The sequence below is a fragment of the Drosophila innubila genome (assembly GCF_004354385.1).
Source record: "Drosophila innubila isolate TH190305 chromosome 2R unlocalized genomic scaffold, UK_Dinn_1.0 1_C_2R, whole genome shotgun sequence".
Lineage (NCBI taxonomy): Eukaryota > Metazoa > Arthropoda > Insecta > Diptera > Drosophilidae > Drosophila > Drosophila innubila.
Genome location: NW_022995374.1, coordinates 22,739,309 through 22,854,506, shown reverse-complemented (window position 1 = coordinate 22,854,506; position 115,198 = coordinate 22,739,309). Strand labels below are relative to the sequence as shown.

The 115,198-nt window shown below is 38.7% G+C and overlaps 14 protein-coding genes across 22 annotated transcripts; 5 read left to right on the top strand and 9 right to left on the bottom strand.

Moving 5' to 3' along the window:
* The first annotated feature begins 256 nt into the window (after positions 1-256).
* LOC117785781 lies at positions 257-22,538 on the top strand. 3 transcript variants are annotated; one of them, XM_034624011.1, is made up of 7 exons: positions 257-261; positions 3,335-3,337; positions 19,438-20,854; positions 21,017-21,149; positions 21,206-21,348; positions 21,408-21,752; positions 21,818-22,538. In XM_034624011.1, the coding sequence occupies exons 3-7, from the start codon at positions 19,489-19,491 to the stop codon at positions 22,354-22,356; spliced, it is 2,526 nt and encodes an 841-aa protein (XP_034479902.1). In that variant the 5' UTR covers positions 257-261; positions 3,335-3,337; positions 19,438-19,488; the 3' UTR covers positions 22,357-22,538. The 3 variants fall into 3 exon arrangements, with proteins under 3 accessions (XP_034479902.1, XP_034479901.1, XP_034479903.1); XM_034624010.1 differs by lacking the exons at positions 257-261; positions 3,335-3,337 and adding an exon at positions 17,803-17,932; XM_034624012.1 differs by lacking the exons at positions 257-261; positions 3,335-3,337 and adding an exon at positions 17,920-17,955.
* LOC117785783 (MORN repeat-containing protein 3) lies at positions 3,140-4,161 on the bottom strand. Its single transcript, XM_034624014.1, has 2 exons — positions 3,618-4,161; positions 3,140-3,558 (listed from the first exon to the last, which is right to left on the bottom strand). Exons 1-2 carry the CDS (start codon positions 4,096-4,098, stop codon positions 3,149-3,151), a joined length of 891 nt encoding a protein of 296 aa, XP_034479905.1. The 5' UTR covers positions 4,099-4,161; the 3' UTR covers positions 3,140-3,148.
* Positions 5,963-8,196, bottom strand: LOC117785782. The gene is made up of 4 exons (XM_034624013.1): positions 8,009-8,196; positions 6,963-7,200; positions 6,763-6,896; positions 5,963-6,709 (listed from the first exon to the last, which is right to left on the bottom strand). The coding sequence occupies exons 1-4, from the start codon at positions 8,106-8,108 to the stop codon at positions 6,150-6,152; spliced, it is 1,032 nt and encodes a 343-aa protein (XP_034479904.1). The 5' UTR covers positions 8,109-8,196; the 3' UTR covers positions 5,963-6,149.
* Positions 9,583-15,052, bottom strand: LOC117785780 (Fanconi anemia group I protein). The gene is made up of 13 exons (XM_034624009.1): positions 14,872-15,052; positions 14,359-14,813; positions 14,066-14,301; positions 13,901-14,010; positions 13,396-13,849; positions 13,251-13,339; positions 13,082-13,191; positions 12,749-13,014; positions 12,360-12,694; positions 11,969-12,309; positions 11,576-11,907; positions 10,739-11,510; positions 9,583-10,676 (listed from the first exon to the last, which is right to left on the bottom strand). The coding sequence occupies exons 1-13, from the start codon at positions 14,965-14,967 to the stop codon at positions 10,070-10,072; spliced, it is 4,203 nt and encodes a 1,400-aa protein (XP_034479900.1). The 5' UTR covers positions 14,968-15,052; the 3' UTR covers positions 9,583-10,069.
* On the bottom strand, positions 15,828-17,543 carry LOC117785784. 2 transcript variants are annotated; one of them, XM_034624015.1, is made up of 4 exons: positions 17,500-17,543; positions 16,728-16,908; positions 16,407-16,668; positions 15,828-16,349 (listed from the first exon to the last, which is right to left on the bottom strand). In XM_034624015.1, the coding sequence occupies exons 1-4, from the start codon at positions 17,526-17,528 to the stop codon at positions 15,973-15,975; spliced, it is 849 nt and encodes a 282-aa protein (XP_034479906.1). In that variant the 5' UTR covers positions 17,529-17,543; the 3' UTR covers positions 15,828-15,972. The 2 variants fall into 2 exon arrangements, with proteins under 2 accessions (XP_034479906.1, XP_034479907.1); XM_034624016.1 differs by lacking the exon at positions 17,500-17,543 and adding an exon at positions 16,967-17,075.
* Positions 22,539-25,692: 3,154 nt separating the features above from the next.
* LOC117783785 lies at positions 25,693-28,298 on the bottom strand. Its single transcript, XM_034621330.1, has 3 exons — positions 27,690-28,298; positions 26,251-26,784; positions 25,693-26,194 (listed from the first exon to the last, which is right to left on the bottom strand). Exons 1-3 carry the CDS (start codon positions 28,296-28,298, stop codon positions 25,955-25,957), a joined length of 1,383 nt encoding a protein of 460 aa, XP_034477221.1. The 3' UTR covers positions 25,693-25,954.
* A 456-nt stretch (positions 28,299-28,754) lies between these two features.
* LOC117785410 lies at positions 28,755-29,204 on the bottom strand. Its single transcript, XM_034623395.1, has 2 exons — positions 29,110-29,204; positions 28,755-29,046 (listed from the first exon to the last, which is right to left on the bottom strand). The coding sequence occupies exons 1-2, from the start codon at positions 29,194-29,196 to the stop codon at positions 28,825-28,827; spliced, it is 309 nt and encodes a 102-aa protein (XP_034479286.1). The 5' UTR covers positions 29,197-29,204; the 3' UTR covers positions 28,755-28,824.
* Positions 29,205-41,671: 12,467 nt separating this feature from the next.
* Positions 41,672-42,716, top strand: LOC117783476. Its single transcript, XM_034620886.1, has 2 exons — positions 41,672-41,725; positions 41,790-42,716. Exons 1-2 carry the CDS (start codon positions 41,711-41,713, stop codon positions 42,516-42,518), a joined length of 744 nt encoding a protein of 247 aa, XP_034476777.1. The 5' UTR covers positions 41,672-41,710; the 3' UTR covers positions 42,519-42,716.
* A 476-nt stretch (positions 42,717-43,192) lies between these two features.
* On the top strand, positions 43,193-45,227 carry LOC117784782. 4 transcript variants are annotated; one of them, XM_034622599.1, is made up of 3 exons: positions 43,210-43,297; positions 43,363-43,681; positions 44,917-45,227. In XM_034622599.1, the coding sequence occupies exons 1-3, from the start codon at positions 43,283-43,285 to the stop codon at positions 45,186-45,188; spliced, it is 606 nt and encodes a 201-aa protein (XP_034478490.1). In that variant the 5' UTR covers positions 43,210-43,282; the 3' UTR covers positions 45,189-45,227. The 4 variants fall into 4 exon arrangements, with proteins under 4 accessions (XP_034478489.1, XP_034478490.1, XP_034478491.1 ...); XM_034622598.1 differs by lacking the exon at positions 43,363-43,681 and having other exon boundaries at positions 43,193-43,297; positions 44,568-45,227; XM_034622600.1 differs by lacking the exon at positions 44,917-45,227 and having other exon boundaries at positions 43,220-43,297; positions 43,363-43,920.
* Positions 45,228-47,761: 2,534 nt separating this feature from the next.
* LOC117784783 (inhibin beta B chain-like) lies at positions 47,762-48,214 on the top strand. Its single transcript, XM_034622601.1, has 2 exons — positions 47,762-47,816; positions 47,881-48,214. The coding sequence occupies exons 1-2, from the start codon at positions 47,802-47,804 to the stop codon at positions 48,079-48,081; spliced, it is 216 nt and encodes a 71-aa protein (XP_034478492.1). The 5' UTR covers positions 47,762-47,801; the 3' UTR covers positions 48,082-48,214.
* A 4,463-nt stretch (positions 48,215-52,677) lies between these two features.
* On the bottom strand, positions 52,678-55,660 carry LOC117784454. 2 transcript variants are annotated; one of them, XM_034622196.1, is made up of 4 exons: positions 55,123-55,660; positions 53,337-53,528; positions 53,008-53,278; positions 52,678-52,946 (listed from the first exon to the last, which is right to left on the bottom strand). In XM_034622196.1, exons 1-4 carry the CDS (start codon positions 55,307-55,309, stop codon positions 52,778-52,780), a joined length of 819 nt encoding a protein of 272 aa, XP_034478087.1. In that variant the 5' UTR covers positions 55,310-55,660; the 3' UTR covers positions 52,678-52,777. The 2 variants fall into 2 exon arrangements, with proteins under 2 accessions (XP_034478087.1, XP_034478086.1); XM_034622195.1 differs by having other exon boundaries at positions 55,225-55,660.
* A 17,667-nt stretch (positions 55,661-73,327) lies between these two features.
* On the top strand, positions 73,328-74,800 carry LOC117783858. Of its 2 annotated transcripts, XM_034621412.1 has the most exons (5): positions 73,328-73,587; positions 73,643-73,961; positions 74,013-74,358; positions 74,431-74,570; positions 74,623-74,800. In XM_034621412.1, the coding sequence occupies exons 1-3, from the start codon at positions 73,445-73,447 to the stop codon at positions 74,274-74,276; spliced, it is 726 nt and encodes a 241-aa protein (XP_034477303.1). In that variant the 5' UTR covers positions 73,328-73,444; the 3' UTR covers positions 74,277-74,358; positions 74,431-74,570; positions 74,623-74,800. The 2 variants fall into 2 exon arrangements, with proteins under 2 accessions (XP_034477303.1, XP_034477302.1); XM_034621411.1 differs by having other exon boundaries at positions 74,431-74,800.
* A 19,118-nt stretch (positions 74,801-93,918) lies between these two features.
* On the bottom strand, positions 93,919-95,766 carry LOC117783852. Its single transcript, XM_034621404.1, has 3 exons — positions 94,652-95,766; positions 94,387-94,595; positions 93,919-94,325 (listed from the first exon to the last, which is right to left on the bottom strand). Exons 1-3 carry the CDS (start codon positions 95,702-95,704, stop codon positions 94,085-94,087), a joined length of 1,503 nt encoding a protein of 500 aa, XP_034477295.1. The 5' UTR covers positions 95,705-95,766; the 3' UTR covers positions 93,919-94,084.
* A 4,763-nt stretch (positions 95,767-100,529) lies between these two features.
* Positions 100,530-101,088, bottom strand: LOC117784726 (cuticle protein 16.5-like). Its single transcript, XM_034622534.1, has 2 exons — positions 101,008-101,088; positions 100,530-100,939 (listed from the first exon to the last, which is right to left on the bottom strand). The coding sequence occupies exons 1-2, from the start codon at positions 101,047-101,049 to the stop codon at positions 100,640-100,642; spliced, it is 342 nt and encodes a 113-aa protein (XP_034478425.1). The 5' UTR covers positions 101,050-101,088; the 3' UTR covers positions 100,530-100,639.
* Positions 101,089-115,198: the final 14,110 nt, after the last annotated feature.

Here is a 115,198-nt window from a genome sequence, read left to right as displayed (position 1 = left end):
TTTCCTTGCTGTGTGTCGGCTTATTTATGAGCAAAAGCTCAAACGTGCCAACAACAACAACAACAACCCCATCTGTAGAACAGCAGCCGTCGCAGCGCCGTAAAATATGCAAATTTTTTTTTTCATTAGAAACATTTTCAAAAGGTCAATGCACTATGCTGTTCATTTTGACATGTCGAAAATTCATATTATTTTTACTATAGTAAGAATAGTAAATTGAATTAAAAAGTGTTTAAGTAGTATACTATCAGTGCTGTTCCGGTTATCACTTTCGGAAGTGAACCTGTTCTAATATCATTCCTAAAAAAATTTGCGTTTTGAATTCACTTTAAGTTGGGAGCTTAAGTCTGATAAAGTGAAAAAAGATAAGAAAGATAAATGCAAGGTGAAAAAATACATTTTATAAAATCCCATAAAATAAGAAATAAACATCGAAACAGTCCTTTACATTTATTTAAGACTTGTAAATATATTGTTGTGCAAAAGTACAACAAAATCATAAAATAAAATACAGATGACTTTTTTTACAAATTTAAAAACCATTGATAAAAAAAAACACCATTAAACAATAAAAGATATAATTTCTTGGAATAATTTTAAAATAACGCAAGAGTATAGAAACTTCGTTGTTTTCGTAAGTCACTTGCATCATTCGATTTTATTTCAGTTTGTTTCGCTGTGCAACGGTAAAAGTCACAGGGTTGCCAGCTTGCTAGCAGCGGTAATGAGCCCACCTCCAAAAGTTGCCTCTGCCTCTGGCTCAAACGTTGTTGCCACATTGGGCACCCCCATCACTTAATTTATAACAAATGCCGCGACTTCTTCTTCTTCTTCTTCATCTTCTTCTTTCTTTTGTACTCGTAGTGTAAAAAAGTTGCTCAACGCTTTCCAAGGGTTGGCTCCGGCACAAATAATTTATGGGACCCGTGTGTACCTCTGCCACCAACTCCGTCTCCATCTCCGTCTCCTTCTGTGCTCCTGCGCGGCTTTAACTTGCGTTCGAGCTCTCATCTGACATCAGCTTAATGAGAAAAGGCCGTGAAATTTGCGTCTTAGCATCGACATTGACATCGACTCGGCATTGCCACTAGTATGTCCTTTCATGTTTCATGTGTGTGTCGCTTACGATCCTTTTACTCATTTGCGCTTGTGTGCGCATTGCAATAATTTAAATAGCGCTAGAGTTGGGGCAACACTGGCAGGACTTTGGTGCTTACAACAACCCCTTTTATGGGTCGTAATGATATCGAAAGTGCTCATTTATAATATAATGGGGTAACTCGGAATATTGTAAGCTTTTCTCGGCTTGGAGCATGACAAATATTTTGCTAATTTATCAAGCTTGAAATGCGCAAAAATATATCTCTTACAAATTTAAGAGAATTTTTAAAGAAAATGCAAATGATTCAGTTGATGTGAGTATACTGACAATTGTGCTCTTAAGTATCCTTATGAAATGTAAAATAAAATGAAAATTTCAATTCGCTGGTGCCTGGCGATGCTTGCAATGCACACAAGAACAACACACATACAAGCATACACACACACTGAGCAATTAAAATTTTCCATTTCACTCAACTGTAAAAGGAAAAGCTATCGAACAAAGTTTCAGCCGTTTATTCATTTCTTTTGCTGTTGTTTTTTCGTTGCTTTTGCTTTTCTTTCACAGATTTGTTTATTTGAAGTTTCGCCGAATTCCTAAACAGAAGTTTACTGCCCGCCCCCAACTGTGGTTACCCCTCAAACCCCAACCCCTCCTTGGGGCTGTCAACCCTCATTGGGGCCGCTCATTTACACTGAATTAAGTTTATCATAAACATGGCAACCGGGCCTAAGTTCGGCACCCCAAACCCAGTCCCGAACCCCAACCCCAACCCCAACCCCAACCACCGGCGATCCACGTCTAAAAATAAGCTGCCGAAGAGGAAGAAAAATTAAAGCGCCTGTCATTTGCAATTATTTGGCCGGCAGGCAGCCTCACTTCACTTCCTGCCATTCCCATCACTTCCATTACTCCGAGCATCTGCAACCTTCATAGGAAAACCACATTAACCAAATCCAACCGAGCCGCTGAGTTGTCTAAGCAATCTCAGCGAATGTTGCCCCAATTGCCGCCATCAATTATTAATCGTGTGCAATTGTTGTCGAACCCAACGATTAATTAATGACACCAGTCGCCAATCATCAACACACAACATCCAAGCATATACAGAATTATTTAAATAAGAGATAAAAGATAAGCAAAGTGGCTACCATTGAATTAACAAAAGTTCCTATAAACTGAAAACTGTATATTCAAGTTCCGTTCGCTCTTAATTGAAGGCAATGCAACGGGAATTACCATATGAAAGAGTTTTCCAGGCACGCGTCCTTTACACATCCTTTCAATATGGAAATTTATCGCTGGTAAAAAAAATGACACCACACATTTTTTTCGCAGCTGCACTTTATGCTAATGAAAAAAAAACAGGAAATTAAAGGGTTGCTGGTAAAAAAAAAAATTGAAATCTACCACTGTCACAATTGAGGATCGAATAACAAGAAATCCAAGTGATTTACAGCTTGCAGCGTTTATTTTTAAGGAGTTGATTTTTTGAATTCATAAATAGAATTTTTTATTGTAAAGCTACGAAATTTTTTGCCATACACCCAAAAAGTCTTTCAGGTTTAAATTTGTAGTGATAATAACAGCTTACATAACTTTTTCTTGCCTTATTCAATCAAAAAGCACTTGAGAAATGAAAAATAAACATCACTATCTACTTTATCCTTTATTAAATTGAATTTTCTGTTGAAGAAGTTCATATTTTAATGGCGTCCCAAAGGCAACAACTCGACCAAAATTTGCATATGAAATGATTTCAACTGACAAAAGCAGGTTCAATTGAGGCCCAACGCCGAAGGCTGACCAAACCAGGTGTCCGCACTTCACACATCCCTCATCCTTATTAAAATATATGTTTTTTATAATGTGCCTATTATTGCATTTGGGCTAACCCCAATAGCATTTAAGGAACCCTTGTGTCGTTGACAGAATCGATTTAAAGGACATCTCGAATTGAAGCAAACTTAATTTTGCCTTGATTCTAAATCTTTATTTAAATTCTAGGATATTCCCAACAATAAACATTAAATTTTTAACTGATTATCAATAAATTTTACAGTCACAGGTGCAGGGGAGATCCGATTTCGGATATAGATCCAGACCCGATGCGGTCGCTAGACGCTCCTCGAAGGAAGCAAATTGCCGCTGATGGCGCACAAACTCCAGACTCACCATATCATTAAAACGACGATGCGGCTTCTCCCCGTGCGGCTTGAACTCTTGGAAGAGATCGTGTATTATTTCGTTAGGATACTTGAGACGGTTGGGGGGTATGGGATAAGGAGTAGCTGCATCGCTACGTCGAATTTTGACCTCATCCTGCATGAGTGATGTCCTGGCGTTATCGTTCTCCCACATACCTTTCTGAATTTGACCCGTGTGCATGTGATAAAAAACGCCCTCGCCATTCTTGAAGCCCCGTGCAAAGTGACCTTCATAGCGATTTCCATTAGCTAAATCAAACCGATGAAGATTACCGATAGCAATAGAAGTATGGATTGCTAGTACCCACCGTAGAAAAGCACGCCAAGACCATGCTTAAAGTCGGTTTCCCACTGACCCACATAGATGTTGCCATTACCGTACCATTGTATGCCCAAGCCATGTCGACGATTCCTCAGCCATTGTCCAAAGTAGACACAACCATCCGGATAAAAGTTCTTGCCCTCTCCACACTTCATATCATCGATCCACTCACCCGAGTAGATCGTCTGCAGATCCGTGCCCCGCTTCCGTATCATTGAACCACAGCCATGTCGCTTCCCCTCCACCCACATGCCCTTGTAGATGAGCTGTCCATGAGGTTGTTTCTTCCCAGCATAATAACTCGAATCACGTTCCGCAGTCGTCTTAACTCCCCATCCATGGTTCTTGTTGTTTAGCCAGTAACCCGAGTAGGAGCCGCCTTTAGGATAATAGAAAGTCGAGTGACATCCCGTGCTCTTAACAGGTTTATTGGGGCAGAAGTACCGCTTTACGCAGGTGTTCATCATAGATGTAAAAACACTTAACACTTCACTTAAATATCTATAAATTATGAAATATCATCCAACGGACTGAACTATCCTTAAATGGTAATTCTTAACTTATTTTTCAATAATTTCCTTAAGCTATTAAATACGGTTTTAAATATAAAGTCTACAAAATAAAATAGGTTTTTCGACACGTTTTTAAAAACTAAAGAAGAGAATACTTGATTGAAACATTTTTTTTATCAAAAAACTTCTGTGTTTACTATCCTGTTGTGATGAAATCCGGGCATATCTCTTCTTCTTTTTAGAATCAATGTATATACAGTGGTGTCTCAATACATTAGCCATGGCACAACACTGAATTCAATTCACAATACTTTTATAGAAACTTGATTTTTTGAAGATTGTTTTAAAATCGATGGAAGCATTTATTATTATTTTGGTATTTCATTTAGTATTGTATTAGTAAATTTTGCAGCAACTCGTCCATCACATTAATTTTTAATTTTAATTGTTTTGCCAGCATTTATTAATTATTAATATATCAATTTAGGCTCAAAGAAATTGCGTTTTATAAAAGTATTTATAAAAGTACATCATACTTACAGTTGTTTTTTTTATTTTTTTATCGTTATCTACTTTGTTCCATCGGCGCAACCTTAGAACTTTAAGCCGACAGCGCGTCCTCTTTCGCTAATGGCCGTAAATACCTGTACAGGAGCTTGGCTCTTGGTTCCTGGCTCCAACCCCAGGACAATGGCAGTTTGCCACGCCCAGCACCAGCATCAGGAGTACCTTCAGCAGCAACCCCAAGTCGCCGATGCTGTCTACTTAATGATAAAAGAAAGGACATTAGCGGACATCGCGGCGCATCTTCACGTTTCGAGCGCCTTTCAAGTGAAAAGCAAAGAATTAAAAAAAATTAACAACAGCACCAACAACAACAAAAGAGAAGCGAGAAATGCTGTCCAAGTCAAAAAAAAAAAAAGGAAAAAGGAAGCGCCTGCCAAAATCTGGGGGAAAATGGCACAAAGGAAAACAAAATGTGCCACGCGAAAGATTTCGGGTCTCCCATTTATCAAGTTGCTTTTATTTTCGTGCGCGGGCGTAGTTAAAAATTAATAAATGAAATTAATGTCGGCGACACTTTGCCATTGGATTGCCAATGGGATTGGTCAAAGATGTTGCCAAGGGTTTCCTTTTAGCTCGCAAGCACCGTAAGGTTGTCTCAACATCAAAAACATTTTCATTTGAAATATTCAGCGCCTAAAAGTCGATAATGCTTCTTTCTCGCATGAATTTAATTAGCGACGAACCAACACTTTTTTGTTTTTCCTGTTGTTGTTGCTATGCCAAGTCCAGGTCGGACTCCAAGACGAACTAGAAGTCCATCTACATCTAACACAATTAACTGTCCAGGCGAAAGTAAAAACTTTTCAGCACACAAAACCTTTGTGAATTCATCTTTGTCGTTGCCGGTGATTAATCACAGCCAGCGAGGAGAAAGGAGCAGCAGCTCAGCAGCAACGTGAGGCACGTGTCCTGTGCCACATTGAACAGGTGTAAGATGCAGAGGTGTTACTGTATGTGTGTTTGCCCTTAAAGTGTCCCCCTGGTGCTGTTGTACAGTCGCAAACTTTGCGCTTAATATGCAAAACTGTCCTGAGCTTGTGGTGGATTAAAAAGTTTGCCAAGCTCCTCCATTCAGGAGCAAGCAAATGGAGTAAGACATTAAGCGCTCTTAGCCAAATTAGCGCTCGGATGAGAAGGCAACTGTACTCAGAGTCAGGTGACATGGCCAGCTTCAGATTCCGGCACTCTCAAACACCTAAGTAGTTCGATCCATTAAGATGTGAGAATGTAATTAATGATGCCAACAGTGATATCCCTTTCTAATGTAACCAACTTAGAAATTTATATTATTGAAAACTTTATAACAAACATTTTATAGCAAGTCTGTTCTGAATTTCGCTTTCTCAACAGTTTCACAACAGTTGCAAATGCAACTTTGTGTTGACAAAGTGAAATTCATCAGCAGCTTGATAATAAATTCAAAACAATATATGTGTAACCTAACTACCCAGGTTTAATCTGGGATCTATGATGCCTCCACCTGGCAACGATTCGCCAAAAATACCGCCCGAAGGATTGTTAGTTGGCCGTTTTGGTTTCTGGTTGTGGCTGTGACTTCTGGGTGGCAACTGATCCAAAATGCCACCCAGGGGATTACGCGGCACATAAGATGGCTCAATTATGGCTGGACCAGGACCAGAAGAAGAGCCCGAACCCACTGTAGGCCTTGGAAAAGCAATGGGGTTAACAATAGTACGACTAGGGGGAAACATTTCATCAAAGGTGGCCGATGCCAAAATCTCGTTGGCAACAGCGAGAAACTTTTTGGATAGACCACGCTCCAGGCCCGGCACAATCTCATTCAAATACAGATCCTGATTGTCATTGATTAGAGCATTGCCCGCTTCTCCTAGAACGCCATTGCCGTTGAATAGATTGTCGAGCTGCAGCTTAAAGTCCTTGAACTGGATACGCATTGTCATCTTGGTGAACTTGACGTACTCCAGGCCATTCCGTAAATAGCGAGTACCCCGCATCTTCACCGCTGCCTTTGCACTTTCTGTAGGTGGGATAAGGGTAAGACCTGGTTTCAATTAGGAATCGATTACCTACCGCAGTATCCACGCATAGTGCCTTTGCCCTGAATATCGATCAGCAACAGATTGAGACGCATAAAGTATCGACCACTGAATATGATGCGGGGCAGAGTTATCCACAGATCATAGGAGATATCCTCTGGCTTAGCGCTGTAGATTGAATAAGATATTGTTTGTTACTGTTTCTGTTAAACTGTAGTTGCTGTTAGTACTAACATAATGCGATCTATGGTAAAATTACTGCCACCTCTGGCCACCAGATCCATGAAGACGGCTTGGAACTGACTGCTGCCACCCAGCTCAATGTCATCCAGCTGCAACGGCTCCAACGGTGGCGTTCTATATCCATCTCCCAGATCGCCATGTACCAACAGAGGCTTCACCTGATAGACGGCATTAATAATACAACGCTCCAGCTGAGGATCGTCACGTGCGCAGGGCGTTATGCTGGACGCTGTGTGGGTGTCAGACAAATGGGGAAGTTAGCTAGGCAGTCAACTGATGGATCTACCATTCGTTGACCTTTACCAAGAACGTGTCGCCTTCAAAAGCTTCGTTTGTTGTGTTTGCAACTAATCAATTCGGTCAGTATTTACTCATACTTATGCATGTAAGAATCTACTCATATTTGTGGGGTTTATTTGTTTACTTGTGATTAACCTTCGACGTATCGACGAGCATAATTAATATGCGCAACAGCTATTTTTTAATATTTGCTTTGACTTGGCTCAGGTCAGTGGCCTTTTTGGTGACTGACTTACTTTGCTCTTGGTGTAGTGTGGTTATTAACCAAAAACTATTTACACGCTTATGTAAGGATATTACCACCTATATTATAATATAATTATAATTTTAATAACACTAGGTAACAGGCACTTTTCGTTAAAAAAAAAAATCTAACATCTTTTTAAAAATTTAAATTTGTTTTATTTTATTTTAGAGGTGAGCTTGCATTTTGTATTAATCTTCAAGACTGTCAACCTACTTTTTTTAATTAAATTGATAGAGAGAAGACGAAGTTACAACATCTTTTATCTAGGTATGTTTATGTCGATATTGATTACTTTTTGCGAAATTGTCTAAGAAAATCGTAAAATAAATAAGTTACTCAAATAAAGGTCACTAAAGTTTTTTGCCTTTTGTAATAGAGTGTGGCAGCCTACTTAAAGTTGTGTGATTGATAGATTGATGACCGATTGATGGCTAACTGACCTTCACGTCGCTGGAATTCCCTCACATATTTCCCTATTGCAAATACTTACGCAATCTGGCGCAGCTCCAGTGGCACATTGCCAGCAGCAGCACTATCACTAGCAGCAGCGATGGCAGTTGCAACATTTTGTGGCAACAATTAGCAAACATCTTAAGGTTGCATTCACCCTAGCACTCGTACGAATTAAGCTTAAGGAGCGCGATTAACTGCACTACGATCTACTAAATATAGTCGAGTATCTCGCTTTGGAAGTTAAAGACCGAGTGTAAACCGTTGTCGTTGCGCTCGAGTGATCGACTAAAGATTCGTCAAGTCGTCCGCTGGTCTTTTGATTGAATTAAATGTCGCATTGTGAACTAAACTGTTGGATCGCGTCGGCGACGTTTTCGTCGCTTTTACGAGCGTTGGAGCGGCTGTAGATACATTTTGTATCTTTATATCTATTGGAAACGCACAGCCGGCCCTGAGGCACGTGAGCTGCGCGGCTTGCATGTAAAGTTAAATTTATGTAGTTTTAAGTGAATTAAAACAAAGCTTGAATCACGCCTGTAATGCTTAATAATAAATGCAAGCAAATCAACTGAGAAAATTTGAATAATAAATTTAGAAACTTACTCCCACACTTCCCCCATTTCCCACTAGAACTGTGTCGCAATTGAAAATCAAACACTTGCCCTGACGCTTAACTTGTTAAAAATGCACGAAAATATATATAAAAAAAAAAAATAACAGAAACAAAAAACCACAAAATATTTATGTTTCTTAATGCAAATTTCGACTTTGCTAACGAAGCAAATAAGGAGCTTGAAATTGAGGAGGGGTAGTTTTAAGGGGAACTCAATATGACGCAATCTCGATTCTAAAAACCAAATTGAGTAGAAACCCAACCTAAAAAATAAAGTAAAAATTGTCTAAAAATATAATATACAAATTTTAGCACATCAAGAACTATTGTTGAAAGTGAAAGTTGGACTAATGAGACAAATACTTAATTTCTAACTAGAAGAGAATAAAAGATTCTGAGAGAGCAGCTATACCGTCAGAAAAAAACCATATTTTACAAAAAAAAAAAAAAAATGTTGTGTATTTCAAGAATTTCAATGTGGCGTTTTTTCAACTCTTAGCAATTTAATGTTAAATAACTGAACAAATGATTCTGCCTCATTGAATGCAATTGCAACTTATTCACTTCATTATTTATCAAGGGACATTCATGTTTTCAAATCTATTTCAAGGATTCAGCTATTCAAAAATTGTTAAACAAAGCAAATCAATTGATTTCAATAAATTTCTATGACAAAAGGCAACGTTGCTGCACAAATCAACCACAACTATTAGAAATAGAACAACGCCTCTTGGCGCTGCACTGAAGCGAGCTGACCCTTGACACCCAATGCTGCCACTAGGCAGGAAGACAGGGGGTTGAATAGCAGCACCATTCCCAAGCTACGAACCAGGAAACTAATCCAACAAGTAGTTTAACTAGACGCATTTGTTGAGCGCCCTTTAATATTAGGTAGATTTCAGTTTGATACGAGGCAAAACTTAAAAGTTACCTGGACCATAAAACCTGCCACGAATTTAAATGATGACTCTCCAGTAAAAAAAAATAAAAGAAAACAGTTGGCAGGCCATCAGGAACACCAGTTCCAACCCCCCAACAACTTCCCCAACCCCGTCGTGGAAGTTTTCTTTTATTTATGCCGTTTTGAAGAAGATAGAAACACATCAAATTTGGTAACAAATTACATTTGATGCATGTAATAAAAATCTCGCACAGCTTGATACAGAGCAAAAAATAGGCGTTCACACCGCATTTTGGCCTAATTAAGTTTTCAAGTGCAATAAAATGATGGGTCGGCCACTCGCCATGTGAGATGCGGATGATGGCGAGGTGGGAGGCAGTTGCTCTATTGCGTGCGGGCATCAAATTTGCGCAAAAGTACATAAAAACACAAGTTAAAAACTTAAATGGATTTGCCAGCGAATGACGACGATGTTGATGATGCAGGTACACGCGTTGCTATTCCCCTTAAATATGCCCACACTCATCTACCATCTACCATACACCATCCACCATCCACACCATGATTGAGCACAGAAGCCGCTCTTATTTCTTGCTTGGTCGTCCACGCCTACGCTTGGGCTGAGACTCCTCTGCCTCGTTGCTGGGAGCGCGTCGTCGTCGCTGGGGTTTGCGAGTGGTTTCCTGTTGCTTCTTGGACGGTTGCCGCTCTTCCTCCTCATCATCGTCATTGGGCTCTGCAATGCTGCTGGCCTGCTCATCGTCGCTGTCGGGCTTCTGTGGCTCTTGCTGCTGCTCCCCCTCTTCCTCATCCTCCACTGCTTCTATATTGCTGTCAGACACCTCAATCTGACTGCTGTGCGAATAGGTGCGTTCGATGACGGCTTTGAGGTCACCTGATTTAATATTAAAGTCGCGCACGGCTCCAAAGTGCAGATAGTTTGCCAAACGATCATTTGTTTTTGCCTTCTTAGAGAGTAGTATAATGTGCTTGTTGAAGTTCTCAATGGCCAGTATAACCTTGGGAATAAGACGCGTCTCTCGAAGCACCTTGGCACGCTCCGCCTGAGGCTTGCGCTTCGTTGCCGGCTCCTTTGACTGATCATCCAAAATGTTATATTCCACATATGAAATCAGCTGATATATGTTGGCTGACAATGGTTTGCCCACGTTCTTGAGCAGCTGTTCAAACCTATCAGCAGTAAAAGTAATGAATTAGATTCTGTATGTAAAACTTATGCTAGCTTAACTTACTTGATGCTCTTGCCATTGCTGGCATCTGCTGTGTAGCCGACCAAATAGTGTCTAGCCAGATTCTTGAGACACGTATACAGTTGTATTAGTAGCTTCATTAGTCCATCCATGTGGCTACCCAGGGGAATGCATACGTTTGTAAGCTCCAAGAGTGTGCGCGTTATCAGTATCAGCTGAGTGCAAATGGAACCTTCCAATGTCTCTAGATTACCACGATAGTAGACCCGATCAGACTCTGGAACAATGTTGCATTTGTATTTTAAATTGTTGGCCTTGATGATAAAGTAATCCACATCCTCCAGCTGCTTCTGCACGACAGCGTACATATACTGCAGGCAACTTCCCGTTGTGTTAATGTCCAGAGTTTTAAGGCCAAAATTCGATTGTTGATTCACATCTTCATCATTCTGCGTGCCCAGCACTTGGCCCAACTGCCTGGCTATTGCATCGAAGAATGGGCCCGAGTGTGTCTTTTGACGTTGTGCGAATAGCATACGATGCAACACACCCATTGCTGGGTTACGCAGCTCCCAGGTTTGACAAAATTCTAGTAGCCAAGTGTACGAATCGATTGCTGCCCGCTCCCCATACCCAATGTGGTCATACAGAATCTCCAGTGCCTCTAGAAGGTAAACAGGTAGTTTGGCGCCCTGTTTATCGTTACTAAGTGCCTCCGCAGAGTCACTATTGCTGGCATCCTCCTTCATGTACTGGTCAAGCACACCCTGTAACACATATGTCCCTTCCTTGCTTCTATTTATCGTGGCCATATCTGGGAGGAGTAAAACGATAACCATTTAATTTACTTGCGTATAAGATTAGAATCTATTATCTTACCAAATCCCTTGACAAACTCTTTGAACCGCTTTGCATATGTTTCATGGGCCGTTCGAACACATTCCATAAAACATTTGGCTGCCAGAGACGCACTCTCCAGATCAAAGTCTCGCCACAGATCAGGCAGACGAAGAATGCATCGCTCATAGATTACCTTGGTTATATCTGTGACCAGTTTCAAGGTTCGCTTGCTGTAGGACAGCTGCTTATAGTCCGGCTCTTCGCGTATAGCATGCACCTTTTGGGCAGTAATCTCTAGCACATAACGAACCAGCGGTTCAAAGCTTCGCAGCTGCGTTGTGTTCTCGGCGGATGCAAATGGCACAAGGTCGCTAAAGAAAATGAAAATGCATTTAGCTAATAAGAATATTTGCGTGTGCTAATATAATTTACTCATGTAGCAAATGTAGCAGCTTTTCCAGTATAGTAAGATCCCAAATGTTCTCTGGCTGTGTGCACATTTGCTTCAGCTTGGCTGTGGTCACGCTGACATTGACAACCACAGTGCTGTCATTGGTCGTTGACTGCTTGGAGTGCTTCTGGGTTTTCTTCGAAGAGTCTGCCAGGCTCTGAAGACCTTTAAGCAACTTCTGATGCTGTTTGAAGAGTGGTAGAATCTGTTTTATGACATCGTTGTTGGGTTTAGAACAGAGTAGCGAATGTGAGATTAGACCCTCAATTAGGTTCAGCTCCTGCTGAATGCGTGCACACTTAAGATGTGTAACTGGTGGAGACTGCAAAAGGGTTAAACTGAATGAGAGTATGCATCATAAGCAAGACTTACAGTATCCTCCAGGTGTAATCTGTTGGCCACCAATCTTTGGGTACAGAGCGTCAGCAGTCGCTGCATCTCACGTACATCGCAGCCTGAAGGAGCACGTTCAAAAATTGTGAGGCAATGGGATACAAACTGCACCAGGCAGCCCAGATTGTCCTTCAGCTCCACTTGCTCATCTTTGGAGCCAAGCAGCAGCTCATAGTTAACGGAAAAACGTGTATCCAAATCGTCACCCACTTCGTCAGCCGGCGGTGTATCAAAAAAGCTACGCAAATGAAAGTCCACAAACTGTAACACATGGGGCACTAGTTTGGCATTCAATTCAACTGCACGTTGAAGATCTGAGAAAGTCAGGCATTAGACTTAGGACAATTTAAATCAGAAATTCTACTCACTCTCGTAGAGTGTACGACGTATGTCCAGCTGTTGGTCGAAACAGCTGCGCAAGATTCCAATAATTTCCAATGTGAGCATATCGAAGTTGCGTTGTGGATTGCTGCGATTACCCAAGGAGCTTTGTGTCATCATCGAGTATCCAGAGATGTTGTGCTGTGTGCAGAAGCTGCTTGCATTCTGCGATTGACGCACTGAATTGCTATTGTTCAACTGCTTGAGGATCATACAGAAGCCAAAGATGGCCATGCGCCTTGTGCGAAAGTCTCTAAACGAATTAAAAGGTTAAATAGTAATAGTCTAACAGATATGCAAATATGTAGTATCAAACTCACTTTGTCATTGCTTTACGGAGCACATCGATCAAAGCATCGCGCACTCGATTCGAAAGCTTGAGCAGTGGCAAAATAAAGTTCATCATGCGCATGGATTGCTCGCCAGGTAGCTGAAAAGCAACAAAGCATAATACAGCAGACAAAGAGAGATTTGAGATCAGAAACGCACCCACAGAAAGTCTTCCATCACCGTTGTGATAGTTTCCAGGCACTCTGAAACTGTGTATGTATCCGCCACGCTCAACATAGTAAGACATTCTGTAACAAATCAGTTTTTAGCTTCAGGTTATATAAAAACAATGGAAACCACTTACCGGAGAACTGATTCTGCTCCTGATCCACGACCATCCATTCGGCAACACGCTTAATAATACCCTGTCCAAACATGAATCTCCTGCGAATAAAATTTGTGAGAAACGTAATCGCCAGCGTATTGAGTTTAGGTGAATTGTGTGTTTTAAGCAGTGTAAAGGCCAAGTTGACTAATCCCGGAGTTATCACATCCTTGCCATCCTTGTTCTGATCGATGAGCACCGTAAAAACCTGAAGCAGATCCACAGGCTGACGTTGTAGTGTATCGCGACACCACACCGAGTAGTCCGCCAAGGTTCGTTCGTCCTCGTTGTGTTTGATTACGTTGCGAAGAAAGGGAAGCAAAATGCAGCTAGAGGAGCGTGCAGACTCCGGATCGCGATTCACGGCTGTCATTGAAATAATTGCGCTGAGCATAAACGGTGTCAGTATAACATCGGGCATGTGAAGGAAGTTCTGGAATCAAAGGAAGTTAGTTAAAAGTCTATGCTTAAATCAAATGTTTACCCTAAGCATTATTGCCACATGCTGTTCGCTTAGCAGATACATGGTGCAGTAGTTTAAATGATGCAGAACTGTCTCCTCCGCCTCTCGAAGCTCCTTGTCCGAATAAGCATCTATAAGAATCCAAAAGTCCATAAAAAAAACTAAAGATTAGATTATAATTCTTACCAATGCTGTCAAAATCTGTGGAATTGCTGCACATGTCCAAGAACAAACGTTTGTAGTAGTTTCTATGGAAGTACTTCTCCAGTGCCAGCAATGGAATGATGAGTTGTGCAGCACTGTTGCACATGGAGAAGAGCTGGTAGCACAGAGCAGGCAACTCCATGGGCGACAGTTCCTGTAGAGCGCCGGCAAACTTATTTAGCACCGTCACTCGCTCGGCATAACTCAACTTCAACATGCTGTAAGCGTCTTACAAAGATTACACTCTTGAAGTACTTCACCCACTCAATACATACATGAACATATCGGCAATGGGCGTCAGGATTGTAGAAGGCCAACGCATGGTACAAAGATTCCGTACAGTGCTATCTCTGAGCTCGTTGCCAGCCATGGCAATGCCGTTGATGACAAGACGCGGCTTGGCAATTAGTACAAGCAGCGTTTCCGGCAGTAGATCCTTCCAGGCCACACACTTGGCATCTCCAGCACGCATGTCATCCAAGCAATGCTCCAGGATCCAGTTCAACTCGTCCGACGAGTAGGTGGACAAATCCTGATGCAGACGGGTAATTAAGTCCACGCTTAGTTTATAGCTCATCTCAACGGTGCGAAGTCCGTCCAAGAAACATCGCACACAGGCAAAACGCTTTTCGCGCGTCTCCACATTGTTCGCATCGCAGGCCAGCAATAAATAGTTCCAAAAGTTGATGCAGTCGCTCCTCGACAGCTTGGCTTTCAGAGTGGTTGTTAACTGCGCATTACCAGAACTTATGAAATGCTAAATGCTCCACGAATGTGACGCCACTTACTTCCTTGATGCTGGTTTTCCTTATTAGCTCACGGAGCTCCTCCATCTGGTTCTTCTCACCAAGCTTGCAGACCCTTACATCCAATGTGCCGGACATGTTGTCAGTTGTCTTTTAAGAGCTTTTAAAACAGATTAAAACTTATTTTTCATTTAAAAACAACTTGACCAAACAAACTTTGGCGCTGTTTTGAAGATAGCGATGGAATGTTGTGACTAGGCATGGGATTTAATATATCGATACTATATCGATATAGATTGATGAAATTTTAGCAAAGCGAAATTTAGATATCAACATTTAATACGATGTATCGGAAAATAAACTCCAGTCCATATTATTGGGATTCATTTGGGAAAGTGTGCGCGCTTACTACTCGGTGCAAATTGATGGATTTAAATTGGCGATATTTTAGCAGGAAACGATATGATATTTAATGCGATATTGTCGATATTTTACGATGATATGAAATTTTCCATATGATACCAATACCAATACCGCCAGTGTAAAAAGGCTATCAGGGGTAATTTGTCGACTGAAAAATCGGAGTTGTAGTCTATCGTCCAGCCGCCACAATCTGTCGGAGCTGAAAAAGTCTTGGCGCGCCAATAATAAGTAATTCAATTTTTCATTATTTTTGCAAAAATGCATCGTTTGTAATTAAATGGAAATCGTAAAATAAATTGAAAAAAAAGTAAAGTGAACTTTGAATTAATTTTGAACTCGTCGCCTTCCGCAGCCTATTCTGAGCATATTCAACAGAATTTCATCGTGGTTCTGTCGAAATCTGCTTCCTCGAACCCAAACTTTTGTTTAGAGGCCGAAAGAAGTTTGGCTAGAATATAATTTTAAATTTAACTAAGTTTACAATAAAACATTATTTACAAAATATTAAGAGTTGATTCAAAATTGCCGAGATGGTGGCGAATAGCTTTAACAGCAATACTTCAATATCAATCAAATTAAATTTGCTGATGACTTTAATGGATTGCACAAAGTTTTCATATACATCAAAATTGAACTTTCACAAAGAATGATTCTTTGAGCTTAGTTCCTTACATTATGAATATTTCTTATATTATTTGTTAAAGTTAAAATCATTTTACATTAATCGGTAGTTTCCATCTTGAGCACAAATTTCTCCATTATTGCATTGAGTCGTTTACGCTCCTTCAGCTGCTGCTGCATCAGATCGGAAATCTGAGTACCCATAGCTAGTAATGCTTCTGTATTGGCTTCTGTGCGCTGGGCATTTAATCTAGTCTGTCTGTTCAGGTCGCGTAGCTCCTTGGCTATGTCCATGAGTACTGTGCTCTCGCCCAGAAATGACCCATTGAGATTATCGTGTTGTAACCTTCGTTTCTTGGCTGTGGAATGTTGATGCAACTCTTGCTCCACTTTTACTCCGACATCTCGAACGCTGATAGATTCGACAGACTCGTCGTCCTCCTCTTCCTCCTCCTGATCAGCTTCAGCATCTTCATCTAAATCAAAACTTTGATATTAATTGATTCCTTTAAAAAAATAGTACTTTTAAATACCATTTTCGGATGCCTCCTCGTCCTGATCAGTTTTGATGTCATGCAAGCGCATATTTGGGTTGTTTGCATCGCTGCGACGTTTAGCCTTGGGTTGTGACTCCACCATGACGTCTGCCATTTCATATAGATCGGTGATTGTGGCCACTGCATCCTCCAAAGGCGTCAGCGTGTCTTGGTATAAGGAGCTCTTGCCAGTGGCATTTGGTTCCAGCCTGTTGTTCGCTATCTTCTTGCGAATACAATTCTTCCAGTCCTTCCATACCTTTAAGAACTCTTGCATTTAAGTACCTTCCAGGCTAGAATATAGAATTCTCAACTTACTCGCTTCCATTCACTGGCTTCTTTAACTGGCGGTCCAACGCTGTTCAGTTCCTTGCTCAATCTTCTCCAAGCGGCCTCACTGGCCAATTTGTCACCCTTGTAGTAGTTTTTGGCTATTATGGGATGCCTTTCCATGAATGCCACGAAAATGGCATCTTGTTGTGCAGTCCTGTGCTTGCCCCTGCAATTTATTAGTACTTTATTAAGCTGTTTAGTATAAAGAATTGTTTTTTATTTACATTCTGTTAGGATTTATTGATTAAAATTGCACCAACAACAAACTCCAGAAAGAGAGGCAACACCAACAACCGAGGGTTGCCCATCCAGTAAAAATGTCCGATCTGGCTCGATTTTTTACGTAAAAAATTAGGTACATTTCCGAAAAAAGGTTATTCTGAATTTCTGTTCCTTTTTTTTTTAGCTAGAATTTTTTAAATTTTTGCAGAATTTTTGTTAGAATTTTCTCTATTTTTTGATATATTTTTTTAGAAATAAATTTTAAAACTTTTTTCCACGAGAGACTGACGAATTTAAAATATTAAAATCAACATCTTTTATTTATCTAATTTTGAATTTTAAATTTTCTTCAAAAATCGTTATTTATTTCTTAATTCTTGCTAAATAAACTAAAAATCAATTCACATTTGAATTGAGTGCCGGCAATTTACTTTAATCGGAACGGTTCTCACTAAGTTTACGAAATGAGTCATTCCACTATTTAGATCAAAAATAGAAATGAGTGTGAGAGCCCTCATAACCGTTTGAAACTTACGCGGGAATTAATTCTGAGTATCGATACATTTTTCAAATTTTACGCTTTATTGATGACCTCGTTGTAAGTTGAATATTTTAAATACAGTTGTTGGCTTTATTAGGCACATTAAATAACATATTTCATTTTTCTTTGTTTTATTTTTTATGTCTCCCTCCCTTTACGTTTCTACAGGATCATTTGAAGATTTTCATTCGTGTAGACTGATAAGTATATATTTGGTACGATTTTGATTTGCACAACTTTTGCGGTGTAGAGTATTATTCACCCAGATCCAAACGTATCATATCTTATCAGTCGTGTTGGTATTGGAGACTGATAAGCAGGTTGACGAGATTACAACACTCTACGCAACTCGACACAAACTTAGGTGAGGCACCTGTGCGTCCGAAAAACGAATAATCAGTACGAATAGTTTAGCAAGTGGAAGAAGGTAATGCGGAAAAAACATCATCGGTTTTGGAAGAAATTTTTTAAAAATTGATCTGTATATAGATTTGTCATAGATAATGATATCAGTAAATCGCCATTGATGAATATAATGCGCTTTAGATATGTTTTAAAAATGAATATGAATAATGAATAAGTTACATCAGAGTGAAGTAAATTCTACAAAAAAAGTCTACACGCGCGGTAAACGCCCCAATTTTAAAGAGTGTTAAATTACTTAAAATGTTCACAACTAACTGTGCTTAAGCAATTAAATTTTATCTTATCGCATCGCGTAAAATCGCAGTGTAGTGTAGTGCACAAATACTTTTAAGACTATATATAGTATAGTGTGTAATATAAATACCAACATTGTCTCAACTAAAAGGGACAATAAGGTGTTCTATTTTTTATATTCAATGGCGAATTCTAGTCTTATAAGTGACTCATGTAACATTATCGGCATTTTGTGCTTTTATGGTTGAGCAATAATATTTCTGCAAAGCTCTCCCCAACTAACGGTATTGTCTAGTGTCCGCGCCAATCTACTAAATACATATAGTGAATTTGAACAAATTCTTTGTGAAACTGATAATAATAATTGATAACCGATATTGCATGTATATATGGCATATCAAGGCAACTTGACTCATGCGCTTACAGGTCTTTTATTATATGAACTTTATTTTCGTTTGATAAGTCCATGAGTGTTCCAAAAATGACATCAGCTTCCGGCTACTTAAGGAGTGGCTAAAAGAGCTTTACGAAAGCTGCTTACAAGAAAGTTGACAGAGAGTTGTAAACTTCAAAATCAAAACGGAAGTGACACACTATTGATAAATATTGATACATGAACAATAACTTTAAGTCTTTGTGACAATTAGAAAATCTTTTATCTTCTTTCAACTTTAAGATCTTTTAAATTGATTCAGTGTCATTTCATTCCCTTTGGTTCTATTTATAGTTAACTTAGCTACTAAAATTGTATTTTTTTTTGTGAAATACGGAACAGAAAGTTTGATAAATTGTCAACCATTGCACATGGCCTAACAAATAGCGGCATATCAAAACGAAATTAATGAATTTACCCATTTAGAAATTATCAGATCAATATGTGTATGCCTTGCACCTACACAAGAGACATCTGAAAGCCCAACCTGTTGTGGTCTTGTTTAAATATTTGTCGAGAGATAAGGATAACAAAGTTTACACATGCGCGTAAATCAAACACGAATAATTGTTGCTGGATTGATAAGAAATTGTACTGTACGCATTGGATACAATGGTTAAGGTCTTATCAGTTGGGCGTTACTGCTTGGACAGCTGTAAGCCATGTCGATGCTGACTCAACGGCTTGGGTGTTTCTTTTTTTTGGGCCAGGGCCAGTTTGATAAGTGGAGAGAGTGTTGTAACTAGCGTTTGTAAATTGGACAAAGGGGATGGGGGAACGCATCACTAACCTGCCCGAAAGGTATACTATATGAAGATATATATTTTGTCTAATTTCAGCTTCCATTTAACGATCCGACACATACAGAAACGACACCAAAGAGCAACGGCATGCAATTTGAGCAACTGAAGGCAGTCGCTGTCTGCCTTTGCCTGGGTTTGATCCTGGCGATTGGCTCAGTGGAGGCGCAGGAGAATGCACAACTGAACATACCACCCTCGCTGATAGAATGCTACAATACGTCCTACTTTATGAACCGGGACAACCGTCTGCCCGCCAATATGGACACACTCATCTCTCTGATTGAGAAGGTCGAGTTGAGCTATGCCGCAACCGGATACCAGATGGACATTAGACAGATCTCGGTGGCTCTGCTGCATCGGTTCCGTCAGGATGGCATTAAGCGTGCCCCCGGCGTTACCCCTGTCGCCGGGGTTATTCCTTATAGTCCCACAGGATTTCAGTTCCCCAAGTTCCGCATACTTCTCTCCCGTCTGCTGCAGGGAAATGCCAATAACTTTCCGAACAGCTCGTTGACCAGCACGGAACGCTGTTCCCTGCACTTCATGATGTCCAGCACTTTTGATACCAGGTTGCGTGGAGATGAGAACACCGTGTGTGGCCAGCTCTCCCAGTATCGGGCACAGCGTCTGCCCCGTTCCCCCAAGAAAGACGTCTCTAACAACTTCATTGGTGATGCGGAATGGTTGGACGAACGGCCGAAGCGCCAACGATCCGGATCGAACTATATGCTTGGAGAAATGGACTACAATGACAATGACTGGGCGTATGCGGTGCCAGAGGGTAACAGCCAATGTCCCGTGGAAGATGGAGTTGTGCGCACTCCTTGGGGCACCGTCTCGGCAGGAGCTTTGATTGCGGGCGTGGCCACGGGACTGCAGCAGCAGACCATCAATCTGAACACTCTTCTCTCTCTGTCCAGCCAGCGACGTGGTCGCACTCAGTCCCAAACGACTGCGTTCGCAGTTGACAATCGTTGGGCAGCAACTCTGGGAGGTGATCTCGCCGAGGTGACGCTTGTCCAGGTACCGGTCACAAATAATAATGCGGCCTCGGTGGGCGCAACCGGTGGCTGGAATGACACGGTCCTGCCCCACTGGTACTTCCTCTCTCAGCGCAACAACCTAGAGGCAACCGATGCAGAAATTCGTGGCGGACTTGATGGTTTGATCATTGCCAAGAACATAGCCAACTGGAGGACACAGGCCTCCGGGCTGAAGCTGTCGCAGCTGCTCCGCATGTACTACTCCACAACTGGAGTGCTGGGTACTGGAATTCAAGCCTGCAGTCGTCAGCAACAGTTCCCCGTCGTGGCGCCCATTGCGGAGATGCAGGGTCAGGTCAGCGCATTTGCCCAGGTTCTCGATCGCGAGATGCAACTGAAGGTTACCCTCTCACCGGAATCGATTGCCAACTTTGCCAGCACTGCGGCCCTTTCGCTGGTGACCTATGTGCGTAAGTAAGCCCCATCAATATTATCGAAATGCATCACTTGGAACCACTTGGGGAAACTTGGTCTGACTCACACATATGCTTCTTCCCTCTCTATCTTGCATTGTCGCGCTCTCACATGCAACCGCCCCCCTCTTTCTCTCTTTTGCCCTCTCCCTCTTACAGCGCAATCCTTGAACGATGTATCCTGCTCGGCAAGCACAAACCAGGAGTTGTCCGACATTATTACCCCCATGACGAATCTGTACATCTTCTTGGACACCTCTTGGCAGTACAGCTCCATTGTGGACTACGTCGCGTGAGTTTCATTGATAACCCAATTGAATATATAGGCTGATTCCCTCTCATCCTCAGTTACATCCTGCAGCAGCTGAATATCCATCCTTATGCCAGCACCGTGACAATGCTCTCGGCCTTTGATGGATCAGTTATAGTGAACACCACGAGTTATGTGACCGATGTCTATCAGCAGTGGAATGTGACCACGCAGGCGCAGTGTAAGTCCTCGGATAAATCCTTTAGGTATACAGACTAACTGATACAACTGTTATAACAGATACTCAGGGTTTCAATCTGCCCACGGTTCTCCGTACGATCCAAAACCTCACCCAGACTCTGCTGAATGGCGAGCAGACGAACTCCAGTGTGGGAGGTCGTTCATTGGTGGCCCTGATCCTTCCCAATCAGGCAACTGTGAATGATGGCGACTCCAACTATGCCAAGACTGAGTTGCAGTACATTTACGAGCAGATTCCGGATCTGCGTTTCGTCTACTATGGTGGTGGCAACATCCAGCGCTTCTCAAGTTTCGTGCGTGACTCGCAGAAGGATCTGTTCTCCCTCACGCCGGGAAATACCGTGGCGACAACGGCAGGACCTGTTGCTAGGCGCATAATAACGAGTGAGTCCAACTATCAGTCAGAGTATTCATCCAGGGATCTAATGTGTTTCACACTCGACTTGCAGTTCCTCGTCGCATCATCAATCCTCGCTGTGGTTCCGCCTGGTACACCAACAGCTGGGGCACGGATCAGATGTATCAGTATGTGCGTCCGGGTACCGTTAACTTCTACCGCATGGCCTCCAACTACTTCTTCGGAGCGGGCACCAATCGGGTGGTGACCATACAATCCCAGAACGGCGGCAGTTTCACCGTCTGCTCATCCCGCAGCATCGAGTGGCCGCAACAGAACTCGACGACCTCCTCGCAGACCGGCTCAGCGGATCAGAGCTGCGTGCAGATCAGCGGCAACAGCTTCTCCTATGATCTGTCCAATGCCTGCAATGGCTACTACACCATCACACAGTGTCCTCCCCTCTATCTGTCCGTGCAACCTGGCTCCATCAATACAACATCCTGCACCCAGGACGCCTGTCAGACGCCCGATCAATGGCGTTACGTGGTCTCCTCGGTCAACATGGGCTGCTACAGTGGAGTCTCGGGTTTGGCGGCCAGTCTTTTGACCATTCTGCTGGCCCTGCTGCTGCAACAATCCCTCCAGTAGGCGTCACATTATACATATAGTTAAAGTCGAGTTCCAGTTCAAATTATCCCCCACATCTTGTATGTATGTATGCGCCCACAAACATTATTATTTGTCATAACTTATTACTATAATTCTTTTTGTATTTAAGTTGTAAGTTCGAGTGAACAAAATTCGCTAATAAAGTCCCCACTTGAACTACACACACTGAGTTTTTAATTGTGATCAGATTCCTCAAGTGGTTCCCAATAGAGCAACTAGCTATTGGATAGCAATATTTAATATTTTAATCTATACAATTCCCAGGCACCATGGACTCTTTCCAGCTTGATCAGCGGTCGGATATATCCAACATGACGACTATAAAGACCAATGTCTTTGTATTTGTGGACACCAACTGGCCTTATAATTGGATTGTGGATTATGTCGAGTAAGTTGACTTCTTTCTCTAAGTCACTATAACTAACTTTTCTTTCTCTTTAAGCTATGTTTTGCAGAATTTAAACATCCATCCTTATGCCAGTACTGTGACTCTTTTTGCTGCCTCTGATGCTTCAGTTATCGTCAATACAACCGACTATATAGTGAATGTATATCAGGAATGGAACTTTACCTCTCATTATTGGCGTAAGTATCCCCTTATCTTGTCGCCTTAAAGACTCCTCTGAGCTGTTTCCCATATAGATCCACCCGGGTTCAATTTACCCACCATATTGAATACGCTGAGCACTCGGGTGGAGGAGTTGCTGGCAGTGGAAGCGGCAGCTGACAATCTTGGAGGACACTCGCTGGTGGCTCTGCTGATACCCAGTCCCACGTCCTATGTGGATGAGAACGACTATGACTACAGCCGTCGCTACTTGGATCGATTGCGGTACAGTCTGCCCAATCTGCACTTCATTTACTATGGCGGCGGTGCCTTGGTGAGGTTCCATGACTTTGTCAGGGAACCCAGCAGAGATTTGCTACTCTTAAACATGGACAAGCCGGCCGAGGAGTGTGGAGCACCTGTCATTAGGCGCATTAGGCAGGGTAAGTACTTGACAGCATCCCAGAAGGTGTGTATAGAACCTAAGAGTTTATTTCAGTTCCTCGTCGCATATGGAATCCACGTTGTTATTCCAATGGCGCTGTCAGCGAGTATGGCAGCAATTCCCTGGAGCAGTACGGTCGATTGGGTAGCATCAATTTCTATCGTCTGGACTCGCTTTACTTGCCAGGCAGACAGAGCATGCGTTACCTCAAGATTACACCTGTTAGCCAGATCACTTTTACCGTCTGCACTTCCCGCAGCATCGAGTTGCCCTTCCGCAATTTGACCTCATCGCTGCGACCCGACGAGAGCTGCGAGTCCACGGCCTTGGGAGCATTTAGCTATGACCTTACGGACGCCTGTGTGGGCTATGACTTTGAACCGTGTCCTCCGCTCTTCTTCTCGGTGCAAGCCCAGAGCTTTGGGCACATTTCATGCACGCAGCCCGCCTGCCAGACTCCGGATGAGGCACAGTATATAATAAGCCTGAATAATCTCGGCTGTAATGGTTCCTCGTCCAATCAATTATCAATATTGATGCTTTTGCTGACTGCTCTTTATTGTATTACAAGTTGTTGCACCTGAAAGAGTACAAAATATTCTTAGATGTCTTCAATTATCCAAGTAAATGATACCTTATACTTACATTCAATTTCAATTTTCATATGTGTGCTTATTGAATTTCATTATTTGAATTGCCGCCAAAAATATCAGCTGATTTATTTACAGGGATGCAAAAAAATAAAATTTAAATGATGATGCCAACTTGATTGCAGAAAACGCATATTCAGCTGGGATGAATTACAATCAGATGTATTCCATGAATGTCCCAAATTTGTCAAAAGGTTTGTGTCTTCGAAAAGTACCACGAATAAATTTAGGACATTTAGTAAATTCCCAAAAAAGTCTCAATAGGGTAAATATTTTAATTATACATGATTATCAGCTGACTTATTTACAGGGATGCATACAAACTAAAATTAGATTATGATGCCAAGTTGATTGCAGTAAATTCGCAGAAAAAATTTGCATGGAAGAAATGTCCTTAATTATTCAATAGGTTTGCGTCTTCGAAAAGTTCTTGGAGTTAATTGGCATTTGGTTTACTCCCAAAAAACTCGCAAAAGGCTCAACTTTGTAATTATTTTAGATTATCCGCTGATTTATTTTTATTGCCAACTTGATTGCAGAAAATTCCCAGCATATTCAGCCAGTTAGATATACAATCTGATGTATTAAACAAATATCCCAAATTATTCTAAAGGTTTGCGTCTTCGAAAAGTACCAGGAGACAGTTGACAACATTTAGTAATTTCTCAGAAGGGTAATCTTTTAAATTATCCTTTTGGTGTTTAGTGAGGGAATTTATTGACAATTTTCGTATGCAATCTAAAGCACCACCTGGCGTTGAAATGCTAAAAGCGAATTGAGATGTGGTGCTCATAAAAGTAAAACAGCTTTGCTAGCTAACAGAAGGTGGCTCCAATACAATTAAGTGGCGCCAGCTATGTCTCCAGTTTATTTGTCGTGGCAGTTATATTTGATTCATTAGAGCTAATTTAATCACAGCTTAGAAAGCTTAATTCAAGAGGTACATTATCAAATAATTTTGTGATTGTAGAGCTTTTAATGATGATGATTTACTTGAGAGATATGTAATAATATAATTGCAATTTGCACGCTCTCTCATCCGACATTCTGCATTTATGAAATCTGGGATGGGAATATTATGCAGCAAGGCGGAAATATGTTTTGTCATTTAATTTACTCAACGTCGAAGACAATAAAACAATTTGCTGCTGGTTGCCAGGACAACGCCTGGGGAGTAAAATAGGATGAATCAATGGATTGGGTGTTGGAATATATAAGTAAACACAGCCGCGAATTGCAGGGATTCAAAATGTTGCCAAACCGCATGTTGATTTAACGTCCTGTCAACAAAAGTGTCGTGTCCTGTCTGCACTGATTTCGCAATTCATTTTTTTTTTTTCGCACTTTTCGTTTTTTAACACTTTATGCATGAATTAATATTTAATGCAAAAGGTGCCGGTACAATAAAAACAACAAAAACAAAAGCAAGAAGCACAGCAAGTAAAAAAGGGAAAGATAGAAAAAGTCGCAACTCACTTTAATTTGGCAAATGTCAAAATATGCCAGACTCCTTTGTGGAAAGCGACGCGTTGTCCTCTGTAGGAGTCTTCGTCCTCGTCTCTCACTTGTAACATTTTTTAATAATCTAAAAATCTTTTGAATTGAACTACCTCCCAACACCCTAAATCGAGGCAAATGCCCAAAAATTTAATGGCAAAACAAAAATTCATCAATTCACATTTGCCTAGGAACAAGGACACAACGTTGCAACGTTGACAACCCTCGAAGTAGGCATCGTTTTTTTATTTTTCGGTCTTTTTGTTGCCCTGACGTTATGCCAAATTTAAGCACAAAAGCTTCTTTGTTAGTCCTTGGAAAAGGAGTTGGGAACAGGAGTTGGGCACATTTGTAAATCGGTGAAATCATAAATCGCTAAGAATCGGATTAGAGTCGTAGGTACATTAGAAGTAACATTATTTATGTGGATAGTTCCGACTAGGCCCACACATTTTCGGAATCGGAAGGCGGTCGGATGGTGTGTGCTATTCCAAAGGGATGAATCAGATGGTAATAGGTCATCAGTTGGAAGAGTAGATACGCCGTGTACAGTGTGACCAGATAGAAGAAGAGCGACATGCGAAACTCATTTCCACTCATCGAAACATGCAAGAGTGTCCCAAAAAAGATGATCACAAAGAACACCGTACACGAGAAGGTTTTCGAGGTGCAGATTATCTGTGAAACACATCCATATAGTTAGAAGTTTGACTCAATTGGAAACTGGAACTTACATAGATGTTTGAATTGTAGCACTCCTGGAGGACCAGTTGGGGCAAGGCCATGTAAATGGTGTGAGAGAGAGCGGACATAACCGCGCCGTAGGCTGCATCGAGCATCCTCCGGCGAATGAGACTGCCGAGCAGCACGGACATGCAACAGATCTCGCCGGTGCTGATGAACATGATTGCTATCATGTCGGGCATGGGACTGAATCGCATGCTCATGAATTGCCATATTAGATTGTCAATTTCCCCGATGACCGTGTGCATTGTAATTGAATAAACGAGCAGTCCAATTATGGAGTAGATCCTTAGCCAAATATAGCTCGGTTCACGTAGGGATTCCGTTGAGATACTGGCAACAAATGCAAAGAACCAAGAGATGGCAGACAGCGTGTACCAAGTGTGAGTTTTGGGCTTCAGTCCCAGCGTCAAAAAGGGAAGAACCACTAAGCTGATGATTGCCACAGGTTTGCACCAGCCGTGCAAAGGACGTTCCATGTCAATCACCGGTATCATGTTGGCCACTATAAAGTAAAAGGGAGACTGCGAAAGAGTGGAAACAAACTTAAATTGTACACATGAATATACTTGATATGCCTTAAAGAATAATCATTAAATTTTCATTATCATTAAAAAAATGAATGATAATGAAATCAGATTTCAATGCAAAATTATTTAGGTAGCATTGAAAAATCTACTTCCAATGAAATTTCATTTTACTACCATTGAAAAATAGTAGTATCTATGATTTGCCATTTCAACAAAATTGAAAAATTGTAGTGCTTATGATATGTCATTACATTATCATTAAAAAATAGTAGTGATAATGATTTGTCATTGAAAAATTAAATTTTATGAAATAAAATTTAAATAGCATTACAAAAGTGACATAATAAGAATTTTAGTTTCAACAGTAAATCGTTTTAATTACAACTTGGCATTAATAATTATTTGTAAATTAAACATTTAATTTCTAAAATATTTGCTTGATGTCAACTCTTATTCCACCGTGCCCAATGGTTTTTCGCAGGGGTGTGCGTGTGTGATTAGTCCAGTTCCAATTAGAAAAACCATGAAAATATAAGCTCAATTTTAACTAAATTTTAAAAACTGAGTTTATGTTGTAATTAGGAACACCAACTTGTAGTTACAACTATTTAAACAACAATTTTATTTACATTTCATTACTTCTATGCTCCTTAAATTAATTTCAATTTTGTAATGGTATTCAAATTATATTTAATTTTTAAAAATTTTTCAATGCTACTGAAAGGATATATCATGAGCACTTTTATATTTTTAATGTACTGAAATTTCATATGGCAAACACTTCTATTTTCAATTCCAGTGAAATGGTTTATTCATTAATATTATTTTTTTCAATGATAATAAAGTAACCAATGCATTACAAAATTAATAATTAAGTCACAACTCTGCAAAATACTCACTAGTATTGCCACTAGGATTTTGTTGCGCTCCTTCAAATTCGCAAAGCCATTGACAGTCTGCCACCAGATGCCCAGTTTAGTCATATTCGTGATCCTTACATTATTGCCAGAGATTTCCGCTTCGCTGGGTATATCAGAGAATGTGTCGCTTTGGTGAAAAATACTCGATCTTGATCTCTGTCTCTTCAACTGTCGCAATGAGTAGTAGGATATCAGCATCACCAGAAACATGACAAAAAAGTAGACGAAAACAAAGGTCCAGGCATTCATGGAGTGCGTATGCGTAAAGTCATTGACCAAGTCGCGACGTCCAAATAACTCGTATTTCGTATTCACCACCCACAACAAGTAGATATAGCCCAGAAATATAAAGGACATGCTGCCCCAAAACAGGACGCCATTCACATGATATCCATTAATGCAAAGTGCCATCATGCCAACCAGAAAATAATGCAAGGCATCACCCATGATCTTCGAGAACTGCAGGGATGCTGTGTAGCTGTTTTTGAAGGTGCAGTTGAAAAACAGGGAAACGTAGTCGGACATAAAGATGCCGAAGCCAAAATAGAAGAAACTATATGCAAACGGCGATATCGGCAGCATCTCCATCAGGGTCAGATAGCTGGGAAGACAACTGAGGATAGACACACTTCTTTAATTTAATTTAATTGCATTCACAGATAAGTAATTACTGTAGATTTAAATATTAAGTAGTAGGAACATTCACAACTAAACAGTTAGCGAACTCTTAAATAATTTTACAACTCTGATAATAATTATGACTTAATTCTTATAAAAGGGTTAGATTAAAATATCTCAAAGGGAGAAAGAATAATTATTTAAAGCAAGGGCCTAAACCTGAACCAGAACCAAACTACTTTCTTAAACAAAAGTTTGGCTTAAAAATAAATAATTTACGTAAATTTTATGATTTTACTATAATGGTTCGAGCCATCGAACTGAACCTTTACCAAAATTTTGGTGGCCTGCAGTCTTCACAACTAAATATTTACAGGAGATTTAAATATATAGTATATAGAGAAAAAGTAATTTGTAAAGCTTAAATACAATTATAAAATAAAAATGTTTTATTGAATTCTAACTGTTCTTACATGGTTTTGGATATAGATAGTACTTACAAGTACGTAAAAATCATGTACAACAGGCCGTATAAGAACACAAGTATCAATCCCACTATAAAGACGTAGCCACTATTCCAGGACAGATTTAAAGTACAAAATAAAGTCTTCAAATAATCGATATAGTACACATAATACGAGCAACTGGGACTCTCAGTGACAAAACGGCACATAACACTGCTGTTAGGATGAAAAGCAGCTGGATAGTAGCAAACGCTCTGATTTGGATAAATATATAATTGATCAGGTAAAAATATAGATTATCTTAGACTTAGACTCACCCCATTCCATAGGTTAACGAAGGAACTGTGACGTCGCGAGCGGTGCAAGGAGCTATTAACTGCAGAGATGAATTCCAACTCAGCCATGATAACAGATAAATATAGCTATTATTTGAGAATATGCTTTGAGAATATTTTAGATGTCACTTTGGAAAAGCGACTGAGATTGGGTTTTTTAGTTTTAAAATAACTAAAGTCACTGAAAGTCATAAATACATAGAGAGAAATTTATGATGAAACATATTTGTGGACATCAGATATGATTTGTTTTAAAGCTTCCATTTTATTATAACTAGAGGCATTCAAGATAGACAGAGAGGAAAAAATAGAAAAGAACAGATAGATTCTCTCCCTATGTTAAAATCCTTATTTTCCCGTTATGTTTCGATAAATCTTTGACCTTACTAATTCCAATTCCTGTGCTAATACTAATATTATTACCAATTATTAAATAAAAAAACGTTTACTGAAATTTGTAGTCTAATATCAATGCTAATACTTATTGCTCTGCTTGGGTTTTTCTGAGTTTTCCAAAATGTGGGAATTTTTTATAACTTTTTTAATATTTATTTTAGATTTTTACTTTGTTCAATATTTAAATTGTTTTATCTTTTCAGTTTAAATTTTAAATTTTTTTAATTTTCATTTTAATGCTCTTTTTTCTTGTATTATTTTAAATTTTAAATAGCACTAGGTCCGCTGCTCTTAGTTGACATTAAATAAATAAAAGCATATATACACTATATGTATTATACAAAAAACGACATTATTTTAAGCTCTTAAACATATTCTTCCGTCTACACATATAAGGCAAATGATATGAATTCAAATTAATACTCATCAAGAACTCGCCACTTTCTCTTCCATGCTCTTGCTGCTCTGACAAGTGCATTTAACACCCCAAACAAAATTCATTGCCCTCGGGTGTTGCACATGCCAAGCGCTGCAGTTGCCCCTATTGAGCAAACAAAGGGCAGGACCACATGCAACAAATACAAATGCAAATGGAAATACAAATATAAACATGAACAGTAAATGAAAATGTCATGCAACCAATTGGCAACACCACTGACCCCTGTCCAGGGGCTGAACAAATGGCAATCCTTGAATGCAGGCTCGTGTCTGCGCTTCGTTTGGCATTGGTGGTTGCATTCTCCCAAGGGAATGCCACAATGACAATGACAGAGGGAAGCCGACTACAATCCCTAAGAAAACAAACCGGTTGGCTGCCGGAACAGGGACTGAGTTTATGATCCTTTGTGGGCACGCGCGTAGAGCCGGTTCCCAAATGACCTAAGGTCAGTTTTAATGTTGCGGAAAATTGAACAAGGCGCATTTACAAATTGATCAACTCGCATAATGAGCTTAGAAGTAATCACAAACATGGCAAGGATAATGAACACAGGATGTAGGCATTGAAGTGGTCAACCCAACACGCGGTTGGTGGTCAGCAAACTGAAGCCAATTGCTTATGTGTAATGTCATGACAAATGTTTAGCAACTGGATAAGTGGACAATGGACAATGGGCAATTGAAAAAGGACAAAGAAAACTGGTTCGCTGGACCAATCTGTTTAGAGGGGTTCCCCTCCCTGTAAAGTAAAGTCAACTAAACAAACTGCTGGTAAAAAGTTGAAGTATCATTGCGGAACTCGTAGAGCAATCAAAACCTGGTCAAAATATAACAAAAAGTTGTAACCAAAAAAGTGCGAATAAAAATTTGCAAAGAGAGTGCGAGGAAAAGAGAATCTGATACTTGGGTTTGCCAGGTAAAAATCTGTGAACAAAATTAAATTTAACAAAAATGAAAATAAAATTAAAAACTTTTTATACTCTTCTTTGTTTTCGGTCTCATTATAATTTCACTTATATTTTTTATTTCTATTTTGTGTTTTACTTACTTTAGTTCTTTCAGCGCACATTTTATTTGACGAGCTTTAGTTTCAGTTTGTATTTGTTTATTTGCATTTTATTCTTTTCCTGCTCGTTGCTAATTAAGAACACATAACTAACTAACATTTTTGTGTTATTTCAGTTTGTACTTTACAGTGGTTGAGCTGCAGTCATTTGAGGAAATCTACACTGTGCTTAAATCGAGTCAGAAAATCGAAAAGATTTTGTACCTACATTATGGAAATAAAATACTTATCCCTATGTATGCGATGCATAAAAGGTATCGCGACTTTAAGAACTTTTTCACTTAATCATATATTTTGCATCTGAGAATTGTCTTAAGGCTTATTAACATGGTTGATTCGCATCTCTCTTACAGGGCTTACTTTTCCAGGCTGTTTTTTCGGCTTCAGTTAATCGTCAGTTGCCAAGTCTCAAGGCAAAATTACAAGCACTTACTTAAGCGACTCACTTGCCACATCCACATCTGCCACATCTCAAAAGGGAGGCGGGTTGCGTGTATTCGCATTGTATCTACACGATGTGTCTTGTAACTGACGCGTTAACAACACTTGCACACTCACACACACACATTCTGGTCCCGTCTGGAGTTTACACAAAATCTTTTTTATTTTGTTGGCCCAACAGATTTCAGACAAGTCCTTGCCCAGCCCTAACCGCAGTGCTCGTAAAGGCGAAGCGCCAAAAAGTATGCAATGGTTTTTTAATCGAGCGCAACATTTATTGCCACATTACGTATACGTAATACGAACTTTACTTGGATGCGAAAAAGTTTACCGTTATCCAGCCGTGTGTTTGCTTTTCGTTTCTTTTTACAATTTTACTTCTTCTTCTTCTGCTGTTTTTTATTTTATTTTGCTCGAAGTTATTTTACTTGCGATTAACTTATTTCCGTGTGGAAATTTTAAGCATCTCTTTTGGTAAGGCATCAAATACTCTTTACGGCTTAAAGCGGATTAAGTGGGCATTGGAAATCCATCAGGAATAAATAGTTTTTTTAATTATAAACTGCTGAGTCTCGTTTCTACTCTTAAAGTAACTGTTCTTTTATATTTATTCAAGGATCCTTTCAAGAAATGTGGCATGTATCGCATTACCCGGCTGCCCAGTTGACTGTCAGCTTAAGACAAACAAACTTAATCAAATCTTTTGGGGCAACCGCAGCCCAACTCAACTCACAACTCACAACTCGAGTCAAGTCGAGTCGACATCTGACAAATGTCGCCTAAAGATACAGGACTCGAGTCCTTATACTCGTATGCAGTTGGCCAACATCTTGCAGGCGTTGCAAGTACAAAAGCATAAAAGGGGTGACCACAAGACAGTTGCTGCATGCCCCAGACCATGCTCAACCTGTGGCAAGTTATGCGTGGCATGCACTCAAAAATCGTCTATAAGATAATATTATTGCTGACTGTGCGTCGAGAGTTGATGAAAGACTCAGAGTCAGACTGAGACTGAGATTGAGACTGAGACTTGAGCCGCATATCAGTGGCCTGTCAGCCTGGCAGGACATACAAGGATATATGCGAGGACTAGAAGCAGGTCTGGGGACTGAACCGCAAATCAAACTCGTTGCAAAAGTTTTTGGGCCCAAGCGTTGGCAACATGTGATAAGTTTATTGTCTTGCCGCATGACGCACCCACCCACACACACACACTCACACCAGGACACTGTGCTAAAAAAGGACTTGGCAAGTATCGCATTTCATAACAGAAAGCATATTTCTGTTTTTGTTCTATAAATTAAGTTGTCTCGCCCACAAATATTAATTGCCTAATTAGCATATGCGACTGACATGACCAGCACAGAGTACAGAGCACACAGGATACAGGAAACAGGACATGGGACACGGGACCCTTTAACAAAATACGAACAAAAAACACTAAACAAATTTGACATTGTGTTTTGGGGGCATATTTCAAGTTATTTCTTAAGGTCTGCTGGCTGCTTACGAGTCCTGTGTCCTGCTCACATGTTGCCAAAGGACACGTGACTTTATTTGGCTTGTGAAAACACCTAGAAAATAAATCTAGAACTTGTATCATTCATGGTTGAAGCCAACAAATGTTTGCATTTTGTGACGGGGCTTAGTATTCAGAGATCCTTGGATCCTTTTCCTTGAGATTCCTTGTTATATACAGACATCGGTTGGATCTCATGCATGACTTGAACAATGCAAACCCGCCCAGACCCTTTGACTGTGAAACAGTTCAACGTGCTCGCATCTCGTCATTATCAAACGACTTGGCTGGCATATCCTTTGCGTCCTGTATTCCCGTTTTGTTCTAATTAAAAAATACACACACTGCAAAACAGTGAAATTCGCTGTTGTAATTGAGGGTTGTTATTCATGTTGTGCCTCTAATTGTTTGTTGTTGCTGTTGTTGTTGCCTTTGTTCTTTATGTGGAGTTTTTTTTTGGGCATTATCCTTACGACTTGTTGTGTATTTTTTTGTTCTTCGCAATGCTGCAAATGTAGGTTATCGATTTTTTTTGGTTGTCTTAAATTTATGTTTAATAAACGAGCAATTTGAGCTGGAACTTTAATTGGGGACTGTCAAGAAATATTCTTCTGAAATTAGCGGAGTTTTCTTTCTGAATCAATTGCCAACAATCTTAATTTTTTAAAATTTATTTATTCATAAATTAATATCTCTACAGTATTGCTTCATTTATACTATCTATTTTACAAATTGATAAACTTATGCCAATAATGAGAGCATATAGTTAGTATTATTATTAGTCTAACAATTATTTATTTATTTTATAGTCAGGTTTTGTTGTGAACAAAATCCCTAGATATTCATAATCACTTCATTATTAAGCTGTTAACATTATATTCCGCTTTTTTCCAGCCAAAACTCATGTGGCCAAAAGTTTGGCGACTTTCCCCATACCATTTGAGAAGGCCAGAAAAAGTTTTTGTAAATATGTTGCATGGTTCGTATGAAGCGCCTACTTGCCAAGGAGCTGGCTCTGGTTAAGAATATATTTCATGGCCAGAAGTGCACTTGAAACAATTTCATTAACTGCAAACGAAGCACAAGTGCCCCAAGATGAGGCACGCGTTTTAATTGCAGACAAAGTCCATTGGAGTGGCGGTTGGATGCACCCAAGGAAACCGCAAGATAACAATCCATTAACTTTTTGCCACTCAACTTGGACGAAACTACGAGGCATGCCCCCCCACTCATGCCCCAACTTGAGGCACCTAAGGCAGTTGCTTTGCATATTAAATGGGGAACCTTTTTTTTTTGTTCCTATTTGCTGCAGCTGCTGCGGCTCTTCATCAACCGTCAACAGCAGCAGCAGCAGCAGCAACAAAAACAACAACACAGTTAACCGTGCAAATTATGAAGGATAAGCAAGGATACGAGCATACTCCCTCACAGAGTTCACATTCATATTCAGTTCTTGCTGGTTTTTATTTTACCACTCGAAGCAAAGCAAGTTTTTCCACTTTTTGAGTTTGAAATGCAATTTTTATATTCCTTTTCTTTTATTTTGTGGGTTTTTTGGCATCACAAATATTCGGAATGAGCTGCAATCTGAGCCCGGGCAGCTTTAAAGTTGACTGCAGACACAAGACGAGACGAGAAGTTAAAGATATGGCAATTAAATAAAAAAATTATTTGGTTTTAATACCCGTTACTGAAAGCATAAGCATCTCCGACCCTATAATGTATATATATTCTTGATCAGCATCAACAGCCGAGTCAATATAGTCATTTAAGTCTCTCCGTCTGTCCGTCTGTCCGACCGTCCGTACGTCCATACTTATAAACAAAAGGATCTCAGAGCACACAGACTAAAATAGCGTTGGAGCAGGTCAAGTTTTTTTTTAAGAAAAACCACCACACCCACATTTTTAAAGCTAATATAATACATTAAAGATTACCTATTATTATTATCTATCATCCTACTTAATAGCAGCAATATCGGTTAAATAGAACGGCTGTAATAGCTGTCAAAAATTTTAAAAGCAGTTCAAGCTCATTAAAGTTTGTATGGTCGGTATATCAACTACATCCTTTTCAACTTGTTTAATATTGTCAGAACTTTAAGAATTTTAATGTGCCTGTGTTGTTAGCCTAGATAGTAATAGACCATATGCATTAGATGCAGCCTGATAATTTGTATATGCCTTCATCTTTCACTTATTTCTAGACAGTTTATCTATCAAATTTCACGCTCTTATCACTCATTTCATCTGACAGACATGCACGCTACTAATTTTTGCCTCAACTTTAACCCCATTTGACTATCAGCTGCTGGGTTTAGCATCTCGCATACTCTAAAAGAAGCAGTCCGAAATAAGGATTACAACCCCAATAACCCTTTTGGGTAAATTTTTAAAATAATAATAGAACAGCTGTTCCATATGTTTGCACCTAGGATAATGTGTGAGGAGAATTCAAAAGATCGTTGAATATTTTATAGTGTAACACATAATGGCTTAAAACAACGCGATCCTCAATAAGGACAACAGCATGGCAGGCATATGCAAATGCCCCCCCCCCCACTCTCTGATCTCCTAACCCTAACAGGATGCTGTGTGCGTGCCTTGAAATAGAAATTGAATTGAAGGAGAACGAGGACGAAGGCGAAGATGAACCTTGAAAAGGGTCGTCTTTTCAAATGTTCGATAAAGCGATAAGGTTGTAATAAAACTTTCTACACGCACACACACACACACATACACGCATGCACACTCACACACACACATGTGCTTGACCACAAGAGATTAGTACGTGTGTGAGATGTGGGTCCAAGAACAAGACCCAGAAACACTTTCCATTTGGGCGTGATTAATGAAGTGTTGACCAAATCAAAATTAATGCCAAACTTGTGCCCCCGACGATAAGAAAACTGACCAAAGTTAAGCCCTGACTTGGGCATCATGTGTAGAACAAGGAACGAGGAGTAAGAGGCGGGGGGAATTGCACAACATGTGCTAAGTGGCATGTGGTCAAAATGGGATTCGGACTCGGACTCGAACTCGAGTTCGAGCTCCTTCCTGGTCAAGAATAGTTTCAATTTACGCCTTATGAGCAAACATTCATCAAATGTGTTTTTTGGGACGGCAGCAAAAATTGTGAAATGTCAAAAATACACACACCAACCCCACTTCGATCCACCCACCCCCCACCCCCACGCACACATACATACGGTTTCAAAATAGTGTGCAGCTGTTAGTGCAACCCTTTTCCAGGACGAAATGGGTTAACTGTCCGGTTGCCAGATCTAGAGTTGAGTGTCCGGTTTTGGAATAATTAATCACAGGTTCACATGCGATTTGTAAAGTTAATTGCCGTGGCGAAAGCGCACGTCGAGAAGGGTTTTTCCCCCTGAATATCCTTGTGTGTCCAACTAAAGGGATGGGGAGAGGGTTTGGGGTGTGAACTTAAGTGCTCTGCATGTCTTCAATTACTGACAGTTTAGCACATATTCCAATCGCCTGACCACGTCGACAGCTTTGCTTACACATTTAATATTTATGCCCCAAAAATCCCTTATGCCCCATCTCCTGTCTCGTCCTTAACGCCATTATAGCTATCTGCAGCATCCTATCCTTGACTTGACTGCAATGTTTGCTGACACTTTGCTCAGTCAGTCAGTTAGCCAGTTGCTCCTTATGCTTCACAGCAGACCCATAGTGCATCCTTTGAAGTGTTTCAACTGAAAAAAATGTCATGAAAAATTCATGCCAGGCACCGCAGTAAGGTGCTTAGCCATCAGGACAAACACAGACAGCACACAGGATGTACAATAATCGGGTTGAGTTCCTTAAGCTGCCACATGCAATATGCAACAATTTGTGGAAGCTATGTTTAACGAGAGTGCAGTTATGAGATCGAATAAATATTACCATTAACTGTCTAAACATTAAAAAATATTCAGCTAGTAAATGCAAATTAACCTACATTAACAATAATAAAATTAAAAATATATTTATAACTAAATCAAGACATAAGTAAAATAAACAAAAACTAATACATATTGTAATTAATCTAAGAACAAACGTTAATATTATATATTTTAATTCAATGCTAAATTTTTTTTGATAGTTGTAACTATTTTTTTTTCTTAAATTTAGTTTTAATAATATCTAAAAGACGATGTTGTATAATAGTGACTAGTGCCTTAATAATATGCGTTAGCTTGAAGCACTAGGAATCGAAGTAAATAAATAATAATAAAAGGTGATAAAAAATACATTCCTAAGAAGATAAGCATACATTTAAAATATACATTTATGAAAGTTAAATAGCAATAACATTTTATAAAAAAACGTATAACTGTTAAATGGTTTTTAGTGAAAATTCCTTTAGGTCCATTTAAATTATTGAAATACCAAAAGCAAAAATATAATATGGGACATATAAATCAAATTTCAATTTCGTAAACCTTTCCCAACAATTCTTAGACTAAAAAATTTAAAGTGGCCCCACAAAACAAACGGACAAAGTTTAGAAGTCATTTATTGATTTTATTACTTTGCAAAACTTTGTCAACTATTCAAAATGGTAAGAGAGTTTGAGAGACAGACAGACAGACAGAGGGCGAAATGGAAACCGGAAAACAACAGAGACAAAGGCACAACAACATTGCCGAGAGGCATGACATTCACAACATGTGTGGGAATTAGTTTTCACTTTTAATTTGATTTGGAAAATAGTTTCGTCCTGCCAAATAGATAATCGAGGTGTGAGTTACTTTTGGGTTAGACACAAGTGTCAAGAAATATTGGACAGAGACCCAAGGGATGAGAATGTGATATGACTTGTTATTCTACTGTAATCCCTATCAGTTTAAAGTTTAAACTGTATTTGGGATTGTCTATGATTAAATTTCCTTTGCTATATAAAAGTTTGCGTAACAATTTGATCCTCTTGTAAATGCTGGTCATATATTACTTTGGTCGTAAAACCAATGGGCTTATTGTTATTTAATTTAGAACACTTACGCACGATAAAAGTATAATTAGAATAATTACGAAATATTCGCTCATTAAAGTTGTACTTTTATGGGAAACTTTGCGGAGCACGCAAGCTGGACTCATGCAGGCATAAAATGTAAAAAATGAATAAAAACACTATAGAATTTCACACGAATATTCATAAATTAATCAAAAATATTGTTTACCAACTGTCCAGCTGGGTCCTTGTGGGAGGGCAGAGGTCAGGCGTTAACAGTGGCTACAAGAACACACCGCCCACACGCGACAATTGACCCTTTTGTTAATTAAATTTCAAACAATGAAAGGACATTACGTGTATGCTTCTGTGTGTGTGTGTGTTTGTTTGTGTGTGTCATAATATGCAAACAAGAATGAAACTGTTTGCTTAGCTAATAAGGAAAGTATCGCTCGTCCATGTAGATACATCAGCTCAGATAGTGTCAAGGTAAATTTTGGAACTTGGAACAGACCAAAATTGCCCATAAATTTTGTGCACTATTTTGGGTCGAAAAAGAAAGGGTTGATGTTGACAGGATACGCAGCGGAGCGCCTTTCTCCCTCCTCACTTTGACATATAGTGAAAGAGAGCCTGCATATGATGTTTATCTAGTGGGGTCGATTAGTCCACATAAATTATTAACGCGCATTCTCGATGTGCATGTAGTTTATTAGCACTTGAGACTTGTGTCTGTGTCTGTGCCTGTGCGTGCCGTGTATCCTTGTGCTAGTGTCCTTTCGGTGTCCTTTGCATGTTTTGCCTCTGGCCTATTGGAAAATTACTCACTCTCTGACCTCTCTATATGTATATTAGCTGTGTTTGTCTATTCCTATTCTATTAATTTACATACGACACGCATTCTCGCACTTTGGCCATTTGCTAACCCATCCATCGCATCCAAAAAGGATCACCTCCTTCCTCTCCATCTGTGTGGACTTTATGAAATATGCGTGAGTCCAAATGATCAATTAGTGAGCTATACTAACTCTTAGTCCAATGTAACTAATAGCTGGTTAGATTTTACTAATTATTAGATTTTTTTTTATAAGAATTTCTTTTAGTTTGGTCAAATGTTTTCATAAATGTTGTAGAAAATATTTTTAATATTCTCAAATTTAATTTGCATAGATAAGAATTCACATAAAGTATATGCGGTTATTTTTCCAAGAACTGAATTCAATAAATGTGGAATAATATTATAAGATAATTTCTTCTGGCCAAAATGATATCAACGCTTTTGCAGCGCTCGCTTTAATGTGGATTGTGGGAGGCGCAGCAATCGCATGAGGAGTACATGACCAGACCAAGGACCCAAATCAAATCAACGGCCAAAGTAACGGAAAATAAAACGCAAACGATGGCGGCCCACATTAACGAGGAAGGACATTGACCAAGTAACACTAAAAATAGATGGGGATGGAACTGGAGCTTTGCCAGCAGTAAGCTGGACAGCGCTGGGTGGCTGTGTGGGCTGTGTGGACTGTCGTTGCTGCTTCATGTCAATAATTCAAGCTATCACCGGCGGATATTAGAATGGAAAACCCAAAGGACAACACATCCGGCGCCGTAAGCGCGCATCAATAAAGACACATTTGAATGACGTGCTTTGGCTCCCATTGGCAATCTATTGAGAAGGTGTTCATGTTTATCAAAGGGGGTGGGGGTGGGGGTGGACACTGCATTGGGAGGCGTCCACTTTGGCAGCATCTCAAGCAACACTTTTGAAGTGAAAACCTCGCGCACTTCAAGTCAAAACTTTTACAACAGTCCTGTATCCCAGATTGTGAGGGTTGTCTACGCTTTGAACTTTCCATTTGACTTTCTAGTATGGGGAGTCGCATCTTGCAGTTTGTCAACCCTCCAACGCCTTATTCAAATTGTAAAACCATAAAAAAGCAAAACAAATTCACCCAAACCATCAACCCTCCAAGTGGCTGACTTTCTTCCAACCAAAAAAAAAAAAAACTGGAAAAAGGAGGAAGTGCTAACCTTCTAAGTATTTACTTTCGTTCAGTTCGATCTGTATTTGAGTTATTTTTTCGCTTATTCTGTGTCCTGTGTGAAGCATCCTTTAAAGTGCCAAGCTTCTTGTCAATATTTTGCTTCAGCAAACCTCTCATTTTCTGTTAGGAGTAAAGACAACATTAATACAATTGCTTGCTTTTGGACACTTTTTTAAATTTAAAATTTAATACGTATTTTGCTTAAATTTAAATAGAGATAGAGATATAGCATATTATTTTCGCACAAAATAAAAAACTGATCGAACCATTTTTAAAAAACATGAGTCAGCTCACTTTTATGCATTGAAGTTTTAAGAACCTTTTGTCTTTTAGATGCACTGAAACGAACGAAGTGCACATAAAAATGCTAAATTTACTTATTTAATGGGCTCTTGCAGTTCAGCTTACAATTGCTGGCAATAATGTGAAAACATATAAACAAGGTACTGGCTTTATTTACCCACAGCATCCATTCGAATGCCTCGCTGAGTATCAGGCCGAATCAGTCAAAGGTCGTTAATTTTTAAAATGAGCGTATAAATTTCGGAACAATCAAATATAGCGAAACATCAAGAGACCGAGCATAAAATATAAAATATGAACGGCAAATGGCTTCAAGTATACTTAAAATAAGAAAAAACATATTTAGTTCGCTTACACATACAAGTATATTCTGGAAAGTGTGGGACTATGGCGTCAATTGAATGAAGGGTAACTCCACCACCAACCCTTCCTTTAGGCTCATATGTATTCTTCCCCACAAGTACAGCAATTTGTTAGAAAAATCCTTAACCGTTTTCCATTTTCATGTGCCTGCGGGGGTTGCCGGGCATCCGCAACTGGAAGTCTACATCCGCAATTCGTTCAAGGATTCGGATGGCAGATTCTACGCCATTTTTATTCACGTTCCATAAATTTTATGTCAAGTATATATAAATCAAGCATAGCACCGGCAACTCCCCATTCCCGAAACGCTGTACAAATAACCCTAGATGAATAATTCTGGCAGCCACCATATATTATGTTTGCTTTGCTGGAGTCCTGCCTGTTTATATCCGCTTCCGTTTTACAAGTATTCTCCATTAACATTGCACTTTTTCTTGTTTTTCCATAACATGCCAAAAGTATTGAAAATTAAGAAATATTACCGATTTTAAGGCAATAACTCAACACTGTTTTCAAAAGGAATAAGAAAGAAGGCAATTTTAAATACTGAAGAATGATTACTCAAGATTTCCAAACAAAGGACGTCCGAAAATCTATTAATATTTTGTAAAGATATTTAATAAACAAAAACTTTACTCTCTTTTCACAAAAAAGTTGTTCTAAATTTTTCTAAATTTGCTTCTCATTGTCTGTTGAGGTCCCAAGATATGTAAATTTTTCACGTGGAAAACGTAAAAATTAACTTTGTGGTGGAAAGAGAAGTGTTCAAGGCAAAAGAGAGTTTCGTAAAATTGAGACGAATAAGACAGCTGCCGTCAATATTTTAACAATTATATTAAGAGTTTTAGTTTTATGTGAAATATGCAAAATTTTAAATCGAAAAGCTAACACCATGATGAACCCTTAACCAAACTGAACTTTGGTTTACAATTGCAATTGTAAAATTTCTTAATTTGCATTCTAATTGTGTTTTCGAGTTCTGCTATAAAAATTGCTGTTTCTCGTATGAAGTGACAGTTGTCAACATTACGTAGTGGTATTATCATTGGAATTATAATGGCGCGATTGACTGTAAGTTCTTTGACCAAAACATTTCATATATTTGATAATCTTCAACTTTGGTTCCTTTTTGCAGCTGGTGGTTTTCTCACTGGTTTTACTCTTTGGCAGCTCTGTTGCTCTCCTTAGTGAGGCCGTGATTTCCTCAATAATTCTTATGAATTATCTTCTAGGCTCCAGCTACATTGATTCAGCAATTGCCGCTGGTATAGGTGAGGTTGAAGGTTTGTTGGCTCAGAGGGGCTCCATTTCCAATGAATTGACAAATTATTTGCAATCGATTAATGGACCGGGAGTGTCAGATACTCCCAAGACGGATTTATATGAAGAGTTGCAAGGCGTAAATGCAGAAGAATTTGGTGAGCCTCAGGATCTTCGAAGAAGACGACAAGCGTCAGAATCTGAAAACAAAAACGGCGATGAAGTTCTACTGAATCCACAAGCAGACGAAATCAATCTACCACATGAGAAAAACTTCGAGGAATTGCAAGACGAAATATTTGACAGTATTGGAACTATAGCCCATGATGTGGCCAGTGAGTTAGGCATGCACTTGGGCCTTCGACCACATACACTTGAAGCTGTCTTGACCCACGAAGAAGATGCACCAAGTTTTCCAGAGGTCATGGAGACGGTTGCCAGACGCTTTCACGCTCCAAAGATCTTGCTAGCTGGATTGCATGCCCTTATAGAAAGAAGGGATTATTATGAAGATTATTATGATCTTGAAAACCTACTTCAAAATCGAGGTGATTTAAAGCCCAATCTCTTGATTAAGGCTGTGCCTAATGAAAACAAAGCATAACTTCATCATTCGAAGACTCATCCCTCGGCAATCTATGTCAATGAAGTTACAAAGGATTTCAATTGGATAACCCTAAGAGTTAAATTACCCAAGTGATCAGAATATTTTCTGGATACCTTGTTTTTGTCTAGATATAATTACACATTAATTTGTTAAATATTTTTTTGGGATGCTTTAAAAATAAACGCTTTAAAATTAGATATCTCGTACATTTTTTCGGTTAACCAAATGATTATAAAATACAAAATATATAACTATCTATTTATGTTGATAGTTCATTTAGGACTAAAGTAGATTTGGGCTCTATAAGTGTGAAGAATCACAAATTCGTATAATTTTTAAATATGTCGTAACAAAAAATGATGATATATTTCTCGAAATAAAAAGAAATGTTTATAGAATTGGGTTATTTTCGAATGAAAATATAATTAGCCTCTAACAATCGATTATTATAAATAGATAAATGCTTCTTGGCAAATCTTTAGTCTATATTGAGATATGAATAACATTATAAGAATTCATTCAATATTAAAATGCAATTATTTGTAGAAATTTGAACTGTACTCACCCCATTTTTAGTGCTGATCTTGGAGTTAATATTTACATTAATATTATATCCAGTTTTGTGAATTCTGCTTTAAAAAGTGTGTTTTCTTGCAGAGAGCGGCAGTTTATCAAGCTGCCTTGAGGTATTATCATAGTTTAAAGTAAAGGTTTTGACGGTTTGTCTGTCTTGTGTATCCGTTGTACAAATAATTTCAGCAATGACACGACTCTCGGTAAACGATCATCATCCCAAGTATCTGAACTAATTGTAATATTAATAAATCTGTCTATCGTACAGATACTTGTTATAACTCTGGCTCTGATCACGAACAGCGACTGCGGAATTTTGCAATTTATGTTTAATCCATTTGGACTCGGTATACCAAGGAATCCTTCTGCGCCTCGAGTTGGATTGGCTGAAAGAGTTGGCAACAGAGTGAGCAGTCGAGTGGACAAAGTCCAAGATCGAGTAATGGACAAAATGGGTGGGGTGGTTGACAAAATGACTGACAGAGTCGGCAACAGACTGGATCAAGTGGGCGAGACACTGACCAATAATTTTAACGAAACTGTGTCCAAAGGATTCGACAGCCTGACCAAGTTGCCCAGCGGACTGGATGAAATGGGCAACGGGCTGAAAAGGTTTCTACCCGGCAGACTAGGCCAAGCTTTGTTTGGAGATAAAAAAGATAAGAATGAAGAAGTTAAGGATTGAAACAATTTGCAAATCAACAATAATAAACTTTACAAGGAACTGACTGACGTTCAACGTTTAAGTGTCAAACTTTCCCCAATGTGTCAAAATCATTAAGATTTAATGGACTTGGTATTGTAAAATAAAATATTGTTCCCATTATATTCAGATTTTTATTGGGCTTTGTGTGAATTCAATAAAATATTCACGGGTTGCGCTTTATTAATATTATTTGTTTAAAGCAGAGAGTTACCAAAAAATTTTAATTAATTTATTGGCAAATTATTTGAGCTATTTCATCATAGTTTTTCAAATAAAACATTCAATATACAACATTTATTTTGTATGCATCATTGTAGAAAAATTATATATATATAGATTAACAGTAAACAAGGTATTTATCTCCCTATTTCCCATGTCTCAAGTTTTTTAAGTTTTAAAATCAATTTGCGCACTAGATTACAATACCAAAATTATATTGCAAAAATTTATATTCATAATTTGAATGCAAATATCTTTGTTTTAGTACCGTACGTCACTAAAAATGCATTTTAAAGTTTAACCTTATGACGAACAAGTGAGAGAAGTGAGTCTTGTAATAAATGTTTATTTACCTTAAAATTGGCAAATTTCAATCTAAATTCAAATTTTAATGAGATCGTAAGCTCAGTCGTTTTATATATGGCAGTCTGTCAGTCTTGTGCATCCGTTGTACAAATAAGTTCAGCAATGACACGACTCTGGGTAAACCATCATTACCGCAAGTATCTTAACTAATTGTAATATTAATAAATCCATCTATCGCACAGATACTTGTTATAACTCTGGCTCTGTTAACGAACAGCGGCTGCGGAAGTTTGACATTTTGGTTAAACCTTCTTGGACTCGGTATGCCAATGAGTCCTCTTCCCCTTCCTGCGCCTCGAGTTGGATTAGCTGAAAGAATTGGCAACAGAGTGAGCAGTCGAGTGGACAAAATCCAAGATCAATTAATGGACAGAATGGGTGGGGTGGTTGATAAAATGACTGACAGAGTCGGGAACAGACTGGATCAAGTGGGTGAGACACTGACCAATAATTTTAACGAAACTGTGTCCAAAGGATTCGACAGTCTGCCCCAGTTGCCCGACGGACTGGATGAAATTGGCAAAAAGGCACTCAGTTTGTTACCCGGCGGACTAGGCAACTTGCTTGGAGATAAAAATTATAAGAATGATGAAGTTGAAGATCTCAATGGACAGAGCGTTAATCAGGCTGAAGATGCTGGAAATAATTCAAAACAAGTTTCAAATCAACAATCGACGGACCGATCCAAAGACGGATCGCCAAACCAAACAAATGACGGTGCTAACCGTAGAGCAGACAGTCAAAATGTGTTAGACCAATTTGTTAATAATATGGGAGCTGGGCTTAGTAACATTTTTGGCTAAAATTAATGAACTTTATAAGAAACTGACTCAACGATCAAATGTGTCAAAATCATTAAGATGAAATCGACTTGGTTTTGTAAAATAAAATATTGTTCCTATTATTTTTTGATTTTTATTGGGCTATGTGTAAATTCAATAATATATGCACGGGTTGCGCTATATAAATATTAGTTGTTTAAGCCAGAGAGTAGCCAGAAATGTTTAAATAAATTGTTAGCAAACACCTTTCTATTTAATCATTCTTTTAAAAATAAACATGTAATATACTAAATTAATTTTGTATGCATCATTGTAGAAAGTAGAGAATAACAGTAAGCCAACTATTGATCTCCCTTTTTCTCTTGTCTCAAGTTTATAAAGTTTTTAAATTAACTTGCGCGTCAGATTACAATAATAAAATAATATTGCAAATAGCTAACATAGAAGTTCGCATTGCTGGAGCTTAAAATCTTAATTTTAATGCAAATATCTTTGTTTTAGCACTAAAAACTTATTTGAATGTTTAACCTTATGCCGAACATTTAAGATGTAAGTCTAATAATAAAAGTTTTGATCACCTTAAAATTGGCAAATTTTAATCTAAATTCAAATTTCAATGAGATCGTAAACTCAGTCGTTTTATATATGGCAGTCTGTCAGTCTTGTGCATCCGTTGTACAAATAAGTTCAGCAATGCAACGACTCTGGGTAAGTCATTACTATCTCAAGGACCTGATCAAATGAATTGTATAATTAATGCATTAACTGATCTAACAGATCCTTGTCTTAACTCTGGCTCTGCTCACTGGCAGCGCCTACGGAAGTGTGACATTTTGGTTGAGCCTATTAGGACTAGGTCCTTTAATAGCTCCTCCTATTCCAGCTATTCCTCCTGCTGCTGCTCCAATTATCGTTGCTGGAATCCCTGGTGGTAATGGTGGCTGTGCTTCCCCATGTAGTGGGGATTACGGTACATATGGCATATAGGGGAGTGTTGTCCCCTGTAAATGGCTCTAATTGGTGCGACGATTCTTGAATTAAGTGGTTCGGTCTGACTATATATTATACGAGTCCATAATGCAAATATACCAAGTGTGAATTTCTTGTTTGATTTCATAATAAAAATTTGTGTATTGAATATTGAAATATCAATTGAAAATTTCTAAAGCCCTCATATGCCACATTTTGCACGCATTACACAATAGTGGTAAAGCATTGAATTTCTATGGGAGTCAGTTTAATGGAGAGAACGGTACCAGTTATATTTCAGTTATATTCAAAGTACATCAGATTATGGAAAAAGTTTTTTTTTTGTGGGATGCGTACAAAATATGGAAGTTTGTGCTTCTTCTTAATTTAAAAACAAAAGTTCTCGTCTCAGTATATTATTCGAGCGACACCTTATTTTATTGGTTAATATCCTCCATCTATATAGCTAATGTTAATTTATTGTTATATTGTTTCCATTATTAAGAAACCGGCATTTAGTTGTGTAGTTTGCAAGATATGTACATTTAAAAAAATTGGAAAATAATTTCTATGAACCTTAAGTATAACCCTATGATGAACTGGAACAATAAAATTATATTATGAAATGTTAATTAAGCTTTAAGTATCCAATTTAAATTCAAATTTCACTAGCATCGTAAATCTAGCCGCTTTATATATTGTCGTCTGTTTATTGGGAACATCAGTTGTGCGAATAATATCAGCAATGATACGACTCTGGGTAAGTCATCCTCAAGGACATGAACTGATTGAGTATAATTTTAATGTATTTATTGATCCTACAGATCCTTGTCTTAACTCTGGCTCTGCTCACTGGCAGCGCCTATGGCAGTGTGACATTTTGGCTGAGCCTATTAGGACTCGGTCCAGTAATGGGTCCACCTCTTCCAGCTCCTGCTCCTTCTGCTCCTATTATCTTTGCACCTGGTAATGGTGGCGGTGGTAGCTGTGCCTCCCCATGCTCTGGGGGTTAAGTGGTTCGGTCTGGCTATATATTATACGAGTCCATTATGCATATATACCAAGTGTGGATTTTTTGTTTGATTTCAAAATAAACACTTACATATTTAATATTGGAGTGTGGATTGAAAAATTCTAATGCCCTAATATTCCACATATCGCACACATGTCACAATAGTGGCAAAATAATGCATTTCTATGGGAGCCAGTTTAATAAAGACCAGTTATTTGTCAGTAAAGTACCTCAGACTACCAAAAAAGTGTTATGGGGTAGTTTGACTTCTTCTTTATTTAAAAACAAAAGTTCTCGTTTCAGTACATTATTCGCATGAAAACTTATTTTAATAGCTATTATTCTCCTTCTATAAAGCTAATGTTAATTATTGTTACATTGTTTCCATTATTAAGAAACTGGCATTTGGTTGTATAGTTATCAAGATATGTACATTTAAAATGATGAAAAAAATTGGAAAATATTTTTCATGAACCTTAAGTATAACCTTTACCTTAAGTATGACTAACTGGGACAACGAAATGGTAATATGAAATGTTAGTTAAGTTGACAGTATCCAATTTAAACCAAATTTCACTAGAATCGTAAATCTAGCCGCTTTATATATTGTCGTCTGTTTATTTGGAACATCAGTTGTGCGAATAATATCAGCAATGATACGACTCTGGGTAAGTCATCCTCAAGGACATGCACTGATTGAGTATAACTTTAATGTATTTATTGATCTAACAGATCCTTGTCTTAACTCTGTCTCTGCTCACTGGCAGCGCCTACGGCAGTGTGACATTTTGGTTGAGCCTATTAGGACTCGGTCCAGCAATGGGTTCACCACTTCCAGCTCCTCTTCCTGCTGCTCCTCCAATTATCTTCCCACCTGGGTTTGCTGGCTATGTTGGCGGTGGCGGTGGTGACTGTGGTTCATGTGATATATAATGCATTTTTGGCACTGTATCCTTCCATGAAAAGGATCGCTTTGGTAATATTTATACATAATGCATATATACCAATTCTGGCTCTTTTATGTTCATATTTGATTTCCAAATAAACACCAATGGTAATTATTGAAGTATTGATTTTTTTTTTAAACTTATCATCTTATGCAATATTTTCAAAATTCTTTATTTTTTTTTTTTTTTTCAAAATTTGCATATGAAAAGCATTTTAAATCCAATATTGCTTCGAGGGATAACAAAAGGAAACTAGGAACTCGGTACCTTTAAATCTGCTAAATTATGCATAAAAATATTTGAAATTGGGGAGATTATGGCGCCAGCTGTGGCAAATGGGTAAAGGGTTTAACAATAAGTTTGAGATATATTTATACTCTAGATACGTTTAACAACAACAATTGCTCCCCATTGACCCGCAGCCTGCTGATAAAACCCATCATATTCATTATGAGCCTACAACAATGAGGCTTCACTGTTTTGTTGCTTGTGGGTCGGGAAGGAAAGGCTTTAGTTGTCGGCTTGAATGCGTAATGATGGCTTCAATACTCTGCCTCCTCCGCTGGCCCCCATCTCAGTTGCTGTTGTTGTTTTCCCTGATAAGATGACACAAAATGTAAAAATTGACACATAAAATGTAAGTTGCCTGCCGTTCGCCATTTTATTTTGCCACAAAACGCCAACACGCGCCATAATCACCCACACCCCCCTTTGGCTCCACTCCCCCACACTGTTTTCTCTATCTCTCTCCCTCTCCCTGTAATATCGCCTTCTCCCTCTATGTGTGTTTTTGCACAGCTTTGTTCACCCACTTCGTTAGCTATGTAAATGACTTTGTTTGTCTTCCACTTTTGTCCTCTTCGCTATTTCTCTGCCCAGATAAATCTGTTGACGATCTGGCAACGCTGTTATCGCACACGCACACACACACACGCACATACGACTCACGCATGTTGACGCAGCTCGCGTAGGCACAGATTTTTAACCCTTTGACCAAAACGCCACCCCAAAAATGGAAAGACCTTGCTGTCCCTTATTTACTTTCTATATACACTCACGCATACACACATATACACATGCAAAAGAGGGGAAATTTACACGCACATCACGCATGAAAGTCGCGTTTTCATCCTGTACATAGCTCTGCTCTTGAGTGTGTGTGTGTGTGTGTGTGTGCGCTCTGCTTTTATACTTGTATAAGTGCGTGTGGCGTGTGTATCCTTTCGATTTTCGTCGTGTATCCTTCAGTTGTGTCGCCTTTTCTCTATGACAAGATTTTGCGTCACAGATATTTTTATGAAAAATTGTAAACATTTTTGGGGTAAACAAATTACGCGTCATCTGCCGTAAAAGCGACGTACCGCTCATCCATATGCAGGACTCGAAATCCTTGGGCTGCTCGATAAGTTTGATTAATGCTGAGGATATTTGTTATGCCGTGACTTTTTAAGACTGAGTAAATAATAATTCACTAATGGCAACAATAAATTATTTTAAAGTATTTATGGATTAATTTAAAAAACCTTTATACAGAATTAGAAATTATGGCTTACAGATATTATCGTTATCATCAAATATATCAATCTATTCTATTGAAACCTTCATATAATATACTCTAAGGTTTTTATTTAGATTTCCTTAAACATGTTCTTTATATCCCCCAGATTCCTCAAGTAATTAATAAAAAATTCTTTGCTTTTGTCAATATATATGTATGTACAACATTTGGACTATTGCAATCCCAACCCACAAGTTGCTCAAAGCGAAATGTAGAAATTTAAAAGAAATTATACCCCAAGGACAATGTCTCTGCTGCTGTTGCTCTGTCCTGTATCGAGAGATATTTTCTTGAATTTTTCTATATTCTGCTTTGATTAACATTCGTCGCTTGGTCGCTTCGTTTGCTTCGTCTCCAGCGACGACCATGTTTTTAATTACTTTTGGGGGTAGTTTGAAAATGTTTAGCTTTTTCCTTTCGCTTGCCAGACACATTTTTTTTGTTGCTCATCAAAGAAAGAGAAAGCTCTGAAAAGTGCCAAGCAAATTGAACTTTAAGCAAGTAAATTTCTTTAAGTTAATTTATTATATATATTTATTTTCATCTAGTATGCTAGAAAACCAATTGACCACTTAATCGGATGTCCAGGCGGAAATATTATTCAACTCCTCATTTCAAGAGAAAGAACTGAAAAGTGCAAATATCTTGAAATATCTTTATATTTTTCCTTTTCAGCATATGTTTATCCAATAATCCTTAACGGAGGTACACCTTTCGACCACTTGACCAGCAGCCCGAGGGGAAACCTTATTCAATTACAATTTCCCATCTATTTCTTTATTGTGTAATCGAGAAAGATAAAATACACGTAACACAATCCATCGCTGAGGATGTGTGCCATATGTCCAGGGGTTCATTTTGCCACGGATCTAACTACTTGACCATGACACTTCAATATTTTTTTCTCTCGTATTTTGTTGCTGACCACACGAAACCGGAAATAACATAATTGACCTCAGGGAACACCACAGAGCATATAACAAAACAAGGATATAAAAAAAGGTATCATTGCAAATCGCATCAACTGACCGGAGCGGAGCTTAAGTGATTTGTATCTGCATCTGTTGCGCCGGACAACAGGCACAATAAGGGTCGGAATCGGAATCGGGGTCGGGGTCGGGATCAGAGTCGGGGTCGTCGTTGGTCAGTTGCGTGCCCAGTTTTACTCCTCCTCCCTCCTATTAAGTTTCCCTTGTTTGTATTTGTTTGTATGGCTGTCTGTCTGACTCGTCTGCTGGTCAGTTGGGTCAGTCGGTCGACTCATTGTTGTTGTTTTTGTTGTTGTCGTTGTCAAGTCTTCGTGTCGCGTGTGTGTTTTTTTCTTCCGTGTGTTGTGTGTAAACAAATCAATTACTGACACTAAATGCATTTTATTTATGCGCACTCAAATTTGAATTTTAAATTAGACGACTCTCGGCTTTTTATGGTCAGCTTTGTTCACACCTTTTCCAATGGTTTACATGTCCAAGGGGTCAACGTGTTTAACGGCAACTTAAGTGGATTTTAAATAGCTTAATGGCCTAACAATATAATTGGCCTTTTGTCTGATTGTAGGAAATCAATGGGAAGTTTCATATGAAATGTTAATACCCGTTACTTGAAAATAAGTAAAAGGGTATATTGTGTTTGTTCAAATGTATGAAACAGGGAGAAGGAGGCACATCCGACCCAATAAAGTATATATATTCTTGATCAGCATTAACAGCCAAATCGATATAGCCAAGTCCGTCCGTCTGTCTGTCCAATTTTGGCACACCGATTTCTATAAGTCACGCGCAGGTCAAGCTTGTTTTAAATCCCCCCGCAAATCGCGAATAGCCACCACACCCAAGTTTTTTATGGTAATTAAAGTTATCTATGAATATTTTCTATTAGCTCAGTTAACCGCAGCTAGATTGGACAACTAGAATGGCAGAAATAGCTAACCAAAGTTATAAGAAATTAAGGCAATTCAAGCACCCAGAAGTATGCAGTAGCTTTTATTATGTGGTAATTTCTATAAAGTACTTTAATATATCTTGAAATAAGTAACGGGTATTCTATGGTCGGGATCTCGACTTCTGGTCTCTTGCCTTTCCGACTTGTTTTATCTTTTCTCTATCCAATTAATAATACAAAACAATTGTTGATAACTGGTAGGAAATAGTTTTGATTTTGTATAAAATCCAATAGCACAGCTTCAGATTAGTTTCAACTTTAGCCAATTATAAAGCTAATTTACAGTCCATTATATTTGATATGCTTTTCCCAAACCTCGTAATCATCTTTCACACCTTTCACACCTTTCAAACTCGTCATCATTGGACCCCATTTAAATGCTGTAGGCCACAAGTGGTTAACATGCAATGCACATGCATATCCTCATTCATTTGCATGACACCTGCATCTGTCCCCCAGCCCAAGAACGGACCACATCCACTTGAATGCAGACTCGAGTGCGAAATAATACTTTGCCACAGCTCGTGAGCTCTTGTCCTGCATCGTGGCTTGCTCCTGTTGCTCCTGTGGATTGCATTCTCGTCTGGCGCCTGGCAAATACCCTAAATAGTCCTTTATTACAGTCAACTGCGAGTCAAACGAAGTGCAGCTTCAGCTTCGTCAGTCGACGTGTTTCTGCATATGCCAAAGCCTTTGCTCTTGTCCTTGCCACGCCTCCTGCCCACTCCCCTCTCCGTTGTGCAGCAGTGACTGCAGTTGCACATGCAGTGCAACCGGTTGCATTATCCTTTAGAATTTGAATGCGCTTTGTGTTTTATTTTGCACTTGAATGCTCGTCAGGACGAGAGGCGCCACAGGATGCGGATGCGCCGGCTGCACATGTTGTGGCTGTGACGAGAAAGGGGTGGAGTGACTGCTGAGTAGAGGGGGGAGGGGGGCAAAGTGGCACGTTGAGCCTTTGAACATCACACGTCGCCTTTTGCAGTTTTCACACTCGGAGAAGGCGCATCAGGTGGCCACTTGGTGGGCGCTTTGCATTCAAGTGATTAGGCTAAAAAGTGCCGCAGGATAAAAGGACATGCCGCAAAGCGTTTCAGATGTTTTAATAAATTAACAACGATGATGTATGGTAATAAATAGAGGGTAAGGAGACAGTGACAGTCAGGTTATTTGAACTATTTGAAAATCAATCAGAGATCATCTTTTCGGCTAAACTGCGCACAACATTCTCATCGTATTCCTCGATCTCATCATCGGCATCATCAATGTCCACATCGTTGGGTCTCGAAGGAAATCCCTGCTCTGGGGGCACGATTTTAACGCCATGATCACCAAACAAGAGGCAATCAAAATTGCTAGAGATATAGGAAGATTATAAAAATCATAAGAAGTTGTTTAACTCAAATTAAAGCTCACCGTTCGAAGAGTTCGAATCCTTGGAACTCGCCGGACATGTACATACAGACATGCATGTTGCGACCAACAAACCAAATATCATGGAACTGAATGCAAGCGCGGGCAAAGTTGAAGCGGGGAGGTCTGAAGCAGAAGGGTGGCGGATTCTGGCCAGATACCTTGCGACGGAACCAGATATTATTATTAACTCGCATCCTCAACTCAAAGGAGAACTCCTCGGGACGATAGGCGACCTCAGTACAACTGTTCATGCCAATTACCGAAAGAAATCCTGGGTTAAAAATAAATTATTTAAGGATATTCAGATTGATCGTTTAATATTTACTTACCTGCACAGCATTTGCATAGACCCGTGTCACAATTACACGGTATGCGACTAACAAGATTGTTGATTGTGAAGTTAGTAAGACCAAGTTGTCTCGACTCCTCCTCATGTGCCAGCTGATTGAGTCGATGGTTCAATATGCCCAACTGTAGGGCAGCATCATAGGCCAAGTCCTCGGCAGGAGGCTGCAAAGGCACTGCGAGTGAATTGTAAAAGGATGTATGAGATGAATGAAGTAGTGAGTGATGATGTGAAGATTGTATATACAGAGTACAAATATACTTTAAGTAGAGAAACTTCTTTGAAAAATTGAGATTAGTAGCTCAAGTTCTCTACAAAACATTCACAATAGACAAATAGTAAAACAAGAACTACCGAAAATAAACAAAAATCAATAGCTTTTGCTTAATCATCTTCCGTGAACTTCCGCATTTTAAACAGTTCCGCGTCGAAGCCACTGACGCAGCCGGCAATCGTCGCATTGTTAGTAAATCAACAAAAAAAAAACAAAACAAAAACCAAACTTAACGTCTAACAGTTTCAACTATTAACCTTGACTGCCTCCAAATGAAGCAAATTGAGCAAAACTGACGAGACTTGGGTGTATTTTTGATGTCAATGAGACCTGCGAACCGGCCACAAGCGAAGCTGATCGGATCAGATCGGTTCGGAGTGTTGTCGTCGTGGTCAAGATCATGGACAAGAGCGTCATGTATCGCACGCGATGGGTAGAAAGAGAGTGAGAGAGATTGCGCAAAACTGGTAACTCATCTGAGTTTGATCTCCACTTAAAAGTTACGCTCTCTCTATGTCTCTCTTTATTGATAAGGCATTTGCGTTTTGGACTCTCTGACAGGTTTGGAGACACACAGCTGTTGGATAGATCGTTAAGAATGCTTAAAGATCATGTGGAAATTGTGCCTTTAATACGAATAATATGCTAATTAGTTAAAGCCACAAATTCAAGTCAAGACAATGCCAAAAGCAAACTTCAAGTACGCTGAGAACGTGGACGGGTGATTAATGTTGGGCTGTGAATGTGTTTTACAGCTTGTGGTTTATAGTCAATATTCGGTATTCGGTGTTCGACTATATCTATGCTATACCTGCAGTTGGAGTCGGGGATTGGCATTGAATAGACGTCACGTCACGTCTTTTGCTGTAACTTGTTATGGCCCTTACGAGCTGTACATTGTTTTTTCTTTGGTTATTGTAAAATGTTTAATTGGTGCTCTGATCTTTTATGAGGTATTTGGCATTCGTTCCCCTGATCGTAGATTGTTTTTAGCCATTTTAGACAATAAGGCAATAGAATTGCCGCTTTGATGATTACGGTCAGAGTAGTTTGCACAAGGTCAGAATAAATTCTATAATTTCAATCATTTATACAATTATATATTCCCTTAAAAATCTATACTGTCATCTTAAATAATATTTGTTAACTTAAAATTAGGAAAATATATTTACAAATAAAACACCATCACATATTAAGAATTTTTGTACATTTTATTGTAATATTACTTATCAAGTTGCCTCATGGAAGTTATCACATAGTTGCATTTACAAGTATAAATTACTATACAAAGGAAATCCATTATCATAAACTATTCAAATAATCCATTTTGCAAATCACATTTAAGCTCAAATAGCAGTCTTAGTATAGGAGATATTTACAGTTTTAGTCGGACATTAGATATTGAGATGTATATACATAATCTTAAATTTAAATTCGTTTGGAAATGTCAATGCCCGATTTTGTATTTTAGATTTAGTTTTTTGTTATGTTAGGCAAACATTAACAAAGCGATAGAATATTGGCATTGCAAATGGATTGATAAAGTTAACAACCAGATAGTAGAAATACGACATAAAGTAGGAGTTCTTTGTACTACCGGTATCCGATTTCGAGACGGCCAGAAGAGATGCGACACATAGCAGGTAGAAGAACAGACGTGATTGGGAACTGGCTGATGGCATTTTTGAACAGATTGTATTGTTGTGGATTCCACGAAGGTTGCTTTTGTTGTTGTTTTTATTGTTGATATTGCACGCTTTTGTTTGTGTATTGAATTTATATGGGTTGTTCGAGTTTTGTTGTTCAGTTGTTTTTTATTTTTTATTTTAAGGCTCACTTTGTACGCAACTTTCGCTTTCGCGGGAAGACAACATGAACAAATTAAAATTCACAAGCCAGGCTTAAAATCACTTTTAGTTTCTACTAGCATTTAGTTGTTGGACTATGTTGGATACTTGTCGGACTCTCTATGACTTCACACTTAAGGCGACTCGAGGCGAGACTCCAGATCCGAACGTGTTAATGGCTAAAATACAACTGGCCAAGAAAACGGTAGCGCATGCGCATGCTAAGTGCCAACAGCGGACGGGCCAAGAAACCAGCCGGCCAGCCGACCAGCCGGCCAGACGATCAACCAGCGGCTACAGACGCCTCAATAGAGCTCTAGAAGATGGAGGGCGACAGAGGTATTAGGGGGTGGAATGCGGGTCTCTTTGAATTGACAGTTTTATGTTTTGTCTGAATAAGTGAGCGCCAAAAACCAGTATTTTAACTTGTTGTTGTTTCTTGAGTTGTTGTCTTTTAAGTGGAGCCTCGTTTTGGGTCTTGGTCTCTGTTATAATTTCTCTCCGAGTCGTCGCCCCATTGGACTCTCGCTTTCCACTGGGAACCTCTTCTATCGTTGATATGTATACAATTTTAATTAAGCTGTCATCTTAAATGGTGTTGCACGCACCTAGCGGCATCTTCTGTAGATGCCCCTTGAGTCGACATATCTTGAGCACTCTTGATCATCTTTCGTAGTTAATCAATTTGTCTGTTTGGTTTTGGGATTCTTCTTTTTTTTATATATTTTTTTGGCGTTTTTAAAGCAAATAATTGGCAATTTATGCCAACTGGTTCTGCGGCTTTACTGAATTACTGAACTCTGTGCGTTGAAAGTTGCGCTCAGCAGGTGAAATTCAGGTGAGATTCGTATAGTTTTCTTTCAATTGAATATAAGTATTAAGTATGCGTATTTACAATTTAAATGAGAGCAACTGCCTGTAGATATTTGTAGACTCTGGTTTATGATCTTGTTCTACTTACATTCATTCAAACTGGCAAGTCATGAAATGGGTGTGTAAATGGGTACTGAGTGTATTCGGAACTGGTTTGACTGAATGATTCGCAAAATGCAAATCAAATCTTAATTAAGATTTTCTCTGGCTTCAAAGATCGCACAGTCCGCTTTATATGTCAACAAGCCAATCCATAAATGAATTGACAAGCTAAGAACACGGTCATGCTAGCCAATGAGATACCCTATTTAATTACTGAATGGTGACTGAAATGAAAGGGAAATGAAGAGATGAAAAATAAATATTTTAAATACGTATAAAATTTTAATGTTGACTTTAAATGTTTTTCTTAATGTTTTTGATGTTTATTAAAAGTTGCAAAGACGTGCATCTCAAAAATACAATTTATCTTCTTACATTCTTCTCTTTCTTTGAAACTGTGTGACCTTTAATCCGATTAGATTGTACAAAAACCAATCACAGTTGAAATAACAGTATACAACAGTTATGAATATATTATTTAAGTATACAAAATATCTATAGACTCATTTATTATGCAATATTTACGTGCTTGCTAAAAGACTGGCAAACTGTTTTTTTAGCTTTTGTTGCTATATTTTTATTAATTTATCGATTTGTTGACATTGACTTTGCGTATCGTTTGCTGACTGAATTTCAATGCGAATGCGAAATTTGTCTTTGACATTTGATAGAAGCGGAAATGCATATGAGATACGTACAATATTGAGTAACTCAAGTATCTAACGGATATCCAATATGACAAATTGCCAATCAGCAGGTCAAAATGCAGTACATGCTAGTAAATTCAGTTACTGTCGAACTGGCCAACTGACCAACTACCAGTTAACTGTTTGAGACAGTGCTGCTCCTGCTGCTGCCTCACGAATCACTACACTGAAAAAAAGACCAACTTAAAATCAAGAACATTCACCATAAATATTTTGTTTTTAAAGAATAAAACTATTTTGAGACCAAATTACTAATACTAAAAACATTAATCTAAAAAATCGCAGCTGTTAATATAAGAATAAAAATCTTAAATTGGTATGAAAGTATAAATAGGTCATATTTTATTTGAAACCATTATTTGTGGCTCCGTGGCACTCTGGTTTGAGTCGCGGCTACAGTTTTAAGAAAACGTGGGTTCGTATCCCATTATTCCCAAGAAGAGACACTTATGATAATACGAAACTAAAAAAAAGTGCATATACACAAAAAAAAGCAACAAAAAAATAAAATTTAATTTAAAAATATTCCTTTTCTTTGTTGTGTTGTGTTTTCTAACTTTAAGAATTTTATTTTCACATTTTTTTACTTCAAAACTCTTAGTTCTGGACTAAAATCATGACTTTATAACATATTTTTTTATCAGTGTAGCGCCATCTATTGGCCGCTTAACAAGCTCAGTATGGTTGTTGTTGTAGTTGTGGTGGCATGTGATTATCGATTTGTTGTTGGTTTCGATCGCTATTGATTTGTGATGCCAAACGGCTGACCATGCCTTCCCCTCTTCCTCCCCCTGCTGAGATGCCAGAGTCTCAACAGCAGCCCCAACATGACATTAGAAATTATTTTTTGGCTGCTGCTGCTTGTTGCTGCTTGTTGCTGCTGTTGTTGTTGTTGCGAAAAACTTGCACGTAAATCATGTGAAATCAATTTCTCTTGCACAATTTTCCACTTTTGGCAAATATGACGAAAAACTCAAAGCCCAGAGACGATGCGAAAAGTCGTGAGTAAACATTTGGTTAGACCGATCCTTGGACTGACTTTTCCAAATGCGATCTCTGTTGTTGTTGTAGTTGCTGTTGTTGCCGTAGTTGTTGTTGCTGCTGCTGTTGTTGGTAGCATCTTGCGGTCTAATAATAGCATGTTAACTCATAACATGCTATCAATCACTCCAAAATTCCTATCTACCATGGAAACTGCGGTGGGTTATGCTCTGGCAATCGTTATGGGAGGCTGCCCATAATTCGCATGTGAAAATTGGAAAATTGTTCAACAATTTGTTGTTATTGTTGTTGCTTGTGTTGGTCAGCCAAGCTGAGTTATTGTTGCATGCATGCTCCAAAAATTATAGCTGTATGCAGTGTGTCAGTGTGTGTTGTCGAATGTGAGTATAATTTATGGGATATCCATGGCGCCAGTTGGCTGACCAAACTCACTTTTCCATCCATCCGTCCATCAATAATATGCATGTAAGTTAGATCAATTGCCAGTGCTTGAGCGTTTGAAAATAACTTCAGATCACATCTGAGGAATTTTATTAATTTTAAATGTGTTTGCCTTTTACATGGTGTTAATTTAAGTGTAACATTCATTTAAAATTACATATAATTAACAGCTGCATGGTATGCTTAATAACTGTGAGTTTGAAGTGTAATATATACAAATTTCATTTTTCTCTTAAGCATGTCTACATAGAGAAAAATGCAGTACTAAAATTTGGATCGAAAGAACTCGAATAAAGTATTTTAGATACTTGAAATGTGTACCTGATAAGTGTACGAATTACTGAAAATGAGCATAACCAACCAAGTATTAAACATTTTGATACAAAAACAAATAATCTTGAATTCAGTAAAACTCTTAAATAATTAGAAATGGGTACGTAACTTATTTATATAAGTTTCGGTCTCAGGTTCGACTTACTTTGCAAGCTTGTTAAATCTTTAAGCAAGCTGTTTAATTAATATATAAATTTTTAAAGCTTTTTCTTGCTTAGAGTTCACAAAGGGTTCTTGCTTGTCTGCTTGGAGCAATTTAATTAAAACTTAACTGATTTCCTTCGCATAAATCATATAGATCTTAGCTTGGGCTCAAAATTAATACCGCATGATAATGTTGTTTATTTAGAAAATGTATTTTTTTTATTTCAATACTATTTTAATAATAATTTAATATTATTTCAATATTCATTTTATATAAAAATTGTACTCATTAGCTCACAAAATATCTACACAATAAATGCGTTTAAATCTTAATGTCTACTATCCAATATCCAAATTAAAAATCTCTCTTGGTTTTCTAGATGCTGAAATGATTCCTGCTCGTTCCTCTCACTTCTCTCATTCCTCACTCACACTTAGCTTTCAGGCAGACTGAGACAAAGCAAATCGAAAAAGTATTAATTCAAAGCACCCTTTTTATACTCTGAGTAATGTATTTTGTGTTTTATTTTCATGCACTTGGAAACGCGTTGTCTTTTCCTTTTTCCGTGCTTGAACATTTTCTTGCTTTTTATATGCCTTTAAGTATGCAACGAGTCGACTATAGAAATGTTTATACAATTTTGTTGTTCATTTGTTTTTCGAAATGAAATGCCAAATGTAAAATGTGAAATATAAAATGTAAAATAAAAAATGAAAAGAAAACATAAATCTTTTTGTCTGGCAACGTTTCAGAGACGCGACTGGCGTGAAGGGGGGCAGCTTCTAGGGTACTGTGAGTGCCTCTGTTTCTTTTTTCTATTTTCCTATGATATTTTTTTCCACACACCTAAGCTACATCCACTCCCTCTGGCAGGTGGTAATGCAAGATTCCAGCTGTCCCCCGCCCCTCGTTCGCATTGTGTTGGGAGTATATTTTACTCTGCATAGAGGATACTTATACTTTTTGCTCCTTTTACAGCGTTGCCATATTTTTTGGGCATTGCTTTGTTGTGTTAATTAAGCAAAATTGTTGTTATTACCAACAGCCAAGAGGCTCTCCACAGGGATATACAACAAATGAGTAGAATTTTTCGGCTCTTTGTGTAGTTAGGATTCTCATTGGAGACCTAAGAATCGCAATGGTACTGAGTTTATTTTAATTGTCTTTGAGGATATGTTTATTATAAATAATGGTAAAAAGTGAACTTGATATGAAAACTTTTGAATTTACTAGCATTAAAAGCAACCCAACTTTCTCTAACAGATAAGGTTTTTTTTCTACTTTTTCTAAACACTGTAGCCCTCGGCTGTTCTTAGAAGCCCACACAATCAAAGGCTTGTGTGCCATAATTAACCCTTCATGCATCAGCAACATGCCTCAAGAGTGCTCCTCTTTTTTGCCACAATTCCAGCCCCAACCCTCAGTCGCTTTGCAGAATATTGCCCAAAAATATATGTGCACAGCCTCAAGAACAATTAGTTTCTTGTGTTTTTTTGGCATCGCCGAAAAAAATGAAAGAATTGCAACATGCAACATGCCGCATGCCACTTGCCACACATATTCTCCAAGGACACTTGACTTTCAGCTTGCATTTTGGGGAGCTTGGAGTCGCAAAGAGGGCGGAGGGGGAGTTCACAGGGGTTAGCTGTTCCTCTTCTTCTTTTTTGGCTGTGTTGACAGCTTTCTTGTTGCACTTTTGGGGCGGTCTGTCTTTGCCTTTTTTTTTGCTCCATTCGCACGGCTGCAGACATTTGGCTCTGCCAATTAATTAAGCGAAATAAAAGCCAACAGGGCCACAACGGGACCTGGCAAGCTTTGCTTTATTAGAGGGGGTGGCAGAGGGTTGACTCCGGTGGCAAGACTGCTGTACAAGTAATTCAATTTGGCTGCATGCAATTTGTTGCCTTGAAACGCTGAGCTTTAATACGCAATTAGTGCAATTCAATCAGCGCAACGCTGCTCTGGGGGCAGATGAGCCAATGTTGCCCCCTCTGTGTGCCCCTCCCTGTGATCTGTGATCTGTGAGCACGAGCTAAGCGAGCGACTTTTACCACCTGCGGCTCGCGGTGATTACGTGCAACATGAGCATAAAAATTGCTTACACTTCATAGGCAAATGCTAGACACAAGGCGCAGTCGAAATCCCAGACGAGAACGAGAACGAGAACGCGAACAAGAACCACAACAAGAGCCAGACATCGATTCCACCTTCGACCAGGAAACGCACTTGCCAATGGCTGTGGTGTCGGTTATGGAAATGTGTAGGGAATCAGCGGGATTGGGGCATGTATTGTGGCGCATTGTCGGCGCCTTGCAACTTGTTTATGACACATGATGCAGCTGATGGAAATTGCCGTTCAATCGGTGCCTGGCGAGAGACATCCTCTGGGTCTTTGATTCTCCATTCTCCATTCTCTCTCTCTCTCGATCTCCAGCGACTGGCGCTTAATTTAGATTAAACGACTTACTGCATACAATTTATTGGCATTGAGTTTAATTGAACAGCAAGAACAACAACGTCAGCACCATCCAACGAATTGTGGATAGCCCCCAAAACAAATACTTAGTTGTAGGTGGTCAGTGCCCCACTAGGTTGCATGTACTATACGGTGCAGGTTGCTTCGTGGCCGTTGATCACGACTCTATTAACAGTGCCCAGCTCCCACTCCTGCTCCTGCTCCCGCTCCTGCTCCTGCTCCCGGCTCAATGGTCAATTATTGACCCTCAGCGCGACATTGACGAGTGTCCGGCGAATCTTTGAATCATTTGCCATACTTTTGATCTTTGTGGCGCCGCAAATATCATCAGCTGACATGTTCTGGGAACTGCAACATGTGAACTGCCCACTTCGGTTGAGGAGGCTCTTGAGGATCTGTGTAGGAGCCGAACAACTTGTACCACCTGTTGTGCAGCATGTCGGGGTCATGTCCACACTGGGCGCCTCCGCCTCCAGAGCTTGTTGGGGTGCCTAAAAAAGATTTCTATTTAATGTTTATACATTAATCTCGTACTTTGTTGCATGTGCATCGAGTACTTAAGACAAACTTCTATGTACATACATTTATTTGTAATGCTTCTTCTTCTAGATACGTTGTTGTATTTATTGTTATTCATCTGTTTCTCTTGTTTCGAGCATTCAATCGGAAACTCTTCCCATGAATCGATTTATCAATTTGGGTACAAATGAAAAGTTAATATCTACGTATTTCGATATACCCTTCGTCACCTGCAAAAGCATCAACAGAATCAACGATGCTGTCCACCATGCAGGCTTCAGGTACTTGAACTTGTCCATTTCTCAATTTTTATCAGCCTGAAAAATTTAATTATAATATAATTTATTTAGGAAACCAAATTTAAGCAATAAAGTGAAATAACATACAACGGTGACTTATAATATGATTTTAAAACTAGTAGCGATTAAGTAGGGTGATAGTTAATAATATTAGAAAAAGTAGATTACCACAAAACATATTATCTTAAAAACAGTGGGTGTAATGGGTTTTCACGTTTTGCGGGTGCGGAAGGCCAGAATTTAAGAAAAACTTGACCAGCTTTAATGCAATTGGAGTCTGTGTGCCAAATTTGGTTGCTCTAGCTCTTATAGTCTCTGGGATGTAGGCGCTCACACAGACGGACGGACCGACAGACGGACATGGTTATATCGACTCGGCTGTTGATGAAGAACCCATACACTTTTTAGGGTCGGATGCTTCTTCTCTCTGTTACATACATTCCAACGAACGCAATATACCCTTTTACTTATTTTTTAAGTAAGAGGTATAATAAACTATTGTTTCATCTTCTGAGATTAGAGATCTTTCCTTGAGCCAAGTTATCATAGAAGAGTACTTTATTATATAGAACACAATTACGAAAGGATTAAAGATTAGTGCAATTTAAATTACAATACTCTCTGTAATTCATTTATAGCTAAATTTTAAGTTCGAGCTTTTATTTTATGTGCTTTCTAAGCATCTTAATTTTTGGTACTATCTTTTTTGGGTACACTTGTCTCCTAGTCATACGTACTTCAATATTAACTAATTTCCATTCATCTCGTAGTATGCATGATGTTGCATATTCTTAGCCATATACCAAATATTCCATTGGCACAAACTGAGCCACAGTCACGTCGCATATGAAGTGATGGCAATCGAACAGCAGCAGCAATCACAGAAGCAGGAAAACCAATCAACCAGCTGCTCAGCTGAGATGAGTTGGATAAAACAATCTATCACGTATGTAATTCCCATGAAAAATTCATATACTCGTAGATAGAAGAGAGGGAGTATAGAGAACGGATAAAGAGGCGGCGAGGGAGGCAAGTAGTAGCGCTTGGAAACGGGAGCCAAATTGTTGTAGGTGAAATTATAATTTCGTGCAACAGTCTGTGGATGCAATCGAATGGAGTTCGCTGCTCGCAGTCACACATTGTGAACTGGAACGGTGAGTTTGCCCTCAGGCGTTGCCAATTGATTCGCCAAACGCAATGCACATGATGGAAACTGGCACTTTTTAGTGTGCACTACTTTAGATCTCGTATTATTTGTGTAACGTACTCGTATTTATTGGGCAAGTTCAGGCTTGGGTTCAGGCAACAATTTGTGGCGCAGCTAATGAAAAGCTATCGCACGATCTCAACTAACCCATCGAAGACTTTGATTCCGATCAACGTCTGTCCTGAGTGCGTTTGGGGCCAACACGTAGAGTCCAATTTTAAAACATTTCGCCAGCTACTTGTTACGGGTCAGACTGCATATAAGAGGGTAAGGGAGGAGGAAGTCGAGTCGAGGCATCAATTCGTTGGCTTGAAAGTCTTGCAACCTCTCATAATCCCATGTTTGTTTGCATTAGGCACCGCAGACAGGCTGCAATTATGTCGTTGAATCTGCAACTCTCGTCTCTATTGCTGACAGCGCGGCTGATCCAGCTCCATCTCCAACTCCAGCTTCCACTCCAACTGCTACTTGGAACGTGAAGTCGTCCAAAAGTGGCTGCGGTTTTTGGCATTTTGATTGCCGCAGACTTTGTGGCGCATATGAATTATGGGCTCAGTTTTTAGCTTAGTTCGCGAATCGAGTCACATTCTTTGGGTCTGCACTTTGGCTTTGGATTTGGCTTCGATTGTGATTGCGACTGCGTTTGCCATTTGCCATTGTCGGTTAGTGGACCATGGGAAACGCAGCTTTAAGACATCGCGCGTTTTAAATCGCGCACGAAACGCGTCGGCGAATCCACTCGCTTCACTGCTTCTATTTGATGAAATTTTCGTTTTTCATGCTGTTTGCTGTTCATAATGCTTCATATTTTCGAAATTAACACTTGGCTAAGCCCACACTCACACATGCATAAATTATGCCAAAAACAGAGCCAACCCTCTAATGGTTTTTTTTTTTGCGGTTTTCATATTTATTTTTTTTACTCCCATCTTTCCGTTAATGAGTGAAAAGTCGTGTTAAACATTTAATACACATGTTGTTGTATATTTTGGTAACGTCTGGCCAAGAAATTTCGTGTGTTTTGCTGTTGCTTTTCATAATTTATGTGTTTGAAGTGCGTTGCGCGTTTTGTGCGCGATTTTTTCCATGCCGCCTTCGGTCGCGTGCCGCCCGCCCACTCTCTATTCGGGTAATTGAATTACTTTTTATGTTTCCAACCATTTGTGAAGAGCATTTGTGGTTATGGCTATATTTTGCATAAAATTAGCTTAATTTCGGCATCTTTTTTGGGTCCTTTTTCTTTTTGAATGCATGAATATAATAATGATGATTTTAAATAGAATACCATAAGAAAAATTATAAGCATTTACAGTGGATTTTAAATTAAATAAAATCTGAGTCAGACTAGTACTAAATTGACACAGACTCGACTAGACAATAAACTGTAACTCAATAAACTGCAAATTATCCTTAATATTCGATTGATTACTATCGATTTCAATGAAATACCATTTCAGGCAAGTCATCAGCAGAGCGAAACACTTAAAAGAAAAACAAGTGAAGCTCCTGCTGCTGATCATGATAGACTTAGAAATACCCTGCAGCTAGTTATGAGTTGCCTTAACCGACAGACGAACGTAGATATATCAACTCAACTGATGATGTTGAACAAATTTATAATGTATTGTCTTCTTCCTGCTAGGCCTATTTTGGCTTTTTTGATATACCCTTTCACTGGGTACAGGGTATAATATAAAAATCAAACTCATGGCACGCAAAGTACCAAATTCAGTAGCAAAATCAGGCTGCACAAATCTCCAAGGAGACAATTTAAATTGAGTGCAGAGCCGAGAACAGGACTAACCACAGACGATGTCTAGGAGCGTCTAGGAGCGGCAAACGATGAACTGGAGGGCAAGGAAATGAAACAAAAAATTGTCTACAAAAATGGTTAAAACAAACTTTGCTTACGAATGTTTTTGGATGACTAAATTCTGCATTTTGTATTGAATTGAAATGAAGTTCTTCCAGAGTAAAAGTTTTTGATTTTCACGCGGTAAATGAGTTTGCAATTTACTTACTTACCGATTTTTTTGTGCAAATAAATTGTAATGAATTTTTTACAAAATCATTGGCAACAACAAATCGATAGATAAACGCAGACATTTTCCTCGATATAATACACTTTTAATGAGTATTTTGGGCAGGTGTGGGTGAGTCTGTGGGTCTGACTCTGGGATAGACTCACTTCCAAGTGCGGGGGGTTGAATTTGTCTGTGTCAGAGTCCGCGTGCTGTCAATTAAATTAAATGCGAGACTTTTCTTAATTTCGATTGCGTGTCCCCCCTGTTGCCCTCCCTAACTCCCCGTCGACATATCTGTGGAGTCATGCAATGACAATACTTGATTGCCATGGACACGCCAGGAGCGGCTCATCCTTCGACTCCCCAAGTGAAATTGCATTTGTTCTCGAAATCAAATTTAATTATTTTTGTACATGCAGCGAGATTTTGTGCGTTCCATTAATTTGTTTACAACAATTTGTGGCATGCTTTAAGGCGTCGCTTTGACTAAATTTTTAGATATTTATAAATAAAAGTAGCATATTCCATAGGAGCACTTAAGAATACTTATGCAAGGATACAAAATAGTATTGATAAATGGTATCTTTAAATTTTGTAACACTTTTCTTAAAAATAAAATTATGCTCTTTATTTTTTTTATTTTATACAAAAGTATGACTAACATTCAATATGAATCATTCAAGGCCTACTACAAACCACCTTACAATATCACTCTGCTTTTTGTCAGAGTATACAAAATTAAAATGCATTATGATTTTTGTGAAATTATTTCGTGTGCTTCACTGAGTCCTTTCAAAGGCAGCTTCAGTCAAGTTTCTTTTTCTTTCTTTTTTTTATATGTTTTATTTGTGAGGAATGCCCAAATTTCGGTACACAGATCCATTGGTTAGGGGTACGAGTAGAGAAACGAGTTCTCAGACAGACGGAGATGCTTTTTCTTGATTTTACTGCAAGCCCATAGGAATTTGAAGTCGGTAGCAGTCAGGAGTATAAAGTGGAAATTATCGCCACATGTAGACCAAGGGCAGTGGTTGTAGGAATAGAGGGGAGAGACAGTCAGCCAGGCCGTTGGCTTTTGAGTGTTTGCATTGCCTGCTCAACTTTGCCCAGGTCCAAGTACAAATTCAAGTGTCTATGTATGTATGAGGGGAAGGGGTGAAGGGAGGGGTGGGGTTTCAGAATTGGGCGTAGGCGGCTTGGCGCTCCTTTAGGCGTCTGCAAATCTCAAAAATGCACACAGACTTGGTCCATCCGCTTCCGTCGCGTCGTGGCTACACACGGCCGTATCTGTATGCCGCACTTGTATCCGTGAGATGCAGCTACCTCCGCTGTGGCTCCGGCAAGGACGACAACAACAACGACGATGTCTGGAAAGGCGATTTAGCAAATTAAAAGGTTTTTAATGCATGGAGTGCGCTTTTACTTATTTCATAATTTTGATGCCAACTGAATGCGACTACGGCTGGCTTCATAGCCCGTAAGCTTTGAGGAAACTGGGGGTACTGTCTTTTATTTTTACTTCAGACTTTTGTATTTTTTGCACTTGCCGTAGATTTGGCTCTGATTTTGGAATCTGCCTTTGGAGTAAGAGGTACGCCTCACCTAGGCGCTTTGTAATTTCCGCAAGGTTGGCTTAAAGAAACATTACGGGAAGGAGTAAGGGTGGCACCATAGGTGCACAATTTATGAGCTGCACTTACAGGATATGAGAAATTCTTCTTAATTGTGCAATAAATTGAAATGTCACTCCTTGCTATCACCAAAAATAAATACTAAATTGCTTGGAACCGAGATTTAACTTAAAAAGGGATTCGTATTTAAGTCGCTTTTTCGTGAAAGTTCTTACTCATACACAAAGCTAAAAAGCCGTACTGAATTTATGAAAATTCTTAAACCAAGTCGAAATATTCTTGCTATAAGAACAATGAATCTTGAATCAAGAAAACAACTTAAATTACTGGAAATGAGTACTCTACACACAAATCAAGTTCGTAAAATCTGAATTGAGTTTATTAAATATTATATAATTTTTGGGTGTACATGCTTGGAATTCTATTCTACGAAATACAAGACTTTTTTCCTATATGTACAATATGTAGATTTATTTATAATATAAATATTTTCAAATTTTCAAATTAATAAATTGTAAGTAAATTTGTAAGTAGTTGACTATACAGCCTTAAATTTTGAGTATAATTTTATTTAAAATTATTAATATCTACGTACGCTATTTATTAAATAAAATATCTAAATAATCCTTATATTTTTATTTATATCTTAAATTGAGTCAAGCACAGTCAAAAAAAAGTCTTGTCAAATGCCTTTAGCTAATTAAAAACCGACTAAATAGATGATTCCATTGACGATGAGTTATCTGAGACCCTCTCCAAAATCCACCGCGAATTACGCACTTGACTGCGGCACAACGTTCATCAAATCGAGCATTAGGAAAATAGAAAATTGCAGACTTTTCGCAATGCTCGCACTTTGTGGTGGAAGGGGGTGAGGGTGTAAAAAAACAGAACAATTGTCACGTGTCGTCATCGTTCTTTTCCATGTTGTACTTGTTGTTATTTCTGGTTTGGGTGTGTGCCGGGAAAATGTTGGCAAAGTCATATCAAAGATTTTCACTTGCACATCGGAAAATTGGCAAGTGGGTAGTCGAGGGTAGTCACAACACGCCTTCCTCTTCCCATTCTCCCACCCCTTGCACGTTGCCAATTTTGCGAATTTTGGGTTATTAGGTATTTCTTTTTGTGTACTCTTGCGGGTTTCGCATAAGGAAAGCCGAGGCTTATGAATGTTCAATTGTGTTTCCTTTGCGGTCGAGAGTTGGAAAATTTAAACAGCCAACGTGAAGGCAATAAATGACAGTTGAAATTTCTGATAAATGTTAACGCGTGTCGGCTGAGACTGAGACGGGTGTGTGACAGTTGTAATAAGTTGATTGTTTGGAAAATGGTGCAACCATTTCAGTGAAAGTCCTTGCCACTTGTGAGTCCTTTGTGCTCCGCCGTAGGCTATTTTCATGTGATTGAAGGGCGTCACTTAGATGCAAATGAAGCCAATTTGCGGAAAAATTTGCATGCGGGAAATTCGCAATGTGTGGGTGAGTGGCTTAATGGTTGGGGGGATTTGGTTAACCGCTTAACTGACTGAACTGTAAATGTATTTAATTGTATTAAATTAGTTAAATAAGGAAAAAATCCAAGTAAATTATTTGTTAAGAATTTTGATAGTATTTTTTGGGTAAAATATAAAATAATTTCCTTTACTTGATTTACAGTGCCTGCGGTTAGCAGACTAACGATCTGGTCGTCTGCATAAATATCTTACGCCACCCCAACCGCTTGGTGTAGTCTTAAAATTCCCGAATCAACAATAATAGAAATAATAATGGCATTGTGCACAATAGTTTCTCTCTTTCTCCTCGTTCTCTCTTCTGCCTCTCACAATGACCTCAAGTAAAGAGTCGCACTCAGTTTTTGTTTATGACGCAGTAATATTGAAATCTGGATAATTGCGCAAAAGGATGTGAAAAACCACAAATACTTTGGCCCAAGCAGTCCATTCATTCCGAAACGAAGATATCTTGAGCACAATTTTAGTGCGACAATAAGAGAAGCAAGTACCAAGAATCAAGAGAAGGACGTCTCGTAGTCTAGGAACCCAGGCAGGATTCATGGCAAAATGGTCAGCAGCTGAAGTGGAGTGGAGTGTAGTGAAAAGTGCTGCCAAGCAGAAAGTGGTCAACATTTTTGCCAGAGCCACGAGCAAGAATAAAGGACGCGGCCCTACAAAAAATACCCAGAGAATGCAGTATACAGAATGCGGAATGCACCAAAGGTAGCAATCATAGTTCCAGTCGAAAGTAATAATAATAACCTCCTTCTAACTTTTGTTCTTCTTGTTGTTGCTGTCGGTTTCTACTGCCTTTTGCGGTAATAAACCAAAGACATTTCATTTGAGCTCGTAAAGTCGTAAATGTGTTTTGCCTCTGAAAGCCAAATTAAAAGAGCACCCGACTCAAATTAAATTCAATTGCTCAAAATCAAATTCAAAGCGAAATGTTTGTGGAGAGAGTGGAGGTTTTGTGAACTAGAAAGGTGATTTTGGCGAATTATGAAAACTGTGAACTATTCTTTATATGTAAGAGTTAGAGCTAACCAAGAGAAAATTTAAATTTGAAATATCATAACATATATGCAGGAATGACAAATTCTAATGTTGCTAACAATCCAACATACTACTGAGATCAAATTGTTTTTTAAACTTATTATTTATTAAAATCTATTTATATCTTCAGTTATCATGGCACTTTTCAAAGTCCTCCTTCGTAATGGCCTTCAGATCCTCTGCAATTCAGCGTTTGTTATCTTAATCTCGTCAAAACGGTATTCCTGGAGCGGTCTCTTGAGTTTGCTAAATAGCCAGAAGTCACACAAAGCCAAATGAGATGAATAAGCAGGTTGCGAAACAATATTTCTTGAGTATCGTTGAATAGGTTGAATATTTGTTGTGAAATATGACGCATTACGATTTAGAATTAAAGTCTGGTTACACTGAAAGCGAAACGACCGCGAAATGAAAAAATCCATGTAAATAAACAAAAAGCAAATAAATTTTTTACTCTTATCTGTGTAACTAGCCTTTAATAAAAATCGCAGAGTACACTCTTAGCATCTCACAAAACGAAGCGTAGCTCAAACATTAATGCATATTTTAATGTAAAATTTCGCAAAGCTTAACCTTTTCATTTATAACAGTAAAATCCGTAAAAATAAAAGTTCACTTATGCACAGTTCAGATAATAAGTATAACTGTATAGTTTATTAAATAAAAGAAATTTTTTGTGTTCAGAGACTTTTTAACCGCACCATAATTAATATTATTGCATAGAATGTTTACCTCAGAGTTTACAATTTCGTGTACCTTTTCTTTATAAGTATTCCTGAAATGGTCCCATACCAATTCCAAACTCATTCAAAAAGTCTACCCAAAGCTCAAGTGTACAAAAATTGAACAACAAAAATTGCATTTGCTTTCATATGCAGCGGGCGCATAATTCAAAGCACCTTTGACCCCCAACCCTCGGACAACCCCAAAAATTAGCTACAGCTAAACAGGACCTCAATGTAGACATCTCGACCCTAGCTCATCAACAGTCGCATCTCAAAGGATTTTTATATTTTTTTCGCCCATAATTAATGCTCAACACAGAGCAATGTTCAAAGATATTTTTGCAACACACCACGCCCGTTTCCCTCTGACTACCCTCGTCCCTAAGGGCAGCCTTTTGTGCGAATGTCAAAAGCAACGACAGCGAAAACAATTCGAAATAAAAAGCGAAAGCGCGAAAAAGCGAAAAAAATGTTTACCTTTATTTTTTTCGATTGCTACTTTTTTTTTGGCATACTCGTATGCAAATGAGTTGGCAGCCCCATTCCCCGCACTTGATTCGCGTGAACGTAGGCGGACGGCATATGGAACTGGAATTGGAACTGGGACTGAAACTAAAACTGGGACTTTTCTGCTGGAATTGTAGCCTGCTTGCTGTCATGATTTATTTACTCACGGCGTGCGCGTATTTATCAAACTCTAATTAATCGGTGATAAACCGATCAAGACGCTAAATGCTGAGCTACACGAAGCCGCCAACCCAACCAGCTTCAAGTGAAACAAGTTTCTGTTGTACCAACTCCGGACTCTCGACTCTCAACTCCCAACACCCCATCTTCCATCTCCCAGATGTCTGTTTGCGGTTTTTGTTTCGTAGTGCATCCATTACCATGTGATTTGCTCGGCTCCAGCTCGTATCCAAGTGCCGCTTTGCCCATTTTGTGAGTATTTTGTTGTATTTGCTGAAGCAATTTGCTTTTCTCTCCAACTGACCGTCCTCCATCTACAGCTTTTACCCGTCTCCATCCTCGGCGATTGGCGATCCAATCAATATATGCTCGTGTCCAGCAAATAATAGACCTCAAACTGGCATTTTAAGCGTTTGCACTCTTCTTATTTCGCCCCTTCTTTCTTTCTCCTATGAGGTTCGGTTATGGCCATCTCATGTTTCCGTGTGCTAAAATTTTTCTTTCAAATGCACACATAGTTAAGCCAAAAATAGTTGAGTTTAAGACCTGGTAAGCAATACCATAATACAGGGTGTCTATTATTAGTTGAAATGTATTAATATTTTTAAGCTTGTTAACCTAAGGAATTTTATTGCTTAATTAAGACAAAAGTATTTGATTTCATGCTTTGATAAACAATTGAAAATACAGGGTGCTCTTTTCAAATGCAGTTTACCAATGTAAACTATCTATATATAAAAAATTATCAATAATTTTTTACGTGTTCCTTAAAGAACAGGTAGAATAATGGTTATATTAATAGACAAGTTTTATGACAAGATGTTAAAGCGATTAATAAGAACTCCAATAATTTAATTTGATGAATAGAACACCCTATATATCGTATAGCAATGACCTCTAATCCACTTTGGCAAATCAATTTATTAGCCACGTATGACTTATGCCTTTTTAAATGTGCGCTTGCATGTGTTGCCTAGTTTAAAGTTGAACGTTTATAGGTTGCATTTGCAGCCTCGTCCTCTCCCCTCTTCCCACTTCTAGCCACCACTCACAACCCGTTGGCCAAACTGCGATCGAGTTGGGGGCAGTCCGCACAGAAGAGGCGCAACAAATTTATGTTAACATGGACTGCGTAGCGCCCTCTGGTGTGTAATTTGGCGTTGTTTAGGCATCACGATTAAAGATTCTCTTGGCCATGGCCAAGTGTCCGTACCTTTGCCTGGTCAAATGTGGGCATATCGGAGGAAGCAAGAGAAGGGGAAAGCAATAAAATATATGTGTGTCTAAAAGCGGATGCATGGGTGTAAGCCATGATTATCGCGGCTATAAATGATATGTGTGAGCCAAAACCGACGCAAGAACAATTCGCTGTTGTTTGTTGCCCGTTTAGTGTCGAACATGAGCGTGTGAAATGCGCAGTGGGCGTGGCAGGTGGTAAAGCGGTAAACCGGTCAAGCAATACGCAGGCATTCTATTTATTTATGATTTTGTAATTACAAGTAGTCATAGTCAAAGACAGGATAACATAAATTGCCTTAGCTGACAAAGTCAACAAACAGCAGAGCTAGAAAATACAAAAAATAAAGAAAATATCAATTTTGCAGCAAGCGACACTTGTTGCCAAAAAAAAAAAAAATGAAATTGTTAGTTTTTATGGCTGAAGTTGTGGGCTGACGGGACGACAGGGCGTCACTTTGAATATAAACGTTAAATATAAAATTGAAAAAGCCATTTTGCTGCCAATTTAGCAAACACTTAAACCAATTTCGCACTTCAATCCACCAACGCACACAAAAAACTGGCAGTACCCAGTCTCAGTCTCAGACTCAGACTGAGTTCCATTCGTAGTCGCCACACATTTGCACATCCGAGTCGAGGAGATAGATGAAGATAGTGGGGGATATGCAGACGTTGCATTGGCATTGACGCCGGCTCAAAAGGCAACAACAAGGACAATCCAGAGGTCGGTTGACTTGGCCCAAAGTCTCGCCAGGCGACAGTCTGAACGTTCGTTGCCAACAAAGTGTGAAAATGTCAAGTCGTAAAGTGTTCACTCTGTTCACTGGGAACGTGCTTGGGTTTGGGGAATAGACTGTTAAATGTGGTTACTACTCGTATCTCATTTTACATAGAGAATAATGTCAGCAGTATAGAAGTTTGAATTTCAAATACTACACAGTTCTAATTTCAACTTAATGCCGGTTATTGAGTATCGAAAGAATATAATAGTAATAACAATAAATTAACATTGAATATGTCTTGCATTTGTCAGTATATAGTTAATTCTACGTCGGCGCCGAATGGCACCGAGATACGTGTGTCCTTTGGTGTAACCACGTCTTCAGAGACCGAACCTGAAGCTCCAGTTCCCAGCCAGAATGTGTCGTCTATCGAGACGTAATCGCATCACACAATATTCCAGAATCATAATTAATCCCACCTCATCCATTAGCGCCAAAGAGGCTGTAACCGATGACACCAAAATCGCAGTCTGTGTCTCCGAGCTGGCCAAATTCCGTGCCGAGAATTGGCTGCTCAAGAAAAAGCTACACGACTATGAGGTCACAATTGATAATCTAGAGCAGCTAATGTCAACTATTGTGAACAAGCAGCATCAGGTTCTAAGCGATATGATTCAGTTGCGCAAACGTAACAATGAGCTGGAGACAGAGTGTAATCTCCAGCGGGAATATCACGCCATAGAGCGCAATTCACTAATTAAACAGGTGCACGAGCTCAAGACTATGTCTAAGGATCATAGTTGTTCTATGGTAAGTAGGTAAATGAAGTATTTCAATTTTACAAAAACTATTTTCAAGCAGAGTGGCGAGGACGAAGAGGATCTTAATCAGACAGCAGATAGTCAGGAATATGACAAACAGTTGATGGAAACTGAGAGCGATGAAGATTGTCGCTATGGTCACGACAGCGATGAAGATGATGTTCTATCGACAATCTCATCCGTTGTATCCACAGGACCAAGCTCAACTAACAGTTCGCCCTACTCCACTGCCTCCGAGTCTGAAGATACCGAAGGAAGCGACGACGATGTTAAGGAATCTCAGAATGAAACTGAATCAGACTAAATTTTAAGATCTGATGAATCGTACACTAGTTCCACAATATTCCTGTTAAAAGTCTAACAAATTGACACCATACTATTAAGTTGTAAGTAACGACCCATATTTTATTAGATAACTTTAAGCTTTATTATTAATTTAAAATTTTACTCGTTGCCAGCTTAAATCTAAGGCGTTAAGTAATCAACAGAAAAACGTGACAATCGGGCAAAACAAACGAAATAAATTTTGAAATAACGTGACAGAGACACAAATAGAACGTCACAAATGCAAAGGACAACGCATTAAAAACTCTCGCAAGTATTTGCATATCAAAATGCGATGGTAGACCTCCTCAACTCTTAACACTCAGGTCGTTGGTACAACAGCCAAAGTGATTGAATGCCTGGCAAATATACAGATGAAGGTGCCAAAGGACGAGGAACTGCGAGACTGGGAAGCATTTAAATAACTGGCAAAAACGTGTTAAGTGTTTACCTATCGCAAAAGTTGAAACACAACAATAAAAAATAAAATCAAGCCCAAAGCTATTCACAATCTCACAACCTCACATGTCTGTGTCTGTGGCGCAGATATATTTTTTGCCTGCAGCAAGTGGAGCTGTCAGAGGGAGGAGTGTGTGTGTGTGTGTGAGTGTATTGTTGGGGCAATTTATCAAGCCGCAAAGTTTTTAGCACAAATGAGTCGTGGCAAGACAGCTAAAGGTCCTGCCTCCGTTCGCCGTCCAGGATTAATGAGTCTCGTGTGTTTTAGCCACTTTTTCCCCTCGACCGGTCCTGTACATCCTCCAACTTGGTCTGACAACACGTACTAATAATCCATCATCACATTCAAGTGGCAACTTGTGGGTCTCTCTATCTTTCTGTGTGCGGTGCCGAGATCGCTTATCGCAGCGCTGTATTTTATAAATGTGTGTGTAGTGTGTGTTTGTGTGGTGTGTCAAGTGACGGCTTTGGAGTATTCAAGCTGTGGTTTATCGTGTGTGGATCAGTCTGTTTCATGCTAAGAAACATTCACATTTTCTAGTAATAATACAAAAATAATAAGAATAAAAAATTCCATAAAAGACAGTTCGCTTAGTACGAAGTATTATTTCTCTAACGTCTATGTTAAAATTTAAGTTACACAAGTTAAATCAATTTCCTTTATTTATCTCCTTTTTACAGTTAAATATTTTTTAAATTATGTATAGATATTTACTCCACAGATTCTGATTATTAGTTTTTCTTTTAGTTTAAAATTTATTAACTCGGTCTTACAGTGTAAACTTTAAATCTAGAGATTAAAGTATTCAAGCTACGCACATATCGCTTAAGGACCAATTCAACTCATCTTGGTCTATAGACTGTGAAGCAACAAAAATGAGGCACCTTTATGCAACAATTATTAATGACCAGAGACAAGGACTCTATGCATATCGAGTCAAGAACTGTGTACGATATCATTTATCAGCACGAGAATTTGTTAAAAACTTGTTGCGCACAAAAAAGATTTTCGTGTCACGTGAGAAACCGAACTTGAATTTGACTTTTGTGCGGCTACCGGGGGCTACCAACAGACCCAACTCCTCAACGGGGTCGTAGAGATGTGAAACCGAACATGGCATGAAAGGATGGCGACTAAAATATTAATACGCGACGTGAGGCGATGCGATGCGATGCGATGCGATGCGGCAACCTAAACGCTATGCAAATCGCATCATAAAAGGTAAAGAGATACCGAGTGTTGCTGTCTTTGTTTTTGTTGTTGCTGCTGGTCAGCAGAGGTGTTGCTTTGTGGCTCCTTTGTGAAAGGTTGCCACAGAGGCAGCAACAAGTAGCACAAATTGCATGTGACCAAACCCCACAGAGGCAACAACTGCGTCTTCCGTACTTTCTGCTTTGGGGGAAAGGCACAGCGTTGGTTAGATTAATGGATTCGGTTTCTGAACGACATTGAATTATATTGAAAGGCTTGTTAAGAGCAGACATATGAACACCGCTACTTAGAGGGGCACTCCAACAACTTGACTGACAATAAAGTTGACTTTTGGTTGACTGGCTGGCGTTGAGAGGTCAAATGTATTATGCCCTTTCTGAAGCGGAACGAAGCTTAGCTTGTCAGTTTATTACAAATTATAGAAAAGTCTGTATACATGACTGATGCATTTTAGTTAGAAGCTCATATATTAGATTTCTATATTTTTGTGTGCTCTTTCAATATTTTATTTTATTAGCTTTCTTCATATAGATTGAGCGGATCAACGCCTACTTATTTATTGAACCGTATAAAAGAAAAACAAGTAAATGAAATGGGGCATTGCCTGCTGAAAAATGCCAAAAAATTCGCGTGTTCTAAGCAATTTGAAACCAATAATCGTTGGGTGTCTTTTAAATTAAGTAACCGGAACCATGCAAGACAAATATTAAGCCAAATGCAGTCCTCGTGAGTATGTCGACATGCCAGTCAATACGACAACGATGACGATGATATGTGATGGCAAATGCCAAAATACTTATAAGCATAAGCAAGAGGGGTTTCTGAATTTATTTCCATTTGAATTTCATTCGATTATTTTTATTTTTATTTTGAGAACTAATCTAAAATTAAAATCATTTTGCGGGTGGCAAAGAAAACAACTCTGCCGCAACGATAAATGGTTGAATAGATGGATGATTGACTTGATGATATATGCCGATTGATAAAAGTTTCCCCTAAACAGGGATATGGATACGGATACGATATTTATGCACTAATGAGAATGACAAACCAACAATGCAAATATTACCCAAAAATAAAAATAACGAAACGAAACGAAACGAAGAGAAAAGAAACCGAAAAACTCAATTAAACAAACACACGCAGACATCATTTAACTAGGAGTTCGATTGTGGTTGGTGGTAGAGTATCTGGGAGGGGGCTGTTTTCTAACCCTTGTGTAGGGGTGGCGCTAATAAACAGTTTGATTTTAATCAATGAACCGCAAAGCCAAATACATGAAAATGCCATCCAAAGGTAAATGAAATAAAAGGCAGACAGACAAGAAATTGCGTTTAATTGTAAACCTTTTTCCGGTATTATATAGACAGAAGGAGTTCGCGTCCGATTAAATAGCTTTCGTATTTGCTTACTACACGGCAACTAAGCAAACAACTTTCTATCTTTCGGCGGGGGTAGATTCACGAATTGAAAATAATTCTTTTTTTTTTTTTTTGGATTTTTATTCCAAGGGTTTCCTCATGCATATTTATGCCACTTAATTTTTTTTGGTAAACGAGCTCAACGAATTCCTAGGCCTTTCATTTTGTCGGTATGTGTATGTATCATGTTTTATTTGGTGGTCCCAAACCCTTGGCGTAATTAGAAGAGTCCCCCATTGACTTATGCGATTCTCGATGGCCCATGCATATTTATGAGTATGGATTTAATAAATATATTTTTATTTATTTGTCTGTTTCTTAAGGGGGAAATGAGCAGCCTTCATTTTGTTTTCATTTTGGTTCAGAAGTTCCCCATCCAATTCATTTCAACTTTCTTAGAATCGCAACCAAGGCGGAAGTGCTGGCCATAACCATATAGGAGCCAAAACACATGTTAGCCAAGCGTCTGCAAAATTGTATCTGTCAGATACAAAATGCAGTCTCGCTTAACAAGGCGAACGTACGATAAATGCGATGCTTGGAATCATACTAATTTGAGTAGAGAAAACTATTTTCTAAATTAGGCAAAATAATATAGTAGTACACACCAAGTGGATGGAAGGAGGGAGAAGGCCTAAGTGCAACATGTGTTGCACCTAGAGTACCGCTACGATTACGATCGTTATCACCAAATCAGCGGCGGGGGTTAATAGAGCTGTACAGGGAAAAGAGCTCTGTACAAAGTGCGATTTCGATTAACGATCTCTGAGCTCAGCCAAGCGGCACACATGGCCCCATCTGTTGCCCTCAGGCAGAATGAGTTGAAGCCAGAGCTGTGTTCGCTTTGCCACATTATTTACAGATCTCGCACCTTGGCTACCAACGGTTTGTGGCATCCACAAGTTGATCGATCTGCTGCGCTTGCACTTGCACCACACTCTAATCCATCTTCATGGCAAAAATGTTGTGATAAAGCTTGGCGATCGTTCCTCCAACTGGTGATCGCTGGCCTGATCGCTGTGCCATACTTAGTTTACGCTTAAGTAGACAGCAGACTGCTTAACCTGCAGCTAAAGCGGTTGACTTTGACCAGATCCCAACGATCGAAACGATCGCAACGATTTTCGATCTTCGATCTTCGATCTTCGATCATCGACAGCAGCCGTTCTGCGGATCATCTTGTTTTGTCTGGGCGTCATTTTTAGTAAATTACTTTAATAGTATAAACATAATCATTTGTATTGTGTTGGCTGCTGATCGGAGAGAGGATCGCCAGCATATGGCACTTTGTGGCAAGCCAGATCCCAACCAAAGATGCAGGGAGCAGCTCGTGCCATGGCCTGGTAGTAATTTCTATCTAGTTATGACGCTGCTTTTGCTCCATGGAATCACAGTTATCTGTCTAACAGTGAAAAATTGAAAATTGTACATGTGGCCACTTGTTCAGGTTGATGCTGTTCTTGCTACTTTTAGATCAGTTAAGATCTTTTTAGCGGAACATTAGATTTGATGGCTGTGTACGCAATGCAGAAATGGCCAAACCTAATTGTAGAGAGCCTTTAGAAAGGCTGAAGTAAACTCAATTTTAGTAGATCGTTAAACTAAATACTTCGGAAGCCGAATGAATCTTTTGCAACTTGGTAAAAGTAAAGAGAATATAATTAAACTTTCTCAACGCTAAGCACAATTACATTTAACATTAAGATTTTTCTTCTACCGAATTGATGAAGTAATTTGCTTCTACTCTCTGAGAGTTCAAAAGGTGAACTGAGCCGAACCCGTGACAGGATCTATTTACTACATATGCGCTAACTGCGAACGCAGCTGTCGTCATTCGGCACACCCTACGAGGACTCGATGGTGACCCGTGCCCCTGGAATTAGGGGCACCTCATTTGAATATTTAATCAAACTAATTTGCATACGAGTATATCGTTTACCTGAGCAGTTCAGATCAATAGACAAAGACATGTGATCTGATCCTATAGTTCATATTGCAAAGGGTTAAGGATCGTTTTTCCAAGAATTGGATTTGGATGCTGCCTGTGAAAGGGTTGATAGTCGTATTGTCTTTTTTTCTGAGCTGCACAAATACGAGTACATTTTGGTTTGTGCTCTGTGTTGAATTTTGTTTATTTAGCAAATAAAAAATGCACGCAAATTTGAATAAAACAGCAAGCAAAATGTAGCCAAAAGACTGAAAGGACTGATGGCAAAAGGAAAAGCGCGAAAACCACGAACATTTTTGCATAATTTATTGAAATTTCGTGGCGCAGACAAAGGAGCCAAGCGGGAACTGCAGGCGGCAATAGCGACTGAGGCAAGGACCCAGCGAAAACTGCATGAAATGTGTTTCTATTTTGGCCGTAGCACGGCATAGCATGCTCTCCTTACGGCTCCTTGTGGCACGGCATTATCCTTTGGCTTGTGTGCATTTATTTTTCATTTGCATGAATTTTTCATTGTTTTCACAGACGCCAAAGCGAACTGAACGAACTGCACTTTACGCTCCGCAGGATCAGCACAAACACGCGATATTTGTCAGCGGGAAATCAGCTTGAAAATTCAACTTTGGCGTCCAAGGATAGTCAACCACAATGTCATATAGACATCCATAACTGACGGTAAAAGCGTTTGCATTTGGCTAAACCCAGAATCCAAACAAATATTTTACTTTTATAATGCAGAAAAATCTATAAACGCCTCTTCTCTTGGTTCCCCATCATGCACCTTCCCTTTTCGTTGCTTATTGCTGTGGATGAAATGTAAACAAATTTTTATGCAATTTGTTGTCACTTGTTGGCTGAGCAGAAGCAGAAGCGGGATCAGGATCAGGGAAAAGGGGAGAATAAAGAGGGAGGACTGACTGTGCATATAGATTGCCCCACATACTTTTGGTTTATAATAGGCAAAATGAGAAAAACAGACTCCAAAGTTTCTAAGCTACAAAAGAGTGGAGACAATTTAAGAATTTTCACAAGAACAAAACATCAAATAAGGACTATGATAGGTATTTAAGAGTTTTAAGTTATTGCAATTTTTTAATATATCTCAAGACTTTTTTTCTTAATAAAATTATTTCACTTTTTTTAGCAATTAGAATTGAAGTAAAGAACGTGTAACTGGTCCGCTCTTACTAACATAAGAAATAAATGGAAAGTAAAATAAAGGAAGAAGCAAATTTTTTTCCAGTTAATATTAATAACTAAGACAATAAATCAAATTGAATTGAAATACTGGCTTATAGGAAATCAAAGATGAATCTATGGTGAGTTTAAGTCAATAAATACATAAATATTTTAAGTATATTTTAAAAATAAATTAAGCCAGAATTAAGACCAACTGGAAAACTCGATTATAGAAGAAGATAAAATATAGAAATCCATCAATTTAGGAAAATAAGAAATATACCTAGAAACGATTAGAAATCGAAAAAATTATATATTTATTAAATAATATCTCTAGAATAAAGGACATCTTTGTAGGGCATGCTATTTATTGCAGCCATTTTGGATGCATTTCTCGAGGGTGAAGCATTAACTCCAGAACCAAGTCGAAAGCTGAATCCTTTCTCATAGCGAACATATCTCAAATGGAATAAAAGCAACAACTATAGAGGCAACGCATGTGCGTACACACACACGCACCCCCAACCCCAACCCCCTGCTCAACGTCTAACCACCTTAGAGAGGGTGGCAGTGGCAGTAGCAGTGGCAGGGGTGGTTAAGGGGGTGGTGGTGGTGGCGGACAACGGCGTTGGTGGTTGCTAAATGCAATTTATCATAAAAGGCAGAGATAGAAGCTTGAAATTGAAGCGGGATGTGAGAAGCGCGAAGCGGTTTCAAGTGGGTGGGGCGAGTCAAAGTTCAACACACACACACGCACAACAACAGGGTAAACATGCCACATACACACACACACACACACGCACACACTCACTCAAAAGACAGCTCATCTAATAAGACGCATTTAGCGTCTGCCTGACTCGAGTGTGGAGCGAGGGCGGGGGCAGAGAAAGCTTGGCGAGGGGAAGGCCAACGTCTAAGCAAATAGGAAAAAGTTATGGAGCTGTAATAAATTGGATTAGTTCGAGTTAGAGTCCGCCATTTTGTTCCACTGTGGCAACATGCGGCGTGTGTTGCACGATGAAATTTATGCGCACATAAAAAAAGAAAACAGTGAAGAAATCCAACTAAATATTTTGGGCTGGCACACGCAGCGTTTCATTTAGATGGGATTACCAGGGACTTGAAGGGGAGTGGGCTGGGAATTGCGATTGAGGCAGAGGGGTCTCTCAAGGGCCCCACGTCTGTTGTGGAGTACAGTGAAGCATGCATTTGTAGGCTACCTGTCAAAACGCTACGTGCCAAATCAAAATCAGCTTTTCATTAAATTTCAATTGTACAAATCGCATTTGCATATGAAAGCGAATCATTTTGGGGTTTTTCATAGTCCCGAATAATATTTGCCACCTTTCGGCTTTGTTCGTTAAATGATTTCCCATTTTTCTTTTTTTTTCCTGCCTGTCATGTAAAGTGTGCAGCATCCTTTTTTTCCTATCCTGACACACCAATTGGTTTCATATATGCAAATTTTCTTTTTATTTCTATTTATTCCCCTCTCCCGTTGCTTTTTTGTTGCATTCTGTGAACGCAGCTGCCTGAGATTTTGTTTAGCTACATCTATTTTTTATTGGGATGCTGCTTTGGGTTGTTTGTGTTTTCGTCCTGCATCCTTTTACCATGTGAATGCGTTGCAGATGGTGACTGAAACTTTCCGTTTTGCCGTCGGCTAACTACGATGCTACGTGTATGCAGATTTATCATTAAGAAACCTAGATTATTGGAAACCCGAGTTTCTTTTTATTAATCACTTCACCAAAAACGTAATACAGTAGTAGAAAAAATAATAGAAACGAATAATTTTTTTTATGTATGTTTTTACTTTTCTCCCGAGAGAAAATGTTTTTTTTATTGAAACAGCTGTGTGCCGAACCATGGTTCTTGATAGTGTCAATCGACAATAAAACCAGACCTCGAGTCAGTCAAACACACCTCTACATTTTTTAATTTTTGTAATTTTAGTTAAAAACTGTTAGTTAAGCTTTAATTATAAGATTTAATAAACCTATTGTAAGTCTCCCTTGAAGAAGATTCAATAAATAAAGGCAACTTAATAAAAAAAAGAAGAAACTAAAAACTTATAAAAACACAATAACATTTAGTAAGCTAATATACAAAGAAAATAAACGGACTCTTTAAACTTCTTGTATGAAAATAATTGAATTTCAGTGAATTTCAAGGCACTTAATAATACAATAATTTGAATGTATCGTGTTCATGAATAATCAAACAAAAAATTCTGGGCTTGCTTGACCGGCCCATAAATTTCCAACAACTAATTGGACTTTTTTTCCTCATTTCTTTTTAAAATAAAAATAAAATAAAATAATAAAATAAAATTTATTTCCTCTTTATCTATTTATAATTTTTAATGAAACTCTTCTCTTTTTTGGATTTTCTCTTAGTTTTTTATTTCACGTAGTTGTTTTCCTTTAGATCCACACTAATTGATTTAGGTTTCAACTGATTACTACAAATTTGATCTGTTTTTTATTGGCTAAATTTACTCTGTGTTTACCGGGTTCCCCTTACGACTAAAATTGTCGGAAATTAATTTTTTATCTTTTCTAAATTTCACTTGGAGTTGCTGAATTTAATTTCAATAAAGTGAAAACGACTATATTTTAAATACTTAGTCTTAATGCAAAGAGAAACAACGATAATGGACAAATGTGTTTATTATTATTACATACACGTATATATATATTTTTTTGAAATAATAGAATGTAAGAAAAGAGATTATTTTGTTAGTAGTTTTTATATTAAAATAAAATTTATATTTGTAAATAAATAGGAGTTTATATCAGGAAAATTTAATGCTGAAAAATGATTAGAAATGTGCTATTTAAGCAGCTCAAAATTAATTTTTATAAAGCAAGTTTTGAATTGGATTTTATACCAAAAGATTACAAATATCTAAAATACCTTCTGTTTATACGTATGAATGCACTGTTTACTGTACTAAATTGAGTCTGATATCTCAGCTTTTACTTTCGTTTTAGTCTGATATCTCAGCCTTTACTTTCGTTTTTAGTTTGTATTATTCCCAGGGCTTCTCTTAAATTAGAATCCACTGCAGTAAGATATTTAATTCATGTAAATGGGCAAACTGCTTTATGCCAGTCCCCTAGTGATAACTTCCGAGCTCATACATTCTCATACCTCACTCCACATGCCCCATACTCCATGCTCACTCCATAGCGCCACTGGAAGCACTTTCTATTATCCAGAGCCGGAGGCTGTTAATTTATTTAACTACCGCACGCCTAAACCACGTGTATCGCATATATCAAAGCTTCGTTTGCCATCAAATGGATTTCATTTTGAAATCCAATAACTGCCGAAATGAAAATGAAACATTTTGTGCTACAGAGCTATAGAGACAACCCTTTCGTATCGCCTGGGACTACGGGTACTCGTACAACAACAACAGCAACTACGTCAACTACCCAAACTTGACTCTGTATATGTATCGTAAAATGAAACAGTTTTGAGTATATAATGTGCAGCATTTCGTGTGTATGTGTAAGGTACATAAGAACACTACCAACACACACCGAGATTTTCGCACTTTACGCAATTTTCCCCGCCAGCGCGAAAAGGGTTGAAAAGTGCGTATGGAACGTTGAACACCCCAACATACACACATATACACACAGAGATAAGAGAGCGTTGCCAGACTGTTGTCGATGGGCTTGCGTGGCATCATCAATGCTGAGCCTAAGCTTTCACAGCATCCGCTCGAACCCTTTGACACCACCGAGCACTACCCCGCACTACCCCCGCAACGTTCGCTACGTTCGGTTGTCAGTACAATCGCCTTGGCGGCCATTATTATTTTGCTTTTGAGCTCTTCCTTACTTGTTTTGGCCCCGTCAAGTACACCAATCTCCATTTTCCACCTTCCACTTTCCTCTGCCCCATCACAGCCACCCACCGCAACGTTTTCTTTGACGTTTTTGTTAATTTTCTTAAAAATATTTTGGTAGTAAACTTTTAAGCCCTTCGCCTCTATTGAGAGCTTTTGCGGTTTGCATTGCTTTTGTGGGAACTGACCGAGAAAGAGGAGGGTGCAAGAGTGAAAGAAAGACGGGTGTGGCATCTCCTACCCAATACAAGTCGCGTTTTTAATCTCATTTTATGAAATGAAAATTTTTCAATTCTTCGACAAGAGATAAACTTTTTCTACTTGAATGCGTAATTACTCGCCGCGAATGAAATACTGCGAATTTTCTCCGCTTTTCGCTTGACTTTCGGTGGTCGACGCTAACGTCGACGTCGACGTCTCTCTTAACCGTTAACTTTGATTTTCAAGATGGCGTCGTTGGCGTCACTGGCGCATAACTGTTATTAGGATTATGAAAATTATTAAAATGTACAGAAATAAGAGCAGACTTATGATGTGGTTTAATTTGCTGAGGTAAACCAGGATTCGCAGAGAGGGTAAAGGCTGTTAATGCTAGTAGAGATTAGAGGGTAAATCACCAGAGAACTGGTTAATTTTCAGATTTCATTGAAACAAAAATTGCTAAGAAACTAGGAATTAATTGGACCAATTGGAATAAGTACCTTAAGACTGTATAACACTTTTACTTACAATTAATATATGTAATTTCTTTCAATTGAACTTATGTACCGTACAACATAAAATTTTTCAATGAAAACTCATATAAACTCAGACAATGGGCATCCCTTACAATTGCAGTTTTATCCTCAGGAAGATTTGAGCTCAAGACGATACACTCTTCTATATAAATACATACACATACAACTACAAGTGAGCACGTAGAAAAACAAGTGCCAAGAAATATAAAAATTGTAGGACGTCAAGATAAGTAAAAATTAATGAGGGACCTGAGCTACAGTGTGCAAGGTTCAGTTCACTGGGCAGTGGGTTACTAAACAGGGTGCTTCACTTAGTGAAAATTTACAAATTGATAAAAAAATTTTATTTTGCAGCTTTTGTGGAAAATGAGAATCAAATTAAATTTGTTATTTTTGTGTCAAGTCGAAACACCCTGTATTCCAATTAGAAAACAATGGCCGCACACGGAAAAAATGGAATACCATGGAAAAGTCCTCAACAGGACGAAAAAGAAGCAAAACAAACGTAAAACGGAAACCCAAAAAATGTCTGAAGATGTTAAAAAACTTTTGCTTAACTTTGTTTTTGCTTAATGAGCAAATACACATGCACATACAGTCACACACACATATTAGACTACACACTGAGGTCCTTGGTGAGCGCATTAAAAAAATGCGTTAAGGGCGCGTTGCCAAGGACCAAGGAGAACAAATATTAATGTCTGGGCCATATACTCATTCGACCCATACACACACACACACTTACACATACACACATGCAAACTGTGCGTAGTACGCTTAAAACTGTAAAAAAATGTCCTGGGTGAAGTTTGGGGCGCTGACTGTTCGAAAATTACACTTGCCGCTGGGGTTGGTGTTGTGTTTTTTTGGGTGGAAAATACCCAGATATTGTCTGGCCAACAACAACAACAACAATTGGTGACTGGAACAACAAAAAAATGTTAAAAAATTAGAAACGAGCAGATTTGACGCACGCACATGTCGCCGTTACTCCCACTCCTTTTCTTACCCCCTCTCTGCCCTAGCCTCACCCCGCCCCACACACGCACTGGCTCACACTTTTCGCTTGGCATAAATTATTTAGACTCATTTAATGTTTTGGCTGCTGCTGAGTTTTCTGCTTCTTTTTGTTCGTTTTTCCTTCTCTTTATATTTTTACGATTTTCAATTTTTATTTCGACCACCCTTCAAGCAAATTTCACAGCTTTTTGGGGGATTTTTCAGTAAAAGCAGCTACATTTTCGTTGGTAAAATTTAAATAATGTGTCCCCTGTCGCCACCAGATGTAGCATCCCCCCTCCACCCTCATACGATAACTGTATGTTGAGCTTCGTTGGGTGTATCCATTTATAAGGGTTGGGGTAATGCCTGAGGGTGCCTGCACTGTAGCGATAATTTTTCCATTATAACAGAAACAGTGTGACCAGTTTCAGTTAATCCACAATGTCTTTTCTTTTCTCCTTCTTATCGATATTGCAGTTAAACCCACAAATTATCATGCCTCATTCAGTTTGAGCTAATCCTCATTAGCAACCGGTTTTTTTCAACTGGTCAGTGGTCATTTAACAACAAAATAAACAAATCACTCCCCTCCCTCTGCACTCATTGGTCACACTTACAACCGGTAGGCAACCCCTCTTGCTTTGCTCATATTATAACAATTTGAGATGATAATGCGATTTTTATTGCACCTATGTCCAGTCTAGTTTGCACCCCTGTTTGACCAGGGTTAAGTGAGTGGTCAGTTTGCCTCAGTCCTTTTTATGGGTTTATTTGATTTGACTTTTCGCTTTGGGCAGTGCATAAATTAGCATTGTTTGGTCACCTTAATAGGATAGGATGGGGTGTCCTTTACGAGCGGTTGTTAGGCAATTAGCAATGCGCGTAATTAATAGTTTAGGCGTGTTATTTCATGGGATTTATAACAAGGGTTATTGGGTACAATTGGTATTACAACACTTGAATATCTCGCTTACGATATTCAAATAATTTTATCGTATGATGATTTTTAACAATTGAGTTTAGATTCACTCAATATCGTATACGATATTCACAACATAACATTGAACATATTTTGCGATATTTGAATGTATTTGAGTCTTAAAGGACAGCATTAATCGAGAAGTATCTCCCGCTTCTATTAATCATTCTCCCTAAGCCTGCAATCTATCTATCACATACCTTCAGTTACCTAAGCCTTCGTCATGCAAATGTAACGGCATTTCTTACGAAGAAAAATTCCCACATGTCCTTAACATTGAATGTCCTTTGCGAAATTGCGCAACTGCAACCCCTTCTAAGGAAAGAACAACAACAGCAAGTCATTAATAAAATGCTCATGCATTATCCTTGCGCAATTGCCGTCTCGTTGAGGCCTCATTGCGCCCTTGCACTTTTCAACAAGGGTGCAATTTTCGCACATTTGCAATTCTCGACATCATCAACATCCTTGACACGACACGAGGGACAAGGGGATGCTAACCAACAAGTGCAGTTGATGCAAACATAAACCAAAACAGATTCCAAGTCTGAATTGGCATTGTTTGCCATTCAGCTCATTGTTGTCTGGGTGTTGCCGTTGTCCTGATTTGTGCACACACGCAGCAAGGATAACCGCATTTACTCAGTAAGGACCGTGTTGCCTGCCTGCCTCGGAATGAATAGGTTAAATGAGCGAGTGCACTGCCAAATGCAAATTTTTGCGCATTTCTATTCTGAATGTTGCATTTGCTGCACATTTGCATTACAATGAGGCAACAATATAAAGATAATCAAAGGGGTAGAAGAAAAGGGAGAAGCAGGTACAATTTTTCACAAAATTTTCACTGGTTGTTTAAGGTATACAGGAAATCTTAAGGAATCAAAACAATACCCGGCATAAAGGTCACAAAATAGGGAATTCTTATATGCTGTTTTATATTAAAAAAAATTCAGATCACATTTCGTATTTCCGGAAGTAGTTAAATTGAAAATATAATTTTTAATTGGTCACCAGCTTGACTTAAAACCAATAATTTACACAATTTACGTTAATTTCATTAAGGATAACTTTTAGATGGGGACAGCGATAATACTTATTTTCTTGTTATTGTATTCCAAGCCATATGAGTTTGCATATTACAACATTTGTAGCTCAGTTTCCGTTTGCCATCAGAAAGTCATTTGGTAACAATCCGAATGTGCTTTACGTGTTAGCCAACAACAGCCTTTACCTTGCATGTTCTGGCAGGTTTCATTAATTTCCAACAGCCCAAGCAATGCGTAATTTATGCAAATCAACCAGAAATGTTTATTGGATATATTAAGGTATAAAAAAAAGCAGACCAAGGTAATTAGCAAAGGTTGAGCTGCATGTCCTGCAGGGACATGTGGCAAAGCACTTAGCCTGGCACGCGTGCTACTTGGAGTCTATTGTGCAACGATTTGATGAAGAGAGAGGGAATTTGGAGGTGGCGGCAGCACATGTAATGTCCAGCCTAATGACCGCTACGCACTTCCGTTTTGACTCAAGGACTCTCATGCGTATTTTCGGCTCTGATAAATATTCAAATTAGAAAAGTGCGCAAAGTCAGCGCCAAAAAGTGTGTCGCATATTAAAAAGTAATTTTCCAGGCAAACGATTCAACATTTTCCTTAATTTTCACATAATATCACAATAGAGAGAGAAAGAACAGAAAATGAGGGAGAAACACATGCTGTTCGACATGAGCTTGACCGGAAATGCCATACGTGACGGAAATGCGTGATTCTTGTTATGAACTTCATTATATATGAACTCACATAAACTTAAACTAGAAATATGTAAATTTATTGAGAAAAATTGTAAGCATTTGCTTGTCCAAAAGTGGAAAGAAGAAAAATTATTTAATTTGTTTTCTGGCGCATAATAAATATTAATGGAACATATTTATATGTAACATAGTGCACTGAAGAAAATAGCATAATGAAGAACATTCATCTTAAATATTTTATTCTTAAATTAATACCATGTTACGGCTATATTAATAATTCTAAGAATATTAATCTTATAAATAAAAGTTCTTAATACAAGAACAAAAATCTTTAATTGCTGGGAAAATATAATATGTACTATTTAACACGGAATAAATAATGGACCCGTGGCGCTCTGGTTAGAGAAACCGCTTTAGTTGTGAAAACAGCAGGCGCCGGCTCAAATCCCACTTGTTTGAAAGTAAAATAACATTTATAAAAATTACCAATTCAGAATAAAATGTATATAAATCAATATTTAAAGAAAATATATAAATTTTTAAATCATTTTAAATTTTTTATTTTTTAATTTTAAGAACATGTATTCTTAAAATAAGAACTTGGTCTTATTTGAAATGTTCTTAAACCCAAGATGTGTTTTCTTAATCGAAGAATTTTATGTTCTCAACTCATTTTTTAGCCCAAATTCTTAGTTTTGAGACTAAAATCTTGATTTTAGAACATTTTTTTTAACAGTGTATGCTATTGATATTATCACTATTATTTATTTTATAAGCATTGTATAAAACTTTAAATAATTTCAATGGATTTCTTTTTTTACAGTATATCTGTTCATTATGATATTTTTGATTAGATACTCGTATGCTTAAGTTGTTTACTTACCTCCTATTTTCCTTTATGACGATCAACCCAGGCTTAAGCGTTAATAATAGTTGATTTGCGTTGTATTTATCTGATGTTCCCCTTAAATATTCTTCCATTCCATCTTTTTGCATATGCATAAAAGTCAACTTTTTTGAGTTTGCTGTTTACTTTTATTCTAACTTTAAATTGAGATGAATATTAATGATTTTTAGTATTACGCAATCTTGTGAAAGCCGCTTTTGTCTTTTGCTTTTTCCTTTTTGGCTCTGCTATTTGTCGTACCGTTTGTTTCATTCCAAATTTCGGTTTTTTTTTCGCCTTCGCTAAACGTCAACTAGAAAATCCTTGAATATCATAAATATTCCCAACACTCGCAGCGTTGTCTTCCATTTGCCGCATTTGATGTTTGATGTGAATGTGGATGTGGCTGTGGATGTTGACAGGCGAGTGCGAAGACAGAGAGAGGGAGAAGAGAGGAGTGTGGTGCGCGGCTTAAGGAGTTGTTTTGGGTCCTGCCCACAGGACACAGTTGCTGCTACCCAATACAGCTCTTTACCCCGGCTGTAAATTTTAATGATTTTTGTGTAGTTGTTGTCTTGGCACACACGCCTCGTCCTGGAAATACTCCTGCTCCTTTTAGTCCTGCTTCTGCTCCTGCTGCTGCTGCTGTTTGTTGTCGTTGCGCTGCGCTCTGCTGCTTTTTTATTGGATTTGCCAGTGAAGCGTCAAGCGGAGAGTTAGCCTCGAGGTGCCCGGACTCGTACTTATTCTCGTACTCCTTCTCGTCCTGGGCCTCGGCTCATCTAGCCTGTGTGTGTGTGTGTGTGCTGCGCTTGTCATCTGGCTAAGCTCTAAAAATTAATGATGCGCAGCCCATTCGAGAGATCCTGGCGCTGTCATTGGCTCGCTGGCAGGATGCGTATCCTCGTATATGCAAAAATTCACATTCGCTGCTCTAAGCCGCGGCTCAGTTCCGTTCGGCTCATTGATGAAAATTAATGAGTGTGCGTGTTCTACTCCTTGTATGCAAAAACAAAAAAAATATACACAAATACAAATATATCTACAAATTTTTTGGAAGATTTTTCGTTTCGATATAGTACTTTTTAAATAACGAAAACTTGTTTGTATTCGTCCTGGTTCTAGCCAAGGCATCTGACTCTGTCGCAAACTCTAGAAACTAATTTGCATAATTACAGCCCGTAATTTTTTCTCGTTTTTATTTACAGAGCTTGCTTTTGTGTGTGTGCCTTGCGGAATAAGGGACGCAATGTCCTTTTTGTGTATGTATGTACATACGTCTCGGTGTTCCCTCATGACGCACATACATTTACAGATACAGATACACACATGAACAGCCGCACGCACTTTTGATTTCAAATGCGAGTACAAAATACAAATGCGAATACGATTTCGAATCCGAATAGGTATACGAATACTCGTACGAGCTATAAGAGTGTATGCATTGCCGATTCCCATTTGCATATTCACAATTAACATCTAACAAAGGCTCCCTTAGATTCACACACACACACACACTTACAGCTATTATTATTCTGTTGAGAAGAAACTTCAAAAAATTGAGAGCGCTTTTGTTATAGCTATTGTTGTTGCTGAGAAACGTGTCTTTTCTAATAAAAGAAATAGACAAAACCATTTCAAAGGTTTCTTAGTTTAAATTTGACAAACTCTTAAGTAATGTTCGTAAATAGGAATTTTTATAAAGTGAGTTAGAATTTGATTGTACTCACAAAGAATATTATTCTTTTGAGATGTTCCTTCATTAATTTATATAAAACTACTTAGGTTAATTTTATTGATTATATAATTATAATTACTTTTACTTATCAATTCGTGGTCTAGCTTTAGGCATTTAGCATTTATTAGCTGTCAAGAATTTGCTTGGGACATTTTAAGAGTTTTTATATACTTTAAAAATGCAACCCCTCAAATTTTTTTATTACTAATCACAAGATGCCGTCTGAGCTCTTCATTTGGAGAAGTTCGTTTCTTGCCCATTACATAGAAAGTAGCTAAGTTGACAATGGCGTTCTCAGACTTGGGGATATTTCTCCAGTTCATTCCTCTCATTAGCATGTGCTCTCGCTCTGTGTGTGTGTGTGTGTGTCGGTGTGTGTGTGTGTATGAGAGAGAGAAAAATTTTATTCTTCTAGAGCTGAAGCATTTTTCTTTGGTTTACTCGTGAGTTTTTTCTTTAATTTTATTGATTTTCCAGGATGCCCGGCACTTTCCTTTACAGTTAGCCAGCTAATGAGCTGCAGTTGCGTTTTGCTCGTCATTGTTTGGCCAACGGGATCCCTCCCAGATTCATTCAACTTTGCTGGCTGCTGATTATAATCAGCATTATAATGTGTACTCTCTTACACTTGAATAGTTCACGCCACGGATCAGTGGAGCTGGAGAAGCTGATGCTGGAAGCTGAAGCTGGAGCTGGAGCTGCCACATCAGTTGACTGCGTTGTGGAACGTGCAACGCAATGCCTGAGTTGGCTTTCGAGGCACTTTCTTATAGGCTCTAATACCCATAATCAGGTTAACGTTAACGTTTAGTTTACCCACTGATTTGCTGGCACTTCTTCTGCCCAGCTGACAAGAAGCAACTGCTCTAACTGTGGTGAATGTGTGAACATTCTGGCAGCTTCCTAGTCAGTGGAGGCAATCGCAATTTGCCCCCAAGTTGCCCAGATCCCAGTGGAAACAGATTTTAATCAAAAGTCAGACCGTTGTAACCCGATTCGAAAGACCTTTCTCCCGCACGTTAGCTGTTTATATAATTATGATATTTGATTTAATGACGACTTGCTTCCGAAACAATCCAATCAAAAAATTTGATTGAAGTGGGCGGCCCATTGGCCCATTGGTCCAACAGCTAGGCGTGAAACTATTCCAAAGGTCAAACACCCAAAAGAAGTACCAATCCCCAGTTTCCAATCCCCAGTTCCCAGTCTTCAGTCCTCAGTCCCCAGTCCTAGTCTTAATCCTCATCCAAGTCGTTTTAACTGATTTAGTATAATGGGAACTAGTGCAAGCCAGGGCAATTTCCTAGTGAATTTATAACCACATGCTGCAGAAGGTATGGATCGATACTCCATACTCACATGCCGTCGACTCTCCATTGGAGTGCCCATGTCGATATTAAATTCTTAATTTGCAATCATTAGCAACCCGTGAGCCATGGGGCATGCCAAGGCGGCAAATTTAATACCCATATATTGTCGAATGCGTTCCTACACACGACTGCCAATCGGTTGGATAGTCTGCGTCTTGTTCCTGTTCTTGTTCTGGGTAGCTGCATTTGATTTTTAAATTGAAAATAATAATTTTGCGCACTCAATTTTCAGCGATTTGTCAAAACATTGTTTATTGTCCGACGCCAGAGCCGCAAAGTCGCCAGCCTCCAGTCTCCAGTCTCCAGACTTTAGTTTTCAGTCTCGGTCTCAGTCTCAACCTCAGTCAGCTACCCATCCTCGTCTTCAACCCATCTCCAGATCATCCAAGTCTTTCTACTCGGCGGCGCACTTTAAGTTAATTGAAATATTTCAACGATTTTCGCCCCTACTGATGTTGCCTGTGGCTTCTACCTGCCTCGTCTACTCGTCCACTCGTCCAGTGTCTGTCCATTGGATTCGGGACACTTCAGCTGCTTTAGCTTTGCATGCGGCTTGGATCAAAGAGTTTCTCCTTTTATTTTTTATATTTTGCATATTCCTTTTAATAGAATTCAATGCTCATTTCTATCGCATGCGATTTATTTGCAATGTATTTAAGTTCACGAATCTGGGATCAGACTGGGATCTCTATCCTTCTCTCTTCTGACTTACCTCTGTCTGAGTTCGAGAGCAATATTGATTTTTTATTGCCATTTGACCGCTAGGCGCCATATTGCTTAAAAATTGAGTGATTGGGTTTCTCTTGATTGTACTGCATAATTGTCTGAATATTAATATGGGAAAAAGTAAACTCAAGTAAAATAAAACAGTTTGTCTTGGCAAATAACTTGATAATAAGTTCTGAAGCTGAATTCGTAATCATAAATTGGGAAATCTTTACAATATCTGAGAGTATGATATTTAGTTATTAAAAAAATTCGTTGCAGATTCATTAAAAGCATTATTTCCGAATGTAGCTCTTCAGTTTATTTTCACAACTTTAATATTTCCTAGCTTAAAATATATTCAGGACTGCAGTTAGCTGTTATTAACTCCCAATTTTATTTAAGAAAGTAGATACTGATAGATAGATACAAATAATTGAATTAGCGCTAAAAAAGAAGACTATATGACATTTAAGAATGGAAATGTTATACAGACTATGTTAGAGTTGTTAAAATAAAATTAGATCCCAGAGGCGTCGTCATTTAGAAGCATTTCGTGGCTTGCAACAGGCAATATCCGAATCACTGGAGAGTTTAATGCGATGACCACAGGGATGTCCAGATGCTTGAAGAAATTCAATGTATTCTATGAAATCATCGTAGCTTACAAATCGCAACCTGTTGCAAGCCTGACTATGATGATATTTGCAACCTGAATCGTAGATCCAATGACGTCTATGATTGTTAATGGCGCCCTTATATCTATCAGGTTTTCTTTTTCTAAAAAAGAAGGAGATGATTTCCGAAGACTGGTGACTATTACTCACATAATGATACTCACAATTTGTCTATATTTTCACGGATTAGTTTCTGTATTGCCAAGGATTGAGAAAGAAATTTGAGAGCTGGCGGACCATCGGTGCGTCTATCAAAGGTGATGAGAAATAAATAGGGCATCATGTCAAAGTGTACGAGCTTAATGAGATCCAAAGTATGACATTTCCGTGACTCCCAGTCATAGTCCAACCACAAGAAGAGAGAATAAAGGATCTAAAAAATCGGTTATATTGCAATACGAAGAAAGAAATTTGTAATTTGTAACCCACTTCGATTTCCGTGTTGACAGCTATCATATCCATTTTAAACAGACTGTAAATTTTGTCGTAATCAAGATTCACAAATTCGCTGCTTCCTGCAAATGGCAACCAAATGCGGATCAAGTATGGCGATAGTTGCTTCTCAAAGAAAACGCAAACCTTCTTGGCAACTGTGTAGACAGCAAAGATTTTGTCAATCGATTTCAATGAATCGAATATTAATTTCCAGCATTGACTGTGCAATTCCTTAATTTTCAAGTAATGAGCAGCACGAGTTAATTCCATCATTTGTCTGAGAGTCAAGTTTGTCAATGGTTCGAGCATCCAACGGTAGACCCTTACAAAGTCCTCCGATGAGATGATGCACGGTGGCAAATATATCAACGGACAACTTGGAAGTTGATGGAAATATTCGGAGATTAGAGCCAACAGCATGCTATGGCAGTAGAGTTGCTTGCTATCGGTTACAACACCGACTGTCGGTCGAATATTTTCTCGAAACATTTGAAAAAGTGCTTTGGTATAATGAATTCTCGTGGACATCATTTGTGGATCCCATGGAAACTCTGGTGGCAGTATTAGATCCTCCAATTGCTGTTGAGGAAACTTTAGAGAGATCAGTTCACGTAAATTCACGGGCTTGTTGAAGAACTCGGTTTCCGAGCGGCTTTTCATTTCCGTAATAGGGCACATCAGCTTTAAGCCTATAACTTTCTCTCGTCTTTCTTCTTTTAGCACGTCCATGTCATCGTTCAGTTTTTGCAGCCATTTAGTTCGAGGGTATCCATTATCTTGTGCATCAATTCTTTCCCTTAACAGCATTTGATTGAGATATGCCACAATTGCTTGCATATATTTTTCCTCTTTATAGTTTATTGCCACCATTTTTTCACTTTCTTCTCGATCTAATCGTTTTTCCTTTTCAACTTGCAGGTCTATTTCCCATCTCTCTTTCTTTAATTTAAAGTACTCTTCTATCGAATACTCTTCTTTCTCCTCATTGAGTTTATCTAGTAATGAAATTAGTTCGACTTCCGTCTCATTATCGGTCTCCTCGTCCATTTCGTCTACGTCGAATTTTGAATATGCTCAAAACAAACTGACATCAAAAAAGCTCTATGAAAAACAATAAACAGATTGTTCCTAAATATGTAAGTAGATTTTTAGGAGTTCTAGATGACATTAAAAATGTGTACGGTGTGAAATTTTGTTTATTGGGAAAGTTTAATTAAAGAAAGACAGTACGACAATCAGTCTACGAAAGCTTAACTTTTAGCCCAAAAATATTCCTGAAAAGCTTTCAGATAACTTGTCCTTAAGAGTAAGCTTATAAGAATGCTAAAAAGCTGTTTATTCTCTTGTACGAATACTATTCCCAGTTGTTTTTGATCTTTCCCCTAAATCAAAATATTCGTTCTCACTCTTTTTCTCTCGGAAAAAATGATTAACTACTCCGCTTCTTCAAATAAATTCCCAGAAATGTCCTGCCAGTTGGCCATAGGCCTGCTGAGAACATTTCTGTGTAATCCTGTGAGCTTTGGTGGCTTGAGAAACAAATTTTGGTTGTTTTGTTTCTGACAAGCGCCCAGCGACAGTCTATTCCAACTGTCGCACAGTGGGCTCCAAGCAATTTTCTACTCAACGTATATCTGGCTGGATCTGAGTGTATGACTGTCACATGCGTTTGGCGTCCGGCTCCAAAGTTTATGCAATGTGACGGCAAATGGCGGTATGGTATGGGATAACGCCCACAAAAAAGTTTCGGAGTCCCTCGAAGCAGCGCGTAAATCTTTTGCATAATTCAGTGCCTGATGTTTCTACTCCTGGCCAGGCCATCCAGTACACACTTTAAGGCGGTTTCAAGTGGCGCACTTACGTAGAAAGAGCCCCGCACACGTCTTATACCCATAGCAGCTGCTTGTCACACCAATAGCCTGTCCAACTCCTCCGCTTGCCCAGCCTCCTTCATGTCCATTCAGTCGAACAACTTGAGACCCCCTGTCTGTGCTCATTCCAGTGCAGAGTCCGGAACACAGTCCCCACGGCATCTTCTTGAGCGCACATGCAAATCCCGAGCTGTCCTTCATTGGCACCCACCCTTGTCCTCATCCGCTCCCGTTTTATAGTTAAACATGCCACCCATTTAATAATCATCCCTTCACGCATTCTCCCCCGCCACATGTAAATGATTTTTTTTCTTCCTTTTTCGCTTCTTCTTCTTCTTCTTCATTGTGGACTTTGCTACTTTCTCAGCTTCCGTTGGAACATATCCGGGACGTTTCTTATCCATTCTTCTTGCTGTTGTTGTTGTTGTTGTTATTGTTGTTGTTATTGTGCGTGTGCGTGTGCAGACTGTTGTTTAGTTGAGTCTCTTCCCCAGGTTTCCCTGGTCTCTCGGGGCGTCATTTGTATTAACGAAGGTGAAGGATTTTTCAATTTCTTTTTTACTCACCTTTTCAAATTCTTTGTCTTCCCATATTAGGTACCGTGGCATGTAGTATACATTATAACAATCGTTATATGAAATATATCTATTTCAACTGATGGAACTACAAACTTATCCCACTGTGCCATCGTGCTATTCATCTTCATCTGCGTCGCGAATTTTTATATTTATTTATAGCCTCTACTAATGTTAATTTTGTATTATTGCATGTAAATACGGTAAGAACGAGAACATATAATGAGGGTGAGGATATTTAGATAAGTTAAAATAATTAAAATAAATAATAAGTACTAAGGTAATAATGCTGAATGTAAAACGAACATATATATATTAAATCTTACCCAGTTTTTTTGAATAATATGTCCTATATATATTTAAAAACCAACACATTTATCCAATTCGGGTCTAACGACTAACTAACAACTCAGTTTTACTTAAAACAAACTTAGCATTGGGTTCGGACACGATTCGGTCTCAAATTTCATTACATATGTATTAGCTACAAGTCAATTTGAAAATATAATGGATATTATGTCGAATTTACTGCACAGCCGTCAGCATTAGATCACATGGAGTATACGCTACTTATCAATGGATCTCACGTGCAATTTAACGAATTTGGGAAAACACTTACAAGGAAAGAGATGCCAAATAAAAAGAAGGAAACACGACATTAAACAGACAATAGACAAACATGGCCATAACTACGCAGCTGTAGCTCATGGAATTCAAAGCCTGTAATTTCAGCCAAGCTTCAAGTAATTCCATATCCACAGCCACAACCACATCCACATCCCAGAGCTGCAGTCCAAGATGTTGCGCGTGCGAGGTTGCCGTTCGGTGTTGTGATGATATCAGACTGCAGGAATCGATGCCTGGCACGAAATGAGACTCAGTCTAGGCTTAAATATAATAATATTTGTATGCGTTATAACCACATACATAAATACATACATAGCAGTAGTAAAGCCAACTAGGTGGGGACTGCATGACTGGGGGAAGTGGCAGCACTGTTGGCAGCAGTTGCAGAAAGCCTTGTTAGCTCCACTTGGTTGCCCTCTAACTGGCCAAGTGACCAAGGCCTGACTAAGCTTGTCTTGGCTAAGCAGGCATTGAGTTGTGAATAAGTGAGTAAGTGAGCGCTCTTTCCCCTTTACACTCTTGTGCTTGGAGGGTGCCGGAGGTCATTTGGCTTCTTAAATGCAATTGAACGGTGTTCGTGCGGCATTTTGGGGCAACACTTTGCAAGTGATTCTTGTGGCTCCACTCGCAGTGTAGCGGAGTGTAGCTCGTTGCCGATGCTTCCTGGCAATGTACAAAGAGTGGAACAGGGTTGCCAATGCAGCTTAAAACTCATAAATACTAAAAAACAATCTAAAATAAAACAATTTATGAAAATTTGGTGTTTATTTCTATAGTTACTTTAGTAATTGTGAAATTTGGGTCTAACTATTAAAAAAATAATTGATGCGGTTTTCTAGCTTATTATTTTAAACCATTATTAAAATGTATATTTCACGTTGCATTTAGACTTAATATTTAAAAACTATCGTTTTTACTTTATAGGACTTAATAAATATATTCATAAAATTTAGGTGAAATAAAATTAAAACATTTATATTTAAGTTCATTTTTTGTTGTTGCTAAAACAGTTACCTAACATAACGTATATATGTATATTACAGTGGATCAATTTGTATAGAGTAAAAAAAATGCACAAAGCGGCTATAAAATTCGTAATCTGCGATGAATTCTAAGAACAATTACCCAAGAAACCATAGGTCTGAAATCAATATCGAGCTTCCACTTTTTACAGAGAAGTTATAAATATATTTTATGATATATTGATAATTGTCTGTAAGGTTTGACTTAACTCTAAAACAAAAACAAATTAAAAACTAAAATAGAGGGCTATTTATGATAAATTTAGAGATAAGAATAAGTTGGCGGGCTCTTTTCAATTGAATTTTAAAATTAATGCAAAATTAACTTTTATATTGAAACTTGACAAAAGTGCTTAGGTTTAAAATTCAATTTAAAAAAATTAGTTAAGACCGCCAAGAAATTCTTATCTCTTAATTCATTATAATTCGGCCTCTATATGTGGGTTTATTTATTATTTTTTATTTTTTAGGTAAATTTTACCTAACAGATTTTTATGCCATACAGAACACTTGAAAACCTTCCTCGAAAAAAGTGGAAGCTGGATATTGATTTTAGACATATGGTTTCTTGGCAATTCTTCTTAGAATTCATTGTGGATTTCGAATTTCATAACCGCTTTGTAGCAAAAAAATAGATCCTTTCTAATGTAAAGAATTCATTTAAATAAGTGAGACTTATCTAATCGTTTACAAATGTATTTATTTCATGACATAGCCTGGCAACCCTGTTTCCAAAACACTTCCCACTTCAAGATTGATAATAAGACAGCGCCGCAAAGAATTCTCAACAAATATCCACTAAATGGTTGAGCAGATGATCGCCCAAAGCTTATGCGCTGTCAATTTCATTGTTTTCCGGTGTCTAAATTGTAATCCTTGCCAAGAGTCAGACTTCTCCCCCTCTTCATCCTTGCAGCAAATGGAGCGGCTTTCACTTTGGCAATTCGGCTGTGTGAGAAGCGATCGCTGTACCCGCTGCCCCATGCCCCATGCCCCATGCCACATACGAGCTGGGATGTTGTAGATTCGCGTTGGGTCCGAGTCCAAGTCGGGAGTCGGGAGTCGGGCGTCTGAAGTCCGTTTCTGTCTTGTGTGTTCGCTGGTCGTTTGCGATTTGGTCGCGATTTGACGGCGAATTTGTTACACCCACAATTGTTGTGGCAGTCACCTTTTCGGCCTGGTAGTCTTTTGCCACTTGCGGCACTTTTGCACTTGAAATGAGATCGCCATGGATTGCCCAACGAGTGTCTGCTTCCCTCTGGCTGCCTGCGCCGTGTCTTAGAAATGATTTATTTGAGCACGCGCGTTCGCCAGCTCGCAAAGGCCACACTCCCGAACTGCTGGTAGTCTGGAAAACGTTCCTTATCGCCAAGCAATTAATCCGTGTGATTGGTCGCTTAACGCCCACGTTCAGTGGAACTCCAAGCTTACAAAAACTACTCCAATTCTGGTTCTGAGATTTTGTGAAATATCCAAATAAGCAAGCTTGTAGAAACTTCGTAGGAGACTTCCACCTCAATCAGACTCTTAATTTGACAGTTCGGGAATATAACACACGTATTTTTAAGATTTTGGCAATTTACAGAAATTTCTTATGAGATTTTTATATTCAATGAGAGTCATTACTATGAAATGAAATATGAAATAATCGCATGTAGGTTTGAAAAATTTCTATAATTATTTCAAAAACTATACTATCTTTTAGTTTGATGAAAACTTATGGTTTTTAGCTAAACTTCCCATAGGATTTGGTTTTACTTAAAAATATTCATTCCAATAGTATTAGATATTTAAGTTTTTATTCAGGTGTCATTTAAAAATTGATTGTGGAAACAAGTTTTCGAAAGGGAAAGAATTTGGGAATACGACTTAGGAGAAGTGTTCTCTTTACTTCTTCTTCAGGAAGGGGCTGACGATAGCGGGAGCAGCATATGTGGTGATCGGAGCAGTATAAGCCGGAGCTGTGTAGGTGGTCACAGGTGCAGCATATGCGGGGGCACTGTACACAGAGCGGGTGTAAGCGGAATAGGCTGCGGGGAAGGCAGCAGCCGAGTAGGTGGCCACAGGAGCAGCAGCCGAGTAGGTGGCCACTGGAGCAAAGGCAGGAGCTGCGGCGTAGGTGGTGACAGGTGAAGCCAGGAAGCCAGCCTGGGCAACAGCCACACAGAGAGCCAAGCAGATGAGGTACTGAAAATCAGAAAAAATTCAAAGATCAGAAACTGAGATCAGGAGCAACTGTCGAGGCTCACACTTACTTGCATGTTGTTTGATTGGTTTGGTTTGCTTTGTTGATTCATCAACGACTGATGCTGTTGGCCAGTTAATGCGACGCTTTTATAGCCAGGTTAATAACGTTTCAATTGCGTAGGTGAACAGCGAGCAGAAACAAGTTTTGCGGCTTAAAATCTGAACTAGAACACAATACGAACGCAATGAGTATTTTTTTATACAAAAAATGCGGATGCTGTCACAGCACTTGGAATTATCTTTAGCTTGCCTAATAATTGTCGAGTAATTGTCAACGCAGGCGTATCAAATGGATTAATTATTATTTTTTTTTTCACATTTTGAGCTCTTTGAGTCTACTGCTATCATTTTATATGTGGAGTAGTCGTAGATAATTATACTTTTATACAAAGAAATTTGGCTTCATTGTTAAGATATTAATTTTGATCACTTCGTGTGTATAGCTGGATTTTTTTATTTCAAGCATAGATTATAGAATGGGCCTACCTAACTTGCAATAACAACTTATTTAATAATTGTCACTAAATTAAACTTTATAAGATCTTAATCGATCTGTGGATTTTATATGCTGATAAAAGAAATGTTATAAAATCAAGATTTTGGTCTCAAAACTAAGAATTTTAGTCTAAAAGAAATGTCGAAAACATAAAAATCTTAAAGAAAACACAACTTGGTTTTGAGAACATTTTAAATTAGACTTATTTTAAGAATATATGTTCTTACAATTTATTTCAAGAAATAATAGAAAATAAAGGAGATGTTTAAATTTATGATTTTTGTATTGTTTTATTTTGATACATATACATTTTATTCTGGATTGGTAGCTTAATAAATGCTATTTTACTGCGTGTTTTTAGTTGTAATACTTTCCTAACAATTTAGTGTTTTTATTCTTGTTTTAAGAACTGCGATTTTTGGAAAAGTACTCTGCAAATAATTTAAGATGAATGTTCTTGATTTCAGAGTTGGTCTTCTTTTCAGTGTAAAATAAAACGTAGTATGCCATTACCGTACAAAAAAATGCAATGAAATTTCTTTCTATTTAAAATAGTAAGATCTCCGTTAAATTTCCACCGAATAGATTAGCCAAGCGATGAAAGCTCTTCTATCTAAGTATATCAAGATCGATTACTGTGCAGTCGATTGCACCAATCAAAAGTCGAGTTCTCTACCTCCGCCCCCTTCTGCTATTCTTTCTTCCCGTTTCCCTGTCTTCTGAGGACCAGAGCAAGTGACATGTTGACATTTCACGCATTTGACAGTTTAGCAGAGTCGCCGAGCAGAAACCGCTAACAAGGGCAAAAGGCAAACAGAAACCAGAACAGCCAACATCAGCAGCAGGACAAAGAAAAACTGTTTTTCCAGTGGGTTTTCCACGACATTGCGAAAATTTTGCAAATCCCACGCACACGTCTGCCAAAGGGGACAGTCAAGTGGGTGTGTGTGTGTGTGTGTGTGTGTGTGTGTGTGTGCACAGCTTTTGGTTGGCTGCACACACACAGACACACTTTCGCACACTTTCACCGCATGTCAACACCGAGAACCAAAAAGCAAAGACACCCCTCAGCACCCCCTAACACCCCTTCGGTACACCACAACACCCTCATGCTAAACTCGCCCGCATTTCGCAAGTCGCATTTTGCCTTTTGCCAAAATGTTTTTATTGGAATTTTATTTTATTTCATTGGATTTTGATGGTTTCATTGTGTGTCCCAAACCCGTAATGGAGTCACTGCCTTCTTCTTCCTCGGTCCCACCCCTCCGCCTGACTACCAAACGATGCAAGCAAAATGCGTATGCAAATTCTTTTTTTTTCTTCCGCCCCATCAAGAAAACCACTAAGAAACTGCGCTTACCGGATTTTTGGCAATGTTCGATGGGGGATGGTGGATTTACCAATCGGGGGAGGGGGAAGTCTTTGCTATTTTGTTTGTTGTTATAAACATAACAGGAGGCCCAGCTGCTGTGCCACACTTGCAACGCTGCGACGCGTTGAACATTTGACATTTACTGCTAATGAAGTCAATTGATGTCATTTATCTTGTTGTTGTCATTGTTGTTGTTACTGTGGGCAGGGCCTCGGGGTGTTGCTTGCGGTGGGTGACACTATATGAGATAACACGCACAACATGCTGCTAAAATATGCTGAGATTTGGCTGGCAGTGTGTGTGGAAATGTGTGCTTACATCATACACTACAATTCTTAGGGACAAGATTTCAGTGTACCAATTTCAAATGAAATCTAATAAGACCATTATGGTATCTCTATTAATTCTAATAACAATATCAGAGAAGGTAATAATATCCAAACGCTAAAGATTTATTTATTTATCATTAAAAGAACTAAGAATTAAGAGACTTTTTTTTGTAACCAGCTTAAAGCACTTCATTTAATTTATAAATTCAAAAAAAGTCCCAGAACTTTTACGCACTTTTAACTAGATATCTTACTAAAATAATATTCTATAAGAACTCTATCCTCATATACAAGTTATTCGGCCAATTTGCAATCTTACAAGGTCAATTTTTTGGAGCATTGCGAATAAAATGTGGCGCAAAGCGTGGCCACAGCATGCATGAAAGAATGCCTCATTTGAGTGCAACACGTTGGGGCAAGTTGGGGAGTAGAATATGGAGCGTGGAGCTGCCCCAGTCGCATGTCTGGCATGCAGCAACAATTTGCACAAAACGTGCAACGGCCGTCTGTAAAGCGATTACACTGTATAATGTTACCTGATCTAAATACTCCGACCTTAACTGAGTATCTGACTCCAACTGGCAACTGGCAACATATGCCAGACAACTGACTTGCCAGGTCGAGCGAATTATAGATATATGTATCAGTAAATGTATCTGCATCTTTACTATATTTGTCTTTGTATTCGTATCTTTAGCTGTGGCACTCGCTACGTTTCGATTCGGCTAAAACATCGCAATTTCACTTGATTATGCTTATGCTTATAGACATGGGGGCATCGAATTAATGCATCTGCTCGTAAATTTGTAATAACTCGTGAAAATGCTGGGAACGTGACAAAATAATTGAGTTCACGCAGTAAAATGAGATACATAATATACATATGTACGTAGAAGCTTCTCAGTTTGATTGGAAATATTTAGAGAGAAAAGTTTTAAGATATCTGAACACAACAGATTAAAATTTGAATAATTATTATGACCTTAACTGGTACTTATATCTTTAAATTCAATTTTGAAAATTATAATTTCTTCCTGGTCCTAGCAAACCGGCCTTGAAGAAACCCAGACCATCCCTCTCTTCAAGCACTTTGCACCTATTCAGAAGTTATGAAATAATTATCGCTACAAATAACAACTTGATCAGGAATTGACCCACAACACGAATGCGATTAAAGTAAAACGGAAAAGCAGGCAGTAATAGACGGGGTAAGAAGGGGTAACGGTTGACAAGTAAAGGTCACTCAATGTCCATGACGACTTTGAATGAGTGTGGACTGGGTATTCGGGCATTCGTATGACGAGGGCGACCGACCGACTGACCGCACGAACAAATGAATGGGCAGCGGGTCGACGTCAAAGGTCAGTTTCGGTTTCAGCCACAGGAGCAGCAGAAACAACAACAATGAACACAATCGTAATGGGTATAAAAAAGTCTGTACAAGGGTGTCGAATGAGTCCATTCCAAAAAGGGGTGAGTGCCGAGCGAATGTAAAGTGGAAGCGACACAAGACCAAAGGCTACTCAATGTGGTTATTGTTGTTGTTGCTAGCGGCAGCAAATCAATTAAAGGTAACCGATGCTAAGTCCAGTTGCAGACCGGTTCGGTCGTTGGCTTATTAACAAGTTGACCTAGGTCGTGCCACGCAAGAGGGGGCACTTTAAGGTTGTGGCTAAGAAATCTGCATGCCCATTAAGCTAAGCATCCGGAAAGGCGGCAGCTCAGTCAGCCAATTGCTTTCTGAATACCAAAAAAAAAAAAAAAAAGGAAGTGCTTGCTTAAAAAATGAAATAAGAAAAGAAAGAAACCGGCAGCTTCCTTTCTGAATGGGGATTGGCCGGCAATAAAAATTGCGTTGTCCTTTACATGAGTATTGCAAAATATTTTGAAAGCTATTTTTATTGCATTATTTTTGGCATTTGATTTTGAAGACTTGCCACGCTTCGCCTGGCAAAGACCAGCTAATAATACGAGGCAAAGGACGCCGAGGAACGTGTGGCAGTGGCAAAAGCTGCTTCTTTTTTATTGCACGACTTGTTAAACACTCGCAGGCTGCATCAAATGGAGGCACTTAAAGCTGAGCTAAGTGAAGACAGTTCGTCCTTGAAATAAGAGTTGTGGAGGCATCTTATTTAAATGACCCAGCTTAAATGATCTTGTGCTTTCTGATCTACTACTACTTATAATAAGTAAAATAGTATTAACCCACTCTAAAATTATTTATAAATTTATAATAATGTATATGCAATATATATTTTCACCCGCCTCCCTTTCATATTCACAAACTGACCCGCACTCTTCTTCAATTATTCCCTAATGACTACGTATTCCTTTCTCTGTACACATGTACGTATAATACTACATTTCTTTAATTTACCCATTTCTTATTCAATGATACAGCGTGTCTAATTTTTGATTATTTTGCAATTTACATATTGAATTACTTCCATAAGGAAACCCAAAGAAACTGAGAGGAAACCGCACAGAACGCCACATGATGATCTTCAGCGAAAGCAATAAAAAACGAATCAAATTTCAGCTGAGATTCCCCCAATGGGGTACTAAGAGATGGGAACGCACGGCAGGAGTGCAATTGGAGGCAATTGTAGTGCCAAGTGGAAGATGAAGTTAAGACGCTTCCCACACCATAAAAACCAACACGATCCAACCAAGTTCACCAGCATAGTCAGAATCCAAAGTACAAGAGCAACGAGGTGATCATGTGGCGCTACAAGGGAATCTCCCAGTGTCTCAGTAAGAGTATTAAGCGGGGCATTCTCTTACCTTATGCCGTTGCCAAAATGTTGAATCTGGCGCTCGCGAAATAAACGATTATCATCCATTATGAGCAGTTTCAGTTCCGACTGGACAGAGGTTCCTTTGCTCCTCATATATGTATACTCTCGTATTCTTTTATAAAAATGTTTGTTTTAGTACGTGACCGATAATACTAAGAGTAGCTCCTAGAAGAAGGACGGGGAAGTGGGGATGGGGGAAATGGAGCTGTGCTGAGCTGAGCTGAGCTGAGTTGAGTTTAGTTGAGCGCCGGCTGCTGATGCACAGAATGTGATACACACGCGATGTTCAACTCTACCTGAACACTGGCATTGTCTGCACTTATTATAGTTGTTCCTTATGTTGTTGTTGTTGTTGTTGTTGTTGCTATTGCTATTGTTGCTGCTGGCCAGATGATCTACATGAGGCAGCGGCTATTGCAAGTGCTCCATGAGGCAGGCGCTTGCAGAAGCAACACGTTGGGTTACAGAGTTCAATTGAGTTGACTCCTTTCCCATTCCATACCATACCACACCATTCCTTTAGAGCCAGCTCAGCGTAGTTGCCTTCAGTTCAGTTCGGTTCAGTTCAGTTCATGTGCATTTGCATTGGTCACGTTCTGGAGCGTGTAATATTTTTGCTTATCTTCCAACAAATATGTACAAATATGAATTTGAGTGGAGTCCCAGTGCAGTTACCCAGGTGAGGAGGTAAAAAGATCTAAAGACATGGGTAGAAGCGTGTGTGAGCCATCAAGTTTTTATTATGTTAGTTTATTATATTAATTTTATTTCTATTGTAGGGATAGATATGCAAATAACTAAGTCTATTTGTGCTTCCTGCTTACAATCGTTAGATAATTTGCCGAATTATTACATTAATTTAAAGCATTATCTTAATGGACTCTTTATTCCTAAGATTTTCTTTGCTTATCAAACATTTCCTTGCTATTTAATTTTAATTTTCGTTACTTTTCCTTTCAAGTGGAACTATTTATTTGCCAGATGTTTCAACTTGTCATTTAATGATAAACTTTTAACTGAAATCACCCATCAGCTCTCTAAATACACTGACTTTACTCAAGTTATTTTGACAGAGGAACCTCTCCAGCTTTCGGAGGCTCATCAGTCGCCTCATTGCTGAAATTACACTCATAATAGTCCCCACTCCGCTGAGCCTGGCGCTTCCAAGAGCCAGATTGTATGACAATCAGTTAATAATACCTCTGAGATATACGCACAATTCCCTTTATAACCTGGCATATAGCATCTATGAGCCCAATTGCGTTGACAGCAGCCGCATGCTGCCACCGCCCCCTCAGCACCCTCACCCCCACACACACCCACACCATCTATGGCCAAGCCCAAGGACAGGCGGTGTGCAAATTTATGCTGGGAAAATTTATGACACGCAACTTGTACACCCGCTAAACACAACAACAAACAAACAAACAAACCGTCACCCCATACAAGCTGGCAGCCAATAAACTAAACGCCAACCCCCCGAGCCCCGACTCCGTCCCCGGGCAATCCCCTAACCCTCGAGACGGCCATTGTCGTGTGCCAAAATCGAAGCAGAAGAAAAAAAGACATGGAAAGCTTTTGCGAAAAATCGGCTTTACCCTAATTTAGTTTGGCTTTCACTTTCATAATTTTTTGGCAACGACTTTCACCCCAAGTGAGCAGCAGCAGCAGCAGAGCCACCCCTAGGAGTGAGTGGGTCTTGGGTGTTCTATTTCACGTCATCGCTTTGATTGCAATTCAATTGCAAAATTGGCAAAAACATCAATTTCATGCCGCCGCAGAACAATCATCAAGTGCCGGCCCATTACGTAATCAGAAGCTCAGAGGCAATGGGGAGGTTGGGGGGTGGAGTTGTGTTTGTTTGTGTGTGTGTGTGGCACAACAAGTATTAGGCAAACATGTTGCCGATATCCTGCCCAGGCTCAATGAACCCCATAAAGGATACTTAACTCGACTTTACACAATCTGATTTTCGGCTTGCAATTTTCCGAATACGAATATATTTTTCCAAAGGTTTGCCAATTTTCCTTGAACTGCCTGTCAGTTTGTGTGTCTCCCTTTCGAGAGGGTGGTTTGTTGTGGTTGTAGCTGTTGATTTAGTGACGCGATTTGTGGGTTGCAACCCGCCTATTGTTGTATTCTTCTCGTTGAATCGCGACCAGGAAATATTGATAAACGTTCCAATCCAACAAATTTGCATTAGAATACTCGTACTTCTCAAACAAACCAACAGCAATTGCTTGAAAGGTGAAAGTAGCTGGAGAGGAGTGGGGCGAGTGTGACCAGCGCGCATTTAGTGAAAGGGATGCTCACTTAGTGCAAATTTTGCCCAATTAGTTGGTTGGCCCTGTTAACTACCACAGAAGTTGCTAACCAGGGGAAAGGTAATTGTTATTAGGTGACGTTTCATATTGTATCGATCTATCTATCAGCTACTCTTTGAGATTGAAATTGGATTTTCAATTGAGCAGGAGATGTTGATAGATTTGAGGAACCATAATGTCAGCAAATTAAAGGCAATTTTAGTATTTTATTGGTCAGCGATTAGGCAGGTGCCCATTGATTAAAATGGATGGGATTGTTGTTAATTTTAATTTTGAAAAAATTGACCAAAATAAATAGCTATCAAATGGGTCCATGTCAAGTCAAATTAGTTTTACCTTTTCCGTGCTTTTCAATTCATTACCCCTTTATTAAAATTATGATGGATTGAATGAAATTGAAAATCGTATCGGGAGAAAATCTTAAAATATTTTCTTGCGGAATATCAACTTGATCATTATTTGGCATCTAATTTCATTCTGCATCGAAATTAAAATATTATTTTTTTTTCATTAACGTTAATTTTTTCTACGCATTTTCCTATTGTTTTTTTTCGAAAAATTCAAACCGTCATAACTTTGTCAAATCTTAACCGATTTCCTTGCGGAATATTGATTTTATCATTATTTGGCCTCTTATTTCGTTCTGCATCAAACTTTGAAAAAACTTTTTTTTCCAAGCATTTTCCATTTTCGGTCCTTAATTACGATATTACATTTTAGCTTCGAATAATTTAAATGTAAGCCAATTTTAGTTAACTACAATTTTTTTTAGTAAAAAGCTCGTTTTCATTTAATTTTAATAGAATGCTTAACAGCCTACACACTTTCCCACCCATAACATATCATATGCAACGCATAAATTTGAGGAGCAACAACACCAACTTTGGCATTGGCTGTTGTCCAAGACAGAAATACTGAAAGTTGAAAGAAATACAATAAAAATATATATAAGAGAAACTGTCAAAGCGACAGCCATTCAACCACACATATACTCAAACACCCACACATACACCCACATAAGAAAGTTGCCACATCCATTTGCCCCAAACGGCTGCAAGGAACGCAAATCTGCCTGTGAGCTCAACAGCAGTTGGCTGCCATTAAATATTCAATTCAATTCCCCAAGATGGAGCATTTTTTTCATCTCTTTTTGCCTATCCTTGTGGAGGTCCTTTCCGTGCCTTTCCTTTCTTATCTCACGACTATTCGATTTGTATCCGAATGTCATTTTTTATTTCGCATCTTTGCATTTTATTTGTTACATTTGCGCTTATTGTTGCTGAGAATGCTTCGTTCAATACGTATATAGAACTTGGTTCATCCTTCAGCCTTCGTCCCGTACATCCTATATGTACATAGAAGGCAGGAAGAATGAGGGAGTGAGAGAGAGAGACAGAGAGAGAACGACAGTAAGGGCTGCCATTTGGATACGCAACTCCATTGACAATCCATGTCCATGTGTTCGAGGATGTACATTTGGGCGCCCAGCCCTGTTAGGATTGGGTCCTGGCCAATGGGAATCCTGCAAGCTGCCAGTGGATTTAGCCCACAATTTCTTTTCTTTTCGTTTCGTTTTTCTTTTGTCACTCATGCGATATCTCAAGTGTGTATATAAAGGAGCATGAGAACTTGAGAATCGGCGATGGTCGATGGGTGATGGTCGATGGGTGATGGGCGTGAGATGTCCTGTTGCAGAGGCATCGGGAAAAGTTTTTCAATTGATTCTATGCTATTTTTCGTCTTCTCTTTATTTCCGACTGGGCACGTAATCTGCTTCTTCTCCGCAGAGTTTGAGAAATTGGTTGAAATCAATTGGATTTGTGCACGGCTAAAGTTTGAGTGACAGCCACTGTGTGTGTGTGTTTCCCTTTACCCCTCTGCCCCCCTCCCATGTCCAGCTATTGCCATTAACATTTTCAATATATTTGTGGTGGGTGTGGCACATAGGCGCAATGGGTTTTGTTTTGCATTTCGAGTGGCAGCAGATTTGAGATTTGCATAATTTTATGTGAATTCTGAATGAAAGCATGAAAAACTATTACGATTAAATGGAAAGCACATAATTGAGAGGGATTTAGTAAATATTTTTTAGTTGGCAACTGTTGGAAAAATACGACAACAATACCCGGCACTTAAAAATAAGTAAAAGTGTATATTGTGTTCATTAAAATGTATGTTACAGGGAATGGATGAATCTCTGACCTTATAAGGTATTTATATATTCATCATTAGCATCAAAAGAGTCGATAAAGCCATGTCCGTCTGTCCGTCCGTGTGAGCGCCTAGGTCTCCGAGACTTCGAGAGCTAGAGCTAGGCAGACACACACTTCTATAATCCCTTTGTTTTAAAGTAATTAACGTTACCTATTAATATCATCTATTATCTCACTTAATAGCAACAAGATCGGACAAGTAGAACTGCAGTAATAGTTAACCAAAGTTATTAAAAATTAATGCAACACAAGCACCCCAAAAGTATGCAGTAGATAGAAGTATCTATAAAGTATTTAAATGTATATTGATATAAGTAACGGGTGCTCTATGGTCGGGATCTCGACTATAGTCTTTCCGACTCATTTTGTATATACCATTTATTTATTATATTGTTCCATTCATAGATTATTTCTCATTTTGTTGGATCAATTTGATTGTGAGTGCCACGCCTGCACTTACTTAACTGAAAATCTGACACACGTGCCTATCAAATCAAATTAGAAAGATGTTCTTCGAGTGCTCCCCCTTGCCACCTGGCGTCCCCTCATCCCAGTGGTTCAATTTATACTTGGCACAGGGTCACTTAAGTATAATAACAGCAAGAATAAAATGAGGTCGAAAGCGGAAGCAGGGGTAAGTTCATATGACGCAATGGAAATGGAAATATGCAAATCAAGTCTCTTGCACTCTCTTACTTTCTCTCTTGCTTTCAGTCTCGCTCTGTTTGGGCAATTCTTGACACGTGACGATTGAATATTTATGGATTTGCTGTCAAAAGAGTTTTTTGAAAACATGTGCCAATGGAAATTGAAAAATAATCAGCTTCGATACAGAAAGAGATGAAGAATGTTGACATTATTCCCCACAGACAGAGACTTAAAGTTTGGTCAAGTAAATTGGTCATTATGTCCAACTTCTCCTGCCTCCCACGCAAGTCTCGGACCGACTTTACGTGGCTTTTAGCCATTACGGGAACGTACCAAAAAAAAAAGTTAAGTAAAAGAAGAAAAAACGTTGGAAAAACTTACGTTTTTGCGCTGCTTAACACTGAGAATTCATTGTGCGAAGCCTCGGAGGCAAAAAACAAAAAAAAAAAAAAAATGGTGAAAGCAAAAGGAAAAGCCATTGCCGTCCCGGCAAACTGTTGTTCAAAGTCAAGGCAAAATCTTAAAGTAATAAAGTAGCCTCCGCGAGGTCAACGCTGCCCCCGACGCGTGTGAATGACCTTAAAGTGACCTGCTTCTCTTTGGTCATTTCCTTGTTTCCTTCCACCTTTCCGTCCTCGTCTTTTCCAACGCTTTCTACAGAGCCCAGCTACTTGGCCTTGGCCAAAAAATTCAACTAATAAATTGTTTGACCATCTTTTATCACTTTAAACTTAAATATTTCGGTAGCTTCTTTGACAGTTTTTTTTCCTTCATGACAAAACCTTCACTTTATAGTCAAACAATTATTAAATGTTGAGTGGCTGCTTCTCCTTTGAGTGGACTTGCTCTCTGTCCCTCTGTTTGTACCCCTTTTGAGTGCTATTTTCCTGCAAGTGGTGCACTGCAACTGCATAGAATGCAGTTTCAAGTCTTTTTGTAATAATTTAATACCTTTGTGGATGCTCTGGGGCGCTGTAGAGTGCCTTACTCACAAGGGTTTTCCAACTCTTTGTGAATTCTTTGCAAAATTGTTGGACAAAGGAGTATACAACTTGTCAAATCCTTTACTGAAAGTCCACTTTTTAGGCAAATAATAATTATTTGCTTATTTTGTGTGTTTGACTGTTGTTCAAATATACTAAGCTAATGTAATTAAAATATTTTATTTTGACAACTATACTAGTTAATTATTTATTTAAGGATATCTTTAAATTTTCTGTTTTATAATTTTCCTTGCATTCACATGGCGTATGCGTAATGCACGACAACTCGTACGTCATATGCTCATTCTCCGTATATGTAAAACGTTGGGCCACTCCCTAATCCATTGCAAATGCTTTATACATACGCAGTACATATGACTGTATGTGTGCGTGTGTGTATATATATGTGTGTGTGTGTATTCTAACATACGGAGGCTCCATCCAAAGCCAACGAATACGAATGCGAATGTACGAATATGAACCCATTTCAGTCATACGCATTTAAAATGAGTATATACGATATGAGAGTATATACACTGTATGTGTGTGTGTGTGTGTGTGTGTGAATGTGTGTGTTAGTGTGTGCTAAAATAAACCTAAACATGATGCAAAACATAGCAACAAACTCATTCGTTTTCTCATTCGTCGTTTCGTGGGTCTCGGCAACACATTAAGTCCAAAAACGAATGAATGAGAGTTAAAATGAGCCACACACACACACACACATACATCAACATATAAACACAGATACACACACATACATACATACAGACATACATACACATTGCAGCAAGTAAGCATAAGTACGCAGCGAGTACAGCGCACAGTGCATGAATAAATCACACGAAATGCGAACGAACCGAGCAAGGCACATTCACATTCACACTCGCACTCGCACTCACACTCGCATTCACACTCCCACTCACACTCGTGCGGACTGCCATCCGCTCTCTACGCTCATACATACATACATTCACTCTTTCACCAACACTGGCTATCCACTCTACACCTCCCCTAGGCACCCAACTCCCCCCTATCCAGCCACCGACAATATCGCACTCCCACAGCAGCTACGATGACGATGCTTAAAAATCCCACAACAGGCAGCAGCAGCAGCAAACACTAAAAATACGAAGAAACGACGAGAGGGGGAGAGAAGAGTGGAAATGGGAATAAGAAGCGGGGAGGCGGGGTGGCGGGTTGAGGGCTGCGACGGAGACGGAGACAGCGCAAGACACGCAGACGACAAAAAAGGCGGAGTCTAAAAACTGGGGAGCACGAAATAGCAACAACAACAACAACAACAGCAGCGGCAGACACGCAAAAGAAAATAAAAAACAAAAAAACATGTAAGACTCACACACAGACTCAGACATACATACATACATACATGCACACATTAAAAGCGCCAACGCCAACTCGTGTGCAGCAAAATAAAAACAACAACAACGACAGAGACACACACACTCACAATAACTCTCATGCGCTACAATTGTGTGTGTGTGTGTACGTGTGTGTGTGTGTGAGTGGGGCTCACTCGCATCTCTCTCAGATGGCGCTGGAACGAGCGAGCACCAAAAAAGAAAAAAAAACGAGCGCTGTCTGAGTAAACGCTTACGTCGCTGCCAGCGTCTCTGCCGACGCTGGCGTCGCGTATATGACGGGTACTCGCAATCGCATTGCACACTCATACGTGGACGGGGCCGGTGCCTGATTCGCATTCGGATTCGCATCTCGCCTCTTGTCCTCTCATCCTCTCCGAGATACATACATGGTTATATGCTATACATATGCAGGAACATTCACACATACATACATACAAACTCGCATATGTACATATGCTCAAATGTAAGTATACATATGTACATATCTGTACTCTTTGGGATTTGCCCCCTTGGAAAATTCTTCAGTGTTTTTCTTTAATTTTTCCATTTTTTGAGGGGTTTGCAGCAAGTATAGATGGTTCCAAGTAGGTTTCCTGGACCACAAATGGGATATATACTCATAGATGGGATTGAGTAATTGCTTATTTTAAATATATAATTTTTTTGTATATGAGCACAAAATGTAGTTAATTGCAAAGACCTCTCCAAAGACAGATCTAGAAATATATGTTGAATAGGACAAAGGTTGAAGGTCTTAATATTGTTTGTTATATTTCGTAATAATTATTTTTTTATCATTTGTAAAAAATATAAAGTAAAAATTATAAAATAAAAATATATGTAATATAGAATCATAAGCTTTGAAAAATATTCTAAAGAAATATATTTTTTTAAATGTTATGAATTGACAATGATTAACAGATTTGTTTATGATGTTCTGAAAACTGTTTATAGCTTGTTAAAAAGCATTTAATTGCGATTATTTTCTGATTTAATAAGAAAATATTAATTAATTGTAATTACAAAAAACAACTATATTTTTTATGTGAAAAAAAATGTTTATAATTATATTAGATTTATAATGATTATTTTATTTATTTATAATGATTTATTGCTTATTGTAAATAAATAATTAACGAAATAACAATTATTATATAAAAAATATAAATATAAAAAAAAAAAATATTTTATTTTTTATCAACTTTCATGCAGTTTCCAGTTTTTCCTTCAGCTGGCTTAAAATGAATGTAAGGCTGTAGAATTTCGTGTTAAAATCTGCATAGCAAATGCTTCTTACTTAGCCGGCAAACAAATTTTGCAAATACAAAACGGAAATGTTTGCCTTTGCCATCGTGAAGCGGTAAAAGAAAGGAGAATAAAAAACAAAAGTGAAGCGAAATGTGAAAATAAAAATAAATTAAAAATGCGGCTTAATGCGCAAAAAGGAATACGCAAATCTCTGCATTTGTAAAAGGAAGCAAAATCCTAAACAAAATATGCCAGCCGACGGAAACGGAATGAGGATTTACGAGTCCGACTACCGAATCCATTCCCGAATCCGTTCCCTGGAGCCTAAACTTCCAATGTTAAATGGCTGGAAAACTCGCCCAACTGACGACGTTCTGTCTGTGCGAGAAAGCGCTCAGTACGC

What these genes read in the sequence shown, in the direction of transcription:
- LOC117785783 (XM_034624014.1), bottom strand. Translation starts at nt 4,098, where the DNA reads ATGATGAACACCTGCGTAAAGCGGTACTTCTGCCCCAATAAACCTGTT. An exon ending in TCTTGGCGTGCTTTTCTACG is followed by an intron (nt 3,559 to 3,617) that starts GTGGGTACTAGC and finishes GGTTTGATTTAG; the next exon opens with CTAATGGAAATCGCTATGAA.
- LOC117785782 (XM_034624013.1), bottom strand. Translation starts at nt 8,108, where the DNA reads ATGTTTGCTAATTGTTGCCACAAAATGTTGCAACTGCCATCGCTGCTG. An exon ending in CTGGAGCTGCGCCAGATTGC is followed by an intron (nt 7,201 to 8,008) that starts GTAAGTATTTGC and finishes ACACCCACACAG; the next exon opens with CGTCCAGCATAACGCCCTGC. An exon ending in TTTACCATAGATCGCATTAT is followed by an intron (nt 6,897 to 6,962) that starts GTTAGTACTAAC and finishes TTCAATCTACAG; the next exon opens with CGCTAAGCCAGAGGATATCT.
- LOC117785780 (XM_034624009.1), bottom strand. Translation starts at nt 14,967, where the DNA reads ATGTCCGGCACATTGGATGTAAGGGTCTGCAAGCTTGGTGAGAAGAAC. An exon ending in GATTACACCTGGAGGATACT is followed by an intron (nt 12,310 to 12,359) that starts GTAAGTCTTGCT and finishes ACCCTTTTGCAG; the next exon opens with TCTCCACCAGTTACACATCT. An exon ending in AGCAATGGCAAGAGCATCAA is followed by an intron (nt 10,677 to 10,738) that starts GTAAGTTAAGCT and finishes TACTGCTGATAG; the next exon opens with GTTTGAACAGCTGCTCAAGA.
- LOC117785784 (XM_034624015.1), bottom strand. Translation starts at nt 17,528, where the DNA reads ATGTATCGATACTCAGAATTAATTCCCGC. An exon ending in TACTCAGAATTAATTCCCGC is followed by an intron (nt 16,909 to 17,499) that starts GTAAGTTTCAAA and finishes AATAAATTGCAG; the next exon opens with GGGCAAGCACAGGACTGCAC. An exon ending in CGAGGAGGCATCCGAAAATG is followed by an intron (nt 16,350 to 16,406) that starts GTATTTAAAAGT and finishes GTTTTGATTTAG; the next exon opens with ATGAAGATGCTGAAGCTGAT.
- LOC117785781 (XM_034624011.1), top strand. Translation starts at nt 19,489, where the DNA reads ATGCAATTTGAGCAACTGAAGGCAGTCGCTGTCTGCCTTTGCCTGGGT. An exon ending in TTCGCTGGTGACCTATGTGC is followed by an intron (nt 20,855 to 21,016) that starts GTAAGTAAGCCC and finishes TCCCTCTTACAG; the next exon opens with CGCAATCCTTGAACGATGTA. An exon ending in TGTGACCACGCAGGCGCAGT is followed by an intron (nt 21,349 to 21,407) that starts GTAAGTCCTCGG and finishes CTGTTATAACAG; the next exon opens with ATACTCAGGGTTTCAATCTG.
- LOC117783785 (XM_034621330.1), bottom strand. Translation starts at nt 28,298, where the DNA reads ATGGAGATGCTGCCGATATCGCCGTTTGCATATAGTTTCTTCTATTTT. An exon ending in AAATCCTAGTGGCAATACTA is followed by an intron (nt 26,785 to 27,689) that starts GTGAGTATTTTG and finishes ACTCTTTCGCAG; the next exon opens with TCTCCCTTTTACTTTATAGT. An exon ending in GCTACAATTCAAACATCTAT is followed by an intron (nt 26,195 to 26,250) that starts GTAAGTTCCAGT and finishes TGTGTTTCACAG; the next exon opens with ATAATCTGCACCTCGAAAAC.
- LOC117785410 (XM_034623395.1), bottom strand. Translation starts at nt 29,196, where the DNA reads ATGGCTGAGTTGGAATTCATCTCTGCAGTTAATAGCTCCTTGCACCGC. An exon ending in TCGTTAACCTATGGAATGGG is followed by an intron (nt 29,047 to 29,109) that starts GTGAGTCTAAGT and finishes TATCCAAATCAG; the next exon opens with AGCGTTTGCTACTATCCAGC.
- LOC117784782 (XM_034622597.1), top strand. Translation starts at nt 44,440, where the DNA reads ATGGCAGTCTGTCAGTCTTGTGCATCCGTTGTACAAATAAGTTCAGCA. An exon ending in CAGCAATGACACGACTCTGG is followed by an intron (nt 44,503 to 44,567) that starts GTAAACCATCAT and finishes TCTATCGCACAG; the next exon opens with ATACTTGTTATAACTCTGGC.
- LOC117784454 (XM_034622196.1), bottom strand. Translation starts at nt 55,309, where the DNA reads ATGCCATCAGCCAGTTCCCAATCACGTCTGTTCTTCTACCTGCTATGT. An exon ending in CTATCGCTTTGTTAATGTTT is followed by an intron (nt 53,529 to 55,122) that starts GCCTAACATAAC and finishes ATTCACTCGCAG; the next exon opens with TGCCTTTGCAGCCTCCTGCC. An exon ending in TCTATGCAAATGCTGTGCAG is followed by an intron (nt 53,279 to 53,336) that starts GTAAGTAAATAT and finishes TTTTTAACCCAG; the next exon opens with GATTTCTTTCGGTAATTGGC.
- LOC117783858 (XM_034621412.1), top strand. Translation starts at nt 73,445, where the DNA reads ATGTCTTGCATTTGTCAGTATATAGTTAATTCTACGTCGGCGCCGAAT. An exon ending in AATGTGTCGTCTATCGAGAC is followed by an intron (nt 73,588 to 73,642) that starts GTAATCGCATCA and finishes CTCATCCATTAG; the next exon opens with CGCCAAAGAGGCTGTAACCG. An exon ending in AGGATCATAGTTGTTCTATG is followed by an intron (nt 73,962 to 74,012) that starts GTAAGTAGGTAA and finishes ATTTTCAAGCAG; the next exon opens with AGTGGCGAGGACGAAGAGGA.
- LOC117783852 (XM_034621404.1), bottom strand. Translation starts at nt 95,704, where the DNA reads ATGGACGAGGAGACCGATAATGAGACGGAAGTCGAACTAATTTCATTA. An exon ending in CTGTCAACACGGAAATCGAA is followed by an intron (nt 94,596 to 94,651) that starts GTGGGTTACAAA and finishes CCGATTTTTTAG; the next exon opens with ATCCTTTATTCTCTCTTCTT. An exon ending in CGTGAAAATATAGACAAATT is followed by an intron (nt 94,326 to 94,386) that starts GTGAGTATCATT and finishes CTTCTTTTTTAG; the next exon opens with AAAAAGAAAACCTGATAGAT.
- LOC117784726 (XM_034622534.1), bottom strand. Translation starts at nt 101,049, where the DNA reads ATGAATCAACAAAGCAAACCAAACCAATCAAACAACATGCAA. An exon ending in ACCAATCAAACAACATGCAA is followed by an intron (nt 100,940 to 101,007) that starts GTAAGTGTGAGC and finishes TCTGATTTTCAG; the next exon opens with TACCTCATCTGCTTGGCTCT.